Raw genomic sequence first — 144,179 nt, forward strand, 5'->3', positions numbered from 1 at the left:
AATATAAAAATCAGAGCACAGAACAATCATGTTGGGAAAGTGAATGGTAGTTTCTTTTTAAAAACACTCCTACAAGTCAGCAATTTTAACTATTTACCCATGAGTGAATGAACAACTATTTTCACACAGACATATGTAAGAACAATCACTGCAGCTTTGTTGGTGACTGACACTCCTGCCAACAGCCCCATTAGCCAATAAGAAACTGGAAAAACACGTGGTAATACACAATCAATGGGAACACAACTCAGCAATAAAACAAGGATGAATTAATAAAACCAACTCCATGGATAACTCTCCCAAATATTATGGTAATGAAGAAGCCTTGTCAAAGGGAGTACTTGACATGAGATGCTAATCAAGGTAAGTTCTAAAACAGAACAGTCTAACTTACAGTTGGAAAAAGAACAGCACTCGGGTCATGTGGGGTCAGGGATTGGGAAGAACGTTCTAGAACAGTAGGTTTTCCTCTATGTCGCACTCACGTATTTAAGAACACACGGGGTATGGGAATGTTCTCTCCAGGTAAATTTCACAGCAAAAGAAAGCTATGAGCAAGAGGTAAGCCGAAGTGTTCAGAAGGAAGTATACAGGGGTTTGCAATTTTACATACATCAAAAATAATCTGGGTGGATGGACAGACAAAGGGGCATGTGATAAGGCAATATGTACTAACGCCCAAGTGGTGAGGACGCTATCATTTTAAATTTTATAGACTTAAATTTTCATAATAAAACATTGCCATTTACTCCCTAAAAGGCCCTTGGAAAATCATTGCCACCAAATACTATTTTGTGCCAATTTAGAAAACTACGTTTCTCTTTAGAGTGTGAGGTGATCAATCAGTTCCCAATCTACTCTGGTGAAAAACTGCCCAAGCGGTATTTTGAGCTGAGAACTCCATCCACCCTGATGTCACGCTCAAGCGACTGAACTGGCTGTGAGGGCTAACACCGGGCCAAGATGAAGACATTCTTTGGAGAAAAGACAACAGTAAGACTGGTTTGTGCTCCATCTTATCAACTAAATCAGTCAGAAAACAAATCACACAGGGGTGAGGCTTCACCCTGCAGAGTGAGCAGCCACTGCCTTCAAAGGACAGGCACCTTCATCCTATCTGGTCAGTCTAAGGACTCTGCATTCGATTCAAGGTTCACTGGGAACCAGCCTCAGCGCGCACGGCCCGTGTTCCACGTCTTACTTCAAGCCCTGCCCACCTCTGCTCTAAATGCCCGACTGTCACTATTTTTAGCCATATGTTTAGAATTCCTGTATCATGACATATAGGACTCATATACTGCATCTCGCCTCATAAAGAGTTCTCACAAAAATAATCTCGATTCTTTGAAACATTTACTCCCCAGCTTTCATAATATTTAGTTTCAGCGCTGGCTTTCCTGAGCTCTTTGTGTCCGAGCACAGGTTCTGCTTTGTCCTGGTGCACAGATGGCATTTATTCTCAAGTGTGCTTTAAACTCCTGCTGGGGCATTGAGTCACACTGAGCATCACTTCCACAGACTGGCACCATCATGGGACACCCCATTTCTAAGTCTCCATTATAGGACTGGTCTTTTCCCATTGTCAGCACTGCCCGTCTGTCAAATCGCCTCTTCTCTAAGCGAGACCAGCACTAACGGTGGTCTCCCGCCATATTTACCCCAGTACTGGGAGATTCTGCAAATCTCCTCAGATTTACACTCTTGGCTTTATAGCTTGCTTCCTTCTTAATACACTCCAACCATGACTTTCTTTGGCTTGTGTTAATTAATGGAGTTAATGGAGTTGTTTCATGCCGTCAAGCACGGCACACAAGATACTTGTGCGGTATCTTCTGCCTTAACGTTCTGTCATCGTCTCCAGAAGAGACTCTGTCAGTTTTAAAGCTTCATTCTACTGAAGAGGGCACCAGCTCCACCCTCTGTACTTCTGCCACCGGTGAGATAGGGGAAGGGGTGAAGGGGCAGAGCTGTGGAGCAGAGAGGATAAACATACACCCTCTTTACTACTCCATGAATGCCACTTGAGACAGAGCAAGATTAAGGAATATTATTTTCTACTCTGTAGGATTACAGCAATGATACCTTCCACTACTCATGCCCCTTCAGTCCTCAATACTTCTGTAGATTACTATGTTTCATTATTGAAATTGATGACTTGTGCATTCCAAATTTTAGAGCTTTGGGGATATTTATTGACATATATTGATTTCAAGAAGTCAAAGAGTGTCAAATGCTATCCATGTTGTTTCACCAAGATATCTGTTGACTACATATCAGAAAACACTTTCTGCTCTCAACTGAGACTCTTTACTTCTAGCACTGCAAGGTAACACTGATAAGTCTGTTAATTCGGTTAACTGTTTTGGCTATCTTCACACATCTTTTTAAATCCTAGAGACCTTTTCCTTTGGGTGCTTAATCAAAGGGCACTGAACAAGCCTTGTTGCAGATCACAGCGTATTTATTGATGCTTTTCTATACAGCATCTGTGACTTCTATACAGACTCAAGATGTAGAGATTTGCACCAGCTATAGTAGCTTTAGTTGTTAGCAGCCATCATGGTTTTCTTATGACTAAGTTTGCTTAGGGTAGGATGTGAGATCCACACAATACCAAATCTCTTCTGGAAAGTTATATAGCATATAAAAGAAAGCTGGATGACCTCTTCCAGGTATACTGTGCATGGGGATATATTCAGCCCACCTGACAATCATTCCATTGCATGCAGAAGGTGAGATGAGAGAGTATGATTTGCTTAGCACTGTCAAAAACGCAACTTGACATGTTCTCAGTGAGGATGGCCATAACAATCCTCACACCACACCACACATCACCTGAAAGTAAAGAAGTGACAAGGATTAAGAGTAGGTAACATTCAAGCCGATTTAGATCCACTCAGCTCTACAGCACTGAACCCGAGCGAGCAGGCTGAGCAGTTACACCATTATTGCTAACGAATCACCCTTGTACAGTAAGGTCAAAGCAATGAGAACTGGGAACGGAGTCAAACTGATATAAAGGAAGCTATCATCTTTGCATCACAGCTCTGCTGAGTCAGAGAGCACTAAGAGAAGACACCACACTGTCTACTGAGTTTACACGGGAGTGAAAAGAGAAAAGGCAAACAGACACAACCTAATAGAAGTCGCCCAGCTAACATGTCAGTCAATCCCTAGGAGGAACTACAGTAATGTAAGGGGCTATGGCTCTGAACCAGTGAGAAAAAATTATTTCTTTTCAATTACACGTGGAAGCCAACGTCAGCATCAACATAGCTAAGGCCTGAGATTCCAAACAGATTGAAGTCACATCCTTCATGTGTCCTCTAGGTGAACTGTGACCATATATGAAGTCGGTTTGGGGCATTGCTGGGTTTTTATCCATAACTCTTGTGTATCTACAAAGACACAAAAAGAGAGATGGGCAGGACATCTGCCAATCAAGAGTGACTATCTGTGTATCTTGCTGTATGTGACTATTCAAATCACACATGGCATTTCCGTATTTTATCTTACTTTACTGTTTTGCAGGAAAGAGAGCTTAAGGTGCATTGAGCTTAACTCATTCGGAATTTTGCATTCGTGAGCTGATGATATAATTACATTCATAATGAAAACACTGGTGACTCTGAAATTCATTGCAAGAAACAGATACTGAATATAAGAAACAAGCATTTAAAGTTGCATGTCTAAGGAGCTAACATACACATTCCACAGAAGCAGATCTGCAAGTCAGCCATGACTCTAGGAAGTACCACTGTTTTCATACACCCCAGACCACAGCAGAAGAGGAATTATTACTAACGCTCATACTGAGACACACGTTGAGGACCAAGCATATTAAACACAAGGCAAGGTCTAGGCACATGACACGTGGGACAACAGTCAACTCCACGAAGGACCATAGGACAGGACAGGAAAGGCTCAGCACCGTCGTGAGACTGAGGAGTCACAGGAGGAAAATCCTGAAGGAGGGTTATCAAGTACAGAGAGAACTTCTGGATGGTGCCAGAGGCAGTGGCAGTGTAAGACGTGGGAGCAGTTGAATTTTTGCCCTGGACACTGTGGCACCATTAATCAAAACTACGCCAGGAAGAAAGAGACAAGGACGCATCCTTCATTTAGGTGAAAATGGCAGGGAGATGGCTGAAAGCCAGGCGTTTAGATCAGACAGGTAACGCGGGAGGGCACTGGGGATGAGATGTCTTACATGAGGAGTGTGCATGCCAAGAGACCTATTCCCAATGAGACCAGATCTACACTCACAGTGATGGCAGAGATACCATCCTCGAGAGATGGCTTTGGGAGATGCCAGGAATACAGAGTAAGGGAGGCAATGTGACAGACAGAAAGCATTCGATTCAGTAACTGGAAGACTACGGCTGATTTTCAAAAGAACAGGTTCTCTTAGAGTGAGGTGTAACAGCTAACAGAAAGGTTTGAAGAGAGAGTGATGAGAACGGCAGACAAGGAACATGGAATTCTTCAAGGCTGGCAGAGAAGAGGCTGGAGAAAACTGGCTTTAGCACAGGAGAGTATGTGAGCATCACTATAGACTGCAAAAACAAACCAGCATACAATTCTTTGCATAATTCTGTACTGATCATAAGCCCAGTTGGTTTTCACCTTTAAAAAAATCTTCTAAAATAAAAATTAACACAATGTTAAATTATATACATTTTATAACTTAATACAAACATAAAAAGCATTACCATTTTATGACAAATTTTATTTCTAAAGATCTGTACAGTTTTTGTGACTAGACTTCTTCAGGATGATTTTCTCTCTAGTATCATGAGATATTAAATATTATTAACAATTTCTGCTTTAGTTCCAGAGCAATTAACTGTGATATAAAAGATTACATTGAAATAGTTAAGCACACCTTCATCTTCAGCCCTCCTTCCCCAAAGACAAGCATCTTTAGAGTAGTTAACAATTTGGACAGTATTTTTCAAGAGAAAAATTAAAAATAGTCTTCTATTATTGTTCTTAAATGTCTAATCTTTTCCCAATAAACATGCTTATTTTTTATTATATACACATGCATACATATGAAATTTCTGCCTAAAATACATGCAGCCACCATTAAAACCAAATGACTAGCCCATCCTCACAACCCTAAGAATGGCCTTTTAGTAAGGCACTCACGTTTAGAATCGGGATGTACTATTAATAACTACCAAATTAAGTGAGAAGCTTGAAGAAGACTTTATGAGGCACAGACAACTTTTAATACATTATAACTGCAATAGGAAAATGTCTTCCAATGAATAGGATATGTCAAAGATCTGGAGAGTTTTCTTCATATAGACAATAAAAATAATCTATTTTGAAGAATTACAGAGTGAAATTTTGAGGACGCCACTATCCACTAACAGTCTAACTATGGTCTAAATATTCTACATCACCTGGGGAGGAAGGGCAACCATGTTCTTATAGAGAATTCCTAAGCTCCGATTAGCACCATTCAAAAGCTTATAATCAGTTGTTCATCTACAAACTGGCAAGTCAGGTAAAAGCGTGAAAGCAAGGACCCAGTGCAGTGTTTACAGTTCCTTCTGTTAAGGTACCTGGAGTCTAGAGCATCACAGCACATTACGTGATTATGCCTCGGTAGCCGAGAGGTGTTAGCATTTAGAGAGACGTGTTGTGGGAAGAAAGGAGGCTTATCCTGCTGGGAAATGCATCTTAACAAGCTGTGGCTAACACAGCCGTGCCACCCGTGACGTGTGGGCATAAGGCCTGCAGATCTGTGGGAGCTGGGGACATTAGCTTTCCGTGGTCACCAATTCGGGATGTCTCAGCTGCTGCCTTTTGAGACTGACCAGTTTCATTCTGTCTCTGATGTGCTCGGCAGTAGAAGCCATGTCACTTGGACTCCCAAAATACTGTTCAGTTCTAAAGTCAGGACACACAGAAAACACACAGGTTAATACACGTTCATTCCACTGTAGCAGGAGCACAAGAGCAAATGTTATCATGACGTGATCTGGCCTATGTAGAAACTAGTTCATCTGGGGCCTGGAACCCAGACTGCTGCAGGTAAGTCACATGACATTAAGCTACTTTTTATACTTCAAATCCAGACAGCCCTAGAGATTTTTCTCTGTATAGACAAGGAGTAATACTCTTCTCCACAGGAATAAACTGATAATTCTTTTCAATCTGAATTTCAAACATTCACTGAAAGTTCGTGACACAGCACTTAGTCCTGTGTGTCTCACAGCTAAGTTCTGTATAGATTTTTGGCTGGAGGAACCCCTCTCCCCCCCATACACATACATATACACATACACTGCTATGATCTGGAACAATTACTCCACCCTGTTATCAGGCGTGGGGACATGGAGAGCTGCAGTCACTGCTAAGAAGTAAAAAGGAGTCGAGGAGTCGAGGCATTGGGCTCCAGCCTCTATACTCTCCATCACAAGACCACAGAGGATACCTTACTTCTACCTGATGGCTTGGTGTCTCTATTATTGGACTCCTTTGACCGCTCAGTGACTCAGTGACAAGATCTACAGGGATGAAACTCTTGATTCTTTTCCTGGCTTGTTGGTTTTTACATGAGGTTATCTCACATTTGAAATAGTAAAGAAGGTATGGGTTAGGACCTGATAACCTTCCATATGGAAAATCTCAGAGGCCTTAGTGTGAAGAGAGCTCTGGAGCAGACCTGAGACTGTGTCCTAACTCCAACAGCTGCAACCATGAATCACTGCTCCTCTGAATCTGAGCCTCATTTCCTTCCGTTCTAAATCATGAACAGTCACGCTGGCCTCAATCTGACTAGTGCAAGCAATAAAGGTAAAGAGTTGAAGCTGCCTGACTGGTATCTTATGAGCTCATAGGTCTCAGGCCCTTCCCTGACACCCTCCACCATTCTTAATGGGGCCCCAAATCTCACAGCTCCCTGCCCTCACAGCTCAGGCTAGAGGTTCAAGTCTCAAACTAATCTGCACTCGCCCATCCAAATTGTCAAGAGGCAAACATCATGCCAGCAAACACCAACTGCCACTGCTGTCAACAGTGGGAGACTTCTCGGTTTCGACTGATCTACTGTAGGAGTTGGGATGTGGACCAAAATGAAGACACTGAGCCTTCTAAAGAACGGCTTTTCTTCTCTCAGTAATTTAACTTTGACACGCTAAGGGCAGGCAGCTTACCCGTCAGGGTAAACCACGGGGACAGTGAGTCTATCCAGCAGTGACTTCCCAACTGCTTCGACTTCCTCAAACTGCTCCTCGTCATTAATTGCTTCCGGCTCCTCTGGGCAGTCTTGCAAAATCTGTATCAAACAAAAGGGCAGCATCAATCAAAAACGATGAAAGGGAATTAATCCTGCACAGATTCTTTAAATTGAAGAGGGCAGCGCTCTGGTTCCGTGCTGAGGGTCTTCAGAAGCATCAACTGTAGGAGGCTGAGCTGCTGAGGAACCCTCATCGCAAACGAAGCACGGCTCTAGTAACAACATACACTCAGGGGTACAAACAAGGAGGGTGTTCCCAGGGAAGAAATAATGGAGTGCTATTTGGAAAATGAATAGAGTTGTGCTTAAGAAATAAATAGTCTCTAGCTTACTAGACAACCATTTACTAACCATTTAATGGGATGTTTATTTAGCAGAGTGGATTATGAACGTCAGACTGCTCGAGTCTACAGACGCCAAACCTCAATGAAACTGCAAACTATACCCAGCACAGTGTGTGCAAAGGTAACACATGTGAAGATCTGCATAGATCTGCCTGATCTTCTGATTTCACTGGTTATACGCCTAATATCAGGAGCTCTATTGTGTTCAAAGACATTTCATTCTTTTTTATTTAAAAATTCAAGATTTGGTTTCAAACTAGGACACTTTTCAGTTATTATGTTGTATAATTTGCTTACAGTTATAGCTGAGTGTAGGCAGTCAAGAAGAGAGATAGTGCATGACGACAGAAGGCTTGACGTGAGTTTGCTCAATAAAATAGGTCGTTATAAGCAAGATAAAGGTCAGGGACAAAAAGAAAGAAAGGAAGGCGGACAGGAAGGAAGACAGACAGACCAACTTCCTATTTAAAAATCTTGTAACTATATTTTTTTATACCTTTTAAAGAGTTCTCGAAATAAAAATATTCCCACATTTAAAATAGTATCCTAAAATGTCATGAGCGGTGTTAGGAACTTGAATAACTCTCTTTTGACAGAGGCTGGGTATTGTGACCCATGAAGGGTAGGACTTCAGGGCCCTGCACTGGCAAGCTCGCCCTGGAAACGCCCATTAAGAACATTTAAGATCCACACTTTTCCTGGATGAGTAGCGTATTTTCTAATAATGAAACACGTTCACTGAGATAATTAGCAGGCAAACAAGTCAAGCCATCTTCTATACCTGTTCCATCCTTACTAGGCCTTTGTGTGTCTGTTGTCTGAGACTTCAGGTATGAAGCAAAACATACTCGATGTCATTGGGCTCAGTCTAACAACACTGATCTGTGCAGTTCAGGGAGCAGGTGTGAGAATCAGCCGTGCCACTTTCAACAGTGTGATCCAACATGAAACCTCTCAGTCCCTAAGGTTCTGGTCACATCTGTTCGTTCTGAGGTAAGGCTATAACTTCGGCTTTCCACATATTACTGCATAATTTTAAGTCCCCTGCATATAAACTCCCACTATAAGAAAGCAACATGAAATTAACTACCTAATAAAATTTCCATCTTGAATGGGAATATATTCAGCATCACCACTGTGAAGAGAAATGGGCTTTAATGAAAATTTGCCCAAATAACACGACTATTTTTATTATTGGCTTCTCTAACGAATGGCATAAAACTATGGAGAAATAAATTCTAGAATGGATCTTTAAAAATAATCATGGAACAAAGGTTTTGATTTTAGTTTCATTAGTTTGCTTGGCCAGCCTTTACCCTGAATTATAAAGTCACAAAGTAACTTTTAAAACTTCCTGACAATTACCACAGGAACAGGAGTAGTTGCCAAGATCGTTCCCTTTCCTGACCCAGGGAAAGAGTCTGACAAGGGGACAGCAGAGGACAGAGAGAGCCTGGGCTGGATGGGAGGGGCAGGGAGAGGGGAAGAAGCCAGGCCTCCAGCAGCTCTGGAATCCCCTGGCCAGGCACTCCAGCCTGGGTCAACTTGGGAGACTTAGTGTAGATACTCTCAAGACAACACACATTCAAATGAGCCTCAGCAAAGGAACACATAGAGTAGCTGCATCATCACAGTATTCCAGGTAACATTTTTAATGCAATGAATATCAGTGAGGTAACCGTTTGTTTTTTCCCTCTTTAAGAGACTGCAGTGAGGCGCAGAGGTCTCAACGGTTAGGAACACTGGCTGCTTTTCCAAAGGACTTGGGCTCAACTCCTAGCACCCACAGGATGATGAAAACTGTCTGGAGCTCTAGTCCCAGGGAAATCTGACAACCTCTTCAGGCCTCTGCACTGCATGTGGAGAATGGACTTAAATTCAGGCAAACAAACACATAAAAGAAAAATAAATAAAATCTCAAAAGAATTTTAAGATCCTGCCTACCTTTTCAGCGTTTGAGTGGAAGGCAATCGACATCTCCAACCGATGCACCCTCTCTTCCGACGCTACCGTAAACTGCTTCCACACTCTGTTCAGTCGAGGAAGCGTGTCCCCTGAGGACCGGGACGTACAGCGCAAGGATTGGCAGAGAACAACCGTGGCCTGCAGCAACTGTCTGCCGTAGTCGTAAGTGCTCTAGGGAGAGAAAGGACCACCACGTTTGAACACAATCATGAGGAGGTGAGGCGGCTGTGTGGCAGCACTGGGCATCTGTACTGCACGGACCAGTGGCTGTCGGCAATCTGCAAACACACTAACAAACGCGGCAAGGTGTCTAGCTATCTACCAGGCTTGTTTCTCTTTAAGCTCTCGTCCTTATTCTGTGCTCACCATCTCAGCCGGCTAAATTCTACTGGCCAAAAAGAATGTCAGGTCTCTGATTACCAAAATGAACAGGTGTATTTTGTTACATATGAGAAAGTAAAATACGACAGTGTAAACTCTGCATCAGGGCAGATACACAAACACACTCGGTCCCAAAACAATCCTGTATCACTAAGCTAATTCTAGTTACACACTAGGAACGCTGTTTCTGACCAGTTGTTGCTAACAAGGACCTCACGCTAATTTTGTGACCTGTCCAACAGTCTACACAGTGGCACAGCAGAGGGAGCCCTCTTGCGGTCATGTGGCCCAGGGTCAGGGCACCAGCTGGCATTTTCCTAGCTCTGTGTAACAAAGCTGACCTTAGACTTGGAAGGCTGTGACACCATCATCTGCAGAACGCCATCACACACTGCCCTTGCAGTAAAGAAGACAAATTCTGTACCTGTGCAACATCGACAAATTTCCTATGCTTTTCCAGTAAAACCTTTGTTTCCTGAGCGTCATCACCCAGTCTGATGTGGGTCTTCAGCAGGGCATCCAGAAGTTCACTTAGCCATTCCACTGCCTGATGAACACACAGAATGAAACTGGACTCGTAATTCTTTCCTTGTAGTGAAACATCAGCTTTGCGCAAAAATTACTTCCATGTGATGAGTTAGCTCTTTAATTATAACCCTGGTTTTAGCGTTCATTCGGTACTATGCTCTATGAATTCCTGATCTCTCCTGATCCTCAAACTGCTGTCTCAAATGCCAAGGCAGGACCTACTGAAAAGATGTTCTCAATGTACCGCTAGCATCACACAAGGCCTTGGGTCCCTGTAATACAGTTCTGCTGGGATCTCACTACAGATGTACATTCTGACTTTAAATGATAAATTCTCTCTATACTTCAAGATTAAATGGTTTTCTGACACTAACTACATGATTACATCCAGTTGCTCATGCAGCACTGAGAATTCTCTTGTGGGATAGAAAGCAATGTGCTTCACCAGCCTTCAATCCAGGCTAGAACTAACAACTTGGTTGATAATAATGATTAATAAACATTCCCAGTCTCTAACTCAACAGAGGATTTCACTGAGGGGTGAGTGAAATGAGATCAGGAAAGTAGCTGAAATATCAGACTCTAATCTCTACATGAGAAACAAGGACTTGGTGCAATAAACTGGTTTCCTTAGCACTACGGGAGTCCCCTTTGTTCACAGTTAAGAGAACTAAAATTCTAAGTTAACCTACAATGAACTTAAGCTAAGCGAACCCCCTATGGTGGGTTAGGCCATACCTGGGAAGCATCCTCTTCACACTTAAACAACTGCACCATCTGAAGCATCTTTAGCCTCCGCACGTCCACCATGTCCTCACATCTGATGGACCAAAAGCAAACTCAGCTTAGTATTCTGGCCTCAGTGATCTACAGCATCAGCATCTGACACGAGTGTTCAACAGTACATTAAAATACTTAGTCCCATGCTATGGATACTGCAGCTATTTTGTGCTGACTTGTCAGAGTTTATGAATATCTACTCTATTATCTATGTTACATCAAGACCTCAAAATACCTGGGACGATACTGAATGACAAACCCTCTTGAGGATAGCATGGATTCTGCAAAATATTGAAGGAAAGCATAAACGCAATGGTCCACCAAACCCAAAGAAACCTCCATCACCAACTTCATCACACAAGCTTCAAAGATAAAAGTATAAAAGTTTAGAGGCTAATGTTCTGTGGAAATTTAATACATTTTGTCAAATTCTAAATACTGGATTCTGAACCAAAAACGTATACCTATACTCTTTAAGAAAAAAGTAAGCCACGTAAATTTAGAGTTAAGACAAACACAATGCAGAAGGTGGTTTAATCTCACTGTGGTCTGCATGGATTATAAACAGTAAACTCCAATAGTGTCTTGGTGTAAGCGATGATCTATTTCCTTTATTGCCATGCAATCCCATGCACGAGAGCAGGAAAGGGACTCCTGCAAAACCCCACATATCAGACACAGGTGACCCAAGAGGCCCCAGCTCTACGGTCAGGGTTCCTGAAGAAAGCCTAATGATAACACAGAACTGGCTACTTTTAAAATAAAGATCTCTCAGTTACAGCCTAATGTTACAGTGCAGCTTATCTAAGTTAGTCTACGACGACAGGAGGGAAATAAAGATAATCACTTCCAAGATCTAAAGCAAGACATGTAAGACACCGTAATGATAAAGATGACTGCCCAATAAGCTCAGTGTACATTGTGTGTCGCTGGGAAAACAAGACAGTTTAGCCTAAGTTTAAACTGTACAGTCTAAACACACAGGAGTCAGGTTAGAAAATGTTTACGGGAAATGAATTTTAGTTGGTAAAAAGCTGTTACATGTCCATGTAAAACATTTGTGGGGTGGAGAGGAACAAGTGACTCACGGCCTAACATAAGCATCCACTAGACAGAAAACAAGAAAAAGAGAAAGACATCATGGATGAATGAGAAACAGCACATATTTGAGAAATTAACAGCGACTGTGATTCTGTGGGAAGCTGCAGGATGCTAAGACTGCAGAGCTGAAGGTCTCACTATCCTAAAGACACAACTCCATTTCAAAGACAGGCCCAGAGCTCCACCCTTACACCTGTCCTAAGGATCAGCTTCCCTCACCAAGGTTCATGCCTCTTCCATTGAAGACATGATGACCTGAGACCACACTCTGGGCTGTGCACCAAAGGCTGACAAAGATCACTACTTCAAGATGGCTAATGGTGAGAACGAACGGGCACCAGTTATCAAGAAACAGAGTCAGAAGGAGGAGATGAGGAGGATGTCTGGGAAGGGATCTGCCCCTCAGAGTGGTAACAAGGTTCCATAAAAAGAAATGCCGGGCGGTGGTGGCGCACGCCTTTAATCCCAGCACTCGGGAGGCAGAGGCAGGCGGATTTCTGTGAGTTCGAGACCAGCCTGGTCTACAAGAGCTAGTTCCAGGACAGGCTCCAAAACCACAGAGAAACCCTGTCTCGAAAAAGCAAAAAAAAAACCAAAACAAAACAAAAGAAATGAAGCTGGATGAAGATGAGGAGAAGGAAATTGAAGAATCAGCTCCAGTGAAGGAGTCTGTATGAGCTCCTCCAGCCAAAACCACAAAGGAATCAATCCAGAATGAAAAAGACAAAACTATCAACACCACAACCAAAAGATAGGAATCCAAATAAAACCAACCAACCAAACAAAAACAACAGAAAAACAAAACAAAACACACTCAAAGGACCCAGTTCTGTAAAAGTCATTAAGTTAAGATTATAAGCAACAATAGAAAAGAAGGGCTCTCTTTCCAAAGTGGAACCCAAGGTCATCAGTTATGTGAAGAATCGCCCCTTGAGAGCTCTGGCAGTGGAGGAAGCCTCTTTAAGAAAAGAGTTGAAACACTTTGAAATAATCTGTCTTACTTCATGGCTGTAGCAGCTGCTACCTGGCTGTCTTTTTTTATAATGCGAAGTGAGGACGTCCCTCCATGGGGTTTGGTAAAGCTGACCAGATTTCATCACCAAAAATGTGTTATTTAGATGCCTGTTTCGTTTTTAAGGATGGAAATACACTCTTGACTTAGCTTTAAGCATGCATGGACTATCAGGGTAGGACAGAGTCAGTGCTCAGACATGGAAGTGGGGAGATGAAGGTGTGAAAAAACCCACAGTATAATAATAACAGATAACAGAGTTAGAGGCTTCATCCAATCTTTGTACTTGTGTAGATTACTCTTGTCTGCAATAGCTGTGAGAGCAGTAAGACCTAAGGCAGAAAAAAGAAAATCTTGGGCATCTGAGGTAAATTTAAATTTAGAGATAAATTCCAAATTTGGTAGCTGACAGCAACTCCAACAGGAAACTAAGAGCAAGAGAGCAAAGTCTGGGAGACAATGAATCTGATCTATACATAGTAAGTTGGAGTGGAGTGTGGCATATCCCAGCTAGAGATCCTGCAGAGGCAACCCGAGTCAGGGAGGTCCTGGTAACCAGCAAGCCATGGGCATACCGGGTAGACTCAGGGAGAACACTCAGAGAGGAGGATCAAGGCCTGGAAGACACATTTCAGCAATCGAAGGAGAAAGCAGGAGGGACGGAGAAAGCAGGAGGGACGGAGTAAAGAGGGCATTTGAGGAAGACACAGCTGTCACTGACTTTCAAAGAGAGCACCAACTGGAGTCAAGTGGGCCAGAGCCAAAACAGCCCGACAACGGCGACCCAACGGCAATTAGAAATTACTGACACCAGAACAAGCAGAGGGACAGCAACAGGGAGGGCTGGAAGGAGAATAAAGAGAGATAGAAAAAAAAACAGAGAAAACAAGGGGTACAGGTCAGACCTGCAACCTGAGCTGTGGGGGCAAGTGGTGACATCAGAGACAGTGGGCTGACGGGCAGGCCACTCTCCTTCCGCGACAACTCTACGTGTACAATCCTTTATTACACTTCCTACTGGAGAGATCTAACCATCCACAGAAAGGACCAGAACCAGGGTGGAGAACAAACCTTGCTCGAGAAAAGCCAGAGCCCATGGGAGCTAGCAGCTGACAGAGCTACCCCACCCCACAGTGAGGTCACCAAGGTCCAGGGCAGGGTGCAAAAGGGATTCCTGCCTTGTGACTCTCAGTGAGATAGAGTGGAAACGTCTGAGAAATTCCCTTCATGATTTAAATTTCTAAGTGTGCAAAATTCCACACAACCATGTCAGATTAGGTATCTGTGCCTATCTTTGCCCTGTAATTTTTTACTGTCTAACACTTTCAGGTTTCTATTATAGACTGGATGTCTAAAAAGCCTTAGGTTTCTGTTAGTCTCTCAAATAAAAAAAAAATCAATGCGAGCCCATTGTCTAATTCTACACAATTCTAATTCAACACAACAATGGATGTGACGTAGAAGATGAGATGAAGAGACAATTAGGTAAGGTTTAACCCAATTCTAACAGAAAACAGAAAAGCGGACTAGCCAAAGCAGTTTTCTTCCAGTGTGAGTATCTGAGAGTAACTAAAACCTCTACAGCCAGGTCAAAGGGGAAAGGCGCCTCTTCATCAAATGAACTGACAACAGCTGTCAGATAATGATCACATTCTCCCACACCTACTATACAGAGAGCATATAACAAGCAAGGGACTTGATTTTGTATGCAAAATATAGAGCTCTTAGCTTCTATCTTAGTATCATGCTATCTTGCTGAAATGAACATTAACATTCAAACTTTGCCTTTGTTTTCTAAGCTGCATATCTTCCATCACGCCTTGTATGTGGTCCACGTTTTCTTTATTTTCAATAGTTACATCCTTTCCGTAGGCCCAGGAAGCCTGATTGGAGATCTGATCCAGGAGACCTTGGCCTTTTTCTCGCAAGCCTTGCAATCCCACATCTAAAACAAATGACACTGGATTGAATCTCTTAACAGGGTATTTCCTCATCAGCAGCTAGACACAGGATCCAAATGTAGATGCTTTAGACACTGACATGAGGGCCTCTCACTATTTCCAGCCACAGAACCTTTAAACGGGGATCAAAGTGGACTGCTTTCTTCTGTTGCCAAATTCTCCATAAAGGGACTCTTCTAAACACAAATCTGCATAGATTACAACTTTTAAAAACTGAAGTATGGGGATCTCTATTTCAACAATATGATTTCCTATTTTTTCCCTTTTGTGTCCCAAATTTGAGGGAAATGATACATTTTTAAAAAGAGCATAAGATTTGCAAGATTTCAAAAACAATCACAACGTATAATCAAAATAAAAGAATGACCATCAAATAAATAATGCGAGCAGGGCCACTGTGAGCAGGGCCACTGCAGCTCACATGCATGGGAAGCTCCACCCCAGATGCCTGGATCCCACATTGGACATGTGAACAGGAGCTCTCTTTTGAGGAGAAGTATGGCCCAAGAAAGCCTGTGACACTTTAAATCATACTTGGCCTATGAAATATTGATAGGTATTATGCATACCATCCATTAACAAAGGCTACAAACAAGTAAAATGTCAACACAAAAATGCCTTTTAAACTAATTCCCTGAAGTTGTTTTCATAATGAAATAATCTGGTTCAGTCATGTGTCATCGCGTTCTAGTAACTCGCCTTAACGCTCTGCACCTTCCCCATTCACTCCTCTGTAACGCCCCCTTCTCAGTCTGACTTTGAACCAGGGCCGTGCCTGCATTTCCTACTGCACATGCATATGAAGGGTCTCAAAGTCAAATGTCAGAGCTGGGTTAATAAAACTGAACCACACTTCCCTTGAAGATAATTCTCAGTATGAAAATACAACACACAGAATCAAACCAATTATTCTTTCTTGCGGTTAGAGTATAGCAACAATAACAAAAATCACTGCATATAGTCTGGGGCATGCAGGGTTTACCACGAACACTTCACAACTAATTACGGTTTCTGCATGCATGACAAATATCTGCCCTGGAATATGCAAGACATGATAGCACTTTAGATTGAGTACCAGGAAGGTGAAAGGCCTGAGGAAGGAAGGACTGACCAGTTACAACAGAAAATAAATGTTTTAGCATAAATTGTAACCATTCGAGGGAATAAAACCTTTCAATATTATGTTTTCTTGTTCCCTGCAAATGATAATTAGTTCAGCATATAAATGAACTGTCTAACCATGGTAATATTTTTACAAAGAACCCGTAGGTTTCAGCATTTTTGAAATCTGCTTACCAACACTTTTCAGCTTCTCTTCAAGCAGTTTTAAAGTCTGCTGAATTGATGCTCCATCAGCCGGTGCCACATCTACGCACAACATGCCTAGTAAGCCATCCAACTGCTGAGACAACTAAAGCGGAGGGACAAAGAGACAACCCTGATGTAATCAGCGTCTCACGTCTTCAATGATTAATGAGGTTTATCTAATGAGGTCATCACAAATACACTTGCAAAGACCATGCAGTTAAAAGATAAGGATGAGCAATCAGAATACACATTATCTAGAAGACAGACACACAGATGCACCAGGAAGATCAGCAGAATGCAGGAAGTTAGTAAGGGTTCCATTTCTGCCTATGTTATAAAATATATTACTGAGAAACCATTTAACTAAAAATACTAGCATGGAATGCTTTAGGTAGACAGTAGGTTTAACTGCATGAGAACAACCAAATAATTTTTAACTGAGGAATTTTATCTTATTACCCCCACCAGTAAATTACTGTCCCAGAAAATAATCCTGGGGCATGTAAACTACACGAATTTTGTGCAGCTTGTACAAGTCATCGAAGACACAGAAGGTGACCGGAACAGGTACTCACATCTTGGGCCACACCATGAAATTCCAAAGCTGCCTGGAGGAGATTTTGCCTAAACTCTAGCTGACTGGCCTGTCGGTAGCAAACATCGCTGAGCTGCTGCTGCAGGGACTTCAATTCCACCAGGTCTTCCTCGTCCCCGGCATTCAAGAGCGCTGCAATCTGCTGGTTAAGCTCCACATAGACTGCAAACCACTCCTGTAGCAGGGACATTACAAAGCAAACATGGTCAGTAAGCTCCCGGAACACTATGTATGATTTTTTTTTCCCCAGGAAGAGAAACTTGAGTTCTTTTGGAAGGCAGAATTATTTAACTAGAGAATAAGTCCCCAACCATGAATCCTTCCACTATGATCCCTGCAAGTCACTGCTGGCCAAAACTAGTCTCTCCTGTAGCCCAACTAGTCTTTCCAAGTAGCCCCTGCTCCAGTGCAAGCCTGTTTACACTCAGGGAATACAGGGCCCTTCAGGTTCATCAAACCAACTCTAGTCCTTGGCCAACATTCCACGAGCCCTGGGTGAGTTCACAGGTAGGTCACTCCTCATTATCACCTCCAGACTGCTCCCTGTCTGCTCCTCCTTCTCAGCACAAGTTGCTGAATTTCCCCCTGCCACCCACTCCCACCTCCCCACATCTACAGTGGCCATGGCAAAGGCCTTGGCTTTCTCTCAGCAATGTTTCCACCGCGTAAACGTCTACCAACACCAACTCCTAAACTTGTGTCTTTGACTCCCAGATTTCCCTTCTCAACCATATTATTCTTGCTTCAGCTAATGGACCTGTCTTAGACAACATAAAAACAGATTGTGTAGTACTATCCCGCTCCCTAAACCTCAGTTCCATGACTCCCATTCTCTGACCTCCAAGTACTGACCCCAGTTGTCTTATTTGAGCAGACTCAGGCTTAACAATCCCACGTGTCCACCAGACTGTGACTAACAGGCTTACTGTCCAGCCTCTTGTTCTTTCTTCTATCCTAGGTCAAAGGCTGTTATTACCTGGCATATTTATTACAAGCCTTAAGCTGGTTTCTCTGCCTACTGTGACTATACCATGCTTACGCCGCTACAGCCATGATGTATGGTACTACACAAGATGCCAGTAGAACATAAAGTACAATGATGCCCCACAGCTTTGTAGCTTACTGATATCAATCGCTCACTCAGTGTTTGTCAGTGCTCGTCCTCCACTGTCGGGTGGCCACTAACCCTCAGACTCGGCGATGCTTCTGGGTCTCTCCAGTCAAGTCTTGTCCATTCTTATGAAGACCAGTCTTCTCTCACCTTACATCTCTAGTTCTCTTTTGAAAATCTCATTATTTGCAGCCAAGTATGTGGCCTTTTCTTAAACTTAAAACAACTTACAACTACTAGTGCATATTGCTTGTACGTATGAAAGGGTGTTGGAGCTGTAACATCCCCGTGTATGAATAAATAATACCCCACTATGTGCTTTGATCATATCAAAGATCTCAATTTTTCATTACTTAAAAAATTGGCATACACAGTATTAGGTTTTATTACACAATGTCATTAAAAAAAAAAGTCTTTCTCTTATCCTCCCTCTTTCCCACACACTCCTGTCCCTGTCCTGGTGTGACCCCCCTTCTGCTTTCACACTGTGTGACCCCGTGCCCCCTTTCCTAGCCTCTCCTCAGGTTTCACAGCCTGTGCACACACTCCACTCACTCACTAACTGTAAGCAGGAAGGAGAAAGAACACACAGTGCCTAAGATTTTATGTCTTACTCCACTGGGAAAGAAGTCTCTACTCTTCCTCTCTGGACAGCTCTGCCCTCCCCCAGAGCCCTGCACCCCACCTCATACTGCAGCCAGTGTTCTGCCCACGGGACACTCATGGCAGCTGCCCCCAGCTGCTGACACTCGCAGCCTAAGCTTCTGCAGCTGCCTACACTGCCCACCAATGCTTGTGAGCTGGATGACTTTCATCAGCATCTTAGTAAGATGAAACAGATTTAAAAGCACATTTTAGGATGTCCACATTTTAATCTTTTTAAATTAAGTCACACACATGCTTATGTGCACAAGCACAAATGCACAGCTGTGTGGGCACACAAAGCCTCCCTTTGGAGTTCTCAACACTCATTTTCTCTCACTTCCTTTTTTCACATGAACTTCTCCAGACCAGGTCTTTGCACTTTCTTTCTTTCTTCTGAAACCCATCAAGTCGCAGTCACTAGAAAATTCCCCAAGCTTTATTCCTCCACCAATAAGCACTGTCGGCTTCACCCTGAGAACCTAACACCTCTAATGTCTGCAGCCTCCATTTAGATAGTTCCTAGTCTTCCTTTTTTATTATGTCTAACTCTATGTTCCACACAAGTCTATGCTAAAAGCACTCCAAACCTTTCAATGACATTTAGCTCCTTCCCACGGTTGAAGGGATCATACATTCCTACTGCAGACTGACCCTCAGCACTGGAGCTGTCTGCTCCTGGCTCCCTATTCCCGGGCACACCAGCATTCTGCCTCCATCGGGCTTCTGCTGCAGCACGTGCTGCACGTGCGTTTGCCAGCTCACCTCCTTGGCTTGGATTATTCCTTCACCCAATGTCAGGTTTGGGTACTAAGTGTCAGGGAGACACTTGTACCTCAGGGAGAGCTTTCCTCAACACCACATCTCTATTGCTCTCTACTCCCCACCGCTCCTGACTTGATTGTAAATTCTGTATGGTAAGACTTATTGCTATAAGTCAGTAATTCATAACAATGTGCTCACGAACACACATTGGATAAATATGCAAAATGTAAGACAAATGTAAGATATTGCAGAATTGATATTAAATTAAGTAGGTAAGGGGATGATTTGGGCACTATTATTTGGAGATACGTTTGCCTAACATGACTAGGAGAACACAGCAGTAATACATATGAGAGCCTACGTACCAAGACCTACGTGTTTAAACTGTCAGAACTGTAGAGAGGTCAAGCCACTATTCCATTAGTGGTGATAAAAAAAAATGCCTTACTGTTTTATCCATTATTTTAGAAACAATTAGTTCTTAAACTATTTGTTTAACATACACATTTATTACAGTGACTGATAGAGTATAGCTATGAACATGGTATTCTCACCGTATGAGTGTCGAGTGGTGTGGGGCATGTGTGGGCACTAATGTGCAGCATGTGGGGCAGAGCACAACTCGCTGGGAGTAGGCTGTTTTCCTCCCATGTGGGTAGGAGGACAAAATTCAGGTGGCCAGGTTTGACAGCAGACACCCCTCACCAGCCCAAGAATGGCTGTCTTCATGTGAAAACACCATGGAGAAACATGCTGTCATGTTCTTAAATAGGAAGTGATTTCACTGTCTTATTTATAGCTCTTGGAAATTTAGTCAGTATTCTGAAAAAATGTGTTCCGTTACTGAAAAAGAAGTTGCAATGATTCTCAGCAAAGCAGTAAACTACGGGGTTAGCATTGCAGAGCACAGTCTACTAAGGGGCTAGCATTGAAGAACACAGTCTTCATGCTGGCTTGGTGCACGTCAAAGTCTGAACTCTTCGGTGGGCCCCAGGGTGGACATTTTTAAAAGTACCCTTTAAGCTATGCCCGCTAAGATGAAGAATCACCACTGTGTAGGTGATTTCTTTTTCATTTATGAATTCATAAAATACATACAGGTTCTTGCAACCTTGCCAGGGATTTAATATAACACAAGAACTGGTATGTCTGAAGAAATCAATACACTGATTAGAGATATGGATTTTACTGATTTACATAACTAAAGTTGTCCTAAAGGCAAATCAGCCTGTCTGAAATGAGGGTCAGGGAGGACCTGGCTTACCTATAAGATAGAGTTAAAATCAATCAAAGAAAAGGAAAGAGGAGAGGAGCACGGGGTGCAAGTGATCTCGGGTCAGCAGACAGCCTTCAATTCACTCCAGTCTATTCAGCTTCACATCTGCTGTATGGAAAATGGCTAAGAATAACAAAATGAAAAAGCATGAAATCTGGGGCCTGAATTAAGACTGTTAAGTAGCCAATGAAATTGAACGCCTTATGTATATTAGACAGTCAGGTTCCAGCAGCAGTGTGTGTGGCCGTGGTGCCCAGCTGGAGAGATAAGCATCTGTTCCAGCTTGACCAGGGAGCAGCACCCTAACGCAGATGAGAGAAACACTGTCAGGCCAGGCTACCCCCTGGTTCCCACACAGTGTATCTCACGATGAAATGTGTCTTGACTCCTTAAGCAAAGCCAGGTTGCTGATCCCTACTAGATGGCACACACCAGGAGCATGTGGCCTCTGTGGCCAGGATACTGGAAAGGCGGCAGAGACTGTATTCCAGGGTCTTACTATTTCCTGCCACACTCTACACTTAACTCTACTAAAGCATACAAGACTTTCATTGAACTAAAAATCTTTTTTTTGTTGTTTGTTTTTTTCATCTTTGAGACAAGGCCTGGCTTCTAACCTGTAACTCTCCTGTCTTAAAGCTCTGAGATTACAGGTATTCAACACCACACCCAGACACAACTAAAATATTTTAAAAATTGTTATCAATTCATTAACCACTCCCATGATTCTTACTGTTTTTCCCATTGTATTAAAAAGCTGAATGTATTTCTAGCCCATAATCCTTTGCAAAAAACTGCATACTGGTAGATGTCTCATTCTTCTTTACATTAATCTTAAACAGCCAAAAACATTTTAATTTTTAGTTTAACTCTCCGTTATGCCTTAATGTTTGACATAGCAACTTAATACAAATGGAATATTAATTTTTTCCAAATTTTCTCTTTGTTAGCTATCAATACTAGAAGTTTGTCATTATGTCACAAGACCTGAAAAACGCCAAAAAATTCTTCCAACACTTAGATCTTATTTGCAAATAACAAATAGAGTTTTAATTTTTTTGTTGTGTTTTTGGTTGGTTCTTTGGTTTTGAGACAGAGTATGTAGCCCTGGATGGTCTAGAACTGGCTGTGTTGACCAGACCAGCCTAAAATTTGTGGTAATTCTCTACCCTCTGCTTAGGATTACAGGTGTATGTTATATATCAGGCCCAGTTAAGAAAGTCTTCAATAAGGTATTAAATATTTGATGTGGGAGTGTCATATATCAATCTGTTGATTTCATTGGCTAAGTAATAAACAAACTGCTTGGGCTCATAGCTTAGAACATAGGTGGGTGGAGTAAACAGAACAGAATGCTGGGAGGAAGAGGAAGTGAGCTCAGAGACGCCATCCTCTCCTCTCCTGGGCATACACACATGATGAAGCTCCGACCCAGGATGGACGTAGGCTAGAATCTTCCCAGTAAGCGCACCTAGCTGTGCTACATAGAATATTAGAAATGGGCTAGTCCAGGTGTGAGAGTTAGCCTAGAAGAGGCTAGATAGAAATGGGCCAAGCAGTGTTTAAATGAATACAGTTTGTGTGTTGTTATTTTGGGCATAAGCTAGCAGGCGGCTGGGGTGTTGGGGACGCAGCCCCGCCACCGCTCTTATTACTACAAATATTAGGAGCTTAAATATCATAAGCTAGCTCATTTATTATCAGGCAACCTATTCACAAGTCAACAGTGCAGCGCCACCTATTGGCTAAAACAGAGCAATCCTCCTTCTAAACCTTTCAAGGGAAAATTTTCAATCTAATGAAAGTGCAACAGAATAATGAAACTCTCTGTTTACCAAGCTTTAGTAGTTATCAACGTGGCTGACTCCATCTCGTCCAGATTCCCATCCACCTCCCACACCTACCAGTTTCACAGTGAACCCCAAATACCACACATGACTCCAATGACTCTAATATGGCCTACGGGTGACCCTTTTCTTGAAGACCATGAATGGAGATGTCAATTGACCTACACAAGTCCCCGAGCACTAACAGTATAGGAATTAAGACGTAAAGAAGAACATGCTGTCTCTTAAGTTCATTCATTACTGTCCAGTGTTTGAAAATATTCTAAGGAGACGCAAATTAACAGAGACAATGTTAATTTCCCCAATTTTGTATTCAATTCATTTAAAATCAACAGAAGCAGCACTGCCTGAGGGGAGCCAGGCTCTTCCTCACAAGCCAGGCATGACTTCCTGATTGAGGCGAGGCAGAAGCTGAGGCACACTGGACTCCTCCACCTACCAAGTCTTACATTTTAAATTCTTCTGGATCATCAGTCTCTACAACCAGCTTAGGGACTAACTGACTGCCCAATGTATATCTGAGTTCCTGATTGTCACCTTCATAAAGACAAGAGTGAATCTCTGAATCAACAGAGACTAGACAGCTATCTGTATGCCACATCCTCAGCCCCACGGTTGTGTTTAACACAGTGGCTGTGGTATGGCTCTGGGGACTGTAGCACATTCCCAGTAGAGCAGGGAATGCCCCTCACTCCAAGGCCTACAGAACAGATGTTTCACTTGGAAAAGGAAAGGGAACAGGAAATGAGATGGGGGACAACTAAGCGTTGTAAAGGGAGGCGAGTATGATCAGAATATTTGAAATACACGTATAAAATGTCACATTCTTCTATATGATTAATACTTTCTGAAACAACTAAAACCAGAAGTTTCTGTCACATAAACTACTGACACAGGCTCTTTATTTTCAGGTCATATTTTCCCTGACACTGTAAGCATCATCCACAACTATGCTTCTAGAACAAACAGTGGAACTGCGTGGGAATCGAGACCAAACCATCAATGAGTCTATCTTAAGTCTCCAAGGGTACTTTAGACCCCTAAGTGCTCAACGTAAGCGCTCCGTGCTCTGTACCGATGTCTGGAGCAAGCCAGCACTTAGTCCCACCCAGGTACCAGTGGAGGGGAGCTGCTCACACTGTGCTGGCTCTCAATCTCCTCGTGCTTCTGCTGCAGGGCCTGGGAAGCCCTGATGGAGTCACCAATGCCCCACTGTGCTCTCAGCTGCTCAGATCCAGGCCCTTCCAGCCAGTTCACAACCTGCAAACACAAGGCGAGAGGAGTAAGAGAACCGAACGCGCTTCACATTTTCGTTCTGGTTAGTTTCCCTCCCCCAAATTCCTGAATTCCTCAAATGTTTATAACTTCAATTATTTAAATCCTATTGCACATCATTGGTGGTGAATGTCTCATCTGGAACTATGCATTTACACTGGGACAGCATTTCCAAAACCCCGAGTTTGGAAGAATGAGCACTGTAGTTGAGCACTGGGCTTTTGGCTGTTCGACCATCTGCCGGGCTGGGGGAAAACACACTGCAATGTTCTACTGCAGAAGTTAAACTTTCACTTAGAGTAAGAGAGCTGGAACTACAGCTGGGGAGGATACCAGGAATGGCATTAGTCCAAGGTTTTCGCTGGCACTTTAGAAAACTGAGTTGCAGAAGTAGCTTGTGCAAGGCAAGAATATATTACTGAAAAACTAGGACCAAAGGACACATGTCCTGACTCAGTGGGATGTTCTCACCAAAGCCCTAGAAACAGAGTTAATTGACAAAATTAAAGTACCACTTTCTCACTTGGGTAACAAGCTGCAGAACCACCTATTTGAATACTCTCTAGGTGTCTTTGTAGGATAATTGTTCAGACTCCTTGGGAGAAGTCCCACAATATGGGGGGGGGGGGGTCTATAGTTTTCCAGGATGACAGGACCCAGTGCTCATCTGTAGAGACCCCATGGCAGGTGGAAGGAGCTGAGAACCACGAGTTATTCTAGTATCAAAGGTCCATGTCCCACAGGGTCAGTTCCATCATCAATCACCAAACTCAGTGATCCTCAGAAGTTGTAGCTTCCACTGGATATTAACAGTTCAGCCCAGACCCTGGGTGTTTTATTAGAAGGACATTGCCAAGTAATGCTGGTTCCATCCCAGTCTTTGTCAGGTTCTGGGGAGTACAGCAAAGACCAGACTCTCACGTAGGAGGTTTTGCCAACTCTTCTGACACGCACACTGCTAAGGAATTCTAACAAAGCTAAGCCAGGCTCTACCTGTCACCGTTAGAATCCAAGACCAAGATGGACGGCGACACCTAAACCAAAACTTAGGACAGTTCCTGTGAAGTGAGAGCAGCTGCCTTGTCTCCCCCAGTGCAATTCTGCTAACACAAGTGACACACACTTGGCTTTAAATGTTTACACATTCTTTTTTATAATTACATAATTGTACAACACGAGGAAAGTCTTGTGCATGTCCTTCTGTTGATTTCCAAAACAGTTCTCCTGTATCATTCTGGATGGATTTCCTTCAGCCAATTCTTAAAGACCGAAGACTCAAATTATTTCTATCCTGTGGTTTTCACTCAGCACTGAACTGTAACATATAGTTATATATAAACTATAAGTAATTTTCCATGTGGCAACGATTATAATTTTCAATGCGTTTACAAACCTTTCTGAGCAAGCCACCTCTTTGCCTGCCTCTCTCCAACTACCCCATCAACCAACCTACCCAGCAGCCCACTAACCCTGAGATGTTCCCTTTCACAAGACTGTCTCATCTGTGTTCAAGAGCCTGCTGCTGCATGGGTGAGCAAGCGATCACACGCTGACATTTACCGTCGATGCCATGATGAAGAACACACAGCATTTTCTCTAATTCTCCTTTACATTCTTAGAAAAACATCTACTGGACCTTTCTTGTTCAGTGATGAAGATGCTAGCGGCTAATGGTATATGTCATAAAACATGTACAATACTTGCTTTTATCCAAAACACCTAATCATCAGTTGTTTTTTTTTTTTTGTTTGTTTTGTTTTTTTTCCCGAGACAGGGTTTCTCTGTGGTTTTGGAGCCTGTCCTGGAACTAGCTCTTATAGACCAGGTTGGTCTCGAACTCACAGAGATCCGCCTGCCTCTGCCTCCCAAGTGCTGGGATTAAAGGCGTGCGCCACCACCACCCGGCTCTAATCATCAGTTTTAACTGTGTTTTCCAGTAACACAGATATTTGCAAGGCATACAAACGATTGTTGTGGGAAAAACTGCCAACGAGGAAAGAAATCTCTCCATACACTTATTAGTGGAACTGGATACATTGCAAATGTCTGTTTACTACGGAAATGGAATCCTCTATGATTTCTGTCTTCTATCGCCTTACTATATTAACTCCTACTTTAAAGCTCAATACTGGCATGCAAAGCGCAGAAATAAGACACTATGACTGCTGAGTCGCTGGAATAACCACTGAGCATTCTTTCGGCTGAACTCTTGTCAAGTTCATGGTGAATTCTACTGACAGTGTTCTTCAGAATAATAGAAAGAAGTCTGTCCCTCAACACCCTGTTTCCTCAGTCCTTCCCCTGTGCGGTCTCTGCAGGAGCAGGAAGCTAGGACCTGCTTCACTTCACTGGCCACTCCCACTTTCACCAAGGAGACATGAGCAGGGGTCATGGAGAGATTTTGGTTCCCACCTTGAAGAACATGTGCAGGGCTGCTTTCGGGACATCAATCAGTGTACGTAAGACACTCTCTACTATTCCATATTTTAGAGTTAAGACAGGCACTTTCTTAAGGAACCTATAAACCTTATGGGAAAGTGCAGATGAGAAGAAACCATAAAGCCTGAGAGGACAGAAGAGGCCAGACTGCAGGGAAGGTAGGAAAGCCGAGAAGCAGACAGCGACAACCAGGACCCACCACAGCCAGTCTTACATAGTGACGGACATATCCCGATGGCAGTCCTGACTGCCTTATTTAGAATGAAGAACCAAGTTGTTCAGCAAGAGGGAGCAGAGGCAGAATTCACTGGCACCAAGTGCTGTGAGCTTCTCTGCTGATGAACTTGACCTCTTGTGTCCTGTACTGCGTCCCCTCTCGTGCAAACTCTTGCCCTTTGGCCTTCTTCACAGCATGAAGACCCCCATCAGACACACACCTCTTGACCCGGGGTCTCCTTGCCTGTGTAACTATAAAAAGCAAACCTCTGCTCCTCATCATTAGTCCATCTGCTGTATTAGTGTAGCACACAAAAGTGAGTTATGAGTACAGAACCATGGAGACACCATAAAGCTAAATATTAATTTCATATAAAGGAGAGGCAGATCACTGACACAGAAACCCAACTACATGACCAGCAATACACATAGATTTAACGCATACAGAAACAGATTTTCTTCACTACGTAACATCATAGTGTACATGCAGTAACTGTATGACTATTTCTAATAAAATTATTCAAATTGAGGTCAATGCCCAGTAAACAATTCCATTTAAATGCATCAATGGTGGCATCTTGCCGAACGATGTTATGAAATTTTCATTCACACTTTACTCAGTCAGATACGAATGTTAAGTTACTCCAAAAACAGTCCTGGATGCAATTGGTAGCAATATGACCCCTTAAACAGTGATTCATACATTTAAATGCGAAGTATAACCTTGGCAGTATGTCCTTAAAACCTATGAGGACAACCATTTGCATAGGCCAAAAATGGCTATGGCGATCCATTATTTTTTTCATAGCTGGGCTGCATGGGGGAGTATCAGGACACACACAAAGTCATCCCCAGCAGGAGGGCAGGCCAAGCACCTGAGTGCAGGAGGGCACAGCGACTAAGAACACAGCCTCCAGCTGCACACTTAGGCAACGGTCAGTGCATCCTCCTCTGCACCTATGGCCTCTCTCTAGAATGGAGGAAAAGTGTATGGCAGAAATACTGCGGCCGTAACGGGGCAGCGCTCTTGAGTGGAGTGGAGCTGTCGCTTGCCCAGGAGAAGGTGAAATCTAATTTTTAACCGCACAGAAGCAGCACGGAGAACATTTGCATTCCTCATGAAGCCTGATATGCTGATCTAAACTGTGACTGAAGATTACCAGACAGCTGAGCACACGGTTTATCAGAGTTCCCGAGAATTATCATATGACGATTCAGCTACAGTTTATCAGCACTGATTGCCCATGCGTCACGTTCTCAGCGGTGGGACAGTACGGGGATATGGACAGCTCCATTTTCACTGATTTAACATAAACAGACGGGCAGCTTTCTGATTAGCTTTACAGACACCGATTCCCCTAATCTCCAAGACACTATGGTTCAGCAGATCATCCACACGTTACTGTAGTTATAGTTAAACAGCCATTCTGGCCAGAGAACTAAAACTTCCTCTAAGCTGTGATCTGTGGAAATGCTGTGTGCTGAGCGTTAACTTCCTGGAGAAAACAGCCAGTGTGGCCACACCTGCCTGAAATCTCAGCATTCAGGAAGCTAAGGCATGAGGCAGGAGAATCATGATCTTGAGGCCTGCCTAGGCTACAAAGTAAGCCTAAAAGAAATTTTAAAAAACTGAGCCAAAATGAAATTTATCTGTTCTTAACAATGATCTGTTAACTATCATCACAGTCATTACAAATATCATCAACATCCTTATCACCACCATTATAACATCATCACCATCATTATAATATCATCACTATCACTGTAATCATCACCACCACCACCATCATCTCCCTTCTCTCATCTCTTAATTGGATATTTAAAAAATGCATTTGTCAATACATTAATTCTTTAATCGTATGGTTTTATCTTATCTATTTAACAAAGCATACAAGGGATGAGTCTTATCTCTATGCATAAACCCCAAAACCAGAGCTTGTTAAAAATCACCTCTTTAAAATCCTCAAGTCTTGGTGTAAACAGGTGTATTACTGCCCTTGCTGCTGTAGCTGTAGCTGTTGTTTGTGGAGGAAGAAACCAGGACAGAGAAAAGACTTCCAAGGCCACCAACTCAGAATAAGAAGAGGTCAGATCCAGACCGCCTGGGTTCAGAATCTGAGTCTTGTCCCAACCACTGTGCTATTTCACCTCAGTGGTTGTCAAAGATAATTCCAACATAAAGGCTAAAGCTTCCTTGGGCTTAAGGCAGACTGCCTTAACTTACTAATAAGCACACAGAAATAGTCACAATTAAACAAATGCTCCGACATCTTTGGTTTATATGTGATCAAAGTAAATAAAAGCCTCAATTTTCTGCCTGAAATTCAACCCCGTTCTTTCACATCTTCCTTCCTAGGACAGCTTACTCAGTCAGAGTCAGCAAGCTAGAGCCTGCTGGTCAGACCTGGCACCCACCTGCTTTGAAAATAAAAGTTTTTCTGGTAATAGGCCATGTACATTCACATACAGATACTATACTTATACATTCCTTATACTGCAAAGAAAAGCTAAGCAGCTGTAACTATAACACTATGGGATCCATAAAGCCTAAACATTTATTGAGCCTTTACAGAGCAAGTCAGCAGGGGCATCCAACATTTTGGCTTCTCTGGGCCACAGTGGATAAAGAATTACCTTGGGCCACACATTCCAGAAGTGTAAACCCATTACCTCTGGCTTATGAAACCATTCATGAGTTTGTTCTCTGTGACACTGCGGCCCTGGACCACAATGCAGGCTGGGCTCTCCTGTGTATAGTTTACTAAGTATACACTACCATTAGAGTACTGGGCTCGTTTCAGACACTAATCTTCCAAAAGTGGTACTATACATGGTTTAATTCATGAGAAGATGCTCTGTAGAACCCAGTGCAACCCAAGACCCCCAACCCCCTTCCTCATCATGCTATTCTCTAACCACAGGAAGGCCAAGTCTCCTGTGCACCTTTCTTCTGTGTGATGAAATCCCCTATATTCCGAGAGAATAAAGTCAACTGCTACTTCTTCCCAGCAGGTCTTTCCTGACTACAGCAGCCACAAAAAGATCCTTCTGCAAAGGCCTTGAGCATGCTGGCTCTTTCCTTATGGTGCTTCATGCTTCTTCTCCCTAAGTTTATCAACAAAACGAAATCTACTTTTATAGCCTGTATTTTAGCACCATAAGAAACATTTAAAGCAAAACAAAAACAAACAAAAAACAGCCTGCAATTCACAACCCCAGAGAACCTAGACAACAAAGAGGACCCTAAGAGAGACATACATGGATCTAATCTTCATGAGTAGAAAAAGTCAAGATCTCCTGAGTAAAATGGGAACATGGGGACTATGGGAGAGGGTAAAAGAGGAGGGGAGAGTAAGGGGAGGGAGCAGAGAAAAATATATAGCTCAATAAAAAAAAAAAGACTTAATATTTACCTAGAGAATCAACGGATCTAGGTTTGAAAACAGCGCTGCAGCTTCCCAGGCTGCTTGTACTTATATTTCTTCACTTATTTTTAGAGGTTTGTTTTTAATTACATGTACATGTGTGTCTGTGCATAGACAGGTATGTGCATGTATGCACGGGGACTGGTGGAGGACTGAAAAGCACACACATTTCCTGGCACTGAGCCCCTGAAGTGGGTATTGGGAACTAAACCCAAATCCTCTGCAAGAGAAGTCACTCTGACTACTGAGCCAGCTTTCCCAGCTGCTCTCGCTTTTTCTGTAAATAAAATTACTAAAGGATTTATTTTCTTAATTGTTCAGTAGATAAGAATCCACCATAATCTAAAGAACAGAAAGGTCTAGCATTTATTTCTGGTATTTTCAGCCACAATTCCTTAGGAAAATCAATTCCAAAAGCAACTAAAATTAATAATTAAGTACATTTAACATGTTCTTAACATCATAAAAAATTAATATTTGAATTATCCACATCACATGTATTACTCTGCTAGGATAGAATACATTACAGTGATAGTAAATAGTCCAGTAAGTTTTAGAAATTAAAAATGAATCAAACAACCATGTTCTATTATTATGTATTAAATGAATAAAGAGACTGTTTATATTACAAACTATTTATATTCATTTATAAAGAGACCATTTATATTTCAACTATCCATTCTGTTAGTGATCAGTCCCACCACTGCAGAAATGATATTCATTTAGATGAATGTAGATGCTCCCTCTGAGGACAGGAATCCAGTTTGACATTGGTAAAGTCCTCTACATAGGCAGTCACATAACAGACATGATCCAGGAAGACACTTAGAATTCACAAGAGGAGGCCCCCCAGCCTGACACGCACCTGCATCACCTTCTGCTGGATCTCCTCTAGCTGTGTGCGCTTACTGCGCTGCCTGCAGACTTCCTGGTAGCGTGTGTACTGCTCCCGGAGTGAATCTAACAACTTCATAACCTGTGGCTGTGCGAGCAGCTCATCATCCATAGGAGACCACGAGACCCCGCCATCAGAACCGTTAAATCGACGCTGCTGTAATTCAGATAACAACTCATGCCCTTTACAAACGAAAGATACTTGTAATTAATGCCCACAAAAAAATACAATCCCTACATGTCGATCTACATTCTAGTCCCTGCTCTCAAAGCCCAGTCCTCTGCCTTCTCATAGAGAATGAAAGGCAAGTTAAAGCTTTGGGCACGGCAATGAGTAGGAAACCGCGTTATGTGCGCAGATGAGAACACCGTTTATATACACTAGGAAAAATACTGAAACAAATGGCGAATTGTGTAAATATATACACCCTATACACCATAGTAAAAGTAGAATATGTGTAAATCTATATCAGATTCTTGGTGGAATAATTACTCGAGATATTGTGTCAGTAAACCGTCTTTCTCTGTGGGGGAAATTATACTCTGGAATTTCCATTACCAATACAAGAAATGTGTCAGAGGGTTTCAACTTCCCGTTCTCAAGCACAGCACTTAAACTAAAAGCTGACAGTGAAGCAAATGCGCTATCAACGTAACTGGAGGAAAGTTTTATGAGCAGTGCAAAATAATACTGAAATAATCTCTGCAGGACTGTCTACAACACCCGGACTGCGAGTGTATAATAATACTGAATAATCTCTGCAGGACTGTCTACAACACCCGGACTGCGAGTGTATAATAATACTGAAATAATCTCTGCAGGACTGTCTACAACACCCGGACTGCGAGTGTATAATAATACTGAATAATCTCTGCATGACTGTCTACAACACACGGACTGCGAGTGTATAATAATACTGAAATAATCTCTGCAGGACTGTCTACAACACACGGACTGCGAGTGTATAATAATACTGAAATAATCTCTGCAGGACTGTCTACAACACACGGACTGCGAGTGTATAATAATACTGAAATAATCTCTGCAGGACTGTCTACAACACCCGGACTGCGAGTGTATAATAATACTGAATAATCTCTGCAGGACTGTCTACAACACCCGGACTGTGAGTGTATAATAATACTGAAATAATCTCTGCAGGACTGTCTACAACACACGGACTGCGAGTGTATAATAATACTGAAATAATCTCTGCAGGACTGTCTACAACACACGGACTGCGAGTGTATAATAATACTGAATAATCTCTGCAGGACTGTCTACAACACCCGGACTGCGAGTGTATAATAATACTGAATAATCTCTGCAGGACTGTCTACAACACACGGACTGCGAGTGTATAATAATACTGAATAATCTCTGCAGGACTGTCTACAACACACGGACTGCGAGTGTATAATAATACTGAATAATCTCTGCAGGACTGTCTACAACACACAGACTGCGAGTGTATAATAATACTGAATAATCTCTGCAGGACTATCTACAACACACGGACTGCGAGTGGGCATGCCATAGTAGTGAAGAACTGTAGAGCAAGCTCACTCAGGGAGCCGCGCACGTGTGGGAAACTGCCCGGAAGAACACATTGACAAGCATAAGCACGTTTACAATTTTAAAAATAGAGATGGTCTGCCAGGATAAAACTATTCTGATTATTACAGAGGCATCAAAAATACCTATACATTATAAATTTTCTTGTTCTCATCTTTATTTTGGAAGCATTTAAACTAAATTTAAATAGTTTTTAAAGTATAGAAAGCATTTTTATTAGAGCTTTCTGAAAAAAATCTAGATTGTTCTAAATCTCCATTATATACTTCCAATGCCTATTTTAAATGTCCATAAAACAAAACTTAGTGCATACATATAAATATTTAAAATGTTCTTAAATCAGTGGTTTAAAATAAGCTCTCAGAAATGTCAAGTAATTCATGGAACTAAGTATTCATAAAAAATAGTACTTTTACTGACCACCTCCTGTAATTTCTAAACATGAAATACATGGATTGTAAGTATTTCTTTACTCCCTAAGGAACTAAAATCTATATCATACTGAAAATTGAAATACGGCTGGATAAATATATCAAATCTGTACAGATTTTCAAAAATTATTCCTGGCATTTTATAATTGGAAAAACATTTGTTTTAAAAACCTGTGTAAATACTTAAAAAATATCTGAATGTTTGCATGGGCTCCGTATATATCTTTAATAGCAGAATTCATCATTTTCTTTCTACCCTGACAACTGTTATCTTAGCATTTCTACCAGACAGCACTTAGGAAAATTATTTCAGAAGACAATCTGATGCCTCACTGCCTGGGCTCAGGCTCTGACTATAGAATTTATTGGATATGTATATGTGTGTGTAAATGTATCCATATCTCCACAAAGGAACGTATGGAGCCCTATACATGCTAGGAGAGTGTGCCGCTCCTGAGCTACATCTCCCTTTTTTTCGTCCTTGATTCTGAGATGAGGTCTCCACGAGTCTCTCAGGCTTCCATTTAACTCACTCTGGATCAGGTGGGCCTTGGCCTTGTTACCTGGCTGACCCTGCCTGCGAGGAGCTGTGCCCCCAGCCACAGCGTAATCGTTTACGCTTTGGTTTCGCACCTTATGAAAACAGTGCAGTAGTAACAAGACCCACCTCACAGACTGTAATGAGGATAAATGAGGTCACACATAGAGTGCTTAGATCTGTGCCTGGAATCCAGTAAGATTGGCAGTGTGAGCTATTAACTTTTGAGATTAGAAATAAAGTTGCAGTGTTTCATTGAGAGAATTCCAATTCATTCTCCTAGAATTGACAGATCTCTACTGCAGACACGGGGCTAGTGGACACACAGCGTGAAGCCTGGGTCCTAGAACTGAGGGATCTCTACTGCAGACACGGGGATAACGTACATACAGCGTGAAGCCTGAGTCCTAGAACTGAGGGACCTCTACTGCAGACACGGGGCTAGCGGACACACAGCGTGAAGCCTGAGTCCTAGAACTGAGGGACCTCTACTGCAGACACGGGGCTAGCGGACACACAGCGTGAAGCCTGGGGCACCAGGACACAAGGCCACTGCCAAGGGCTTAGGGTTCACACAGATGATTACAAGCTGCTGTAAAAGGTGCCTCTGGACCTGGACCTGCTTCGAGCTGTGGTGACAAATTTTCTTAACTGACTCTGAACAACTTACTTACTTAGTTTTTTTTTTTTAATCTCTAAGCCTTGATTTCTTAAAGTATAAAATAGAGATAAAAATCTAATTATCTCAAACACTGTAGAGAGAATACAGCACATAGCAGGTATACAATAATTTTCATATCAACCCAATGAGATAGAATTCAATGCACTTTGTAAAGTGCAGTTTATTAAAAGAGGAAATAAATCCAGTTTTTCTAGGAGGAGATAATTTGTCATTACTAATTTTTAAATATTATGCTAACACCATCAGATTAATCTCAAATCAGTTTGAAAAGCTCCACTCTAAATTCTCTCTACCCACATACATGCTAAATAGATTGTTTTTAAAGAGGCTAATACTTTGCTTACTAGATTATTATTATTACTAATAGATGTTTTGTTTTTCACTTTACCTGTCTGAAGAACTGTCTCAGGATCAACAGATGGAAGAAAGTTTAAATCCACAGACCTGGCAGACATTAAAAGAATCATTTTTAAATACTGTACTATTCTTATAAATCTACTTCACAAATTGTTTTACACATAATACATGCACTCCAGAAGGATCGATGCTACCATCTATGAGATCAATAAAAAGCAAACACCAATGTTCCTCAAGCTGCTCTATAATGTAGGAAGTAATTACTACCAAACTCATCTAAATGTTCCAAACCAGAGAGGAACACAGCAAAAGAGAACAATTTCCCTCAATGAAAATAAATGTACAAAATCTTTGATATACTATTTGCAAACCAAATTCAACAACACATTAAGAGGATTATATATTTAACTGCCAAGTTGGGCTGGCTTCAGAGCAAACGCAAGAATGGTTCAACATACATAATTAAGTAAGTGTAATATAGAACACACAGACTTAAGGACAAAAACCTCAACAGACCCGAGACAAGGGTTTTCACTCTCTCCCTTCTTATTCAACACAGTATCTGAGACCCTAGCTACAGCAACGTAGAAGAGAAATAAAGGATATAAAAGGGAGAGAACAAAGTCAAACTGTCCCTTAATGAAGATGACATGGTCCACAATCATGTAACTAAAACACCTTTAGCAGGAGAGGAGGCAAAAATCAACCTACAAACATGACTAGCATGCACACACATATGCACGCATGCGTGGTATCCTAACAGTTACACGCCACGCCTTCCCTATTGTTGTCTTGTTTCTTGGGAAGCTGGATTCTGCCTTCACTTTCTGTAACAAGTGAGAAAGAAAATTCAAGAAAGCTAGAGGAGCTAAATTACAGATAAAAACCATGTTGCTATATGCTGAACTAAATCCTGCAATTTGTTAACTGACCCATGCTCTTGCCTCTTGGGTAGCCAAGATGCCTCCTGAGGGATAGATAGCACAATGAAGGTTGATAAAATTCACAAGAGATGGATGGGACTCTGTTACCTGAGTATGAAAAAAACCAAAACAATAACATTTGAGTGTGGAAAAAGACTGGAAGACACAATATTTTATTTACTATTTCATGTAGACACGCAAGTCAGCATTTCCCAGCATTTCCTCAAAATAATAAAAACACCTTAGTAGAGAAAGAATGGAGCCCTGACCTATTGTCATCCAAGCATGCAGAGGTCTAAAGAAGCAATTAAACAGGCTTCTTTGATGCTGTGCTTCCTCAGAGCCCTTAAGCCAGGTTTGCAGCCATCAGCAGAGATAGAATACAGCATTAAACTCTGTCCATCAACTAATTTTCCATGGGTACCCTCTTTATATGTAAGTCTTTCCTGAGATATAAGTGTGTGTGATAGCTATATATGAATCACATATGTAGCCATATAGATGTATTTACATTTTTATTTTATATGGTGTTGTGGAACTGTTTTCCAGGCAGGATATGCCAACTGCTATCTTGAAATAGAGCAGCTTTGTTACCATAAAGAGACTCCCATAAGACTAGCCCACTACATTCTTCTGTGAGAAAGGAGGAGGGTGTATCAGACAGCACAAGAGGCTTACAAGAGGCTTCTCTCCACCTGCAGGATATACAAGGGGTTGGCACTTGGTAGACAGAAAATCTTTTCGTGATATAACTACCTATAAGCTTCCTATAGTCTTGGAAGGAACATCTCGCCCATGTGCCCATAAGTAACCTAAATAAAATTGGATCACCAAGCTAGACTGTGTGGAACCATGACTCTACTTGGGATGAAAAGACATTGTCCATGCCTCCAAGGAAGAAGTCACACAATATAGGCTATATAGAAAATTAACATCTGTGACTATTTACAGTATCCTCAATTAAACTGAAATTCAAACTACTTGTTTTTATATTCTGAACTCATTCTAATCAACGTTTGGTAACATCCTTTTACATCCATGTAACCATGTTATGTCAGCTGACTGACACATGATCATAGGGTCCAAAGCAGGTTCAAGCCAGATGCAAGACAAACTTGAAAAGAAGACTGTGGATTCCTGCAAACTTCCTAACAAGAAAGCACAGTTCTAGTGACACTGACATCAACAGTTCAGGGATGATTTGTATCTTAACGTGCTAAAGTTAGCCTTGGGTAGAAAGGAACCTGGTCCACCAACCGAAACATGAAGACTGGCTAGGCCATAAAGGCAATGGACACCCTGGTAAGGTAGTAAGTCTAGAAAGCTAGACTTATCGATGATACAACTCAACTACTATGTCAACTATGATGAAATGAGACACTCCTTCCAAGTATCATGTTTCAGGACAAGAATTCTATATGCTAGACATTTTGATACTAACGAATTTAAATAAAGTAGTAAGAATTTTATTTCAAGCAGCAGGTGTCTGAAGGAAAGGGCAAAACCAAGGAGAGTAGACAATGGCTTCATTTTCCAAGTATGGTCTAATGCTTCCCCCAGTGCAAGGAGAAAGGAACACAGCCAGGCTCATCAGAAAGTCCCCTTTTAAAGCCAACTTAAGTCCAATGAACGTTGTATGTGTAAGGCGAATGACCATTAGCTGTGTGTGTCACTGCGGTCCTCTTAACCCGAGCCTGCAGCATGGGCATCCTCCACCAGACAACTCCACCCACCTTTCCTTCTCCTGCTCGTTCCCCTTATCACTTCCATTGTTAATCAGAGCAAGTTCATCTAGCAATGACGTAGACTCCTTCGTAAACTTCTCAAAGACCTGCAACAGGAGAGTGCAGAGACATACCATGAATAATCTCAAAGTCAATACGTAATAAGGACTTCGGGTAACAGCAACAGCACTATCAGTGGTGTTTCTCTTCCTTCCCAGAAAGTCACATGGTACAGTTCAACCGCCAGAGAGCACAGCAGTGCACAGAGCCCAGAACAAAATCACACTGCAAGTAATGAAGAGTTTTAACACAACAGAATTTTCAAATGCATTAAATTACTCAAACTTTGTTTTTATAATTTATTGTATTATAATTTATAAATATAATACATAATAATATAATTTATTCAAACTTATTTCCATTCTTACCCTTCTGTGGGAAAACCTATATCAATAACGGATTTTATAACTACATGAATGTTACTGAGAGCAGCTACAGCCGCCTACCCTAACTACAGACCATGTCCTCACCATACTCTATCACCAGTCAATACTGGTCATACTTAGCAGTCCAGAGTTTTTCAGACAAGTCTGTAGTATATGGATAAATGACTTATAACTTTAACATGAGTATTTCTGAGAAGGGATTCGACCACATCTGAACACAGGCAATAAAACAGACACACAGTTTTCCGACAGAGGTGTCACTGTTTAGATACGGCTATTCATTCAGGGCTAACCAAAGTTCCCTGAGGTTAGCACACACTCTCAAGAAGCTTCTTCAGAGACCATTCTCTCCACAACTCAATAAAGCAATGCTGTGGGACACTGAGCAGCACGCCTCACAAGTCTGGACAAGCGGAAGCTGTGTGTCTGTCATACTGCACCACGGGCTGATATTACATGAGAAGTATCTTCTAAAGGGCTGTGTCATCGAGACCGCCTCTCAAGACACTGTGCTACCGTCACTCTACTTTAAGGGCGACCTTACCGGTCCTGATCCAACGGACACAGCTAACAGAGGGCTACTGTACCCTGCAGGGCTAATCTAAATGTTGCAGGTCCGTATTCATTTTGTCTTGCTCACAACTGCACAAAATAGCACTGTTACTATTACTGCCTTATAGATATGAAAACTAAGACATGGGAAATTAAACACATCAATGAAGGTCACATGCCCAGTTTCTAACACCAGGACGCTAGCCAAGTGACCCTGACTACAGAGTGTGGGCTCCGAACAATACAGTTCTCTGACATACACAATGTGCTTCTTTGTTTTTATAAGAACAACCAACATCTTAGTTTACTAAAATGAGAAAGTTATTCACACATATTCATGTGTAAAGGCATTTGATTATCTTGTTTTATAATACTATACCAACCAGCCTCTTATTCAGCCAGTCCATGTGATCGTAGGTAAGACTCCCACCAAAGTCTTCTGTCAACTGGCATGGCTCTATGTAACGAGTCAACTTATTGGCAGACACTAAAATAACCTACAGAGAAAAGAAAAAATACCAAGGAAACTATTAAAGTCTGGAGGAAATAAGGAACTAGAATTAGGGTTAAAAAAACGTGCAATACTGCTTCAAAATAATAGCAAACTATCATTTATTATTTAATGCAAGATGACAAATCAATTCAATTATGGTTATCTGCTAAAAAAAACTATCAAAAAATTCTGATGATATCAATATTGAAAAAAAATACGAGGAGCCTGAAAATATCTTCACTAACCAAAGATGTCAGTAAAAATAAACTGGACTGAAACACTGAATGGTTTAACTCTGGGAACTTAAAAGAAACGATACTCTTCAGGCTAAGCCAAAAAAGGAAGTCATTCTGCTGAAGACCAGCAACAGAGGGAGGTAAACACAGGCAGCATCTAGCATAAGAGGGACCAAGGGCAGGTATACAGCAAGAGAGGGTAAGTTTCTCACTATGCAAACACCCCAGTAAGGACACAGAGAAAGTACAGTAGAACTAAGGGATTGAGACACAAAGATGATGACCAGTGACTGAGTCTCATTACCAAGGAACACACTGCTAAGAGAGCAGTCTTAGGGGGGAAATCAAGTCTGGATGTGACTGTGGAAATCCAAATGTCAGTTTGTGGAAATAAAGGCTGCAGATGGCAAAAGTGTGTTCAGTATACGGCAGGATGTTCACTGCAATGTGCTCCCGATGGGAAATGTTGCATCTGTCCAAGATGCGAAAGATGGAAACTGGGCTGTCCGAGAATGACAACAATGTGTACAAAAAACCCGAAGATTAAAAAGCTTCACTTGATGGAAAAGCCCATAATCCCACAACCAACAACAGCAGGATTGCGTATTCATTTCCAGGAAGCAGACACTATTCACAACCTTCCTGTGCATGCACCAATACTCAAAGAATACGTTGGCGGATGAAAAGAAAACAAAATTCTAACTAAATAAAACGGATTTCCACAAAACACTGCTAACAACATTTCCAAAATAGTACAATTTAATTTATTCTGAGCTGTATGAACTATGAGTGACCACAGTGCTGAAGCACAGATTCAGGCTGCCCCAAATAATGTGGCCCCATGAAGAAGCAGCTGCTAGGACTTTTAGACACAGAAGGGAAGAAAGTGAGTAAGTTAAGGCCTTTGTCAATCCAAGTTTTCTGATGATACCCTTAGCTTGGTGGAAACTCAGGGTCTGCTGTTAATATATTCTAAAGGTTGTTACCTGTAGTTGAAAGGACAGAGGATCGGACACAAGGGTGAGCTACTCAGGGGGCTAACGATGGCCCAAAGTAATTTGGCTGTAGATCCGTACCATTTTAACTCTCCACAAAATTCTGATACACGTCTATAAAAACTAAAAAGACTAAATATCACCAAGGGTATTCTTGACAAAGGAACATGAAGAACACCTCTGGTCCTGGGTCTCACTACTGGAGACTTCAAGAAAAATAATACAAACAGAGAAGAACACAGATTTGAGTAAATATACTATTATTATGAACGTTTACACATAAAAGAGGGGCAGAGGCAGCACTCTGATTTCCAGTGTCTCTGAGGACAGGATTCATGCCAGTTCTGGTCTTGTCATTATCACACAGATACTGTCCTCTGGGCAGCAATATCTGACGTCAATGGGGAGGTGCTGCTGAGAGGCAAAAGGAACTTGACTTTACTACTAGAGAAAAGGAAGCTGAGCAAGTAGGTATGGATTTTACATGGGCCGGATATGCAGAGAAATACTGAGGCTAGCAAGGGAAGGAATCTTCGGTGGACAATAAAGGGCACTGCAAAAGTGCACAGGAAAGAGATCACTAAAAGGGAAAACTAAAGAAAACAAGAAATCCCGTGGGAACAATGAACAGGCCAGCTGATTGACAATGTGGAAAGCTGATAACAAAACTTTGTTATATTATACATAATTCTGTAGAGTAAAACACTTAGTCATACTAATAAGAACACCAGTATTTGTAACAAAATTATACTGTTAAAAATAAACAGAATATCTACACAAAGACATAGACTTCTTTTATAAAAGCCCAAATTACTCGAGGAAAAATAATTTTCGATTAAATAAGAATGAATGTTGAATTTAATTCTATCTCTAAGCTCTAAGTACCACTTAATAACTGGTAGTGAACTTCCCTTTAAAGTTAAATATGTTTAGTGGCCAAATAACCAGCATTTGAAATTACTCCCATCTCTTTAGGACATCAGGCTTTTAATAAGCACTTACTGACTGGGTAAATTTCAGAACTGAGTCTCTTCAGTGTCTAAGAGGAAAGGCACTGATATAAAAAGCTTCATTCATTAAACACTTCCGTTCCAAGTCAAACATCTATGACGTCAGACCAAAGATGCTGCTTCTTTTATCCTCTGAGATGCTAGTGACTGTTCATTCGCAGGGGCAGGCACCTATGCTAAGCAGGATGTGACAAAGGTCATAAAGCACCAGGTTTCCTTATCCTGCACACAGCCTAAGTCTGAGCAGCTGGCGCACCTGCTCACTTCATATTCGCGCAGAGTCATGTTTTCTGAAGGCCCCTAGCTATGAACTATGGAACTGTGCTCGATCTCCCTTGTGCCAACTGCAGCATCCAGGCTTTCTTGACCTCAGCTTCTTGGGATGTGACTTCCCACCGAAACTGTTGGAAAATAATCTCTGGACTAGCGAGAGCCATCTTCCTTTAATTGGTAGCACACAGGGCTCCACTAATGCCACATAACTGTCAAATCCACCAATGACAAAGCTGCAAGAACAAGTGGGGAGAAATACCTGTTTTCTACTTGGTGTATAGAACAAGCATTGCTGCAACCAAAGGAACTACAGAGAAACCTGAAGCCTGTGGTGCCCTGGGAAAAACAGTAAGACAAAGCCAAGAGCCAAATCAACCCGGGCTACTGTACTTGACACCTCCCCTCACTGCTAAAACACAAAGAAAAGGTAAGTGGGTTAACATGCACACACAAATGCTATTTACCCCAATTTTTACTATCTTAAAATGCCCAATATTCAATTCAGAATAAAACGAAAGAGCATACAAGAAATACCACAGTCCCTACTCAGAGCCAACAGTATAAAGAATAAGAGACACAAGTGATCACGTGTCAGGTAGCAGGAACCATGCAGACAGCTATAATGCAGAGACAGATAAGAGATCACCAAGAAGACAAAGAAGACTCATCACTTAGAGTCTAAGGGAGGCTGGATCCTTGGATATCACCCCAAGTGCCAAAATCTAAAGATATTCAAGTAGTCTACGTACAGTGTCACTTCATCTGCATAGACCCCACATAAATCTCTTGCATGCTTTCAATCAACCCTAGCTTACTCATACCTAATGACATGCAAATGGTAGAGAAATGTGGTTAAAGAGTATGGTTTAGGCACAAACGCTATGTTTAATACAGAAAAAAGTGTGTGTATGTGTTTGTCTAGGTTTTGTGTGTGTGCGTCTGTCTGTATATGTGTCTGTCTGTCTTTCTTCTTGCCTGCCTATCTGTCTGTCTGTACAATGCACACGCCAACATAAGTGGAGGCCAGAGGACACTTGGATAGATTCCTCAGAATCTCAGGTGCCAGAGGACACCCTGGATAGATTCCTCAGAATCTCGGGTTCCAGAGGACACCTGGATAGATTCCTCAGAATCTCGGGTGCCAGAGGACACCTGGATAGATTCCTCAGAATCTCGGGTGCCAGAGGACACCCCTGGATAGATTCCTCAGAATCTCGGGTGCCAGAGGACACCCCTGGATAGATTCCTCAGAATCTCGGGTGCCAGTCAACCTTTTGTATGTCTGTTTACTTAAACACAGGGTCTCCCATTGCAATCAAGGTCACAAGCAAGCCAGACTGGCCGACCAGCCAGCCTCTGGGATCCATCTACACCCATCTCCCCAGGACTGGGTTTTTAATTATGTGCCACCATGTCCAGTTTTTCACTTGGGTTCAGAACTGAAATATGGTCCTTGCTCAGAAAGCGCTTTTAGCACTGGAGCCATTTCCTGATCCCAGAAGGAACTTTTCCAAATATTTTCATATGTGACTTCAATCCATGAATGTGAATATGGATGGAAGGCTGGGTACACAAGAATCAAACAGAGATGCCACATAGCAAAACCATGGCAATAGATGAGGAAATTTTCCAGCGGTCTTCTCAACAAACTCAGCACAATCAAACACAGAGTCTGAAAATGGATCAAAACTGAAAAAAATTCCAAAAGAGAAAACACCCAAACCAGGCTAGGACAAGCTCCATAACAGAGCACCTGTCTACCACTCACAAAACCCTGGGTTCAGTCCCCAGAACTAAATAAATAAGAAGGGGACAATATGGGTTTAAAATCAAAGAGAAGACCAAGTAAGAAAAGTGAGAAAATTTCTAATCATCCAACATGAATATAGTTAAAATAGCAGAAATACAGAAATCAGGGTACAGAGATATTTCAAATCACAGTGTCAGAGAATTTTTAAACTGGAGGACACAGTCCAGGGACACAAGAACTATGGAGACTACCAAATAGGATAAACACCAAATGAAAGATCTACATATATGAAATCAAAGTGCTGAAAACCAAAATCAAAATGAAATCTTGAAGGTGGCCCAAGGGAAAGTGACCTAAACAAACAGGATCGAGACTAATAAAACTGACTCCACGTAAGAAAAACCTGAAAATAAACATGGCATATGGCCGACAATACACTCTATGGTCCACTCTGAGGTCTAGAGTGGCCTCCCACTTGCCACATTTCCTCCTCCTCATCATTGAAAACTTTAAGTACAAAGGGTTCAGTTATGCAGGAGTTAATAAAGAGTGTACAGATGGAGATGAAGCTTTTACAGTGTATGAGGAAGACACAATCATTTCACAAGTGTGTGAGCGTGGAGTATATATAGCTGTAGTACAGCAGTACAGCACAGAGCTGGCGCTTCTAAGTAACTAACAGAACACGCACAGCAATGTCAGTGAGATCTACTTCCCAAGGCGCAACTCTTTTTTATAAGGATTATATTTACCTCAAAGCCAAGTCTATCCTTTTCTTTCCAAAAACAAAAGTGGGTTACTTTCTTATCCCAGAATTCATCTGGCTTCACTACACATACAAGGGATACCTCAGCCGGAACAACATTCTGCAAAACATAGAAGAATAAGCACAAATTACACATGCGAATGACTTACTAGATGTACAAATCACTAGACACTTGTGGTTATGCTACGATACTTGAAAACAAAGTCAAATAAGAAAAGAAAGCCAAAGAAATTCTCCAAACTTCAAAACCTAAGTGGCAATAAAGAAAGACAAGCTATTTAGAAGTTTTCGAACAGTTCTACACAGACCGTATATATCAATCACATTTGTTATACACAGTATCCCTGCTGAAAGCATGTTTAGAGTAAACCACAAGACTTATATTTTAGGTAAGAAACTATTAAAATTAGTTTTTCTAAGGCACAGGACAAATGTTTTCCAATACCATCATCAAGAAGAATTTCTTCAGGAGATGAGAAATCCATTTTCTCACAAAGTTGGTTTCTTATCTGCCATTACATAAAAAGTCAGGGTTCTTTGTGATCAGTAACTGGGAGAAGACAAACCATCTTTCCACACAACACAGTTTCACATTTTCTAAAACGACCAAGAGTGGTAGTTAGCATTATTAACTTAAGTACATCTCCTTAATCAGGAAGCTGTGCAAACGTCTAACCTGAAGAAACCCCTGCAATCTACTCATTTCCACTCCGTTCTGTTAACATCCCAAACTAACTTCCTGAAATACTCTGCAAAGGCCTCACTGCTTTACATCGTCTGGGGTCAGAATGTCTGGTCACAGCTGCTAATGCAGTTCAAGCTGGATTCCTGCTGAGTCAGACCTGACTGTGCGCCTCTTCCTGGCATGCTCCTCCACCATAGCTGAGCTCAGAGATCCTAGAACGCAAGTCTGAACCCGCCTCACGTGTTTGCCCCTCCACTCCCTCTGCTCAGGGTGTTCTTCATTCTGTGTCCTGTACTGAGGGCTCCCTCCTTAAGGAGGCTTTCCCTGCATCTAGAGGGTGTAAGTATCTGTGACTGTCTGTGTGTATCTATGTGTAAGAATATATGTACCTGTGTCTGTGTGTGTTATCGGTAAGTGTGTGTGTAATTGTATTTATGTCTGTGTGTCTGCGTGTGTATCTATGTATAAGAATGTGTGTATACTTCTGTGTGTGTCTGTGTGTATGTGTATAAAAGTGTGTGTATCTGTGTTTGTGTATTTGTATATGTATCTGAGTGTGTTATCTCTGTGTGTGTGAGTGTATGTGTTATATATCTGTGTGTGTACATCTGTAAGAGTGTATCTGTGTTATCTGTATCTGTGTATCTGTATATTGTGTGAATCTGTGTGAGTGTATCTGTGAGTGTATCTGTGTTATATATCTGTGTGTGTACATCTGTAAGAGTGTATGTGTTATCTGTATCTGTGTATCTGTATACTGTGTGAATCTGTGTGAGTTTATCTCTGTGTGTGCATCTGTGTGTGTATATCGGCATGTGTGTGTATATCGGCGTGTGTGTGTATATCTGTGTGTGTATATCGGCGTGTGTGTGTATATCTGTGTGTGTATATCGGCGTGTGTATATCTGTGTGTGTATATCTGTGTGTGTGCATCTGTGTGTGTATATCTGTGTGTGTATATCGGCGTGTGTGTGTATATCGGCGTGTGTATATCGGCGTGTGAGCATCTGTGTGTGTATATCTGTGTGTGTATATCGGCGTGTGTGTGTATATCGGCGTGTGTGTGTATATCGGCGTGTGTGTGTATATCGGCGTGTGTGTGTATATCGGCGTGTGTGTGTACATCTGTGTGTGTATATCGGCGTGTGTGTATATCGGCATGTGTGTGTACATCTGTGTGTGTATATCGGCGTGTGTATGTACATCTGTGTGTGTATATCGGCGTGTGTGTGTATATCGGCGTGTGTGCATCTGTGTGTGTCTATCTGTGTGTGTATATCTGTGTGTGTCTATCTGTGTGTGTATATCTGTGTGTGTATATCTGTGTGTGTATATCGGCGTGTGTGTGTATATCTGTGTGTGTACATCTGTGTGTACATCTGCGTGTGTGTGTATATCTGTGTGTGTACATCTGTGTGTGTGTATATCTGTGTGTGTATATCGGCGTGTGTGTGTATATCTGTGTGTGCATCTGTGTGTGTACATCTGCGTGTGTGTGTATATCTGTGTGTGTATATCTGTGTGTATATATCGGCGTGTGTGTGTATATCTGTGTGTGTATATCGGCATGTGTGTGTATATCGGCGTGTGTGTACATCTGTGTGTGTATATCGGCGTGTGTGTGTACATCTGTGTGTGTATATCGGCGTGTGTGTGTATATCTGTGTGTGTATATCGGCGTGTGTGTGTGTCCACATTCACCACAGCTCTCACCACCAGTTAATGCTCCTCATTCATTTCCTTAACTGCCCATTGCCTGACGCCTCAACGGCACCTAGGCTTCCCAATGGCAGGTCCTTATCTATGGATGTCATTCTATACCTCAGTGCCTGACACACAGAACCCATTCCAACAATATCTGTTAAATAGTTTAGTCTTCGTTAGCAGTGGATCTCACTCAAGTAACTGTAGCTTAGAGCTGGAGGTGACGAAGGCAGATCAGAAGTCAGGTGCGTCTGACTCAGTCTTGCCACTTCCACAGGCTCTGGACCAGGTCACCACATTACTTCTGGAATGTCGGGATGAAGAATATATTAGACTTTGAGGGCCCGAGAACCTCTTTTCCAACTATTCAGTTCTGTGGTGGAGAGCTTGCAAATTTTGTGCACGGTCAGCTCCTGATATTTATTTAAACCCAAAGTCCAACCACTACTCTAAGCCATCGAGGCCGCACCAAGTTATAATTTTTTGGAAAGAGACGGAAATGATCTTTCCACAGCAGCATGTCAGTGTCCCTGTGATGACTGGGATGGCGCTCAGGTAAGCAGCATGAGCTCGGCTGTTTCAGAATCCTTATCACAGAGGCTGGCAAGTTTAGGGTGTAGTTTCTTCAGTTACTGACCTATGGAAAAATCAGTATGTCTAAGCCATTGCACAGGAAAACTATGAGAAGCAAGGGAAACAAGGCTCCTCTTTCAGAACATTAGTGATGGGCAGACTGCTCTCACGGAGCTGGGGAAACTACCAAACATCTGACCCCAGTCCAAGATCAAAGCACCGAAGTCACTTCCTGAATAGAGATAGTTAACGAGGAGAAAATGGCCAAGGGAATTCTGGAAAAGTCAGATATGAGTCAATCTAAATGTCTACAAAATTATCCATCAGGCAGAAAGCACAGCAGGGATTAAGTCTACCGACTGTTCCACAGAACTGCCACAGATCCAAGTGCAGATCATAGCAAGTCCCAAGGGCTCACCAGCAACAGGTGAGTGTCACGATGAAAGGAAGAACACATGACTATCTTCAACGGACTGCTCACCTAAGTGGAATCTAACGACTTTTTCAGAGAAGTCTCGGGTTAGGAGGCCACCACACGTTTGGCAGAGGGTTTGCTGTGGGGCACCAATTTTAGAAACCAATTCTCTGAGGACACCTCTTTATCTCAGGACAGAGCCCAGTGAGGACGCATTTAAGTCTTATCCTTAAGAAGGAAGCAACAGGGGCTAAAGAGAATGCTCAGCAGCGATGAGGTTGCTCTTCCAGATGACCCAGGTTCAATTCCCAGCACCCAAATGATAGCTCACAACTGTCTGTAACTCTAGTTCTAGGGGACCTAACACCTTCTTCTGGTCTCCTTGGTCACCAGGCACAGATGTGATGCACAGACACGAATGTAGGAACCACATCCATAAAGATTAGAAAAAAACAAATAATAGAGCAATAGGTAAATAATCTGGGATCACTTCAGACGTGTGGAAAAAGCCAGGGCCCAACACTTGGGCTTTGCCAACTTCTAACTTTGTGAGGCTGAACTTAAATAACGCAGACAGTATTGAGTCACGCTAAACTCTGACACCAAAGTTAAAACCTGTAATTATCTCTCCTTGTTGCCATCCCTCAAATCCTCTCAACCCAACTGTCCTAAGCAATGGATGAAGCATGACACAGGATTCTCCCAATTGAGGATTTAAAGCTCAGTCCCATTTCTCTGTGCGGCCCTAAAGGAGCAGCCCGCCACTGCTCACGCTCAGACTGTCTTTTATGCCACTGATACTTGATAAAACAAACACATGCTACCTGTTCCTGCTGAATGAATTGTATTTTCCCCAAATTAGTCTACCGATGCCTTTCACTGAATTTGGTTCATTTGGGGGTGTCACGCAATAGCTCCCTTTCTGGAAACTTCTAAGGAAGACCAGATACCTGAGAGCAGTCCACCCCATGGGATGTTTCCGTGTCACATGACAATGTAGCCTTACAGAAGACAAGGGTTTGCTGAGTCTCTGCTCCATGCTAGAGACTGACAGACCAGTGTGAGGGACATGAAGAAATACAGGACAAGACACCCCGCCCCCACTCTGCAGACTTAGTGGCTGTTTATTAAATGTGAATTTACAAGCTGTTAATAATGTTCTAAAGATACAGCTATGAAATAAATTCTGGGATATAAATTCTTAGTATGATCATCACAAATCCTAAATTTTTATTTTTATTTCTTTGTGGGTTTTGTTTTCTTAAAGCTGCCACTAGGCATATAAGGCTCACCTGCCAAACTTTCTCAAACTTGACTTGTCCATCCTCGATTCCCGTATAACCCAGAAAGCACAGCACGTGGAGCAGCCAGGTGAGTCCTGGGCTCTCAGTCTTCTCACGTGACAACCACAGGCTTTCTCGCTCAGACTACTGCAACACGCCAATCTATTTTCAGCCTTTAAAGCTTGTACAGGCTCAACTCTACTTCATAAATTTAAACATATAAAAATTGAATTTAAGCAATCCAATGGCACTGTGTGAAATCTCTTTTCAGAACTGAGTCACTGTTGAGAAGCCTGGGCATGAACTGATAAATAATATGTACTTGTAATTTTCATCATGGTACCGTGCTATAAAATGGAAAGCATCTCCTGAGTGACAGACACAGGACCAAGAATCACCTGCAGCATTAAGACGACTGTCTTCACCACATTCCACTGAGACTTCCTGCCGTCCACGATCACAGTGAATCCTCTGGCCTTACATTTCTCACTGAAACAAAACACAATTATGGGTGTTAAACGAGGTCCAGACTCTCCCCTGACCCTGAAGGAGGAAGGCAAAAGCTTTATTGCAGATGGGGTACAAATCACCTTGCTTGGTCCGACCTACAGTATCAACCGATAAAATTCTCCAGAGTATTCTTTCCATTTCTAACATTGTCTTTCTCATCTCTAGAAGCGTTAGTGACAAGCTGATCAGGAAGGAAAATAACTCTAAGCATTGTAAGCTAAGACCTTCAAAAGAAAACCAAGGACTATTCTAACATACCCTAAAGTTTTTCAATATCTCCTTCTAAAAATGGGGCCAAAGAGCCAGGTAAGGACCACCTTCCACATGCCTAGCGCACTTCTTACCAGATTGTAAGATTTAAGAGGAAACGGCTTCACACAGGTGAAAATAATGAGCTGTTACTAAACCACTGGAGACTGGCATCTTTGTGCCCAGAGAGCTACCATGCTGAAGTCATACTTGCTTCCAGATTGACTGGACACTTGAATGCTCCACCTCTGCCCATCACTGCCTTGATTTTCTCATTGTAAGTCATCTGGCCAACAAAACACTACCTTTAGTATGCAAAATGTGTTGTACTGTGTTTAACTGTGCAAATATTGACCAGATGTAACAGCTGCTACATGGAAAAGTTCCATCCTACATACTACATAGCTATATTTACTGTTATCATTATGTACCTATAAACTTAATGCAAGGACCTCACCTGCCTTCTCTCAGTACAGTGGGGGAAACTTCAGCCTTGCTTCCCAGAGCAAAGATCTGGAAATGAAGGCAGTCCAGCCCAGAGTCCTTTCAATTGCACCCATTAGTGGAAAAGTAGAACCAACCTTTCCCAGGGATTTCAATCTGGCTGTCTAGGAGATTTCTGAGGCCTTCCCTGCTCCCTCCCAGCACCCACAGTAGCCACAGGCGTTAACACATACTAACTCTCTAGCACGTATCTAACTAGACAGGCAAAGCATGTCTAGTTCTGCTGAGAAGCAGTGAGATCTCCACGAAGAGGAGGCAGAGCTCAGTATTTGAAAGAGGAACAGGATCCTTGGTAGGCAAAGGCAGAAACTGGGCTAAATCGACCGAGATGTATCCCAAAGATAGATAATGCCAACTGAAGCACGTGACCACACAGGAACGTGAACATAAAGATTATAACAGCATAAGTTCTGATAGTAGAAAAGTAGAAATCCATGTCTACCAACTGCTAAACAAAAATAACACAGTGCAGCCACATCCGAAGCACTGTTGAGCAGCTGGCACGGCCAGGACACAGGTAACCCTTCAGAATACGATGCTGAAAAGCCAGGGTTGAACACCCAGATGTTGTTTAATTCTCTGGTACAAAATGTACAACACAGGCAAGGCCACAGAGCGGATTAGCGGCCGACTGAAGCAGCTGGTGAGAGGAACGCGGGAGGGAACTTCTAACGTCTAGATTCTCTGGACAGACGGAAACTGTCTGGAGTCAGTGTGATCACAGGACGCTGAGACTACAGTACAAAGCACTCAACTGCAAATGTTATTAAAATCATATTTTATGACAAGTTAGTGAGATTTGTTTTAAACTTTATGTATTCAATGTTGAGATCTACACTGGGGGGAGGAGAGGATCCTCTGTGGAGGGGAAGAGTGTGATACACGCCTGTGCCCAGGCACTCGATAGCACTTAAATGCTTGCAGGGGTAGGGGAGAAACCAGACACCCAGTCAGCATTTGCAGATGCAAGTGAAGAAGAAATTCCTAGAGGTCCCAACAAGACACATTTGAAGGCCACTATGCCTTAGTGTGTCTGCAAGCCCAGGAAGGCCAGCAGAGTCAGGGCAGTCAGACGCTAAGTGGCCTCTGGAGACAGGCAAGAACTCAGGGTCCTCTGGTTCTTAGAACTTTGCAAGAAATGGAGCCAAGAAAAGCATTCCAGTGTGGGCCTGTCACCCAGAGACACACGGTGTTTTCTTGTTAGCATCTGTAACCCTGGGATGTAGGTCACACAATCATTTGTTAAATATGCTTTTAAAAAATAACACTTACATTTCAATGCATACTATAAATTAATCTGCCAGTTAATACTGTGAAAGTAATGAAGCTTGCAAATGCCACCTGTAACAATCTTAAAGGATAAGACACTAAATCTATTGCACTGAAAAAGACCCTTAATTTTCTTACATTTTTCACTAAGATAGAAAATGAAAATACACACAACCCAGAGATACTATTTCAAAACTGCCAACCAAGTGGCATTTCAGATGCATTTCAAAGGGCACGTCCATGGTCTAGGGTGCTATAAATAAGATTCCTATACCATGCAAAAAAGACAAAAAAATGTGAGATCCCCAACTCCTCACAGCCTTTCTGGGGTAACAAGGCTGGGTTCAAATAGCTCTGTAAAAGAAATGCGGATACAAAACAGCCTCACTTCTGACTCATGAAGGCCTTTCAAGGGATTCCGAGGGTTCGAGCCCTGACACTCATAACTATTTCTTGATTGTATCTAGGGGTTCTTCTGCTCAAAGTTCTGCTGATCCATATTAGCACTGGGTCGACTGTGCTTTTATTATAATGCCGTGTGTGGCATTCATCTTCATCAGAGAACATGCTTGCAAATGTCAGAATGTTCGTCTTCTAAGACTGCTAACTCTAGCCCAATGCTTTGAGATGAGAAGGCCTTTTAATGTACGTGATGACATGTCTAATGAGTCAGAATACATCGGTCTCCATGGACCCCAGCCTCTACTCTAACCACTATCTGAGTACTGTGTTCCTCTTCCAAAGCATACCGGCCATACTCACCTGGCATTTTCACATGTCCAAAGCGTACCAGCCATGCTCACCTGGCATTTTCACATGTCCAAAGCGTACCAGCCATGCTCACCTGGCATTTTCACATGTCCAAAGCATATCAGCCATGCTCACCCACGAAAACGCGAGAAGAGATGCAGCCATGGGGCACAGTGGTCACCGGCCTACTAGCTGGGGCCTACTAGCTGGGCTCTGACTCTGTCTCCAGCTCTAGCTTGCCACAGGGTTCTGGCCAAACTGCCTGTGCTAACCCTTTCTATGTTTCAGTTCCCTCATAAGATGGGGGAGAGGGAGCAGAGTTCCTCTCAGAGGAGCAGAAGAATTAAATACCTGAACACTACCTACTGTTTCCTTAGGCGGGGGCGTTCCTTCCATATCTACCACAGGTCAAATCTGTGGTCTACAATGATTCACGTTTTAAAACACAGCTCAAAGCAGCCACAAGCTGGCTGTAAACAACTACCGTGTTCACCACTTTTACATTTAGTTTTTCGACAAATATGAGTCCTTGAGAATAGTCGGTTAGCAGGTCCTTCAAGCCCACATAGGCATATGCAGAGCTCTGAAGAGAAAAAAAGCCATCGGGAAGACAGAGGCAGAAACAGGTGCTGACCGCTGACTAAGGACGACATATTACACAGCACAGAGCTGGGTGGGGCAATGAAATTAAACAGTCCCCCCTCCAGAGCTTCCGACGTCTTAGAATGTGGAGGATGGAAGCAAAGTTCTTCAGAGTCCACTTCATATGCACAGACACGAATCTATTCCTCATTAGTGAGGCAACAGAAACTCTGGAAAACTTAAAAGAACTAAACCAGCCTTGTAAGACCTGAAGAACTACTTTCAGGCACATCACCAGAGAGACGAGAGACTAAGCAGGTTAGCGCTTTGGCTCTTTCCCTTGCACCACCTGATCTGCTGTGCCTGCACAAGCCTCAGCTCCCAAGCGGTGTGCAGGAGCCTCCTGGGGGACTGAGTGTGACTGCACAGGTCTGCGGTTCATCACAGCAGCCTCATTATGGATGAGCTCTGCCTCAAAGACAGGTGCCAGGAGGCAGATTCATGGAAAAGGAGTACATAGGCCTCTAATCCTGCCTTGCCCATTTCGGTTAATTTTATTTACTTGTTTATTTATTTATTTATTTATTTATTGTATGGGGGTTAGCGTATGTGAAAGTCAGAGAACATCCGCAGGATGTGATTTCTCCCTCCGCCACGTGGGTCCCGAGTGTCAAACTCAGAAAGTGAGGCTTGCACCTTTATGCACGGGCCCATTGCACCAGCCCTTTTACCTATGAATACCTCCAAACTAGACTTCATAGCCCCTCATTTCTCTTCTTACTGAGGCTCCATGGTAAACAGATGCTTACCCTAGGTGTTCTCAGAAGATTCAAAGTACGAATTCAGAAATCTGTGTGCTGGGGGGTGCACCCAAGAGTCAAGTATTTTATGTGTGCTGCCATCAGGTCCTGGTTCTAGTCTTTAACTGCAATTTCACTACTAGAAAAGTATGTGATATTTCAACAGCGAGAACCAATAGGAAACAATACTGAAATGGAAGAAAAGGACACCTGTGGAGTCACCTTGGAATGCTGAGTAGGTAGTCCAAAGTGACGCTCAGCTCATCCATGTTTGTCTGCTCAAGGCATAGCGGGATCGTCAGGATGAGGCCACTGCGCCTGTCCTTCCCTCCTACGGAAGAGACACATTCAAGTTTACCAGGTATTAAAAAGGAATAAGAACATCTTAATCCAATGTTATTAAAACAATTACACAGTTTGGAAATATCTAATGGCTATCTGTAGTTTATAAATGCTTATGATAGTAAAACCAAAAACCACATAAAAATTCAGAAAAAAATGCATCCACGAAATCTTCATCAAAACCAAAATCATTTTAATTTTCTTCCACTTAGGCTGCTGCCTAATTGAATCAGCTCATCACACACTTCCTGGGTGCCGAGGACAATCAGCGCTTGCCAGGAAAACAAACCTGCATCTGGAAAGGAAAGCTCGAAGTCATAACAACAGTATGAATTACAGCCACTAATTTCCTACACTGTGTCTTCATATAAAATCCATTAAAATGCTATAAAAAGAAATGGAGACAACACAGAAAATGATTTAAAAAAAAAAAGCCGTGGTAAGTATAAGAAAAGTAGAAGCTGGAGGGAGAACTTGCAGAAGTGTGAACACCAGGTTGAAAGAACACGCCATGACGACAGACAGCCTGAGCTGCTCGGAGAGGAGCCATGGATCCACGTGTAAGATGGAAAGCACTGGGAGACTCGTCTACGTGATAGACTGATTAGCAGCAAATAACGTACTTATTTGATTATTTGATTCAGAGCAAAATAACACACTCAGTCACAGCCATGTGAGGCAGGACAGCCAGCTGTAGACTGTCAGATGGCAGTAGAGACACAGCAGGGAACGTGGCGGAAGCCAGGAAGTGGGGCAAGCTGAAATCTCAAGTCCTTGTCATGTTTGCCCTCAGTGTAAACTGTAACTTTTTAAGCCAGCCTGATAATGGGCACCTACAACCTAAGCACCCAAGAGGCAAAGGCCGGAAGACAGACGGCAAGTTCAACACCAGTCTGAACTACAAAGTGAGACCATCACACAGCCAAGGACTGTGGACAGAGTGACGAGTTCGATTCCCAGCACTGCAAAGGACACAAGCCGACTTAGAGCTTTTATTCATACTGTCCATCTTTCAAATTTCTGCTAGATTCACGCTGAAGCCTCCTGTCAGAACCAACAGACATTTACAATAGTTTTAGACGCCTAAACACCAGCAAATCCTGAAGAAAACAATTCTGTATGATCTCTAGCAATTCATCACTAAAAACTGAAAAGCCTGAGGTGAGAAAGACTTCCATTAGTGACAGAAATGCAATTCATGGCATGACAGCAATAAGGGGCTATTTTCTATGCAACCTTTGGTATCGAACCACTTTGTCTAACATCAATAAACCGCAATTTCAGAGGGTTCGACCAAATACGTAGCGACTCAATAGCATTTCTGTTGATTAGAATATAGGCTTTATTTCTTTTTAATGGATTGCATGAGCGACTTGGGTAATTGTGTTGGTTTGAAAACATTTTTCTGTATTGGTCAAGAGTTAAGATTTTAAGAGAAGTTACCCTCTTGTTCTGTTCAGACAAGGTCTCTCTATGCTGCACCAACTGTCCTGGGGCTCTCTATACAGACCTGGCCTAGAACTCACAGAGATCCACCTGCCTCTGCTTCCTGAGTGCTGGGATTAAGGTACACGCCACCATGCCTGGCTTGGGCAAGGGAACTTTCATTTGCTCTTCAAAACAGTTCAGTTTTATTCATGCATTTAAACTAGACACACAAGTGTTCACATGTAGGCTGTAGGTGATATCTAAACCACCTTGAAATTTTCCTTTTAGGGGTCAGGTTTAATCCTCAAGACTACACTACCCTGAACTCCACATCTTCAGTTTCTTTCGGGGTACAAAAATAGCTACTGGTGTGTAAGTGGAAGGGTCAGAAGCCACGAGAAACAGACTTTCACAACAGCTATGGTGGACGAGGTAAAGGATGCACATGGACAATGTTGTTGCTGGTGTAAAGAAGAAGCCAGCATCCACAGATGCCAGCAGTGGAGTCAGACATGCATTTCAATGTGCAGAAGCAATCCTCCTGGAGGACACCTGGCATGTCCAAAGCACTCCAAGGCAGTTGCTGTGTTTGTTTGGTTGTTTTGGGTTGTTACTGTCTGAGACAGAATCTCCTACAGCAGACCAGTCTCAAGCTTTTGCTCCTCCCACCTCAGCCTTCTGAGTGCTGGGATTACATAGGTGTGTGCCAATTCACCAATCCTTAGAGCCTGCTCAATACGTCCCATTGTAAGAATTTACATTATCAAACAATCATTATGAAATTCACAAGGCTACAGATATGAATGCTAATAATATCATCCACATCCAAACACAAGTTGTGATTGAAAACACAAGTTTAAAAATAAAACACATATTAAATTAGGAATAACACCACCAGTAGAAATCAGCTTCTTGTTTTGTCAACGTTACCATCTTCATCAGGACAATACGGCAACTTACAAAGACACATCCGACATTTGGGGTTAAAAAAGAAATCAGAATATCGAGACAATGACAAGAGCTCAGGGAAATAGGAAAGAAAAAACAAAGAGACTATAGTCTGAGTGACCCTAAACTGCAGGGCCACAGAGTGCAGTCTCTCCCGATATAGTCAGTGATTCAGACTCCAAAGTCCCTGGGCCAGAATGCAGCATGCCACAGCTCTCCGTCTTCACCTGCAATCGTCTTGGCGGACGTACACTTCTTGTTAGTAACTTTAAGCAAATTCAAGTGAGTACAGAGAACAGAAGTGGCATGTTGTAACTTTGGCAGCACAGTGGAAGCTATTACTCCCAGGAACAGCTGCTGAATGCTAGTCTGTCGACCATCACTGGGTACTCAACTTTACTTCAGGAGTGAGAAGTCGTGACTTCATTAGCATGGCGGTCAGTCAGTCAATCACAGAACAGAATAACAACCAAATAATGAGGAACCAGCAGCAAGGGATCATGGCAACCCATGCAAGAAATGGCTTAAAAACAAAACCTTATAAAAGAAACTCTACAGTCCCTCTGTTAAAGAAATCATAGAAAGCTCACCTACGGAAGAACTCTGGACACGTACCTGACAGGAAGGCCAGCTTTTTCTTCAGGATGGGCAGTATCACCGAGGCCTCCATCTCACTCCTGCCTGAGAAACAGAAATGTCAGCCACAGCACGGCAATGACTCTAACTCATGTGACCATTTATCCAGGTAAGTTGTGGTTTTTTTTTGTTTTGTTTTTGTTTTTTAAGGGAGCTGTAGATATTTTAGTGGCATCTCTGCCCTTTCCCCACAAGATACCAGTGGCACCCCCACTCCCTGCTGGGACACCGTCCTAAGTGCACACTTTGCCAAACATTCTTCAGCAGGCGAAGCTGCAGCTGGCTGAGAACCAAGGGCTTTAGTGCTTTTCAAAGCAGCACCCCTGAGCCAGCACGCTGACTGTAGACAGCAACAGCTCAAAAATTACTTCAGTTATTTTATTAATCCACGAAGTAGGCAGTCAGTCTTCCCTCGCTCTCCGTATTCCACAGCTTGTTCCAAACAGCTGATCCCTCTGCCATGGCACTAGCAGCCCCTGATTCCATGTTCTTCCTCCTCCCTAACAGCTCTAACAGACCGGAAGCCTTGTTTACTCCAAGGTGTTTCTCAGCAAAGTCTCAATTACCAGCTTCAGCGTTCCACATTTCACAGTTTCAGATTCTCCTGGGGAGGGGGTAATCTATTTATTAGCTGACTTCATTTCTTTTGCTTTTGTGACTATTGTTTTTGTTCGAGGCAGGGTCTCCCTCTGTAGCCCAAGCTGGCCTGGAACTCATAATGTACCCCAAGCTAGTCTCACCCTGTGCCATTCCTCCTGTCAGCCTCCCGAGTAAGGGGCTGAGTTTATCCTTCAGGGCGAGCCACAAGTGACTGTTTGGTTTTCCAGAGTCACCGCTGGGGTTTATGGCTCTCAACAAAAAGGGAATATTCACCAGTCAGTGCTGGGAGGATGTCAGGTTTCCTTAAATGGAGGCTCTGGCAGGGCAGGCACTCTGAGACCTGGCCAGCCCTCGATACTCCCAACCAGGACTTGAGAAAAGCAGGCTCTTTAAAACACGAAAACAAAAAAAGCTGAAGCTCAACTACACAGCCCTCGTACACCGAGCTGCAGGGCTGAGAGAGGATTCTCCAGCCTCAACTACACTGCCCTCATACACCGAGCTGCAGGGCTGAGAGAGCATTCTCCAGCCCTCTCCATCCTTCCCTCCTCCACAGCAGCTCACCCCAACCAGCACAGACAGGCCAGGCCTGGAGAGTACTGTGAGAACCCAGTGAGAGCCGCTCTCCTAAAAGAGAAGAAAATATGACTCTGGATTACGAGTCCAGCAAGGACCCTGCCATGAGTCTATCCCATTCCAGCCACTATGCTGTCTGCTGAAACAAACCATTCAGGTTATAGCCCTGTCCTGCAGAAAACACACTCTTCAAAAAAAAAAAAAAAAATCCCGAATTTGAAAAAGAAAAATATAGTCATCAGATAATGGCTAATTAAGGAAGGCTAATTAAGCCAGTGAACTACTTTATAGGCTTTGTGGGTAAGAGAAAAACAAACAAAACCACCACCATTCCCACCTGCTACAAAGAAAACAACCTGTCAAACCAATTGATGTATCTGTAAGTTCTGCTCCTCAAACATTAATTTTCTATTTGTTCTTCTCATTGTGATTCTATATTAGACCAGCTAACAGAAAGGAGTTCACACAAGCTCACGGTTTTACATCCTGACAGAAAACCTATAGCATTTCGTGTTTCTAAATCAATACTGTGGTTTGATCAGTTGTTATCAGCTGCACAAGAACCCTGAAACTCATGTTCACATCTTAGCGCTCACCCCGTGCTCACCTTGGGGTCCTGACCTGAGATAAGGTTTGACGGCAACGCTAATAATGATTATGTTAATTAACATTTACCTTACACTCAGTGTTTATTACAAGCTTTGCCCTATAATGACTTCACGTATTGACTTAACGTTCCCAATATTGTGAGGTAAAAGCTAGCTGCCCCAACATTACATGGCTCGTGAGTGTGGGAATCGGGACTCAGAAGCAGGCACTCCGGTTCCATCATAATATGCTACCCGCTCACCAACCAACAGCTTTGGAGATACGGTGGCATTTAGGCAATTAAACACCAACCTGTCTAGACTGGGTACATACAACAGATATGCAGCAAAACAGAACATGAATCTTTAGTCTCTGTCCTTGGAACTTTCTGAGTGACAGAAGGGAGTGTCTCTGGTGACTGCTAACTTGCCCCTTCCTATCACTCCCATGCTAACGGAGCAAATGATGGCGGAGCCATCATGAGTTCAAGGGAAAGCCTGAACCGCCATCACACTCCAAAATTCTGAGGAGCGGAGGGGAACAGAAACTGAATCAATCACTAGCATCCCATAATTTAATCCATCATGGCCACACAATAAGACATCTGCTGGTCAGGCAGTGAGCACACAGGGTGCAGAGGGTCAGCATGAACACAGCTGCGTTCTGAAACGGCTCCACACTTCACCACAAGTGTGTCCTCTCTTTGTCTAGGCCTGGGCTGTGGCATTCATCACACACGGAGGAAATGGCTTTCCTGGGACCCGAGACTCAGTGCATTAGCAGAACCTAGGGAGGCCACGTCCTGAGACGCCCTGATCCGGAGTATTCTGAGACCCAATACCTGCTACTTGGGGTCAGTCCAGTGAGATTCGCCTTTAAGCGCAGGAGTTTTACACTAACTCTGGAACATGGTGCCCAAGTGAAGTGAAGTGAACAGCGGGCAGTGCAACCCCTTGTACTTAGTGTCAGAAGTACATGGTACAGACAGCTGTATGTATGTGTGTGATACAGAACCATAAGAGGGGAAAACCACACCTACTACAAGAAATTTTATGTCTCTGAAAGCTAGATACTAGAACAGGACCAGCTCAGCCTCGAGATCCCTTAATCACACAGCACAACGGGCCTCCTAAGCAGGTTGTTCCTATCTGGTTGGCAGCACAAGTTCTGAGACGTCTTTAATTCCTTCTGGTTCTGAAGCCTGTTGTTCTACTCATCAGTTCCGTGCACTATACAACACTTTTCCAGTAAATTCTTTTTATCTGCTTAGGTCAGCAGGGAATTCTCTTCCGGACAAGGCTGACTTAAGGAACACTACAACTCAGCACTTCACAGTGTCTCTCATCACTTCCTACTTTATTTACAAAATCTGGTCTCAGGGCTGGAGAGACGGCTCAGTGGTCTTACAGAAGACCTGGGTCTGGTTCCCAGCAACCACATGGGGACTCACGACGCGTTGTGACTCCAGCCCAGGATCAGATTCCCCTCTTCTGAACTCCATGAGCGCCAGGCACACAGTGGTACACAGATAAACATGCAGACAAAACACTCATGCAAATAAAATACATTTATTTTTTTAAAAGTCAGTCAGTACATGGAGGCTTTGACCTTTGCAACAGCAGCTTGGAGCTGCAGTTACAGGGAGCTATGAGCTGACTGAAGTGGGTGCCAGAAACTGAACCTGGGCCTTGCAGGAGATGAGAGTATCTGTGATCCTGAGACCCCACTGGGCACAAGACACAATTGCTACAGGAGACCCTGGCGTACGGATTGTGTTGCTAGAGCTTTCAAAGCTGGGTTATGAATTTTACACCATTTACTACCCAAGCTTAGCTGTTTACCACCGAGGTCTCTAGGCTCACCCTCGCAGGCTGGTCCCGAGGCAGCCTTCTCTTTTCTCCCTATCTCCTCAGAGGCAGCTGAATCTCCTTAAAAGGATGGCAAAGTACTAGTGTTTTTTTACCCAAGAGTTTTTTTGTTAGTTTTGGGTCATGCTGAAAATGACAAAGAGCAATGGGAAATACACATTTGCCGGGCACGGATCACAATCAAATACAATGGAGTATTGATGTGGGAGTGTCATATATCAATCTGTTGATTTCATTGGTTAAGTAATAAACAAACTGCTTGGGCTCATAGCTTAGAACATAAGCGGGTGGAGTAAACAGAACAGAATGCTGGGAGGAAGAGGAAGTGAGGTAAGACGCCTCAGACAGAGACACCATGGCCCGCTACCAGGCAGACAGACGCGATTCAGTTCCAACTCAGGATGGACGTAGGCTAGAATCTTCCCGGTAAGCGCACCTTGGGGTGCAACACAGATGATTAGAAATGGGCTAAATTAATATGTGAGAGTTAGCCTAGAAGAGGCTACATAGAAATGGGCCAAGCAGTGTTTAAATGAATACAGTTTGTGTGTTGTTATTTCGGGGCATAAGCTAGCCAGGCAGCTGGGGTGCTGGGGACGCAGCCCCGCCGCTCCTATTACTACAGAGTATAAACTGCGAGGCCGCGGAGAAGGCCTCCTTCCTACCAATCTCTTCCACGGCCGCCACTAACAAACGAGCAATGGGAAGGGGACGACTGCACAGCAACTCTAGTTCTCCAGGTTCCGGCTTAGGGAACGGGACGACTGCACAGCAACTCTAGTTCTCCAGGTTCCGGCTTAGGGCCGGAGAGATGGTCCAGCCAACAAGCGTCTTGCTGCTCTTCCAGAAGACCCTGGCCCGGTGCCCAGCACTCTCATCAGGCAGCTGATAGCTCCCTGTAACTGTGGCTCCGAGGAGCATGACACCCTCTTCTGGCCTCCACAGCATTCACTGGTATAGACACATGACATATACGTCTCCTTTTTAAGTTGTTATGACTTGGCTTTTTTTTTTTTTTTTTTTTTTTTTTTTTGGTTTTTCGAGACAGGGTTTCTCTGTGGCTTTGGAGCCTGTCCTGGAACTAGCTCTGTAGACCAGGCTGGTCTCGAACTCACAGAGATCCGCCTGCCTCTGCCTCCCGAGTGCTGGGATTAAAGGCGTGCGCCACCATGACTTGGCTTTTTAAGTGTTTACAGAACCTTTTTTATAAATTTGCTTCTCTGGGTTATGTTAATGACTTGTGGAAGACTTAAATTATGCATAAAGTACAGAGACTAAAGGAAAGCTCTTATAAACATAAAAACTCTCCAGAGTGCAATGTTAGATAAGAAAGGAGCACCACCAGCTCATGCTCTCTCCCCAGGGGCAAACACAAGCATCATTTCTCACAAGAAAAGGATACTCACTGCAAACATATGAATGAGCCATACTCTCAATCAAACAGTAAAGCCGGCAAGAGACAGCACCTGGTATGACGATGGAAACTAGCTAGGAAGACACACTTCCCCAAATCGGCCAAGTACAGTAGGACGTGCTTAACAAAAAACCAGATGAGAACACATGACTGAGATGTTCATATTTCATGTGTGGTCACTTAAAGCAGGCCTCTAAACACAATTTATTAGGTAAAAATAAAATTAATAAAAGATTATTATATAAAGGGAACAAAGAAATCCACTCCTGGCTATCCATTAACTTCAACCAAGGAGGGGGTGGGCCTGAAAGTACTCTGCATCTGTACTATTTGGTTCCCAATATCTGAAGTGATGAAGGGTATCTTAATAAATTTCCTTACAGAAAATTTCAAATGCCACTGAGCTCCTGCTGAAGCAAGAAGTGAAGGATCCGAGAAGCAGAAATCCACAGAGACGACATTCTCCTAACAACTGCATGCGCTCTAGCTCCATGGGGTTTGCCAAGGTCTTGGCAGAAAGAGAACAACCCAGTAGTTTTGTCAACAACTTGTCTTCCCCAAGAGCAGAGAAAAGCATCTTTACCTCTGTGTCTTCTCGCCCACTCTCTGAACGAATCTATGTAAGAACTTACTGGACGGAGGCATGGCTAGGTACTAGATACTCTCGGCAGTCTTAAATACCAGAGCAGCAGTGAACGCAAGGATGTAAAATAATTCAGCAGAACACTCAACCCCGAGCCTGCAGCCTAGGTACTCAGTGCCCCATGTTCATGGCAGCCACCCCCACCCCCAACCAAGTTCTCTTCCCACAGACCCGGCAGCCCACAGCCGTCAGTGGAGGCTAATTCTGGAGGTGGCAGGAGAAGTCGATTACGGCCATCAGCGGGCAGCCGTTAGAGGGCAGCAGAGCATGCCCCCAGCAGCAGGACAGGACAATTACAGGCCTTTTAATCAAGACTCGGCAAATTACACTTCAAAAGAGATTATAATTGATGATATGTGTGGGGGTACTGGAACTCTTCTTTCAATAAGGATAAATCAACTGGTCTGCTTGGAAAATTCAGTTAAGATTCTTTGAAGAGTTTTTTAACAGCCAGAGAAAACCCATTAGGATTGCCTGAGGCTAACTAAATCACCTCTAATAAATCTACATCATGTAGACACATAATGGCGATGAACAAAACCAGAACACAGACTCCTGAGCCTTGTATGCCAGGCAAATACTGAAACATGGCTTTCCTTAAAAGCAGGTTAGGCATAGGTTCGACAGTCTTTGAAATGAGAACAGACACAACAAGCACGGGTCAGCGTTCACTGCTTCCCTGCCTGGCTCACCGTATCCACGCGCAACACAGCTCAAGCACCAGCTCTGCTGGACACTGGCATAACACCGGAACTTTCATGTGGCCGCTGTGTTATTGCAGGTGCTGGCAGGATTAGTAACCGAGTTTTAAAACAATAGAGACAGTTTCAAGGGAACGAACAACAATCCTCTGGAAAGACTTTCAGTGAACACGGTAAAAACAATGGCTGGCTTTCGACATATGTATCTATAAAGATCCTCCTCCGCCCTCTGATTTCCAGATCCCAGACCCTTCACCTGCTACGGGTAGTCTAGTCCTGGCCTGGCTGGGGCAGTGTTTCTCTGGGCTGTGATCATCTCTCTTCTCCCAAGACCTTGCTTCTAGAAAGAAATGTTTGGTTTGTTGTTTTGTTTTCCTAGCCTCAAAGATACACAGGAATTCCATTAGGCTAAACTCAGACTAAATCCCATTCCCCAGACACTGATGATCCCAATATATTTCAAGGGAGGCCCCGCCAGATGCGTTTCAAAGCCCCAGATCACAAACAATAAAAATCTAAATTAGTATCTGGGCAGTGGTGGCACACACCTTTAATTCCAGCACTCTGGAAGCAGAGGCAGATGGATCTCTGTGAGTTCTACAGAGCAGGTTCCAGGACAACCAGGGCTTTTACACTGTTATGCAGAAAAACTGTCTCAAAAAAGCAAAAAAAAAAATTTTTTTAAGTTAATTAGCATTAATCCTGTTACTTATATGTCAGATATCACAAAGGAAAGAGCACTTTTGTTCAAAAAGAGACTACCTATAGTATGCATTGACATTTTTGGAGTGTTTATTTACATAGTGTAAAAAGGGTTAACCTTACCTTAAAAGCTGCTCCCTCACCAAAACTATTTTTAATTTTTATTTTATGTATATGACTGTTTTGCCTACATGTATATATGAACAGTGAATTCATGCCAGAAGAGTGTACCCAATACTCTGGACCTAGGGCGACAGACAGGTTTTGGGTCACCATGTTTATGCAGCAGGACTTCTGCAAAAGCAGCCAGTACTCTTAACCCTAAGTCATCTCACCAACCCCAGAGAATCCTTTACTTTTATGGGCATAATCACTGAAACTAGCTCTAAGACTGAAGAGCGGGTGAGTTTATTTATGTACTTAGGATCTGGCATATAAGATAGTAATTGCTCAGTGAACACTGCTTACTACCAGAAGCTAATTTTCCTTACTCCACTCACTGCTAGCTACCACCACCAATTCCACTGAGCTCACAGTAAGAGCATGCCCACTAAAGTCTTCTTGGGTTAACAGATGAAAACAGTCCCAGCCATATTATATATAACACGTGTCCAGATACTCTGTAATGGCCCAAGAATCCTTCACCTGTGATTCTACCAATATCTCCACAGGATCTCGTTTTATCAGAGGAGAAAATGAGGGCCAGACGAATACTGTGTGTAGGTCACACAAATGAAGAGACGGCAGCTCACAGCGGTGGAGGCACTGAATCGTCTAGAACAACCTTTCTATCATTTCACTACGGAGTGCAGGGGAATTAAAATGGGTGGATTTCATGGGATATAAATTATACCTTGCTAGCGCTGTCAAGACATTTAATGCAACAACAGTAGTGTCCGTCTGTAAGTCAGGAATGTGCACTTAAGGAGTAAAGAACAAGAACTGAAAGTATGTGAGCAACCTGCTCCCAGAAGTCCACTCCGCTCACCGCGTTGCAAATGCTTAGTAATTCATGCCAGCGCAGCTCTGATCAGAGCAGGAGGCTCCAAGAGCATCAGCAGCAAAGACACTCAACACTTCACACACTGTGGGTGATGCTAAGGTCAAGTTTTCTAAAGATGCCTTTTCCCTGGAGGCTGAGAAACCAGAATGGAGGTTCCAGGCTTGGAGAAGGCATGCCCAGACAGCACTGTTTGTATCCTCCCAAGACAGGAGGGCAAAGGAGAAGCACTGTGTCTTCATAAGACAGGACAGAGCAGCAAAAGGAGTGTTTGCTCCCTTCGGCCTGACATCCGCTGGTAAGAGTGCTAGTTCCACTCACGAGGCCCGCAGCTGCTGCATCCATCCCGCGGGAAGCGTACTGCCTGCCACCTCCACGAAGGGGGCCAAGTCCTCCTGGGTGGACATTAAGTGGCCACAGCACTGCATCTGGAAAGGGACATACACTTGGACTAGGACTGACCGTCTGTCGATAACCGCTCAAAGAGGAAGATGGGCAAAACTGCTTTCTTTTTTCCCTGTGTTTCTTTATATTTAAAGATGCCCCAGATAAATGCCCAATCCTTTAAACACAGGAACACTGTGAAAGAGGAACCATAATCCTTTAAGCAGCACTTTCCAGTTTGCATTTTATTTTTAAATTTCAAAGTCAACAGAGAAAGCCAGATATGGCACATGGCTATAAGCCCAGCTTTCAGAGGGTGGAGGCAGGAGAACAGAGTTTGAGGACAGCCTGAGCTATACATTGAAACTGTCTCAAACAGAAACATCAGAATTCAGCCTGAGCTATACATTGAAACTGTCTCAAACGAACAGAAACATCAGAATTCAGCCTGAGCTATACATTGAAACTGTCTCAAACAAACAGAAACATTAGAATTCAGGAAACAGGTTACACATGCCCTGAAAGGGTTCTCACATTTGCCACGGTATCCTAAGGGTCTGTGTGAGTAACCACTAAGTACCTGGACCTCATCTAGGGTTGCTGAGGGGGAAGAGACCTCATCTGATAAACTCCATAGCAGAGAGTAAGCCATGGGCAGCAGGCAGCCATGAGGTACACGAAATTCCAACTCTGCCATGTTGTTGGCACTCAAAGTTATCGGGTCAAGTTCTTTAAGCCTTTCTCATTTTGTAGCTAGTCACCTTCTCAGCAGCCGCCCTCTCTATCACCACCACCTCACACAGTTCTTAGGTGATTAATTATGAGGAAAAGCAAAACACTATGTCCACAGCACCTATTCACTGTGACAGGCAGACAGGAAGTGTGGCTGGTCAGACAAGCAGATGAATTTGCTAGGTGAAGTATCAACGAATATAAATGCTACAGTTTGAGTCAGATAGTCTTCAAAGTTGTATGCATGGTTCATATTAATATTTAAAGATACGTTCTGAATGGAATCGCAATCTCTCCTCCCTGTGTGGTCAATAAAGTACAAAACAGGTACTCTTCCTGAGATCCAAGCAGGTGCGGTCTTCACTGTCTGAGCGTCCTACCCACTGACCGAGGAGACGCCCTGCACACAGCCACTGCACAGCGAATCCTGTTGACCCCGACACCCCCTCATGGCCACAGCTGCTTTCTCAGCTAGGTGCCATTTAGCAAAATAATTAGGAAGGAAAATAAACTTAGATAATTTTAAACTGGCCCAAGCACTATGAATAGAGTGTATATTTGCTTTGAACAGAATATTAAATTACATAGTTCAGAGACATTTGCTGAAACAGTTTGGGCCCTGGCCCATTCGGATCACGAACGAAGAGAGACACTTTATAAAGCCCTCTTTATGCTGAGCCAACTCTAACTTTAGGCTTTTGGAAATGGCTTACTTCACTTCACAGTGTACACACTGAGTTTTTATTATTTATATTTCAACAAATATATAAGTCATTAATTAACATGCATTTTCCTTTTCCTGAAATTATACCTTAGCTTTTATTACAACAATTTCCATCACCCCCATCTCACTTTTTTTTACTTTATTACCTATGAATATTTTTCAACTTGTAGTTTTTCCTGTTACCATTTAGATGGCTTCTCTGACTCTGTCACCCCATTGTCACTTGGCAAAATAACCTGGTCTGTTATCCACAAAAGAACTGCAGAGGGAAATCTAGGGTCCCTCTGGGTAGCTACAAAGAAAAACTTGTACTAGAAAGTGTCTCCCAACACTTGAAGCGACTGAGCCCCCGTCGGTTATCAAGCACCGTAATTCCTGCAACTCCACACTCGAGATGGCGATGACAGAAAACAGCAAATGCAACCATGGGGCCATGCAACATGCAGCGACAGAAAACAACAAATGCAACCATGGGGCCATGCAACATGCAGCGACAGAAAACAACAAATGCAACCATGGGGCCATGCAACATGCAGCGACAGAAAACAGCAAATGCAACCAGGGGGCCATGCAACATGCAGCGACAGAAAACAGCAAATGCAACCAGGGGGCCATGCAACATGCAATGTCTTTTTCTTAATGAAAAACTGTAGCGATTATTTGCTTTACAAAAAGTAATGTAAGGTTCTTGGACATTTGTGTGTGCGTTTGTGTACACGTGTGTGCATGCGTGTTAAATAAAAGATGAGGGATGTAGCTCAATTAGAATATACAAGGCCCTGGACTCAACCCACAATGCCAAAAAATAAAGCAAGACTTAAAGGACTAGCCGGGCGGTGGTGGCGCACGCCTTTAATCCCAGCACTCGGAGGCAGAGGCAGGCGGATCTCTGTGAGTTCAAGGCCAGCCTGGTCTACAAGAGCTAGTTCCAGGACAGGAACCAAAAAGCTACGGAGAAACCCTGTCTCAAAAAATCAAAAAAAAAAAAAAAAAAAAAAAAAAAAAAAAGGACTCTTTCCAAGTAGTCACCACTTCCAAAACAAAAGATACCAGTTCAGTAGGTGGTACCCAGACAGCACTTCCTGGTCCAGTGACTGCACTGCCAGTCATTCTGTCCCTGAACAGGAACAGGGTTATAAGGAGACTCTATCTGGAGCCAACAGATCCTGACTGTGCCTCCCACTCAGTGTTAGTACCACAGTGTGATAGAATTCTTCTATTAAATCTCCCTTTTAGCTCAAACTCACTCACACAGACTTCAAGTCTCAAATTACAAAGACAACCAAAGCTAAAACAATTACTCACCCTGACTCCCTCCCCTGTGATATTCTTTATGCCTGGAAATCTACCATGGCATCTGTCAATTACTAAGGCAACAGCCTATTCATGGTACCCAAACCCTCATGATGGTAAAGTGCATGCTATGTCTTGTTTTGCCAGGCATTTTCTGTTGTCATGAAAGGCATTGTGATTGTGACTGTGAGTGTGTGTGTATGTGTATGTCTGTCTGTCTATGCATGTATGAGAGATTGTGTGTGCATGTGTGTGTATGTGTATGGGTGTGCACGCGCAAGAGCGTGTGTGTGTGTATTGCTGATGTGAAAAGCCTTATCACTATTCTCGCCTAGACTAGACATCCTACTTCTTCCATGCTGCTGTGCTGAGGGGTTCTACTCCATTTTTAACTACGATACCCCTCTTGTGTGTTGGAAGGCAAAAAGTTCTATTTGGGGCTTATGAAAACAATGGCAGAAAGAAAGAAAAGGTTGTGATGGTTCTACCTCACTCAACAGAGTGAGCAGTAAAACTGGGCTTTGTTTTTTAAACGGGAAGGCTGAGATCCCCAAGGATTAGCTTTCAAAACAGAAAGCATAAGCAGTTCATCATGAGTGCTAGCTGGCACTAGACACCATGTTAAGGAATCCGATGCCCGCTCTGCTCTCAGGAAGAGGAAAAGTATCAAGTGACACAGCTTCACAATTCATAAACTAAGCAAGATATTGGTGACCATGCAAATCTACATCTCCCACAATGTCTTTCAGAGTCCAAACAGACTAACAGGAGCAAATGAAGCCACACTAAGTCCATAGCTTCAGGATAATCACTAACTTTAAGGTAGAAAACACAAACCATGTTTTTGTAGAGATGTTACTAAGGATGTTTCCTTAACTCCTGGAAAGTAGGAGTGGATCCAGGAGAGAAGGGAAGTTATGCAAAAGAAAGACAGTAACAGAAGACCAGACACTAGTCAAAATCATAAAGAATGGCCAGGCCAGCCTAAGAAGAGTTGTGACAGCCAGTATCATTATCAAGAGTGGCCAGCAGCAGACTTGGCAGGCAAAGCTTCAGTAGGTATCAACGTGGCGAGAGGATGTTGATGCCTGCTAAGAATGATTCTCAAGATATCAGCATCCACACTGAGGACCAGTCAAAACACATGGCCCTTTCCTTCATAAGAAAAGCCATGCAACAGACTGAAGGCCCAAACAGAGCCCAAAAGGAAGGAGAAGCTGGACTGTCTGCCTGATGGCCTGGTGAGAAGACCTCAGTCTTCTGCTGCTGACCTAGATCTCACAACATGACTGGAAGGCACAGCACATGGTTTCCTGAGTCTCCAGACTGCAGACGGCAGACCCTGGAGCAGTTCAGTCCATAACTGTGTGATTCCATTTCCCACGAGACAGCGAGAGAGAATGCGCAAGTGTATGACAGCTCTTCCCTCCTGTGCCTGTACTTCTGCCTCCATTACTATAAAAAAGAGAAGAAAGGAGGAGGGAGGGAGGGAGGGAGGGAGGGAGGGAGGACAGAGAAATAGAGGGAGAGGGAAACTGACTCCTCTCCAAAGGAAGAAAGAGATACAGCCATATTTACCTGCACTGGCAGTGAGAGCAACCTTAAGCCAGCCTACCAAAGAAACGGTCCCGTTTACAAACACAGCCGGATGCCATCTTCACCTATATGAAGACTCTTTATCTTTATTTACACCATACTAGTACAAAAATAAATTAAGAAGAAGAAGCTGCTAAAAATTTAACAAGAACAGAGTAAAAGGCCTTAAAAATCATGCTAAGTGGAATTACCTTTAGACAAACATATTGGGGACATGAAAAGACACACTTTAGATCAGAGATTTTAAGTCTAAAAGCAGTGAACAAAAAGCGAAAAGAAATGAGATGAACTGACCACAGCAAGAAAGAAAACAAAATGGAAAGACGGAGTTACTAAATACACCCAAACAAAAACTAAATAAAAGGCAACCTGGTGGTCACACAGATGGCCTGCTTAAATTAAGTGGGTCACAAAACGAACCAAAATCCTCTTCCGTGGAGGGACCTGGAGAGCCAACAGGGCTGGGAGGATAAGAGGAATGCAGTAAGAACACATTATACACACGTGAGAAAATGTCGATAACACAGTCGATACAAAGAAAAACACAAAAATAAACCAAAACTTTTTAATCTCTTCAATTCTCAACAACGATACTTCCAAAGCCAACAAAGTTATCTGCACAGCTGTTATTAAGGCACATTTGTCTTAATCAATACTTCTGGCGCACACTACTGTACTCTTACACGACTCCCCACCACCACGTTTAAAAGGTTTGTTTTTATTTCATGAGCATTTCTCCTCAACACTTGTATGTGCACATGTGACAGCCTGATGCTCTCAAAAGGTGTCAGATCCTCAGGGTTGCGATGTGGCAGGACACTGTGAGGATGCCTGAATGCTAAGAACTGAACCCCAGTCCTCTGCCTGAGCAGAGCTCTTAATCTCTAAGCCAACTCTTAAACACCTCATCTCTAAATCTGTACTGAAAACATTTGGGGGGGCTGCAAACATGGGGAGAGGTTAAGAGCATGTACTACTGCTCAGAGGGGGAGTTCTACTCCCAGCACCCATGACTGACAGCTCACAGCTATCTCTAACAAGCCCAAGGGACCAGACCCTGGTTCAAGCACAATATCAAAATAAGAAGCAGAAGGAATGGGCTTTCAACCACATTAGAGGACGTATTAAGATTCGGTTCTGGCACTATTCATGACTGGAAAGGCACTGGAAACAGCCTATGTTCGCATAGACAGAAGACTGGCTTAATTAAAAGTGGATAAAATTAAACAACGGAGCCAGGATCGATGGTCCTGCCTTTAATCTTAGAAGTGGAGGAAGAAGCAGGCAGGCAGAACTCAGTAAGTTCAAGGCCACCCTGGCTTACAAAATGAGTTTCAAGTTACTGAGAACCACAGTGAGAACCTGGCCCCCAAAAGATAAGTAAAAAAATAAATAAATAAAAACTTCACAACAGAGTGGCACACAGGTCTAAAACATGGAGCTCTCTCTTCATATTACTAGGAAAATATACACTAGGCAGTAAGCAGCACACAGCAGGGGAAAGCTACGTATGGTAAGTAAAAGGAAGAACGGGGTCTGATGCTTGGGCCTTCTCCCGGGTTGTTTTCCTTCTGTTTGCCTGTCCTGTCCAGCCCTGATGTGATGGTTTTCATTTTATCTTATATTTTAGTTTGTTACACTTTACTATTATCCCTTAGAAGCCTGTTCTTTTCTAATGAGAGTCAGAAAGGGAGTGGGTGTGGGCGGGAGGAGAAGTGGGAAGAAATTGAGAATAGGAGAGGTGGAGGGAACTGGAATCAGGATCTATTATGTGAGAAAACAATTTTTTTTTTCAAGACAAGCCTTCTCTGTAGCTTTGGTTCTGTCCTGGAACTAGCTCTTGTAGACCCCTCCTCAGACTGCGCCAAGACGAGCGTCTCTGACTCAAAAGGACGTAACGGACAGCAAAATTTGAACAAAACCTTTACACGATCCGTACTAATTCCCATTTTATATTAATCTATAAGAAAATGAACAAGTTCGTATCTCTGGAAAGGTATATACTAAAATATTTAAGAGCAAAGAAATACAAATGGCTTTCCAGTGGCTCAGAGAGAAGATAACTTCATTGCTCAATGAAGAGTAAACACGGTGCTGGGTACAATGGCACATCCCTGTGACAGACACCACTCAGGAGGGATAGGCAAGGGGGCGGAAGATGTGTCTCACAACACCAAGGTCTGGGGTCTGGGAGGTGGCTCAGTCAGTAAAGGCTTTCCCTGCCAGCACAAGGCCCTGAGTTCAGATCTTCATGGATGCCAGATTAAGAAACGGAAGTGACAACTGACATGTTACTCCAGGTTCCCAATCCTCGTTCTGAGTCCTACAATTTCCTCTCAAACATAATCTCCACGGCTGGAATGCCTTAGATGTCCAAATCTGTGAGGGAAAGTTTGACCCTACATCACCAGGCAATTTTTTAATCATCAAAAAAGTAAAAATAGACAAAAGCCCAGGCTCATGGCACACACCTGTAATCCCAACATCAAAGAGAGAGACAGAAGGAATGTCAGGACTTGCTGTCCAGCCAGATGAGCTCAATCAATGAGCTCCAGGATCAATGGGGGGACCTGTCTAAAAGTAAGGTGGGGAGTGAATGAGGAGGTCCCCAAATGTTGACCTCTGAGCTCCATAGACATGTGCGTGTGCAAGCACAGGAACGTACATGAGCGTGCATGCACACCCCTTCCAGTGAGCTAAACAATTCTCCAAACAAGAAATACTGAGGGCCGATAAATAGTTTTAAAGTGTTCAACATCCTTAGCAATTAGAGAAATGCAAACTCAAACTACTTTGAGATTCTTCTCACTCTTCTGAGATGGTTTCATAAAGAATACAAATGACAAGGAAGGGCTCTGAGGATGTGACAAGAGGACCCTAGCCACTGTTGGCAGGGGTGTACGCTGGGGTGGCCACCATGGAAATCAGCCTGGAGGTTTCTACAGAACTAAACAGAGAACTATTCAATGACCCCATGATACCACTCCTGGGCACATCCAAGGAGTCTGTACCCTACCACAGGACTACTCAAACACCCGTGTTCAATGCTGTCTGTGCACAATGGTAAAGGAACTGGATCAGCCTAGATGCCCATCAACAGAAGAATAAGAAGGGGACACAGGTGCACAGTGGAATCTCATCTGCTATAACGAAAGCTGAAATCCACGGGACAGTATGACAAGAGGAGAACCACACCGCCTATATAAGCCCTAGCTTCTAGTGAGTGTGCATGTGTGTGCATGTGTGTACATACATGTGTCTGTATGCATGTCTGTGTGTAAGTGGATGTTAGTGCGAGAAGGGGTCAGGAAACTTAGAAATGACCCCATGAAAGGTCAAAGGGGGCTTTCATTCAGGGAGAGTACCGGGAAGGCAACAACACGTGCAACACGAAAGAGAAAGAAGAATTCTGGGACTGAAAGGTAAAAGTGGAGAACGTAGATGTGAAGGGGGAATAACCAAAACTAAATACGTATGAAAATGTCATAAGGAAATCTGCTACTGTGTAAGCTAACTGAAAACTAAAATGGAAAAGAGAAGGACAAGACCAAGAGAAGCAGCTCGCTGGTAGAGGAGTCGCCTGGTCTGTGCACAGCCCTGGTCTGAGTCCCAGCACAGAAAAATTAAATGTAGAAATGGAGCTGATATTAGGAGACCATAAGGTAAAGACTATATATGGGAATTCTTCAGATTCTTTTTGGTTACTGTTCTATTAAACCTTAAATTATTTCAAGATGAAGGCAGCTGAAGCAAAGCCAACATTCAGAAGTTTTCCGTATCACTCCACAGCACACACGCACATCCCCACACATCTTAAGACCTAGCAGAGAAGCTGTGCCTTCCACACAATCAAGGCTGCACGGGCTGTGTCTCTTCCTTCTCCATGGCATGGCTCCTCCTGACTGGACGGCTCCTAGTGGACTTCCTGACTGCACACTCCTTTCAGTCAAGATTCACACACCTGCAAAACAATCTGTCCCCTTACTGCTGCATGCAGCGTGGGGTGGCCAAACCTCCACTGGACTGTCACAGGGCAGTCCTGCAGATCACGACCCTGCCTCTTCAGCTGTGTGCCTCTCCCCAGAAACACACAGATCGCACTTCCACAATTATGCCCTGGGCTCTGCCGCCATCTTGCTCCAAAGCTCTCTTATACCTGGCGTGGCTGCGCTGAGGAATCCCTTCCTGCCCTTAAAGGCTTGCTTAGCTTTGCCTAGGCAGTACAGTATTCCTTGACAAGTTAGAGTTCACTGAGGGAACTGATCACACCACAGACACAAGCTGAATTACTCAGAATATAAAAAGTCCTCAAAGAGTACTCAAGAATACAAATAATTGTAAGTACACATACACACACGCAGAGAGCACACAGAAAAGAATGAAGACATTAAGAAGGCCCAATAAAGTTTTGCTGAAAAATGAAGAAAGATGAGACTATTTTTTAGATTGGAAGTCAAATACACATGGTCCCAAGGGAAATGGATTGTATCCACTTACTAAGTATTATGAGACATAACAAATCCTATACTTAACTTTTTATTCGATACAAATTTTATGTTTTAATTTCTATACTTTCATGGTGAAGGATAGTGCCTTAGGGATTCCATTGCTGTGGAAGCTCTTGGGTCACACTCCATTGCTGAGGGAAATCAAGGCAGGAACTCAAGGCAGGAACCTGGAGCAGACGCTAGAAGTGCTGCTTACTTAGCATGCTCCATTATAAAACCCAGGACCACCTGTCTAGAGGTGGCACCACCCACAATTGGCTGGGCCCTCCCCATCCATCACTAATTAAGTAAATATACCATAGGCTTGCCCATGGGCCAGTCCGGTAGAGATACTTTTTCAGTTGAGGTTCCCTCCTTCCAAATGACTCTAGCTTGTGTCAAGTCGACACAAAACTAGTCAGCACTGTTGCTCACGGGCTTTTAAATCATGAACTGAGACAGCAATTAATACTATAAGCAAAATGATATAAAACCGAAGGCAGTTCTACTTTGTATTTAAGAACAACAACCATCTGTTTGTCAAAGTGCTTTAAAAGATGTAGCTCCTGACTTTAAATTCAATTCTATTAAAAATCCAGTCCTGAATCCTACTGACTTGGTTTTAAAGCCAAACCCATTATGTACAGTCTGGTATCAGAGCAGCAGTCAAAGGGAGCATTATCAAAGTTAGCTGCCACTCTTTCCACCGCATGTAATACAGGGGAAAATGGAATTATTTCAGTCTTAAAGCAGACATTCTTAAGTTATTAGTGACACGATGATCCAAGTTAAAACTTCTCTGGGGGAAAAAAAATCCTGTAACACACAGTGTGTACTCCTATGTACAGAAGTTAGCCCTGTCCAGAGAGGTCTCATCCTCCTGGCATTTCTCAGCTTGCTGATGACCCGTATGCACTGACTCTTCTGTAACTTACGAGATTCATCTTTACCTCGTCCTCCCCTTGTGCTCCTATCAGAGCCAACACGACACTGAGCGTACCCTAAATGTCTTTGCTGGAGCACGGAAGGGACCAAGCCAGTCTCATTTCTCATTACGTCTGCCTCTCCCCACGGAATCCTGAGTTTTTACAACACAGACGAAACATGGTGAGTATAAGGCAAATAGCTGGGTTCTTCTGGAGAGGCTTTATTACATTTGTTTATTTGGGGGAAGAAGAGGGCTCATGCCACGGGGCATGCCCAGAAGTCAAAGGACAGCCTGAATAGAACACAGGTCCCCAGGCTCATGTGCTGAGCCCCACACGGGGTCCTTAGAGAAGTTCTAAGTGGCTAGTTTACTTCTCCTTCTGTAGGAATCACAGAAGTGTTTACAGTCCAGGACAAGCCTGGATGATTAGACTGCATGTGTCTAACACAGCAACAGGCCTTCCTGCAGTACCGTGAAACCTCAGACCCCTGGGCCTTCCTGCAGTACCGTGAAACCTCAGACCCTCCCTCAGGATTTGGATGTACAGAGACTGTCCAGACTCCACACACCAAGACAAAGTCAAACCATACGCCTGCCACAAAGATGGAGATCCAATCACAGCACAGAGATGTTGAAATGATATTGTAGATAGTACATATAATACATAGGAAGGGCTTGGATTCCATAAGAATACACACTAAAGAAAGCACACAGCATCTCTACAGTTGGAAAAACAGAAGCTGGCGAGCAGGATGACAGCAATCCAGTTAATGTCGCGTCATCTACCAAGCACGGTAGCAGGCCCTCGGCCTTGGCTTCTGTAAGAAACTGGAGACCTAATGTTTGATGAATGACTAATTCGAGGCAAGTTAGTATCATTTTATAATCCTACCTGCATCTCACCTACAGAGGTCATACACAAAGACCTGAGCTAAATATGCATGCCCAAAATAGAGAACTGGAACACCAGACTTCTTCCTCCGAGGAGAGGCACGGTCACAGAAGTTAATTGAATTCTTATCTGTTTTCCTATTTTTATCTCCATGTTCTCTATTGCCTGGCGGCTTTTCTCTGTCTTCCTCTGGCTTGCCCTTCTTTCCTTAGGCCTGAACCACTTTTACTACTAGAAGCCAAAGCCACCTGCCTACAGTTCTAACACAAGATCCTGCCACTCACCAACCCTGACCACTGCCAATTGCCAATTCCTTGTGTGCAACTAGACTCTTCATCTTAGAAGGCATATATGCTATTGTTTAGGACAGAAAGAAATCATAAGCAGATTAAGATTGTCTTGGAGTTGGACATGGTGTCACACATTCATAATCCTAGCACTTGGGGGCAGGAACAGGAGAATCAAGAGCTTAAGGCCTCTGGGCTGCAGAGTACACTGGAGGCTAGTCTATGTGACATGAGAAATGGTCTTTAAAAAATAGAAGACTATGACTTTCGTATGACACATAGTGATATAACCTCTAATCCAAGCAGCCAGGAGGATGAGGCAGGAAGAACCCAAGTAGAGGCTAGCCTGGGCTATCTGTCAACTCCAAGACAGCATGGTCTATAGGGTGGGTGAGTCCTGTGTCAAAATACATATCAAACAAGCAAAAAGGTAGTAGATTTCATTAAATAATATATAGAACTTTATAGTATCTGCTCTGCTCCTATATGTACCTTTTGAAAAACTCAAAAGAATTGAAACAAATCTTTAAAAAATTAGTATAGTATTTTATCATTTTTGAGTTGTGTAAAAACATCACGATGGTTATAATACTGACTGGCCACTTGATGGAATTTAGAATCACTATGGAAGCAAATCTCTGGGCATGTCTATATGGAAAAGCTTAGATCAGGTTAAATGGAGAGGGAAATCTCACCCAAATGCAAACAGGTCCTGGACGGCATGCAGAGGGCAAGTGGGCTAGGCAGTAGCATTCTGCCCTTGCACCTGAACAAAAGCAGCCTGGCCTTCCCACCATGACAGCTGGACCCTGCAACTGTAAGCCACACTTGTAATCCAACCACACACTCCCACCCCATGCCCCACACCCTCCGTAAGTGGTCTATGAAAGGTATTTTGCCATGGGAGCAAGAGAAACTAATGGGTATCTGATTTCACAAACCGCTGTTCTCTTTGCAAAGCAAACCCTATTTCATATAATGCTTCTACAAGGTAAGTATGCCATTGGCAGGATGTGTGTCTTGGTTTCCTTGCCTCTTTCTGGCTAAAAATATTCTGATCCAAGAGCCCTAACAAAGACAGAGTTTATTTTAGCTCACAGCTCGAGGTATGACATCATGGCGGGGCAGTCAAGGGGGCAGAGCTGGAAGCAGCTGTTAGCTCTGATGTCCCAACTGCGAACAGCGTGGGGTCAATGCACACTGCTGCTCAGCTTCCTGTCACCACTCTGACAGTCAAGGATCTAGGTCAGGGAATGCTGTCACCCACAAGGGACAGTGCTTCCCACCTCCATTTACATCATCAAGACAACCCCTACAGGCTTGCTTAGAAGCCTGTCTCCCAGGCGAGTCTAGATTCCATCAACCTGACAATACTGACCACAACAAAGCACAATAGAATGTCCAAGGCAAAAATGTTTAAGGCAAAAACTTTAAAAGAAAATTAAAGGCTGTAAGTGGAAGCATTGCAAGACAGAAGTTTTGAGCCGCACAAGCCACAGGTGCTCACTTATATTTTAGCCAGTCTCTACATCAGAGCTACAGAGGGAGTTTCCAACAGCTGTCAAAGCCCAGCACCATCTACACCAAATGAACCAGAATCCCAGGGTTTGAGCCCAGGCACAGGAACTAATCCAAGGCTCTAGAGCTGACTACAATGTATTCAAAATTACTGGCCATTTGGCACTAATACTTTATTAAAACAAAAACTGTCATTCAATCAAATGCCAATCTTTATCTAGTATTCCAGTGTTTAAATCCAATACTCAACAAACTAGACCCTCAGTGTGATGTTGTCACAGAGACTCTGAAGTATACTGTCAAGACGAACATCAGGCCGAGAAACTCTGCAAAGACAGTGTCACTGCATGGGTGTTTAAAAGAAGTGGAATGGTGTTCCTCCCAAGACAGTATGGAAGTATTTTTTCCTATTCCTCTTTCTGGGTACAACTGAACTAAAACAAGCATAGAAGTCAGTGAAAGGGACAGACAACAGTCTGTCTGGGCCCCATGAGACAAAGAACAATCTGAGTTCTATAGAGTTCCTGCTCCCTTCACTGCATCTCAGACTCAAAGGTGAAAGGCTTTATCAACCTGAAAACACCAAGAAAAGGGTTACAAACACAGCTGAAGCCTGTGGTCACAGACAAGGAAAGGCAAGGTAGCAGGGTAACAATCTTCTAGACAATAATTATGCTATTCTCCAGCCAAATAGGACAGGAAACATTGCACTCGGCCTCACCCCAACTGCAGGGTGATATCACAGAAGGCCACAAAGATCCAAGAGTCTCATCTTCCCCACATCCCACTAGCTCCACCCTTATGTATAGGCAGAACCCACGTGAGGACCACATCAGAATCCCATCAGAGACTTTAATGCAGCCTGAGTGCTGGGCATGATGGGACACAACTGTGGTGTCAGTAACTACAAGTCTGAGGGAAAGAGGTCACCGGGATCTAGGCTACACAGGGAGACCTTGTGGGGGGTCTGAAAGAAAATAGCCTCCAAAGGGAGCGGCACTATTACAAAGTGTGGGTTTATGAGAGTAGGTGTGGCCTTGTTGAAGGAAGTACATCACTGTGGGATAGCCTTCGAGGTCTCTGGTCAGAAGCGTCACCTCAGCTCCCTGGCATCCCTTTATACAAAAAGTCTGGATTGTTTGGCTCGGGGCTTCACCCCAGCTCCTAGCATAAGATCCCTCCCCTGGGAATTGCCTCAGTGCAAACTCCACCTCCGAGAAACAGTGACCCCCTCCCCAGGGAGGGTCAAGAAAGCCAGCAAAACAGTAACCCCTTCCCCAGGGAAGGTCAAGACCACTCCCACAGGATATTTAAACTGCCCCCCCCAGAATGAACACGTGGCCTCTGGGTTTCCAGTGGTCTCCTTCTCTCTCTTCCCCTCTCCATGCTTTCTCGGGGCCACCTGGGAGCACTCCATTAAACATGAGCATCTTTTAATTCAGTCTAATTTAGTTTGGTTGGGATTATTTGCGTCGGCGGAGAGGTTAGTCTAAGAAAGAATTTATCAGTCTTTTATGCTCAAGCTACTCCCAGTAAAACAGACCATTTCCTGTTACCTACAAACCAAAATGTAGGACACTCAGCTACTTCTCCAGCGCCATGTCTGCCTGCATATCACCATGTCGCACCGTGATGATAATGGACTAAATCTTTGAAAATGTAAGCCAGCCCAGTTTAATGCTTTTCCTTTATAAGAGTTGCCATGGTCATGGTCTCTTCACAGCAATCGAAATCCTAACTAAAACATACCTGGTCTCAAAAAACAAACAAAACTCCAACAATCAATCTTTAACATGGCTTAAAACAAACGAAAAAAAACAAAGTTTCAACAAAGAAAATCTTAACAAAAAAAAAAAAACAGAGAATGGAGCTAGCTCTTGTAGACCAGGCTGGCCTCGAACTCACAGAGATCCGCCTGCCTCTGCCTCCCTCCCAAGTGCTGGGATTAAAGGCATGCGCCATCACCGCCCGGCTAACAAAGAGAATCTTAACAAAGAAGCAAAGGCTCTACAAAGAACCGGAAGGGGAGCGGGACACAGTGGCACACACAAGTGTGCCTGTAATCCAAGAATTCTGGAGGCTGAGGAGGATCAGGAGCTTGAGGACAACTGGGATACACAGCAAGTTAAACAGCCTAACTAGTAATACCTTGTTTAAAAACAAGAGGGCGCCGATGAGGGGAAGGAGAGAAGTAAATGACAGCACCGAAAGGAAGCAGCTGAGGACCAGGGCTGGCTCACGGTTCAACATGGTGACTCTGGGACAGGTGAGACAGCCTGGTGAGATACGAGCACGCTGCATACAGCTCTAACTGGGAGAAAACAAGAGAACCCATCTCCGAGGATTCAAGACGCCAAAACGAAAAATATCCCTCGTCAGCCTGGTCCCAGAAGTCGGGAAGAGGGAGGCGGCAATAAAAACACACTAGGAGAACTCAGGATGCTTTTGATGTGGCAAGAGATAGATACACATGCCTGGGTTCAAGAAGTTAAGGGAAACCTAAAGAAGACAGAACCCAAAACCTCTGCCTCACGCTACAGCATAACAAATCTTCTGAAAACCAAGAACAAGGAATACATTCAGAGAAAAATGGGATCTTACCCGGTGTTCTGAAAAACAATTCAAATGGCAGCAGGCCTCTCTTCAGACACCACAGTAGGCAGAATATTTTTCAAATGCTGAAGGAAAAAAAATAGGTTGTCAACCCAAAAGCCTACACTCAACAAAAATATGCTGAGCTCAAGGGAAAAAAATAGATTCAGAGATGAAGGGATGCTGAAAAGAACTGTCAACAACAGACATGGTTTAAAAGAGATTGTGTTAACAAAAGAGGGAACCGTACCTTATGAGGAAAACAAAACCAAACCATTGGTGAATACACTCTTCTTGTCCTTGTGTTTGACAATTAAAGCAGAAAGGTTTACATATGGAAAACACTGAAAGCATGACGTGCTACTGGTGGGGAGGGTTCTGCACCACTGTTAGGAGGCAGGATCTCTCTGGTGGAAGTAAACACTAATCCCACCTCCAGTTCCTGCCTCTGTCTTCTGGTCCCCAGATATGAAGGGATAGCCAGGCTGAGGAATGCCCTTGCTGTCTGGAACTCCTCCAAGCCCTGCTGGAAGGACTGGAAATATGAACCTATAGCATGAATGGATCTTTCTTCCCCTAAGTCGATCTGCCAAAAGAAAGCAAAGGCTGAGAGGGACTCAGGAGGCGAGGCTTCCCTATCTCACCACAGTGGTAAGATGGTGACAAGTAACGAACTCTGACGACATCCAGAATGACCTGAGAGACAAAGCTCTCAGAGTGTCCATGAGGGAAAGCTCTAGGTTGGGTTTACTGAGGTAGAAAGCACACCCTTAAATGTGGGCATCGCCCTCCCATGGGCTGGGTCCAGGCCTGAATGAAAAGACATGAACTGAGTTGCCAAGCCTTCAGCCCTCTGATTCCTGACTGCAGATGCAATCTGACCAGCTAGGAACAGAAAACAAAACAAACAAAAAATACAGACTTCAGCCCTAACAGCAAACACAGTAATTGCAAATAATCCAAGTATATTGAAAGACAACAGAATAGTGCAAGAAGCATGCATGACCCAACTACAAGCTGCCTATAATGTGTGTAACAAACTATTTGTCGTACTGGGGACTGAATTCAGGGCCTCATGCACACTAGGCAACCACGCTATCACTGACCTATAGGCAGGCCTCATTTCCTTCTTCTTATTAGTTTGAGATCTAACTAATAAGATCTAAGCTGGCCTGGAACTTACTCTGTAGCTCACACAACACCTCAAACTTAGGATTCTGCCTCAGCCTCCTGAATAAACCAGATTATAGCACACACCACCTACCCCAACTTAAGCTCACCACAGAAGCGAGCTGAAAGGAAAAGAATGTAAAATGATTAATCACGTAACTAGTAGCCAAAGGAACAGTGAATGACCTCTAATAATATATAAACTTTGAAGCAATGAAAATATCAGACAGAGAAGCACATTACATAATGAAGGCTAATCCATCAAGATACAGCACCTGGGTGTGTCCAAGAAACAGCAACGCCGGAAAACACAAAGCAGGTAACCCACAGGTACAGCAGGAGACTCAACACTCAGCCTCCCTCCCTTTATTTCTCCCCTCAGACACCTTACTTCTTCTCCCTCACTCCTCCTCCCTACCACCATCTGTCACCCTGCCCTTGGCCCCTCAAAAGTTCATAAAACATAAAATCAACAACACAGAATCCAGCAGCCTCAGATTAATCATCAATTCCTAGTCAACATTTATGGAACCGTGTATCAAATAGCAGACTGCACTTTTCTGTGGACACTTGTAAAGTGTCCATGGACCACACCCCAAGATGGCCCCAGGCAACAGAGCAGGCCTTCCTAAACATCAACTAAAACCAGCCTGGATGCACACACACAGTGGGACCAAGCTAGAAATCAGGAACATTTACAGCCACTTCAAAAACAAGGAGCAGCTTTTAAATAATTCTCAGGAAGGCGGTGGCCAAAGGAAAGGGGTAAAGGTGAACTCACTGGGAAACATGGTCGGCCTTGATCCAACTCTGAGCTTATATGATGTAAGAACTGGGCCCCATTAGCAGATTCCACTGGTACACGTTTGTTGCTGGTTAGGAGGCGATGTTTGTAACTGAACAGGATACGGTGAGGGCTTTAGGTCAGGTTGTGTTGTTAGGAGAGCCATTAAGAGGCAGAAGACATTCTCATGCACAAGGTCCGAGTTCAATCCTCAGCACTGCCATTTAGGGTCTTCTGTTACTTGAATCACTGATCACGTGATACAGTCATGAAGATGCCCAGGGGGTGTTTCCGATGCCCCCCCCCATCAGCCTGTTCTAAGCACGCAAATGTCACCAGAGCACCTGCAGTGCTATAAATAGAATGCTTTGTCCCTTCAAAGTCCTAACCCTCAGAGTGAGGCCTTGGGCAATGGCCCCTTGTAGGTGACTAGGTTGTGAGGACAGGACTAGTACCCTCCTGAGAGAGATGTCCAAACCATGTGACCTACGGCCAGCCACAGAGGAAGCAAAGACAGAAAGACCTCAAGCTTAATGCCTTCCTGGACAGCAAAGCCAGCTCAAGGCCAGCCTTGGGGACTTGCAGACACTATCTCCTGTTTTAAAATGCAAAGAGGGCCAAGGGTACAGTTCAGATTAGGGCGATTGGCCTTGTGTGTGTAAGGCCTGTGCCACAAAAACAACAGAGATCCCAAAAAGCCCCTTGCTGCCTTCCTCCAGGCAAAGCCATGACAAGAACATGGCCATCTACAAATGACATCAGACACCAAACCTGACACTCACTGCCTTTATCTCGGACTTCCTTACCTTTAGAAGTATCCAAAATAAACCTGTTTTGTCCATAGCACACCCAGAATATAGCCTGGACAAACAAACTAGGTATAAACAGTCTGGACAGACAAGAGCAGATGTAAATTATAAAGTTTCTCTCCTACCAGTGTTCTTTTTTCTAAAATATCTGATCTCAAGGAAGTCTGAGGGAAAAACCACGATTCTGCTTAGATGACTCATACTGAGATATGAGGAACCACGAGCATGAATAGTCGCAAGGCACAGAAACAGTCTCACTCAAAGGACAACTGTGTGCAGTAACAACTGTGTGCAGCCGGCTGCTTAGCTCAGAGCCCCAGGGCCCGTCGCACCTCCAGCCCCGTCTCTAGCCCAGCAGTTCTAGTATTTCCTAACTCACGAAGCATTGATAGTAGCTTCCTTCTTGCTATACACCCAGATCCTGAAGGGGCTTTGCCACCTTTCCCATGGGGAGAAGACATCCCGTGGGCTCATACAAAGACAACCCAAGCCCCACCAACATTTGTAAAAGCTGTGTTTGTCTCCTCCTGTCCCTAAGTGCTCCAGGGCATCCGCGTAGATGTTATCGCCAGTCCCCAGGAGGCTGGAGTCTGTCTTCTCAAATTAAGAGAAAAAGACTTACATGACACTGGACTGCATTTTAAGGCAACTAAGAAAAATTCTGACTTCGGATGCAGCAGAGCCTGAAGAAGGCAATGGGCATTTCGTTCAGCTGAGCCGCTGGGTTTCAGAACAGTCTGAGATTCCACTGAGGTGATTACTCGCCTCCTGGTCTACCATCCCTTTCCTCTCCTCAGCACGGCAGCCACGTCTGTACCTGTGCTATCGCCTCTGAGTGCCGAGAATGTGTTCCTGTGTGCCGGAGTGTCCATCCTGTGAGGAGTAAGGAGGAGCACACATAATGTGCTAGGCTTACCTCACAGACTCTCCAACACAAGAGGCAAAGGCAGAGACAGCAAAGGACTGGTGGTCATGCCAACTCCAGCCAGCTGAGAACTAACCAGCCCACCTGCCAGCTCATCAGGAGAAAGCCCGTTCTGTGTTAGCACTCCAGGCTGTGCCCGAGCACCACTACTTGTGAGCACAGTGGGTGGGGTGGTACACTGTGGCAGGCACGCAGAATAGAGCTGCTCTCCTCATCACCAGGCAGAAAAGAGGGTTCCAAGGCCCCTTTGGGATTTACCTCCAATGACACACACACACAAAAAAAAAACCACCAGACCTCTATGCTTCCTACCACCTCTCAGTATCACCAAGCTGGGGGCTCCAGCTTCTCTCACAACACATGGGCCTTTGGCGGATCTGTTAGAGCCAAGCTCTGTCCCCCAAGGTCTAGGGCTGAAGAGCTGAAGAAGGAAACACAAGGGGAGAGCAGGTTCTGTCTGCTCTTGTTTTTAAGCAATAGGAAGGAGGGGAGGAAGGCAACGGAACGTGGCGGGGCAGAGGGCAGATTAGTGAAGATGCTACTGAACAGTGGAAATATCAGATACTGCTGGCTGGCAGTGGTCAGGCACGCTGGAGAACATGACTGAGAAGGAAAACTTCTACAAGTTGCTGTTCCTGCTAATCACTGTTACATATGCAAACAGCTTTTGTTTCATGCCTGATTATTATGCAAAATAGATCTGCATGTTATAAATTATGTCAGGCTGATGTGTTTTGAGCTTTATGTAACCACCAACTGTGCTTCCAGCCATCTCTTGGCAGCTTCCTTCTTGGTCAATTACAAAGCTACAAGGCAGCAGAACCACTCCTAAAACTCGAAGCATTCCAAGTCACCAAGCCGGTCGGTTCAGGGGTTCAGGAGGTCAGCATTTAGAATTCCGATGCTCAGCTGGTCTGCCCTGCAACCACAGTATTTTAGTCTTTCCCCAGCTATTACTCACCTCAGCAGTGCTCCACACTTCCCAACTAACGGAGAACAAATGAGTTCTGAACAGGCAACATCCAAACCAAAGCTTTTGCTTGCTTGGTGGCTTGTTTGTCTGAGACAGGGTCTCACTACATAGCCCACTACTAGTAACTCACTAGGCTTCTCTGGCATCCCTTGAACTCCTGCCTCTGTCTCTCAAGTGCTAGGATTATAGGCATAAGCAAATACTAAACTCTTTTAAGTAGCTCACTTGGAAGAGATGTTAAAATTACCAATGGCTAGACAAAGATCAAATAATATGGTTTCGAAATTAACACTGGAAACAGCGCTCTTCTCAGTTATCCTTGGTCAATATGCAAACTTCTCCATGGAGGGAAAACTCAGCAACATCTCCAAAGATCAGAACTGCAAGTACCAAGAATCTCGCAATGGCTAACCTTGGTTGTCTACTTGACTATATCCAGAATCAACCATGACACAAGTCACCACGACAATGCTGTAAGGATTTTCCTTAACCAGATTATACGAAGCTAGAAGACCCAACCCAACTCTAGGCCGTGGCAGCCCACGTGGAAGGACATGAGGAACTCCTTTTTGCCTGTGCATTCGCACCCTCAACGGCAAGGTCATCTGTCCTGTTGCTGTGCACTCTTCCCACATGTCGGAATCAACTTCTTTGGGATTCCCACACAGGCTGCAGACCAGCAGCTCTCCACCCAGGAACCCTCTAGGCTCTGAGCACTAGAATGGGACTGTTAGTCACCCAGTGTCATGCACTGAGTAACGATGACACAGCCGTGGCTGCCCAGACTGCATCCTGTAAAGTACCCTAACAATCCCCTTTGGATGCCGATCTTCATTCTGGTCCTTTAAGGAACCTCCTAAGGTACTAGAGACCCAAGACCCAGTTCCTAGGACTGCTCGGACATGCACCTTCCCTCTCCATCACCTGTGAAAGAACAAAAAGTGAACGACTACAGTATATTCTAACAAGCGAACAGTAACGTTTTAATAATGATCAGCATGCATGTAGCATCAGAGTCACACCAGATGCTTCCCAAGGCATCTCACCCAGGTCCTCATTCAGTCCTCCTACAGATCTTAAAGGTGGGTGTCAGGGGAAAGAAACCCAAGATCACATTGTGGGGCAGCGCTAGGGTCTGGACAGAGCTGATCAAGCTCCAAAACCCAGTCTTAATCACTATAGCTTACTAAAGCACCCGAGTGTCTGTTATAAGGTAGGGTTATATAAAATTAGTGGCAGGCTTAACTACAGAAATACCAAGATTTGTTAAAGACATACAGCCATAGCACTGCTGTGAGCATGAGGAAGGTCTCTCTCTCTCTCTCTCTCTCTCTCTCTCACACACACACACACACACACACACACACACACACACACAAATTCAGGGCTGTTCTGGGGTATTCTAATAGAATATTTCACTGGCACTTCTCAAAACTCTTAGGGTCATCCAAGTACACAAGCTGAGCCGAGAGAAAAGCTGTAATGCAGTCTAGTATTCTACCCTGGAACAGATGAGGGACAGTTAGAAACCAGTGACGGCCAAATAAAGCCCGGCCTTTAGTCACCAGTTACCAAAACCACCAGCGTGGTTTTGGTTTTGACTATCTTCCATTCTAAAAAAAAGGCAGGGGAAACTGAAACCAGATAAGGGGCATGAGGGGAATCCCTTGGATAATACATCTAAAACCATTCCAGAACAAGGGGCTGGGAGAAGCTCAGGGTCGGAGCACTGACTCACAAGAGGCAAGGCGTACACTTATCTTGTAGGAGGGGCTGAGTTTGATCCCCAGCACCAAACATAATCAATATCTCTCTCTCTCTCTCTCTCTCTAATACACACACAGAAAAAGGAGGAGGAAGAGGAAGAAGAGGAGGCGGAGAGAGAAGAAACAACCAAAAGAGGACCCAGTGTAGCTCAAAGGCAGCCTGGGCAACATGGCAAGGCTTGTCTCAAAAACAAACAAACAAACAAACAAAAAAAAAAAACAAACCAGTAATCCACGTGCAGTGGCTCACACCCTCAATCCTCAGAGGCAAAGGCATGGGGGATTAGGAGTTTAATGTCATCTTCAGAGGGAGGTAAGAGGAGAGTTTGGGCGGGGGAGAACAAAGCTCTTCATGTACTGGCATGAGACAAACAGAAGTCAAGGTTCAGACAGTGTGGGCACAGGGACTGCGGTGTCTTCTACGTCACAGGGGTAAGAAAGCACACGTGTAGAAAACGGGTGCTTCCGGGAGGGCCCACGATCCTCAGCCTGGCCGCTTCCCAGAGGAAAGGGTTCAAGGAAGGAGACTAAACGTCGGCCTTCGCCACGTGTCTGCCTGCCTCTTATAAACGGCAATGAATGCATGCACTACCCATTTACATCACGACTAGCTTTTTATAATAAAATCACTTGGACTAAGATCAACTGTGAAAACAATGTAGCAAGTGGGAGAAATTCTAAATCAAAATTCAGAAATTAAGTTTCCTCCACTGTCTACTGAGACTTTCCCCACCAACACCACTTCTCCTTAAATGTACTTGGATCCTAGCTGGGTGGGGCTGCTTGCCAGTCCAGCACACTGTCAGCTTCTTCGTCAAACTGGCCTCTCTCCCTGAAAAATCTAAACTTAAAAGCCACCCACCTATTGTGTTTTTTAGCATGCTGTGTATCTTACCTACACCAGGGACAGCAAGTACCAACACTCATGCCGCCAGGACTCCCACCCATGACAACAAGCAGGGTGGGACCACAGCAGCTTGCCCCCGAGATCCAGCTGCTGCCTCCACCATGGCCCACGGAACAAAATCTGGTCCCCTCTGTATTCACCACATCTGGTCCCCGCTGCATGGGTCTGTCTGCCTTCCTGTCATCCTCCTGGACTTCCTGTGCATGTATTTATACCACATTCTGCTCTGCAATGGACTAAGGATATAAGAATGCAGGTCAGGCAATGGTGGCGCACGCCTTTAATCCAACGCTTCAGCCGCAGAGACAGGCAGATCTCTGTGAGTTCAAGGACAGACTAATCTACAGCATGAGTTCCAGGACAGGACAGGCTCCAAAGCTACAGGGAAACCCTGTTTGCTGAGACAAAGGCTAGAAGTTGTCCAGCATTAAGACCTACTGGGCCTCCCCATGGTGGGTTTCAAATCCAGGTTTGGCTTTCAGAGCCAGTCTAAGAGTTTGGGCACCCAGTCCACAGAGAACAATTCTTGAAAGAGACTTAGTATATAAAGCAAAGTAATCTCTGAGATAACCAAGACAGACACATAGTCACATCTTCAAAAGGTGGCATTGTTCCTGTCAGTGTTCCTCAGGAGACCGTGACTCTTTACCAAAGCCCAACTCAATACGTGGATTTTACAAAGAGCAAACAGACCTGTCTGTCCTTGAACTTAGCGTCTTCATTCCTTGTTTCCCAATTAAATGATAAGCTCTATGAAGACAAGATCTACCTCTTCTAACTCCTACCCTTAGTTCCAATGTGCTATTATTGTTGTTGTTGTAGAAGGAGGAGGAGGAGGAGGAGGAGGAGGAGGAGGAGGACAACAACACATGATCATTACCACAATGAAGAGGACGATGAGGAGGACCACAACACTTCACTCAATGTAAGTGGAAGTCTACATGATGCAATCTGAGCTCACCCTGACAAAAGTGCTCTCTAAACAATGCAAGTTCCACTCCCATTAAATAGCTGAGGCCTCCATAGAGTTTCCCAACCCTTTTGTGGGATTACTGGGCATCAATTTCATTTGTGATCTTCCAATACCATTTTTAGTTTTGCATATCCCTAACTCAAAGCTTGCCAAGATATCCAATCAATGAATCTGAAAGAGGAGCAAACACTCTAGCAATCCCTATTAAAGGAAAAACAATATCACCATCTTTCAAGAATATAATCAATAGCTCTTTACAAACCAGCGGACAAGGGCAGGCTCCGTTCTAAATGACCCTGCATGTTCAGAGAAGATGGAATTCTAATGCAGATCTTCTCAACTCCGTTCCAAGGAGCTGCAGCTTCTGCACATCCTCAACTGTCAGGAGCTGTCCTGTCCAGGTCTCACATATATACTTACCCCACTGTCCCCGTAGGACCCACCCCAGCCCCCTACCTGAGCAAACTGAAAATAAAATGAGTACTAAGTAATAAATTATGTAGGTGAAACCATCACGAGCAAAACAAAGTATTAGGGGGGAAAAAAGACCACTCCTAAGCACAGACATTAGGACACATTAACAATCCTCTATCTGTATTTTATTCATGGAAATCATTAATAAATAAGTAGTCTCCTTCAACCCTGGATGGGCTTTCTGTACATCAGTATTTCAGTCTCTCCTTCGACCCTGGATGGGCTTTCTGCACATCAGTATTTCAGTCTCTCCTTAGACCCTGGATGGGCTTTCTGTACATCAGTATTTCAGTTTCCAGGACATTCCACTTAACTCCCTGTATCCCTGCCCCAGAGGGGACTGCTGTCGTGAATGACAGGACCTGGCTAGGCACTGACGGGCGGGGAAGAGACCAGCTCTCTTCCTCAGAATTGGAGGATGTGGGTGACATGTCCAAAGAAAATGTGACAAAGACTACACCTCCGACGTGGACCTACAGTTCATCTTACTGACCCAAGCAACTCGAATGTCTTTCACTCATTACTGATTTAAAAAAAAAAAAAGATTGACATATTCAAATGCCAACACAATGCTCACTTGCCTGAAATCAAACATCACAGGTAACAGATAACAGATACTATAAGGCTAACCCAGGCTTGCACACTCTACTGTTTTCCCTACTAGCCTGCCTCCAAAGACTCAAGTGTTTGGAGAGAACTAGCTGCCAAAATTAAAGCCTAAAGAGCCTAAGAGTTTTATAAAACCCCAGCCAAATACCATCACTCCATCCCCTTCCGTGTTCTTACTAAACTCAACCATAACCTTAACAGCCACAGTAACAAGTTACATTGAAAGGCACGCGGAAGTTTATTACTAGAAAACGTTTGATTTTTTTCCTTTTTCACTTCAGTTTTGACTTGGGGGTGAGGGACAACATCTGCTCTGGTGATTTGTGGAGGTCACAGACAACTAGTAGGAACTGGTTCTCCCAGGTCTCAGGGATCAAACTTTCTACATCAGGCATGGCATCAAACAAATCTTACTACCCCCCACCCGTCTTTTCGCTTCCCATGAGGCAGGGTTTCATGTATGCCAGGCTAGCCTCAAGTTCTTCCTACTGCCAAGGACTGAACTTCTGATCTTTATGCCTCTACCTCCCAAGTACCAGTATTCCAGGATGTGCGACCACTCCTGGTTTATGTAGTGCTCAGTCCAGGGGCGTCAAGCATGTTAGGCGCAAACTCTCCCAACTAAACTGTACCTTCAGTCCTTTTCATTCCTATCGCAGGCAACTAACTACTTGGCTTTCTCATATATGACCACATATCTCAGTTAAGACTTCCAGACCCTGTGGGTAGAAAATATTGAACTCTGAGAAGACAGTGGGAGTCTGGAGGGGTAGGAAGCTCACCTACGATCCACAGCCAGTCAGCAGGCATGGAGGACTTTACGTTACCATTCTCTGTGAGAAAGGCCACTCTGACCCTACATATACTGACTTAGTTAATCATCTACCTCCATCAACTCATAAAGTGTAACAGGAAGCAAGTGCTGAAAACTGATAGCCCAAAAACAATGGGAACATCAGAAAGGTCATCTCAGAGCACCCTGCTCCCCATAGGTGTCAGGTGATAGCTAGCTAACTCACACTGACAGGACAGACAGGCACCTGCAGCTGTCCCAGCGCTCAGCAACAGGGAAAGTGTCTCGCTAATCTCTGAAGGCCCTGTTTAATCTGGACACCAAAACCAGGCAGGGCAAACTGAGAGGGGAACATAATTATCATGTTCATCGTTTGTGACTACAGATGCAGCAGTCTTGACGTGTTCAAATGAAAAGCAGAAGATACATGGATGATGATCCCATCTGTGCAAGAAAAGCTGCCTGTGAATGCATGGCTGTGCATGTGTATAGCGGGTCACGTGGATGTGTGTTTAAGCACACACACAAGTGCAAAGATACAGGTACAGAAATGTGAGTGACAGTGTTCACAGTTGATGCCCGAGGCAGGAGAGCCTGCAGGGGTAAAGGGGTAAAGAGACTGGACGGGGAAAGGAGACAGATGCTCAGCATCTACTCTGTATCCCCATCATTCTTTCAGTTTTTGTAACTGGCAAGTCCCATGTCTGATAAGTAAAAATATAAATTAAAAGCAGAGCCCAGAGATTCTTTTCCTAGAGCTGCTCTAGTTAGTAGAGCAAACTCTAATTATTTTATTCAGAGAGGCTCTTTGCTCATTCATCAGACACCCATGGTCCAGCTACTATATGTGTCTATTGAGTTAAGTTGGAAAACGAGCATGCTAGTCACCATGTTCTTAAACAGACCTGTGACTTCCATAAGACATGGTACTGAGAGAATTAACTTCAAATTTTTATCCATTCCAGATAACATATATACTATATGTTATGGTCCCTACCTAGCTTCTAAGCAGTTGAGAATTCTTCACACGTGAGAACTTTTAGGGGTGCATAAAGGCTGGAATAAGAACCAATACTTCAAAGTGAAACTGCACCCTCCAAAACAAAATTTAATTCCAGTTTAGCCCACAGAAACGAATTGTATTTTGCACAAAACTGCACAATCACTCTAGTCTTAGAGGGAATAAATTAACGGGAAAACAGAAGCCACTGAATGTAGAGGCTACCTGTCTGGGAGCCTGAACACAGGGCTCTGGGATCAGGTGGGCACGAAGAAGCAGATACTAGACATTCCATGACCCTGGTTCTCCACCTGAAATAAGGAAACCACGCCCTCCCTCCATTAGGATGAAAAAAATCTACCTATTTTTTAGAAGCATGGTAAAATCTGGTAGCAAAACAGAATGCTCATACACTTGCTTCCTTTCATCTGGTTTAATGTTTCCCCCCAGTTTTGCCATTTATTAACCAAGCAAAACATAATTCTGCACGCCTCACCAAGTAAAAGAATGCAGGAAGTAAAGTCAAAAAACACAAGTCCACATTAAGACCCTGTCTCCAACTGTAAGGCTTAAAAAACAAGCAGATCAGAGAATCTTTCTACACCTACCAGGAAACTACATAAAATCTACCTTCTAGCATGACTTAGAAATCAAATATGAAAATACCCGTGAAGACAAACTCTAAACATGTCTCCAAAGAAAATACACAAATACCAAGAGAAACAAAAAGGCGAGATGTAAATAAAACCCGCACCACTTGGCAACCATTAGGCTGGAGAGGACTCATCACGAAGACAAACATAACCAGTGGAAAAAGCAGGAGCCTCGGGTACGGAGGGGAAGCTCAGCTGGTAAGGTGCCTACACTTGCAAGGCTCTGAGCGTCATCACCGACAGCACATCAACATAAATACACAGTAGAACCTGCATGCACTGGTGATGAGACTGCCCATGCATAGAAGCTTTGCAACGGTTCTCCAAAACACAATTGTCACCATGTGACCAAATATTCCACACAGAGGTATAGTCCCAAGAGAAATGAAATATGTTCATAAGATATTTGAGAATGAGTATGCACTGAAGTATTAAACAAAATGGTAGAAGCGAATGCAACCCAAACGTGCATCCGTTGAAATGAACAACTGTGGTATATCCACACAACGGAATATTATTCTCCCATAAAAATAGCAATGCTATGGTATGAACACTGACGGCAAGCTACGTGAGAGGCACTGAGGACCACACAGTGCATAATTCCATTCATGGCATGTCCAGAAAAGGCAAATCCAGAGGCACGGACATGAAGTAGTGTCTGACTAACGACTGTGACAATTACACAATCTTGTTAATATGCACATACTACGGAACCTTACGATGTAAGGGTAAATTTTATGGCATGAAAAATATCTCAAACAAGGCTACACAGAAACTAAGTTTCTGCTCCTTTTTCTTAAAAGATAGCCTGCTTTTCTATTCTAAGTAGGTTTTAGTTACTGTGAGACAGGAACTAACCAAACCAACTTGGGAGGAGAGGATTTCCTTCACAAGTTAGAGTCCAGCACGGAGAAGCCAGGGCAGGAATTCAGGGCAGGACCTGAAGCAGAGGCCGTGGAGGAGTGCTGCTTCCTGGCTTGCTTCCCAGTTTGCTTTATTACATAAGCCAAGACCACCTGCCCACAGTCAACTGGGCCCTCTCTCATCAACCAGTAACCTAGGAAACACCCCAGACGTACCTCCAGTAGGCCAATCTGATAAGAAGCAATTCATTAATTGTGACTCCCTCTTCCCAGGTAAGTCCAGTTGACAAACACCAGCTCACTAAGTTAAAGGCCTACTTTTCCCAAGATATTACTCCTGTTTGCCTGCATGAGCTAAAACAGTTTTCTGAAGTTAGATATTACACGAGTGGTGTTTTTGATAACGTGAACTTATTCCAAAGAAACTGTACAAATCAGATTAATCGCCTATAATCTTACTCTCTAAAAAAAAATCAACTTTATAGACTGTGTTTGTTCTAAGGAAATCCTTATAGAATACGTACATACACGCATATCTGTGTATGTATATATATGATCAAAATTGCATTTTGATTTTATATATATATATATATATCAAAATGCAGGTTTTTTTTTAACTTTTCAGACACATCATTAGTAAGAGGGCCTGTATAAAATACCTCCTTTAGGTACCTGTCAATCAACTGAAACCCGGTAGACCCAACTTTTCTGCTGCATGTTCTGCATGTATTTTGAGACTCCTAGGTCTACCACTGCACCCTATTCTCTCCCGTGGACTATTTCAGTGCTCATTCACAGTGGCTGAAATGCGGGTAAACTCTTTAAACGTGCAGAGTAGGGCCAGTTGCTAAGGTTAAGTTTCATCTGGAATGTCTGAATACATATTTAGCAAACCGATTTCCTGGAATTCGAGATACAAAAACAATCAATAGAGAAGTGTAAATGCTTTGCAATTCCTTTGGAGTCTTTTGCTGTTTGTCACAGGGTAAAGGCAGCCACCAAGTTCTAGCCACAAAAAGTATTATGTGTAAAGGCTTCCTGGTTCTAGAACAAAGAAAGTATTTTATTGCCTAAAGCAAAAGGAAGATATTTTCCTTCTATTTAGTATTGTTACACTAAAATAGCATACTAATGAAACCAGCGAGGTGTGACAAGACCCAAGGCTTGTAAACAAAGATAAATTGTTCTTTATTGAGATTTCTTCCTGGATGGGGAGTAAATCCATCCCACTAAGAAAATAAAATTGATCCAACCAAAGAAAACCACATGGATTTTCCACCCTGGGGTACCCCGGGTGCCAATTTTAATGTGAGAGCTTGTCAAACTACTGGCAGGCATATGGAGGGCTATGCTGGACTCATACACAACCTGAAGACGGCTAGGACCTGTCAAACAGCAGCTGCCGAGTGATCCCCACAGCAGCGCTCCCAACTTCTCTGGCTCAGGGCCACGTGTGAGAGGATGTCAAAGCTGGGATAGCCACGGGGCTGTCAGTGTCTGCACGCCCCTGCCTCAGACAGGGTGAATCCCACCATCCCCTCCAGAGCTAGGCAGACCGCAGCTCTCTTTCCTTCCAGAGGACACTGTCCCCGCACCCTGGCCAAGTACCTCGGGCCTCCCTTTGTGGCCCTCTAGGGCTGGAGGCAGTGGCCCGCCCGCAGGCCCCGAGGAAGCCGAGTCCTACGGGCGACCCCTGAGCACGGGCCCTGCAGCCCGCGTCCCGCACTGGCTGCCACCGGCGCACACAAAGGAGCGGGCCGGGACGCAGAGACGCAGGGGCTTGCCCGGGATGCCCGCACGCAAGGCAGGAGTGGGGGGAGACGACCCTATGAATCCAGGCTGACACTCAAACCTGTTGCTGGATTCGGGGCCCGGGGACCCCGCCAGGACGCGGGCGCGACGGGTGCGGGCCGAGGCCGAGGCGGCGGGAGCGGGGAGGGCCCGCGGGGCTCGCACCTCGGGCGCTTTGTCTGCGGCGGGCGCGGACCGGCCGGCCGGCGGCGTGGAATGGAAGGAGGGGGAGGCCGCGCCCGGCCTTCCGCCCGCGCCACGAGCGTCCCTGTCCCGCGTGGCCTGCGCCTCCCTCGCCCCGCGCGGCCGCACTCACCTGGCTGGCGCGGGCCGGGCTGGCGGGCGCTGGGGACGACGCGGGGACGCCGGCGCGGCGGGCGGAGAGCTGGGCGAGGCGGGAGGGAGGCGGGCCGGGGGCGGAGCGGCCCGGGCGGCGGGCCCGCGGCAAATCGCTGCCCGGCCCTCCGTGCGTCAGGCTGGGGGGCGGCGGCGCGGGTGGCCCGGCCACCTCCCGGCACCCGCGGCCCGGCCCTGTCCGCGCGACCTCGCGTGCGCCCGTGGCGGCGGCGCGGAGACCCCGCCCGGCACGGAAGGGGGCGGGGCGCCTGGGATTGACGTCCTGTGGTCCCCACCGGGAGGAGCCCGGCCGCGTGGGTGGTGGAAGCAGCCCCGGCCGGGGGTCAGGAAGTGTGGCTGGAGCTGGAGTAGCCCTGACACCTTGTTTCCTCCTGTTTCATCCACCTCCCCCATCTCGTGGTCTCCGTGGTCCCCCTTGGTCTAATGTGATCCCTGTGTGCTGGGATGCCGGTGGTCCCTTATATACCCAAGGTGGGACGCTGGAAGGGAAAGGGTTGCTGGAAGGGCTGGGTGGGATTGCAGACTTTTGTTTGGCTCTGGAGATCTTTCCATTGGATGATCCAAAATTCACAAATGGGGCTTTCTCATGATTGCTTCAGAGTCTTCTTTCTCATTTTATTGCACAAGTCACTTTTAGGTCATTTCCTGAATTCAATTCAAAATAGTCATCCACTCAAAACCGCAGTGGCCACATGGTCCCAATTCCAGGCCTTCCCTAGCTCTCACACTACCACCCCAGTATCCCCATCTCAGCTGATAAACGCTTTCCATTCCAAATAACACCCAGCCTTTTCTGTTAAAGCTCTCTGGCTGAAAACCTGAGAGAGATTTCGTCCTCTTAATTCTAGGGGACCGATCTGTATCTACTGCTACTTGGCATAAGAAGACCTGCTTTTTTCCACGCTGAGGGCCACAGCCTTCTAGATTCACTTCTGCTTGAGTTCCAAGTAACTGCCGACAAACACTCCAGAAACGGAGCCCAGCCCTGTGTCTAAAATCCTCAAAGGTTGCATCGGGCAATACACAAGCCCATTTAGAACCTGATTCCTCTACCGCTTCAACTCAAGTGTCTCTCCTTCCAGGCCCACACACTGCACAGATTCCACAAGAGGCTGTGTTTCCAATAGTTCCTTGCACGTGAGATGTATCCCTCACTTAACCAGGTGAACTCCCATCCCCAAAGACAAGGCATGGCTTCCTCTTCCTCGGCTGGCTTACAGGCACCCTTTCACCAGCCCACATCTTTCCCCACAAACTAAATCAGACATTCTTTCCTCTCTGCTCTCACAGAGCCCCTAATTTCCTGTGGTTATCCTCAGCACTTTTTTTTTTTGTCGCATTTCTTTCTTTAGTGGTCTTTTCTTCCCGAGCTGTGTGAACCTTTAAAGGAAAGTGATTTGACCTCGTTCATTTTGCGTTCCCCCAGAACACAGCACAGTGCACAACACAAGGGAGCTTCTATCTAACTGGTCTGGTTAGAACCTTTTCTTCTTTTTTTCTTTTTCTTTCTTTCTTTCTTTTTTTTTTTGAGACAGAGTTTCTCTATAACTTTGGAGCCTGTCCTGGAACTAGCTCTTGTAGTCCAGGCTGGCCTCAAACTCACAGAGATCCGCCTGCCTCTGCCACTGCCTCTGGACTGCTGGGATCAAAGGCGTGCACCACCACCGCCTGGCGTTAAACCATTTTCTATTCAACAACAACAAAAAAATGTACTAAGCATCAGTCTATTTGAAGAGGAGGAACTACAACAAAATGGCCACCCAAGCGTGATTTTCCTTCCTCCCTGTCTTCTGCAGGACTCTCCACTTCTCCCTTTAAAGCCCGTTTTCCCCACTCACATTCTTTGCTTATCCTAATAACACAAGAGCATGCCTGAGAATCCACCCTGGTCACTTACACCACCCTGACTTTCGTATGCACTGTTTACCTACCTGCCATTCCATGCCAGGTCACCCAGTTACTTGATAAGGGGACGAGAGAAATGAACAGAAACAAAGGAAAAGTCTCAGGCTATGAATTCACAGAATGAAGGCGCTGCATCTCTCACCGACTGACAAAATGAGCTTCCTCAAGTCGTCCTCTCATCCGTTATCATCTCATCTCATCTCATCATCTTTGGTTCTGTGTTAGCATTTGTAGATTCTGTGTGTGTGTGTATGTGTGTGTGTGTGTGCGCGCGCACGTGAAGTAGGGAGGAATTAGCAGGTCCTTGGAAAGCAAGTATCTATCCTTTGGTTGAGCTCCCAGTGACCTTCCCTCCCTAACAGTGTCGTTTTTCTCTGAAAGCTCCTGCTGTCCCCTATGTGGAACTGAACTGTGTGTCTCTATAAACTTAGTGAGTAGACAATGGTGTTGGTAGAAACATCACCTGGCTTAAATTCTAAGTAGAGTCGGCAGGGTCTATAGTTTCCTAGCTCTGTGACCTTGGACAAGCACAAACACTACCAACGACTACCCCAAAAAGGGAGTAGTAATAACAATGATTGCACTATAAATCATTATGATAGAGTATGAAATGAAGTATATCAAAGTGTCCACAAGCCTAAATCTAAAACTAAAATTTGTTTCTGGGAACAGAACATCCAGGTTCTTCTGTGTGCAGCCTTGGGAACACTTGATAACAGCAATCACAGTGTCTTCTCCCTTTACGTGCCCTTCATTTACACACTACCCAACTGCCCCATCTAGCAAGTGCCTCTTACACTGTACCCAGAACAGAATCTCCAGTTCCACCTGCTAAGGATGGCATTTCCAAACCAGGCTTGACATTACATGAGTGCTTTGGTACCTCCCTATGCTATCCTTACATATCAAGGTATCATCAACTAAAAAGAAGCAAAATTATCCCCAAATCTTCTTAAGGCTTTACCATAGACACTGTAAAAACATATCTTCTCCAAACTGCCTTTTGCAGCTCTGAGGAGATCTTTACATTAGTGCCTCTTAAATATCATTCTAGATGTTCTGCACTGAGAGCCCCTGCCAACCACATAGCAGTGTGTAGGGAGAAGACCATTTGTTAGGGACAGAGATCCAAAGGATACTTTAAGTAAAATGTTTCTAAATGCCATGTTTTCCCGTACGATTTCCCTTGGGCTTCTTAAAACTGCATTTAAATATCATTTTAAAGGATGTGAATTCCTAAACTCATCTTGTTTTCTTTCTCCAACAAATGAATGCCAGAAATCACTTTTTATGAGAATGTTCCACGCGTGGTATGTTTGGGCCTCTGACGAATTCATCAAGGTAAAGCAGAGCAGTGTTGTTAATGCCTTTTGCCTAGAGCGTTGGAACATTTAGGCAACACTGAAGGTGGCTTCCTGCAGAAATTACAGTTCCCATAGCCTTACTGAAGGGGTGTCCCCAGGAAGTATTGTTGGGCTATGTGTGTGGCCCTTAACTAATACTGATTTCTACTGTGATGAGCAGACAGATCACACTTTTTCAAAAAATGACCCAGTGAAAAAAGTTCAGTCCAAAAAAATTGGTCCAATCAAGCAACCACCTGAGGAAGAAGAACCCAACATAGCACTAGTGGACAGAAGCTAAGGTCAGCCACTCTGTGAAGGCAAAGGATGTCTGTTCTCACTCGTCTATACATTTTTCAGGTACCCACTTTGCCTTAGATACTGGGGTTACAGTACAAACCCGACACAACAACTTTGCTTTGGGGATCATGTATTCCAGTGGAAGGAGCAGAGAGTAGGCACAATAAATAAGAAAAGCACGTGGTCTACCAGAAGCCTGCCTGCTGGAAGAAACAGTGTAGCAAAGAGAATGTCCAGGGAGTGGAGTACATTTGTTATAACTGGGCTAGGGAAGAACTCAGTGAGAAGGTTCCATGGAGGAGGAGGAGACACTGCCGAGTGAGCATAGACCTGGGGTCGAGATATGACAAACAAACACGGAGACTGGGTGGAAGCAGCGGGAGTCAGGCAGCTGGGGAGTCCTCGCAGGTAAGATGGGAGCAGATGTCAGGAAATATGGCATGAGCATCCAAAGCCGGACTCTGAGCCTTCTTCACAGCAAGTAAACAACAACCAAACCTATGAGGGGGGGTCCCGCTGTAGCTCTGGACTTGAGGCATCATTCCTACAGCTGGCCTTCAAGGACAATAAAAAAACAGAAAGTCGGGAACTTTTTTTAACGTGTCAAAAGTCAAAATTTGGAAATTGTCCAAGTAGGAAAGACCATGAGCCTCATCAGTAGAGTACTAGGCTGAATACCATTCCCTAAAGTTCCAGACTCAATTCCCCAGTTCTGAAGAAAAGGGGGAAAAAAAAAAGAAAATTGCCAAATGAGATGACTTTAATTATACATATAATTAATACACTTTGATACATCATTAAATTGTTTAAGAAAAATGTTTTGATAATCTTACAAAAACGGTGGCGTATCTAACGTTATCATTTTTAGATATGATATTTTAATTTCCAGGTCAGAATTTCTCCCTTTCAATGAGACAGGTATAAAAATTGGGTCGTCTTTTTAAAGTATTCTTTCATGGTTCGGAAATGCTATGGACATAACTGTTAAGTTAGGGTGTTGGCTCATTTTACCCTCTCACCAGCTGGTCAGGTAAGCCAATGACTTTGGAGTCCTTTACCCCAGGAAGTTTTCCTAAGGCTGGGATAAGCTTGCTTCCCTATGTGTCAACTGGCTTTATTTTCCCCAGTTGCTTTTTTTGTTGCTTTTGTTTGTTTGTCTTATAAACAAGCCAAGTGAAACAGTAAAAAGTACTATCTGGCTGCTGCTGTTGCTAACATCAAAGCATTTTAAAACAAAACCGACTTATTTTTCTAGTCATGAGGTCATAGGATTTTTTTTTTTTTTTGAAGCGGGGAAACCCTCTCCTCTATTCCAATGTCTTTTTTTTTTTTTTCATGGAGCATAGAGAGGTTAAGCAACAAACCTAACTCCAGCGTCAGTGCAAAATATCACAGCCTTGTATCAAGACCTCCTGTTTACTAGTTGATCTGAATAGAAAGTATATAGATATCTGTGTTATCAGCTATCTGTCTATAAGCACATGTTAATAACTTATGCATAATACAAAGTATTCCCCTTAAGCATCAACAGTGCCTTAAAGATATTGAGAGCTAAAATAAAATTTCGGACAGGAAAAACCTGTAATTTTGATGAATACTTCCCTTCACTCTTTATTAATCTTAGCTTTAGCTGTGCAGTAAAAAAAAGGATGCCAAATGATGATCCAAATGTTCAAGCAATGGTTACAAATACTTCTGACAACATCGATGCACTAATTCAATAGTAGGCTATAGCAAATGAGTTAGGTCCATATTGTACATCTCTCATGCTCAATAGAATTTCTTCCAATGAGTACTAGGTATGCAGTGTATGTTGAAACGGCTTTCTCTGAGTTCCAGCTCCACAAGTAAGTAACTAATTTGTGTTGAATTCAAGCAGAAAGATGAAGGCATTCCTAGAATAACCCTCGGGCAACTCAGAGCCCTGAGAGAAGAAATGTATCTCTGGGGATCTCAGAGACTTGAGAATCTCCCATCGCTGCTGTCATGTCTGTCCTGCTCAGATGCGTCTGCAGTCTGTCCACTACCAAAGCTGCCTGTTCCAGATGGCAACGGCTGAGCTCCGAGAACCAATCGCTGCTCGTCCTCTGGCTAATGAAATTGCTGATATATTGATTTCATGAATGGCCAAACACTGTAGATGAGAACAAAAATGGCTTCCTGGGGTGGAGAAAGCATCTCTCACCACGCAAGGAAGTTGACCCCTAAAAAGCTAGGAATAGTGCCATAAAGAAAGGACTACCAGACAAGAGCCCTGCCAAGGCCAGATGTGTGCTTCTCCAAGCAGACATCACTAGAAATGATTTGTGTGGAATATTTTATATATTCAATCAACTACTAGACTGATAATGTAAATCATTCCCGGTCTTGTTATTTTATATGAAGATCCTGTACTTAAGTACTCGTTTTCTGATTTGCTGATAGACTCTTAAAACCCTACTCCAGAAAAATCCTTATGTCAGCCTGTACCAGCTAGACAAAACTACAGGAGAGTCTGGGCCATCAGACTGCTTTTAGTTATTACTTGAAATCTGTCTAAAAACTTTAACTCCGAACACGTTTTATTCACCCCTGAAGGGGTAAAAGACTTGCTCATCAACCTGCGTAGTGCAACAGGCGACGTTGAAAAGGTGTTCTCTCAGTTACGCTTCTGCGACAGGCTTCTGTTTACGCGTTAGTCAACGGGAAAGAATGTGAAGGGGAGCCCAGTCCACCTTACGCAGTTGGCTCCTCTTGTTTTCCTAATGTGCCGCAGCCATCAGCCTGCATGGAAAGGTCAAGAATATTTACTGCAGAGCCCAAACCCTCGGGTTCTGCTCAGGACTGGGAAAGCCTGAGCCTGGAGTCTGGAGCCGGAAGTGGCCCCTTTTGAATTTAATTCTCTCATGGTCAGAAACGACTCTCTTGTTTATCTACATTTTTTTTTTTTTTTTTTTTTTTTTTTTTTTAGCCAAACAGGGACAAAACCACATTTGGAAATAATCTCCACCCATCAGCCGGCTTCTTTCCACGTGTGGCTCTTTCCATTGCCCTGGAGAGGTGCATAAAACCCGTGGCCAGCAGCTGAATGGCAGGCCATGGGAAGTTCCATGACAGGGCGTAAAGCCCCAGGAAGCAAAGAATTGATTTGGAGGGTTGGATAAAATGGAAAACAGAAAGAATTGCCTTTTGTGTTACTCTAACTTTCCCTCTCCGTCTGAATACAACATTATTATGTAACAAAGGGCCTTTAAGCAATTTCTTTCTTTTTTAAGTTGGCGATGGGACAAACACAGATTGTGTCACCCTGGGTTAGAGCCACTTCTTAGGGTGTGGGGTTACTTGACTCTGGCCCTGTGCATCAGTGCACTCAAAACACAAATTAGGTTCATGCCTTGTGGATGTTGTGTTCAATGTGGGGAAAAGCAAGAAGAAAGTGCTGTTCTCTGGGAGCAAAAGCTACTGCACACACACACACACAAACACACACACACACAAGCTCCTCAACCATTTTATTCTAAAATGTAACTTTTTCTGTGAAAAACTTTTCAAAAACACTAACAATGTATCCTATCATCATTCACAACGAGGAAGAAAAACATTTTCAAGACAAGATCTTATTACACAGCCTCGCCTTGCCTTGCCTCATCAAAATTTTTCCGCCCCAGCCTCCCTGGAACTGCAGACTTCCATGCCCAATCTAAAATCCTGTATTTTCTGTATCTAGTCTTCTCTATGTAAACCACAGCAGCAAATTGCAGGGCAAGAGCTGCTGTGCTTAGCTTAGCAACCGATTGAAGAAGGCTTGGGGGCTCCTCTGCAAATGTTGTCCTCTGCCTCCTTCCAATAAGGGTGTGCTCACCCCCACAGCCATCCCAAGATTGTATGTTCCGGTCAAACTGAATGCATTTAGGAAAATACACGTGAGCAACTTTTAAACGTTTTACTTGAAAAGAATGGGAATGATAAAGAAGCCTAAGGAAAGAGTAAATTCAAAGACGGCTTTGTTCCTGTGGCGGAAAATAGAGCGCTCTGATGCTTTGCAAACCTGGGAACGAAAAGGAGGATGGCTTGACGTTGCTCTCTGTCTGACTGAGACACAGCAGCCCAAATACACAGACTGCAACATGATACAGCGTAGACTTGTAACTGAACTCCACACAAAGTGTTCCCAGGACCCAGACATGAGTCACAGCCAGGTGTCTGGTGAAAGGTTTGCTTGCGGAGGCTCTGAACTTCGACTGAATGAAAAAGAAAGAGTCAGAGCTTTCTAGATTGAGACAAGGAGAGAGCGGATAGAGGGGCTGGGAAGCAGGGAAGAATGTGGTAGCTCAAGGAGAATTCTGAGTATTCCTGCTGTGGCTGAATGAGGAACACTTACAGGTACAATCAAAAAGAGAAGCGCTTTGTATTCAGGGTTAAACACAACCTGCAGAACCCAGGCATGGTATTCAAATGGCTGAAATCAAGGAAGATTTAGGGGCTAAAGGCACTTGCTGTGAGTGACAGGTGGATGGCTTACGGGAAGACATATAATCTCTAAATCCACTGCACAAATTATAACCCCCAAACAATCAGAGACTAGACTCTTTCTGGTGATATTCGCAGCCATCTTTTTTCGCTCCTTCAACGTGTATTTATGGAATGCTCATTGTTGGTGAGTTGTATTCAGGATTGAGAATACCACACACACTGAAATAAAAATCCTCCACGATGGAGAGACAGAAAGTACATTTTCAAAAAATCGAATGGCCAATAATGGGATAAACGCTGTATAGAAAACCAGAGGATGAACCAGATAGAAAATGGGAAAGAAGATGGTATGATCTGGGGGATCCCCCCCCCCAAAAAAAAGGAGGCCTTGAACAAAGACTAAAGAAGGTGAGGGCTGGGCAATGAGAACATTCATTGTGGGAAGAATACTTCCAGCAGAGAACCAACCATAACCGCAACCATAAACCATAAGAGTAGAGAGAACACCACCCTAGGGCGGCAGGTAGAGGAAATGGGAGGAGGGAAATGAGACAGGAAATGGTCTCTTGGGCAATTATAAACAAAGAATCTTCCCCTCTGGGCAAGTTAAAAACTTTGACTAGTTGAAGGCAGAGGGAGGGGTGATGGGTGGGGTTTGACCTTGTAGACCTTTCTGTGCAGTCAGAATGAATGTCATTGGAATAGAAGCTCGGGAACAGGGAAAAGATGAAAAGTGAGAGCTGCTACTCAAGAATGCCTACGCAGGAGCAACAAGGGTGGAGGAAGTGATTAGATTGTTTTTATGTCAAAGAAAATGTATCAGGATTTTCTGACATGCTGCATATGGAATGGGAAGGAAGGAAGGAAGGAAGGAAGGAAGGAAGGAAGGAAGGAAGGAAGGACCTAGAGATAAGGGCAATGTTTTGGGCCTAAGCATTTAGAATAGTAATATCTATGGAGAAGATGGTGAGGGTATCCACTCTAGGGAGAGACAGAATTCACTAACTTTGTCTCAAAGATGCTAGCTTTGACACGGTATAACAGAGACTATATATGCAGCTGTGCACGTGAATCTAAAGATGGGAGGCTAGAACTAGGAAAAATCACTGGGATTTGTTGGTATATCAGTGAGTAAGCCGTGTTAGCATCGTGAGATTCAGCAACAAGAGCTGAGAATGGTCCAAGCACTCAGCTCTGGGTCACGGTGAGTGGGACAAGGAAGAGAGAGTAAGGCTGAGAAACAGCAGCCAATGAGGTTGGAGAATACTCCTGAAAAACCACAAGAGAAAGCATCTTTCAGAAGAAGCCATGACCAGCACTGTAGAACACTGCTAACACAATGAGAGTTGGTCGGGACTTTCCAGAAAACACAGAGAAACAGAAAGGTTGATTGTTAAGTTTTGGTTTATGTAGTCATGGTGGCTGAGAAGACCAACACATGCAGGGGGGCCAGCAAACAGTTCCAGGAAGCCATGAGGTGTCTGTCCATAGTGAGTTAAAGCCTTCTGAATTCTTTCTTGCTTATAGAAAACAGACTCCTATGCCTTTCAAGTCTTCCATTGATTGGGTGAAGCCTACCCAGTCTGCTTTACTCAAAGTACACTCTTGTAGAAACCTCTAGAAAAAAAAGATTGACCATATACCTGGCAACCACAAACCAGGAAAGTTTGATGATTAAGAAGAACCCTCATGGCCAGGTTTGGTACACATGCTTTTAATCCCAGTACTTATGATGCAGAGACAGATGGAGCTCTGTGAGGTAGAAGCCAGCTGGGTCTACATAGGGAGCTACAGGGTAGCCAAGGCTATGTAGAGAGACTCTTTATAAATAAGATAAATAATAGAATTAACCATGACAGTAAGTACTTTGAGACTGAAAAGGAGCATTGCACGTAACAACAGAGAGCTTATTGGCAAGGTTATGAAGAATATTTACAATGAAATAGAAGAGGGTTGGAAGGGGACACAAGAAAACAGGAAGAAAGTCTGTTTTGCTCCAAAATGTGCTTCTAGGTTCATACAAACTGTAGGAAAAACCGGAGAAGGGCCTTAATCTGCAGGGCAGACTGACCTGATGCCAGCTGCACCCAGAAAAGGAGCCTGGTGGGGATTAATGGAAAGCAGGTATCCCATAGAGCCTGAGACTGTGCAATGGGTCCCAGAAGTCCCAGAGAACATCGCTCCACACAGAGGGAAGGATCTGGAAAAACACATCCTCAGTACAGTTCTTCAGGATTCGTAAAGACCAATATCGACTAAACATGGTTTATAATCAACCAGTAGTACATGAGGGTGTCCAACAAACATCAGATCCAGTCTAGCAGGAATTTAAATCACTGGAGTTATCAGGCAAAGAATGTGAAGCATCTCTTACAAAACACTGTAGGAAATAAAGGATGGAACCACGAAAAACAAGCAACGAATGAGGCGCCCCTCTAAGATGGGGTACATTTGAAAACAGTCTAGACAAGACTTTTAGAAACTAAAAATTAAGAAGTATATAGATTAAAAAATATAATTGACTAAAACAAATTCTGGGGACAACTAAACATAAATATTAACAAGTTGGAGGACAGAAGCAATTATACACAAAATAAGCAGGCAGAACATATGTAAAAATCAAGCAGTGTGGAAGCAGTCATGGAAGACAATCAGAATGGGGCAATGAAAGGGCCCTGGCTACACGTGGCTCATGCCAATCATGCCAGCCAAGGATAAACTGCCCGGGCCTTCTGCATGCTGACCCTGAGACTGACCTTAGATTATTCTGATAACTATGTTCTTTGAGGGACACACAGAGGGGCGGTTGGAAAAATGGCAGGACCAGGAAAAGCTTTTCATCTTAGTTAGTAACATAAATGTAATATGTAAGCCAAGAGACCATTGGAATGTTTGTGACTTGAAAAAGGGCTAAAATCTTCCAATAAACCAATCTTACCATGTGACATTAAAATTGTCCGACGAGTGCTTTGTTCCCCTCTGTGTTTACATATTTGGTTTTCTGTCTTTTTACTTTTATTCTTTCAAGCTAAGATGTTCTTTTCTCCTTCTACTCAGTGACAGATTCCTTGTATTGGGGTGGGGGAGCATCTCAACTGAAAATGATTAGTCTCCCATGATCCACTCCTACTACCTCAACTGCAATGGTTCCTTCAAAAGATAGCAACGACTACCTAATTATTACAGGCAGCGAACTTTCTCTCTCTCCTCTCTGTTTATTGTACCTGATATGGCTAGCTATTGTGCTGGTTGGCTTTCTCGTGTGTGAACTTGACAAAACCTGGGGTCATCTGAGAAGAGGAAACCTCAATTGAGAAAGTTCTCTACCTGATTGGCCTGTAGCAAGTCTGTAGGACATTCTCTTAATTAATACTTGATGCTGGAGGAACCCAGCTCACTGGAAGCAATGCAACATCTGGGCAGGCGGTCTACGGTAGTATGAGAAAGCAGGTTGAGCAAGCCAGTAAGCAGCATCCTCCATGGTCTCTGCTTCAGTTCCTGCCTCCAGGTTCCCGCATTAAGTTCCTGATTCAGACGCTGCTGCTGCTGGACTGTAATCTGTAAAAAAAAAAAAAAAGTTTCATCCCCGAGTTGTTTTTGGTCATGGTATTTTGGTATTTTATCACAGCAGCAGAGAGCTAATTAATTCATTCATATTGTTCCCCTACAATCAACCAACATTTATTAGATTTTTATTTTTTTCTAAAGTAAGTGGGGATCAAAAGTTAAGCTCCATTCACTGAACTCTAGAGGTTTGTAGCCTACTTAGCAATGAAGACATTTGTACCAAAAGGGAGCAGAACACTATGGGAAAATGAGGAGTCATGGCTTCTACAAAGCTCTTGCACTTACGTTTTCCTGGAAAGAGATTGCGTGTTAACCCACTAGATGAAGTGGACCATGACATTATTTGACATAGAGGAGGCTATGATCAGAGTGATAACACATCTGGTGTAGCGAGGACCCCAGGAACAGTTCCATAAGGCCAGAACAGCACCAAGATGATCCCTAACGCTACAATGAAAGACAATATGGAACCAGGGAAAGCTTACAGTGTCCTACTGTCTTCATGACCTGACAAGATACCCGATAAGAAGCAATTGTCTCACAGGGTGAGTAGATACATACCGTCAGGATGGCGGCAGAAGCAGGAGCCAGATGGTCACATTGTATCTGCAGTCAGGAAGCAGAGAGACAAGAGGGTTAGGGATGCCTGTGCCCAGTTTTATTTCTCGGGGTTTTATTCACTCTGTAGACCCAGTCCAAAAAACAGGTGTGGCCTGTAGTGGGTGGGTCTTTCCACCCCAACTAACCCAATCTAGGCCAGCTTTCACAGGCATGCCTGCAGGTTGTCTCCCAGATGATGCTAGATTCCATCAAGTTGACAACTGAGATTAGCCATCACAAGCCCAAAACAAGATGCTACTTCCTTCTACTTCTTTTCTGAGTATTAAGTTTAGAAATAACACCCCCCCACACACACACATATTTTGTGAGATGTATCCAAAGCAGGCCTGGAATTTACCGTGTAGATCAGGCTGGCTTCCAACTGGAAATCTCCCTGCCTCAGCCTTCTGAATGATAGAATTACAGACATGAATCACCATGCCTCGTTAGAAACAACATTCTAGTAAGAAGAAGGAGGCTGTTTGAGGTACCACTGAAGGACGACCATCAAGACAATTTTATGCTTTGAATTTAAGGGTGGAAAAAAAGCCAGGTAAACTATGCAGAGGGCAGCCAGGTATGAGAGATGGTGAAGGGAGTGATGTCTTACTAGCAGGCAAATGGTACGGCAGGCAGAGGAAAGGGCTACGTGGGTGCTTTCATATAAGCAAGGTGGCTGTCCCAGGAAGTGTCGACTCAGCTGATGAGCTTGCATTTCATTGGACGCTCTTGCTTTCGTTGCTTTTAAAATATTGATCCTCACTGTAAGATACTTAGCTTTTCACTGCAGATGATTCCAAAGACCTTCGAAATATAAAGACTAAAATCCACCAGGAATCTCATTTTGCAGATGTATTTTTTAAAAAATATGAGCTGTGAATACAGACCCATTTTTAGAAAAATTGTCTCATACCTAAGATACAATGTTGTATCTTGCTTTTAACATTTGATTATTACACTATTATGCAGACAAATAATCTCTGCATACAAATTTTAATGACTGTACAGTGTTTTAGAAATGAACTTCAATTTTTAAACATTGGTGAATACTACCAATGACTCATTTTTTTTCTATTAGAGATTATGCTGTAATGGACACATTTGTTTATAATACTATGTGGTCTTGGTTATTTCCTGAATAAATACTCTTAGAGGTGAGATTGCATGTCAAATCTAAGGAGTTACAAAGTCTGTTTATGTGCATAAGCTACAAACCTTCCATTCCCACTGATAGTCCCATTAGCACTTACAACTGTATTTAAGAGAAAATCTTTTCTATGCGAATAGGCAAAGATTTCTTCCTCCTATTTGTATTTTCTGAATTAGAAATTAATGCATTTATTGACTTTTTTATTTGTATTTTATTTTCCTAATGTCTTTCCAGTGCTTTCATGGTTTTTCTATTAGAATGTTGCTTTTCCCTCGATGGATACCACCGCCCTGCATACCAAGAATATTGATTTTCTTCTTTGTCGGCCATGCTTTTTTGCGGATATTGACATATGAAGCTTGATGCTGCTCTACAGCTGAATGTAACTGTTTCTGCTTCCGGAACCCTTTATTTGACTCTCAAAACTCATCTCTTTCAATGGTAGTGACATTGCTTTGTTCTGTTTTTAGTTCCCAGTCCATTTCTCTGTGGTGTCAAGCTAACATTTAGTCCTTCAAATAAAGAGATTTGTTACAGTCTTTGGCCCTTTGGGTCAGTGTGTTTACACTCTATGATTGGGTCTATGCAAAAAAAAAAACCTTAAGACTTTTTAAATATGGGTGCCCTTAATGTAAAATATTTGTGTAATGTATGTATATTTATTAGCAGTATGGTTATAGTCAAGTGTATATGTGTGTGGGCGGATGTGCATGCAGGTGTGATAATATGGAGGGACCTGTGTATGTATGAATACGGAGGCCACTGCAGGGGCCATTCCTTAGTCACTATCTTCTTTGTTTGTCAAGGCGGAGTCATTCCTTGGGAACTAGGGACACACTGACCAGGAACGGCTGGCTGGCCAGCAAGCTTAAACAGGAGTCTTCATTTCCTTGCATCATGTTCTCAGCTGTATAAGAAGGATGTTAATTTTAGATACCGCACAGGATTTTTGTGAGGGTTGTTACCGACAAAGGTTGTTCACATATGTGTATGCAAGTGTGTATGCCTGTGTGCAGGTAGAGCTGGTGCATGTGGTATATATCACGGCTCATTAATAGCCAAGCTTCACTAAGGAAACGCTAATATAACTTTTTTTTTTTATTTCCTAAAGAACACACAGTAAAATGGTAAAGTGTTGGTTGAAAAGTGTCCATAACAGGAAGATAAAATGGAACCTGTCTGGTGATAACCCAGACACAGGAGACAGTGAGCAGAGAGCCATCTGGCTTTGGTAGCTGAAAGGATATCTTAATTCCTGAAATAAAAAGAGAATGACAAATTTTATTATTAGCATTTTTTACTTATTTTGTTAGTGTTTTTAGACAGGGCCTCTCTACACAGCCTTGGCTATATTGGATCTATAGATGGATAGCCTCAAATTCATAGAGATCCAGCTGCCTCTGCCTCCTGAGTGCTGGGATTACAGATGTGAATCACCACACCCAGCTGTTTTATATTGACAACATTATGTAAAATGCTAATATTTAGTGATTATTTTGATTTTAATTCTAAGGGGGGAAAAGTATGGTTATTTAAATAATACCTGGTTTCGTTGGAACCTCTTGCTGAGCTGAAATTTCTCTTGTAACACTGTAACATGTGGAATTGAACTGTGATGCTGGAAACCCAGCCCTGCTCTTGCTCAGCAGTAGAGTGCACTGGGCTTTAATGTGGCTTTAACCTCTGATACATGGCAACAGAAGATACTGCTCTGTTGCTTTCAGGTTCACTCAGCTGTCCATTTAGCCTCACTCCTTCATCGGGGAAAACAGAGCCTCCCAAATGCACAGCTCTGCACAGCACAGGGCCTGTTAGCTGCTGCGTTTTCTGTTGAGTGTGGAACTGCATTTAAATTAAAAAGACCCAAAGCCTTTGTATTTGTAAAGTATTGCATCAGTATTCAAATCTTCGAATGTATGTAGTTTATTTAAAAATAAGCGAGGAACAGCCTCCTAATGTTTGTAGTTGTCCGGTTTGGCTCACGCCCACTAATGAATGTGAGCTGTGAACAGTTCTCTGAGCGACAGCTCAGCTCCCAGCCTCATCGAATTGACAACAACATGCCAGTGTTGTGAAGACTGAGTTACTTATCGAAATACATGGAACTGTTTAGTAAGTCCCAGAATTGGGTCCACACCACTGTCCATTTAGAAAAATTACGTGGGGCCGGGCGGTGGTGGCGCACGCCTTTAATCCCAGCACTCGGGAGGCAGAGGCAGGTGGATCTCTGTGAGTTCGAGACCAGCCTGGTCTACAAGAGCTAGTTCCAGGACAGGCTCCAAAGCCACAGAGAAACCCTGTCTCGAAAAACCAAAAAAAAAAAAAAAAAAAAAAATAGAAAAATTACATGGACGAAATGTTTCAAACTGGTTTCTCATTCAGAAACCCATTATGTTATAGGGTTGACGCCTTCCAGGGTCTAGAAATGTTTTCCACACGTGGACTGGCTTTGGAAGTCAATCCTGACCCATCTACTTTCACAGCAGTATTTTTCCATTGGCTTTATAAATAAATACATTAGAAAGTACAAGGTTCTTTTTTTACCTCTCGGTCTGCGCAGCTAATATTGTACACTCAGACAATAAGCACAACTAGCCTCTAATTTCTAGAATTTTTTATCATATAAAAATTCATATATATTTGGAAAAAAACCTGTGTGTCAGGGAGGCTTTTATGCCATGGGGTTTTATTATAAGAGCCAAGGGCTAAGGGATGCCTTCTGGACACACTAGAAGGGGGAGCAGCCACTCACTTAATGCTTCCTTATTCATTCTTCTCCCAGAGATCACGAATTTGGAGTCTCCTGTCCGCCTGAACAGTCCTCACTGAAGCCCCAGATATGAAAATGCTTGGCATATTCAATGCAGCTGATTATTTCCTGGATAGGTGGATATTTGAGCAGGCATAGGAGACCAGAAAGCACTACACACAGCTGTTTTCTCATTAGGCATTTCTTCAGTCCTCTTGCTAACCACTCCCTACAAAGGCTGGTCCTACAGGAAATGAAGTTCTGAGGTAGGCTGGGGCAAGCCGTTTGTGATTGGACATTTTCAGTAAGTTGACTTTTAGACGGATGGAGCAAAAATCCTTCTTGTTTGCTGTTGTTTCGTGGAACTACTTGATTGAAGACACCTGAAGTCCGAGTACCAGAAAAGAATTTGATGGATGATGCAATCAAACCCGGAATGTAAGAACTTGGCTGCATCTCCTGCAGACTTTGTCTACCTGCCCACATTTTCAGGCATAAGGGGAAATGCCAACAATTCAACAGACCTAAACTTTCCAACTGGGTTACTGCCCGGTTCTCTCTTCCTGTACAATAATTATAGCGAGGTTCAGACTCTCCTGAAACAGGTTATGATAAAACTTATGTTTTCCTACAAGAGGAAAAAAAAATCTATTTCAGGGGTCAGTGTTTTCAGGACTCATGAAAGGTCTGATACATCATCTCTCTCCAAATCCCCTTCCAGGCCATCTTTGCCGAGTTCCCTAGACACAGATATTAAGGTTGAAGGCTACATCAGGACCAGGGAGCACTCTTGGTAGATCCACCTACAAAAGTGTGCTGCTGAGTGAAAAACTGAACTGCAGCCAGTTACAAATGAGGCCTGAACCAATCGTGAGGGGAGCAAATTAAGGGTGGGGACTAGGCCTTTGCAGTCAGAATTAGCCAGTCATTGGTCATGGCTGCTCTTTGAAAGAGATGTACCCTGGGAGAGAAAGTTTCCCAGCCAAGGACAAGTACCAAGAAAGACACTTGTGGCCGTAGCTGGGAGTGTCTGCATCGATCTCAGGACAGGCTCTAGATGAACTTCCGCACATTTAAAAGGCCTGCACAATGTGACCCTTCTTCCAGCTTCTGACCTCACCCCCTTTAGATCTACTAGCATCCTTCCTAGTTCCTGACCCCAGGTCCTTTTGTTGTGGGGGCTTCTGTTTTAAGTTGTCCTAAAGTGTCTGGCCTGGCCTGCTTGGGTTAAACATCTGTCATTCTAGAAAACGCCCAAAGCCCTAAACAAGCTGAAACGATGGTCATCTGAGTCTCCTTAGAAATCCCTATCTTGCTGGGTGGTGGTGGCGTACGCTTTTAATCCAAGCACTCAGGAGGCAGAGGCAGGCAGATCTTTGTGAGTTCGAGACCATCCTGGTCTACAGAGTGAGTTCCAAGACAGGCTCTAAAGCTCAAAAAGCCAAAAGAAGAAAAAAGAAATTTATATCTCATTTCCTCACCTCCTTCAAGACCCATTTAGATGCTGTCTTCCTTGACCATCTTTTATAAAGCTGCACCTCTTGTCTACAAACATATTTTTTTAATTCCCTTCCTAGTTTTATTCTTTTCAATAGTATGTAACATCTTCTAGTCCATCATAGTATTGCTTCATTTCAGTTTGGATGTAATGTACATCCCACGATGACAATTCTTAGAAGGTACTAGACACCAGGTTAGTATGTGTTAAAGGGATGAAATAAATAAGCATATGTTTTTTTCCAAAATATTTATTTTCCTGGTATGAATGTTTTGCCTCCATGTGTGTATGTGTCTAGTACCCACAGAGGTCAGAAGAGGGCACTGGACACTGTGGAAGTGGAGTTTGGGTGCTGAGAGTTGATCCCAGGTCCTCTGCAAGAGTAGTAAGTGGTCTGAACCATTGATCCATCTTTCCACTCCTGAAATAAGCCTCTCTAATATATTACAGAATGTGTGCATGGTTGATGGTTAGTACAAAAGACATAAGGTGACTCGTAATAATTAAAGTCATTTGGATTATAATCATTTATCATTGTTAATTATTTGGTAATTCTGCTTGTAGAAGGTCAAATTGATCACACACACATTTGCTCACAGAAGACCCTCAGCTCTTCATTAAGCTGCTGCAAAAAGATTTAAAATGAAGACACTCTATGATGGAGGAAGGTCATTGGCTAATAAAGGAACTGCCTTGGCCCATTTTATTGGTTAGAAGATAGGTGGGAGGAGTAAACAGAACAGAACGCTGGGAGGAAGAGGAAGTGAGCTCAGACCCCACAGCTCTGCTCTCCGGAGCAGAGAGAGACACCATGCCCCACTCCCAGGCAGACACACGCCATGAAGCTCTGACCCAGGATGGACTAGGCTAGAATCTTCCCAGTAAGACCGGTTCTCACAGATTATTAGAGATGGGTTGATCGGGATATCAGAATTAGCCAGTAAGGGCTAGAGCTAAAGGGCCAAGCAGTGTTTAAATGAATACAGTTTGTGTGTTCTTATTTCGGGTAAAGCTAGCCGTGCGGGTGGCTGGGGTGCTGGGGATGCAGCCCCGCCGCTCATATTACTACAACTCTACTTGGGGGTTGATGGTAATAGCATAGCATAGCATCTTTAAATTATATGAAATAGCAAGCTATTTATTTAGAATGTACAGCTTGCAAAAAATGGGCTAATCTCATTGATTGACAGCACTGCCCACCATGAAATTAATAAAAAGATAGCATCATCATATCCTAAATAATGAGTAGCAGACGACAGCAGTGAAGCTGAAATCCCCGAGGTATGAAGTCAGAGCATGGGATTTCCATTATCCTCAGTAGTCCATATTCCCTTCGGTAAGGGCAGAGGAAGAGAAAGTTATCATTTTGAAAAGGTAAATATTTATTTGTACATGAAAGGAAGATTTTTAGAAATATCATAGATTTTTTTTTTACTCCTATTCCTAATAACTTAGCCCAAACTCAAGTTCCCTGGGCTCTACGGTGAGTCGGTGAGTGAAATTTGATAAGAAATGTAAAACAGTCTCTTCCAGTATCTTCAATGTACTTTACTGCTCTGCATGTTTGTTGATAATTACCTTCCCTCCGGCCCCTGTCACCACCTAATCTTTAATGAGAACAGACAGCTATTCTCAAAGGTGGAAAATTTTTTTTAAAATCAAAGATGTAGAAAAGGTTCCTTTCATTATATTTCTGGAATGTCTTATCAGAGAGAGAGAGAGAGAGAGAGAGAGAGAGAGAGAGAGCGAGAGAGCTCTAGTGCTGTGAGCAGCCCGGGAGTGGATATGTGCTTTGCATGCATGAACACATTGCATCACGATAGGAATTATGCAGAAGCTTCCTATGATTCATACCCAGATTCCTGGACAATACGCAGAGTTCAGATTCTAGCTGTATCTTTGTTCTGTTTACAGACCCACGGAGGGCGCATAAGTCACCCAAGGACTTTGCCTGATGAGCCCTGGTTGCAGCACAAGGCCCAAAGGCTCATTGTTCCAGTCATATTTTGTTTTCTAATTTAAAGGGCAGTGGCTCTAAAGTTTATTGTATCATTGCTGGAATTTGATTAATATTGCAGTATTTTATTTTCGCGCTCCATCAGTTTGGTTGCATTATATTTTAAGTTGTAAGTGGAACGCCAACATGGACAATAGGACTCGATGAAGTTTCTTGTTTTGTTTCCTTTCTTGTTTTTGTTTTTTTCCAGACAAGGTTTCTCTGTGTAGCTCTGGCTGTCCTGGAACTAGTTCTGTCGACCAGGCTGGCCTCAAACTCAGAGATCTGCCTGCTTCTGCCTCCCTTGTGCTGGGATTATTAAGGCCAGAGGGTTTGGCTTAGAGAGTAAAGGCATTTGTCATTGCCTTTGGAGCCTGACCATCTGAGGGTGACCCTCCAGACCCCACGTGCTGGAAGGACTTCCACAAGCTGTACTCTGAACTCCACACACACTATGGCCTACACACATACCTACAGATAGGCGCACAGAATAAACAAATATGCAAAAAAATTGGTGAGGAATTAGTAGCTATGCTCACATCATTTTGTGATCTTTCCCCATTTTAGTTAAACAGTGACAATTCCCCCAAACCAAAGTAACCTGACCCCCAGAGCTGAAGTAACTGGTTTTTCTAGATTCTTGCCCTCTGCCCCCACTGACCACCAGCAAGGGCTGATCACAGGGGATGTTTATTGATCACCTGACATTCTTCAGCTCACAAGTCACAGTTTCCCAAGCCAACCCTAGCAACAGCTAACTAACCACAGGCCCAAATGGGAAAGACCTCAGCTCCCTTCCCTCTTCCCCTTTTCTGCCCTCTAACTCCCAGCCAGGAAGCTTGCCGTGACTACAGGCCCCTCCACAGGCCCGAAGAAAGCCTGTGCTGTCCTTGAATTGCTCATCCCTCAGTCTGTCTTTCTCGTCACGGCAGCATGAGGAGAAAGCTCTTTACTCCTGGTCAAGGGAATAAAATCTCTGGTCCATGTTGAGACCCAGCTCTGGGGTAAGAAGGCCAACCAGCTGGCTACGGGAGCACACTTGAGGAAAGCACTCACTGCAATCCAGGTTATAGACTGGGAGGAATAATTACTTTTTTTTTTTTTTTTTTTTTTTTTTTTTATTTTCGAGACAGGGTTTCTCTGTGGCTTTGGAGCCTGTCCTGGAACTAGCTCTTTAGACCAGGCTGGTCTCGAACTCACAGAGTTCCGCCTGCCTCTGTTTCCCGAGTGCTGGTATTAAAGGCCTGCGCCACCACCGCCCGGCTTTACCTCTTTAATTCAATAATGTACTTTTCCTTCTCAGAATTCCCGAGCCAGGTGAAGGCCCTTACAGAATCGCAGCCATGTAGCTTTTTACTCAATTACTCAGAAAAGAGTAACTCTGTTTCTTCTCTCCTTCCTTCCCTCTCTCCCTCCCACCCTCCCTCCTTGCCTTCCTCCCTTCCTTCATTTCTTCCCTCCCAGTGTATGACAGGGTCTCCCAGTGTAGTCCTGGCTGACCCGGAACTTGGTCTGTAGAATAGGTCAGCCTTGAACTGGCGGAAATCCACCTGCCTCTGCCTCCCAGGGCTGGGATCAAGGTGCGCGTGCGCCACCACGCCCCGCCAGGATCTTTCTATTTAGTAAGCACGCTTTCCTAACCACTTGGTCTTCTCTCTTCCTCTAAAGCTTCCCTCCCGGCCATTTGGCATGGCTACTCGTCTGCTGTGGTTGACCTCCATGCCAGCCTAAATCAAAGGACCAGACAGACTTCTCTCCTGCCCTTCTCCATCTCCCTCCCCCAGCAGCTGCTGAGATTTAGAGCTTGCCTGTTTGGGGATTTTTCCTTTAAACTCTAATAAAAATTGTCTACAGAGTTCCTATTAGATTCGTTGTTGAGTTCTTACATTAACATTAACAAGATGAAGAAACCCAAGGAGGGACCTTGATTTCCTGGGTAACCGTGGAGATTCCCCAATAGGACTCCCTCAAATTTCAGGGGACATTCTCCTACCACATGGGCTGTCCAACCCTTACTCTTCTTGAAGTTCTCAAGATATGACGGTATTTAATGATAGGGGCTTTAAGAGGGGGATGCTTAAGTTAAATGGGGCAGTAGAGAAGCATTGTAAAACGGCGCGAGTGGGACCTTGGCGTGTCCCGTAGTGGGTGAGGACCGCGAGTGGGATCTTCAGACCATGGAGGGTCACAGAATATGCCATGCAGACAGAGCTTGAGTGTGGAGTTTACTTGAGATAAAGGGAATGGGAAAGGAGAGAGAGAGAGAGAGAGAGAGAGAGAGAGAGAGAACAAGCTGCATCCTCAGAGTGAAAGGAAGAAAGGAAAAAATGGGGTGGGCGGAGCTTGTCTCTTAAAGGAACCTTTGCTGACAGACTAGGACCCTGGGCTGGACAGGATACAGCCTAGGTACATCCTACCAGGTGACAGGGCAGGCCTGAAATAAGAAGACCCTAATCTAAGGCAGAGTAAACCAGGGACACTAAGGGCACACTGAGCAAGCAGATCTCTTATAATCCAAGAGAGGCACAGGAGAAACTTAACTCCTCTCACTTGTGGCCTCCAGGGCCATGGGAAAGGAAGATCTGGGGTTTGAGCCACCCCTCCTGCTGTATTTTGTTATGGCAGCCTGTGCAGATGTATGCTGTGCACATTTAAAATACCATTTCCCTCTTAGTCATGAGGTCTGTCTCTAAGCCCTCTCTGTCCCCTTCCTTCTCCACAAGTCCCTCTTCATATCTTCCCTTTGTTCTGTTTCAGCTCTGCCCTTCCCAGGGGTTTTGAAATGGTTCCCATGTCGAAACCAGAGGACCTAGGTATGTGAAGTGGGGCAGGGGAGGGGGGGATATTGCTTTCCTTGGAATGGAAAGAAATGATGCTGAGGAGTAAGTGGGACCCAGTGATATCAGATTTCCTGAAGAGAATGCCATCCTTCCTTGCCTGATCAATAGACTTATTCAGACAGACTTCTATTAATTCAGTTTCTCACCGTGCAACGATTCTACATTCACCACCTCTGTATATATCTTTCTTCTATTTTCCTCCTCTGTGAATAAATGTTCCACATCTCCCTCCCATTTCTATATCCATCCTGTGCAGATGGTATTCCCCTCTAAAGGACTCCTACCGTATGAGAGTTGAAAGTGCTTAGTGTGGCCTGAACACAAACTTTCCGACACACTCGAAACTTCCAATCGATGCCTTGCCTTGATGACTCTGTTTTGCAGAACAACTTGTGCTACACTTAGATGCAAATGCTTAGGGAAAAAAACGATGCTGTCTTGTTTGTGCAAATAAGCAACCACTACCGGTCCCCAACAAACCATCCTCCAGATGGGTAACTAACTTAAACATGCAGCCGAAGCACTACCATCTACAGTCTTACCGAATGAAGCTCGTAATGCATGAGGATTTGAGCATGTCAAAAACACACCAAAAAACCAAAACAAAACACAACAACAATCAAGCCCACACACCTGTCAACACACCAGAGCATTTCAGATAGTCTTGTGATCCCGCCCCTCCGCCCCATATCATACACACAAAGCAACCCTTTATATTGTGTTATGGTGTCACCCACTGGCCGTCCAACAGAGCAGCCGATCCATTTATCATGGAATGGATAGTCAACCGGTCCTCATCCTGTGCCCCTGGGCTTCAGCTTAGTATGATTCCCCCAGGTGACTCACCTTGTAATGCCTGACCCTGGTTTGTACAGGAAGTCCTTCACAATGTCTTTAGACTAGCAGCTTGAAGGTGCCCATTTCCTAGGATCCCTCTGCAGGTACAATCCCCTCCTCCTCTGTCTCTCCCCCGACTTTCTTTCTCTCCTCCTCCCTTCCTCTTAAGTTCATGTTTAATAAACTTTTCTCTAAAACCATATTTCAAATTCCCAAGGACTCTCAAGCCACTGTCTCAGGACTGCTTTGTGGGGACTATTGAGTTTTCCAGGATCTTAGTCCCACCAGACCCCCAAACCAAGCTCACTAAGAGTAGAGAAAGGCTCTGTCACTCCCAAAGACACTTCAGTGCCCTCTATCAGCATGAGCTGTCTGCTTGCTCTTGACCTTCCCTAAGTCTTCAGTCTTCAGCCTCCTGAATACTGCAATTTCAACTCTGTGACACACACACACACACACACACACACACACACACACACGTGCTGTGTAGCTCCACACTTAGGAGGGACCCTTCTGTTTGAACACTAGTCACTCCAAGTTTTGCAAATATAGGGGCGTGCCAATGGCGTTTGGGGCTTCAGAGCTAAGTGTGGTCAGTAGAGGGTCCTGGAACACCAACAAGGGAAGCCACTAAACGGAACACTGAATACTACCAGGCAACAAACTCAGCATCAACCTAAAAGTAAGAAAATCAAGTCTCCCACTCAAATGGTCTCTTCTGGAGGGAGGAGGGAGGGTCATTAGACTCCTGAAGTAAAGAAAGCAGGGGTACTGGAAATAAAACAAAATTTACAAGCCTTAGGATACTATGTAAAGTTACTAGATGCACATATCCCTACAGCCCCGCCACCCCCAAGGCTATATAAACAGAATATCATTGGTGTAAGCAGCTTTCTGTTGGTCAAGTTGGAGCCATGACGCATGCAAATAATGCAGGAAGCTCCAGGGATGCAGCCTTCATGAATCATCTCCCATGTTGGGGGACATTTTGTGACCCCAATAACCTCATTATTTCACAAAGTTAGACTTACCTGGTATGGTGGTTTGAATGAAAATGCCCCTCCACCCCCGACACACACCCCAGGCGTGTAATATTTGCATTTTTAGTTCCCAGTTCATGGGGACTATTTGGAAGGATTAGGAGGTGTGGCCTTGTTGGAGAAGGTGTGTTGCTTGGGGTGGGTTTTGAGGTTTCAAAAGCCCAGGCTATACCAGTGCCTTTCTGTCTGCCTGTGGATCAGGATGTAAAGCGCTCAGCCACAGCTTCAGCTCTGTACCTTTCTGCTTCTCACTGTGATGATAACAGCGAACCTGTAGGCTAGCTTCCAATTAGATGCTTTCTTTTGTAAGAGTCGCTTAGTCATGCTGTCTCTTCAAAGCAATAGAACAGTAACTAAGAAATATCGAATAGTTTCTTAAGTCTCTTTAGGATGAAGAGACACTTGTCCACACCTCCCTAGGAAAAGCCACACAACTCCTTGTGGGATGGCAGAAGATACAAAATAATCCCATACTAGTTCAGAATTAGTTATAATAGAGGGTTATTTATTTAGGGAAGACTTACAGATCACTGTCCTAAATCACAATCCTCTTTACGAACAGGGAACAGGAACAGAGTCTAGCACCTGGAAGAGAGAACCAGAAGCAAGAGAGCGAGCGCAGGCTTTACAGCTGCATTTATAGTATAAGAGACCATGCCCAAGTGGGCTGGTACCTTAAAGGCTATCGGCTGAAGGAGAGGAAGGAGCTCCCACAGCACTTGTGTGGTGGTGTGATAGTTAAAATTAGCACCTACAGTTGGAATGAAATCTATCTATGACTGCCAGTGGCTCTGTCCACAAAGTGAAACCAATACTGCTTGTGAACTAAAGCCAGAGAAATTGTCATATCTTGTAGATTTATCATTATCCAATAAATCTTGGCAGTGTGGAAAAACATAAAAATGTCCACTTACATTGATGACATAATGTGGTCATGACACTCACCATTTCCATCTACGAGAAATTATAATACATCTTGACAAAGAGTAGGCACTCCATACATGATTGATGAACATATGAGATCAGAAGATCTCTTGACAATTATTCTCATAACTGTGTTCCTGGTGAAACTTCTCTCTATTCTCATAACTGTGTCCCTGGTCTGAGCTTCATCATTCCCTTTCTGGGTCATGAGGGGGGTCCCTGATGGCTCACTCCACTCCCCATGTTCCTGATAGTCCATTCATAACACACCAACATTGGCTCTTAAAAAAAGAAAAATGAGACAAGACCATCACTGTATATTTCACTAATTACACTTGAAGGTTTTCAATTCAAAGGCCTGAATGGCTCTTAGTAATCTCCCTTTATCTCATCCCATCCATTCCACCCTGGTCCCTGCTGCACCTCAGGCACATCTAGTAAGTTCCCATCTTTAGATCTCTGCACAGGCCCCTCCCTTTGATGCACTTCTCTGTTATGAGCTTCCTTAGATTCAGCTTGACATGACTCCATTCATCTTGAGTTGTAAATGCTACAACTGCCATGACTGGACCAGAATAGGCTTTCCGACTTAGTTTCCCAGAAAACTACAAATAGATGAAACCATTAGTGTGAGCATGGTAGGTGAAGCTTACAGATGGACCCTGGGGTCAGGAATGTGCCTGACTGTGATATTATTTTAAGATAAACCAGGTACATTCTGGTTAGGATAAAGTCACAAACACACACACACAACCCTTCTGACACAAATTTCAGGCATTCACTTGCTCTTGTTGCCTTCAAGGCCACATTGCTGGTAGTAAACCCATCAGTAAATTGCACCATTGGATTATGAGGTGAAATAGCAACTGGAAGATGCCTATGTGTCACGCAGTGGATAAAAACCATTAAGATGACAAAGAATTGTCTCTGTTCCAAAGAGAGAGTATTGGAAGAGCATCAGAGACCACAGGACAACGGAAGAGTGCAGGGACACGGAAGGGCAACCCTGTGGAAAGGATAAGCAGGCACTGATTGAGCCATGGATGACTACCAGAGGGGAGACGGTGAGAGAATGGAACACAGAAGCCTCTCCAGAAGACAAGCCAGATGACGGGCAGTGTCACACACAAGTGTACAGTCCATGCAAGGTTCGGATCTAGGTGGGGCTTTGGGTGACCTAGTGACTCCTCTGCCACGATGTGTTAGAAGTGGAGAGGACATCTCTTTACATTTGTCATGACTCAGAGGGCTGTCATGAAGTGCTTTCACAACAGAGAGCATCTTATTTAAGACTGAGCTCACCAAGTCATTGAGCCTGGGGTCAAACTGCCGCAATCTCCGAGTAAGAGACAGATGTGGGAGGCGGACACTGAAAGGGAGTGAGTTGACGTGCTGAGAAGTTCAGCTGGGGCTCCAGCTGGTAATGTAGGTGACAGCCCTGTCCTTAGCTGTAGATGCATCCCCGAGGATATGCGCTGAGTCCCACAGTGCTGAGCCTGACGTCAACAAGTGGCCCAACCTCTGAAAACGCTTACGTGCAGCAGAGGTCGCCACTGCTGCCAGGACTGAGAACGGCCAAGCTCCATCTGAGCACCTGACTTCCATAGCTTCCTCCTCTATCCTGAGTCGGCTTGAAAGGTAAAGTCGTGTTCACCACCACGGGCAACACTGCTGTTGTTCCAGCCTCAACACATCCAGGAGGCACCCTTCTGTTTGCACACCCTTCACCTCAGGGTTTGCAAACTTGGGGGCGTGTCAATGGGGTTTGGGACTTTAGAGCTAAGTGTGGCCAGCAGAAGACCCTGGAGTGTAAAGAAGGGAAGCTGGTGAACTGGAGACTGAGCTCTGTCGGAGAACCTCGGAGACAGCGTTCGCTAAATATAAGAGAAGGAAGTCTCTAAACTCACTTCGTCTTCCAACCCTGACCCATCTGTCAGATTCCAGTTGTAGAGAACCCATAAAGAAACTGCGAAATTTGACTTTCCTTATTTGCTTTTCTTTTGTTTTTTTTCCCCTGCATGCCTCCCTTTTCTACTTCATATAATAGTATTTTTGAAATTACGATTTCATTTTACAATAATTTATTAAATCTTTGAGAATTTCGTACAATGTGCATTGATTATATCCAGCCAGACTCCTCCCCTAACTTCTCCCACATCTTGACCCCACCCCCAACTTTGTGTTTATTTCTCTCTCTCTTTTAAATAACCCACAGATTCTTATTTGCATTGCACATAAACTCCTGGGTGTGGGACTGTCCCCTGAAGTGAGAGCAACATAATAGGACCAAGTCTTAAAGAAAACCAACTTTATTCTTATAAAAATGATTTTGATTTTTTAATTCTGTGTCTTATATTTATTTAACTAATTATCTATTTAATAATTTAATGCATTTTTTCTTTACAGGAAAATCAGATATTTTTTCATGTCTTTCCTGCCTCATAACATTCTTTTTCATTTCTTCTTTTCTTTTCTTCCTTTTGTTTAACCTTGTTTCTCTTTTCCGTGTTCTCTTTATTTTATTCATTTATTATTTTTGAACTAAATTTTTCACTTTAAAGTACACATATATTAGTCATGCTTCTGGAATAGAATTTATAGGATGAAGATATATATATATATATATATATATACACACACACATAAATATATACATACACCCTATATATGGGATTTATTAGAGTGGCCTACAGGCTGTGATGCTACCCCCCAAACAATGACTGTCTAATAATAAAAGTCCAAGACTGCAGTAGCTATCCAGTCCATGGGACTACGTGTCTCTGCTGATCTCCAGTCCTCACCAGAATCCTGAAGAAGTAGACTCTAATGCCAGGAAAGGAAGGGACTTGCCTGCAAGAGTAAGAACAAGCAAAGACAGCAAGCTTCCTTCTTCCATGTGCTTTATGTAGCCTGCCAGCTGCAGGTGTGGCCTAGATTAAAGGATCTTCCCACCTCAAAAGAGCCAGATTAAAAGTAGGTCTTCCCACTTCAAATGATTTAATTAAGGAAAAAAAAAATCCCTCACAGGTGTGCCCAGCAGCTTGGATGTTCATTCATTTCGACTGTCGTCAGGTTGACGAAGGAGAATGGCCATCATTACACTCCAAATGGTTTTCTCTTGTTGCTCTGTAGTAATTAGGAGTATATTCATTGTCATTATTTTGTCTGTTTTTATATCTTGTTCTACTTGTCATTACTGTGGTTGTTTTTCTCTTTCTGGAGTGGCACTGGGGACAGAGCCCCCGAGAGTTTGCTGCTCATTAAGAAGATCTCCAATTAAACCCCGAACAGATAGCTACACCACAGGTGTGCTGCTCATGGCCCAGAACTACCAGAAACACACAACAGGATGCAGCCAAGAGCTCATGGCTCTCAAACACTGAATCCAAAGATCCTCGAATAGCAGAAATGACTAGAAATCGTAGAAACAACTGGTTCAAATGACAGAGTTCAAATGCCACCGCTAAAAGCACTCAACAGTCCACAAGTCAATGAACGAGGTACAGAAACTACTTCCGGAGGCACATAAGGAAGTCAGCAACACTGAAGAGCAAGTGGGTGACATGAATAACATCAGGACAAAGGACTGAGATCTTGAAAGAAACAAACGGAAACGTTGGAAGTGAAAACCCAAATGAATCAAGGCAAAAGCAGAGTGGAGAGTGTCATCGCTAGATCAACCAAGCAGAAGAAAACTTCCATGGAGGGAGGTTCTGAAGAAGAGTGCAATATTCAGACCTCATGAAAATGGAAAAAAGCAAGCCTCACTATTCAAGAACTCTGAGATCAACTGATTTACAAAAGCAAACATGCCGGACTACTCAACAGAAATCATGTCATCCAGGAGAGTGTGGATGGGATGATGTACCAGTTAAGATGTGCTTTTTAGGAGAAGTTCCCAACATCCTTCCCTTCTTGTCTAGTTTCCTGTGACTCCACCCACCTCTAGTCTTCCCCACTGTTGCTGTTAATACTACTTCTGTCGTCTGTATTTTATAATCCCCATTTTCTTTAATTCCTAATTTCTTTCTCATCTCCAACTTGCTAGACCTTTCAGCTTTCATTTTAAGTCTGTATCTTGGATCATCCTTGGCTCTTCTTGTTGACTGTCTTCCTTCCCTGCCCTCAGCAGCATGTATTTCAAGCCTTCCTCTCTCTCTCTCTCTCTCTCTCTCTCTCTCTCTCTCTCCCTCTCTCTTTCCTGTGTATCTTTTAAAAAGAGGAAAACATATATGTTCCATGCCTTAAATAGCCTAGCTGTGCTGTATGTTGAGGCTTTCCATAGGACCATTTTCCTCCCTGCCTCTCTGCTCTTGACATTTGTGTCTCCATTGGTCAACTTGCTACTCTCTTGAATGTCACACTTACCAAATCTGAGATGTTTTTCCTGCTACTCTTGTTTGTGCCTTCTGTGTCTCTATAGCTCAGAGCAGAATACCATAACATACTCTGAATCTAAAGTCATCATCGGTTCTTCACCTCGTCCATGCCCATACCCCCTATTCTTAGAGAAATTCCTATAAAATCATGCTCAAAATATGTCCCCAACCAGTCCAGTCTCCATCGCCTGTGCTGGGCTGGCCATCTGCCTTCTAGGAAGAGGCACCTTGTTTCTCTTCTTGTTCCTTGTGAGTGCTTGACCTTCTGGAGCCTTTTCATGCCCCGTATTGTATTTCAGGTCCTCCTCATATTCTCTTCGGACCATCTCCATAGCTACCTCTCTTCTTTCATTCTAACCTTGTCCCATATAACTCCTGGGATGATCTGTTTTTAAATATGCGGGACCCATTCCTTCATTAAGATATGCTAAAGCTGATGACTAACTATGCGGGACCCATTCCTTCATTAGGATATGCTAAAGCTGATGACTAACTATGCGGGACCCATTCCTTCATTAGGATATGCTAAAGCTGATGACTAACTATGCGGGACCCATTCCTTCATTAGGATATGCTAAAGCTGATGACTAACTATGTCTCCAAGCCCGCTTCCCTGCTTTGCTTCTGCCACTCATTGTTGCTTCGTGCTTTTGCTTGGTGCTCTCACAACCACATCCTGTTATTTGTCTGCTCCACTCCTTTAGCTGAAGATTTTATCTGTGGGTCCAGAGAGATGGCTCAGTGGATAAGAGCACTCGCTGCTCTTCCAGAGGATGTGAGCTTGATTCTCAGCACCCACAGGCACTAATAATCACCTGTAATTCTAGCTTTTGGGGATCTGACTCCCTCTTCCACTCTTAGGGGGCACACAAGTGGTATACACTCACAGTGACCCGTATGCATAAATAGAAATAAAATTCTTTTTAAAATTTTCCTCCATAAGGTTTTATACCTTCTAGGAAACACAATCCTTCACCCTTTCCCCACCCCCTCTGTTTCTCACAATTTAAGCTGCGGCCTTCCCGAGTTCCTTATGGAGTTATGGTGCCTGTCACAGACTCTACCTTTTCCTCACCACACTGAGCACTTTGAAAACAGACTCATAATGCCAGCACATAGTCAGTGCTGACTGAGAACTTAATAAATTGAGAGGGAAATAACAGAGCATTGAACAAATTTACATAGTACAGATTTATTCACAAAATAAAAGACAAATAGAACTGCCATCCCTGAGAGGAGTGTGAGGCGGAGGGGTAAATGGAGGAAGACCCTTCATGCTTTCCTTTTATGTGCTTTTCAAAACACCAGTGCCCTGTGTCGGGGGGTTATGAGGAGAACAGGATAGGACTGTTGTCACAGCTAGGTCTTGTCTTGCGTGAGATTTCTCACTAATTGGATGACCTTGGGCAGACCAATCAATTTCCTCATCTGTAAAGTCCTGAGCTGGCTAACGTGCGACTCTTCTAAGCTCCTTCTCAGGTTTAAAATGCTACGATTTTACAAACAGACTGAATTAACAGCTTTATGATGGAATTCTCAGCTCTTTCTCCTGTTTCCAGATGAATTTTTTCTCTTTGGATGTTAAAACGCTTTTGCAATTTCTCACAGGCAGTTAACATCTCCTGGAGGCGCCGCAGTCCAGACCTAAGCTTCTCGCCTGAAGTACACGAGAGCAGAAAGCATTTGCTCACCCTCCCGGTATGCCTTCTACCCCACCCTCGAAGTCAGAATAGCTACGCGTGTTTTCTGAGCTCTCTTCTGAACAGATATTCCAGGAGATGGAGACAGGCTCCCCCACGAGGAGCTAAATATGTTTGAGAAACTGCTGCGTTCTAGACCCTTTCTTGGAGACAAGCAATCTATCTGCTCTGCTGAAGGCTCGGAGGAGCCCCACGGTGTAGAAATGTACTGACCAGCATTTCCCTAACCAGGGAGCACAGGCAGCATGTTTCCCAGCCCATGTGTCTGTGTTTGTGGCCATGTGTTCTGACGGCACCAAACTGGGAATGTCATCTCCAGTGACCTTTCTGCTGTGTGGTTTAACTGTTTTCTCCGGGAAATTCCTTGTCCGAGCAGCTTGACTTGGGCTGTTCCAGGCTTCGCAAACGCCCTTGATGGCTTCTTTCCAATCTCATCTTCTCTCCTTAATTCCCCTTTCTGTCTTACATTGCCTTGATGCAAAAGTTACTTTGTATGGAATTTATAAAGGCTATCTATATACATAACCTTAGAAGACTTGCATCTCATGTCCTCTTGATAACACTGCACAGCACATTTGTATGTGACTTAGATACGGAAAACTTCCAGCTGGTCTAGTTGGCACCTAAGCTTCCCTAAAAATATACGTTATCTTCTAAACTGCTTGCATGTTTTGTCCCAATGACACTTGAATCATACTTGAATCTCATTGGTGGAAAATCCCTTGAAGGACAGAAGAGCTTCTCTTCCAAGGAGCCCGTTGAACCCTGAGGGTGATAGATCGCTATGCTGTCAGAAGGAAAAGCTAAACCCCTGTCAATTGTCTCTCTCATGATTTATGAGTCCTCCAAGCGCTTGTTGCCTCTCTCCCAAGCACATCCCATTGAGCTTGGATGACTACAAAGCTTCAATTACTTGTCCTACTTCACAGGGATTTGCTTTTAAAGAAGGCCCAGAGCCGCGCTCTGACGGATGGTGGTGCTGGACCATGCTCAGCGTGACTGGAGACAGCTGCAACCACAGTTAGCATGAGGCTAACAGCTCTGACCTGAATGCAGAACCCTGTCCACAATCGCAAGCCAGCACTGGGGCTGGAGCCAACGGAGTTGACAGCTGTCTCCTTGAGAGCACTGCAGAACGATTTCAGTGAAGCAAAGTCTAATTTCTTTCCCCTCTTAAACCCTCTGGTTTTCCATTTGGGGAGACTAAGAAGCTGAATGTGGCTATTCCGAATGATGTCATAATAGTACAATTCAGGACTCAAATGAAACAATGCGTTTGATGGGGCTTTGACATAAATACCATTTAGAGAGAAAGCAACGCATCATTGTTTTGGGTATTGCTTTTGAAAGACAGACCCAACTCTGCACTTGTAAAAATACATGGGTAAGCAGACTTGTCTGAGTTTAACAGTAGGAGTTATAAATATTTTAATGTATTTGTTCTCAGGTCATTTCATAGATATCATAAGAAAAATTGAGTACTGGCATAATAATAGGTAAGTTAATTGAATACAGTAGGTAACACATAAATCAACTCTATAAGAATTTTAAAGTCAGTACTAGAAAGGGCTACAAGGCTTATTGAATGGTGTCATCATAAATGAACAGACAAAAAATTAATTATCTTGATAAACTTTTTCAAACAGTGATAGGCATATTAAATATAAAATGCTTTTAGAGCTAAATAATGAATCAATATTAAGTAAAACATTAAATAATTAGAAACTGTTTATATACGTTGTAGCATACTTATAAGATGAAGCTGTAAACAGCCATTAAAAATTATGGCTACATCTAATCGTCATAAGAGAGGCTTCACCCAGCAACTGATGAAAACAAATGCCGAGACCCACAGGCAAACACTAGGCGGAGCTCAGAGGAATCTTGTGGATCAGGAACAGGAAGGATTGTAGAAGCCAGAGAAAACTCACAGAATCAACTAACCTGGGCTCTTAGGGACTCAAGAGACTGAACCAACAACCAGGGAGCCTGCATGGGACTAACCTAGGCCCTCTGAATATATGTTATAGTTGTGGCTTGGTCCTCTTGTAAGACTCCTAACAGTGGGAGCAGGGGTGGTCTCTGACTCTGCTGCCTGCTTCTGGGACCCTTTCCTCCTACTGAGTTGCCTCCTCCGGGCTTATGGGAGAGGAGGTGCCTGGTCTCACTGCATCCTGCTATGCCACGACTGGTTGGTATCTATGGGAGGCCTACCCTTCTCTGAAGAGAAACAGAGGAGGACTGGTTGGGGTAGAGGAGGGGTGAGGAAGAGGGAATGGGAGTAGAGGAGGGAGGGAAACTCTGGTCTGGTTGTAAAAACATAAATAAATAAATTATGGCTACAAGGATTATCTAGGGATGAAAGATGATACTGTCTTAATTGAAAAGGCTGAACTGTAGCAAAATTCACAAGCCTGTACACCTAAGATTAAGTTCAAATATGTGTGAACAAAACAACTTATAAATAACTCTTAAAATGGACAGACACTTATTTCTCCATTAAACGTTAGGTACATTTGGTAGATCAGGGTTGGGGCAGTAACGAAACAGACATTATCCTTCAGCGTTGAACTCTGGAGGGACTCAGCCTCAGAGATGACTCCAGAAACTATCTGGGGCTTCAGGCAGCAGAATGAACAGAGATGAAGGACAAAGGCAAAGGGTCCGTGTGTTATGTCTGACTCCCAGACCCTTCTGCTTGGATTCCTCTGAGCTGAAACCGGTCAAGCAGCCACTTCTAGCTGCAACAGGCACGGATTATGTCAGTCTCTGAGCCTCCAATTGTGTAATCATTTACGTAGATCAAAATCAGAACCTTATCACCACACAAGGGTGAAACTTTGAGGTTAGCCAGAAGTTATTGTTATAGCATCATCTTCCAACTACACCGAAAAGCCAAGAGAGGGCTGGGGAGGCCGCTCATTGGGTAAAACACTGGCCATGCAAACATGGGGACTAGCGGTCAGAGTTCCTAGAGGTATAGTAGCCTTCTTATAATACCTGTGCCCCCAGCAAGCTGTTTAGCTAGAACAGTACTATCAGTGGGATCTGGGTTCAATTGAAATCCCCTGATGCCAAGAACAAGAGGGACAACTACAATGCAGGAAGAGTCTCCCAATGCAAACTGTGGGTCTCTACATGAAAATGCACACATATGCACCTCCACACATGTGAGCACACGTAAACACAGGCACCCAGAACACACACCTGCTCATATGCACGCATGCATGCACACACACACACATGCAACTCACACGTGCACGAGAGGAAAAGTTGGAAGAAAATAAACCAGAGGAAGATAATATATTAAATTGAAGAAAAGACACCTAGATTCTACTATACTTCTGGCTTTCAAGTCCCTTCTTTTTGGGGGGTTATTCTTCCTAAAGTCCTCAAATCTATATACATTCTCTTGTTTCTATCACGGAGACCAGGCCATCTCTGCCTGTTTTGATGTTCAATGTGTGGACAGGTCCCATCAACAATAAAGGACCTACAGAATAAGGCAACCTACTCTATTTTACTTTTTATTATAATTGATTCTCTCCATTGTAGTAATTAGGGCGGCGGGGCTGCATCCCCAGCACCCCGGCAGCCTGGCTAGCTTATGCTCCGAAATAACAACACACAAACTGTATTCATTTAAACACTGCTTGGCCCTTTAGCTCTAGCCCTTACAGGCTAATTCTCATATCCCGATCAACCCATCTCTAATAATCTGTGAGCACCGGTCTTACCGGGAAAGGTTCAGCATGTCTAACCTGGCGGCTTGCTTCATCGCGTGCGTCTGCCCGGGAGAGCAGAGCATGGCATCTCTCTGAGGCATCTGCTCCCGAGAGGAGAGCTGTGGAGTCTGAGCTCACTTCCTCTTCCTCCCAGCGTTCTGTTCTGTTTACTCCTCCCACCTATCTTCTAACCAATGACGGCCAAGCAGTTTCTTTTTATTTAACCAATGACCTTCCTCCATCACTCCATGTCCCATGCTTCATCACAGCAGGTTTTATGCTCACGTACCATTGCTCATGTTTGCACCCCCACCAATGCTCTCTCCCGCTGCTCCCCACCAATGCTCTCTCCCGCTGCTCCCCACCAATGCTCTCTCCCGCTGCTCCCCACCAATGCTCTCTCCCGCTGCTCCCCACCAATGCTCTCTCCTGCTGCTCCCCACCTTCTCCTCTCAAGTACGTGTGCATGTGCATATGTGTCTTTCTTTTCTATTATACTTTCATTATTTAAAACAATATTTAAATTTCAATATATTTTGTTCATATTCTTCCCCTCCCCTAAGTCCTTCCTGATCCTCTCTCCCTCCCTACTCACTCAACTTCAAGTTGTTTCTCAAAAAAAAAAAAAAAAAAAAACACAACCTCCAAAACTCGGAAAAAATAAAAATACCCCCTGAAAGAAAACAAACAACAAGCAAAACCAGTGTTACCAATGCCAGAAATCCAGTTTCTTAGGTAAATTATGGCAATTTTGAATGTACCTAATTGCATGTTCCAATATCTTGCATCAGAAGGACTTGACTATAATGATTAGTTTTCATTTGAGTCAGTGGCTGGCTCAGTTAATTGTATAGAAATAACATTAGATTAATGGTGGAAGCAGCTCACCCTCAGAGGAAAACTGAAAGAAGTTGTAATGGTCGGTCCTGTCCCTTTAAGAGACAAGCCCTACCCACTCCCTCTCTGGGCCACCGACCAGGTGGGCAGATCTTCCTTCCTGACTGCATTTCAATCCCCTCCCTTTTTGTCTCTCTCCCAGTGAGGTAGTTGCTGCTGTGGCTCCTCTCCTGCCCCCCTTCTCTCTCTGTTTCTTTCCTTGTCTCCCTTCTCCCTCCCTCTCCCCTTCCCTTTCATAGCCCACTAAATAATATCCAATCTCACTCTGCATGGCGTGCCTATCCATCTCATCTCAGTCTCTCACCTGCCATGTGGCTTCCTGCCTAGGACCTCCTGGCCCTCATGGCCCATGGGCCACTCAAGGGCTCCCTGCCTGGGACTGGCTGCCTTCATGGCCCACTGTAGTCTCATGGCCTGCCGCCCACTGCTGCCACTCAGGGACCTGCAGCATTTTATTTAAACCATTATAGAAGTAATTATTAATTTTTTACCTTGCATGAAAAGTAAAATTGCTATACAAATAAGGACTGTAATGAGGTACATGGACCCAGCTTTAATCAAACCCACAGACATTCACAGGGACTCGGTTGAAGCCCATGGTAAGAAACAGCTCTTGCTTGTTCCCTTTATTCAACCAGTTCCATGAGGATGGTTCAAAATTCACAATTTGGGCTACACACAGTTTCCTCAAATTTATCGCTCATTTAAAGTGAAAGCTGTAAAATGATACAAAAATATCTGCGAAATGTCACCACCCACTCTCTACTGTGCATGTTGAAAAGGCGCAAATCAAAGTCCACAGGACTGTGTACCTGACTCATGCTTCAGAATGTTCAGCAGACCCTGGAAGACCTCTGTTGCTCACCATCCAGAACTTTCCTCTGCTCATCACAGGAGCCATTTGGAGTACACGAAACAGTTTATTTGTATATTGGCATTTCTTTTCATAGAAGATTCCAGAATGCTAAAAAAAAAAAAAATCTTTTCACTAGTTGCTAAGTCTGCCTTTCTTTTCTCATCTTCCTTTCCTTCTTTGCTTCTTTGCATCTTCCCTCCCTCTTCCCCTCCCTCCCTTCCTTTTCCTCCTCGTCCTTCATGACAAGGATCACATCCTCACGTACACTGTAACTGAGCTGCATCCCCCAAGCCCTAACTCAGCCTTCTTATCCAACCTTTCCAAAATTCCACAGCAGCCATAATTTTAAAAAAAATTTACCCAGAAAATCTTGCTTTACCTCTAGAAGCAAGATCCCCCCTCCCCTGCAGCCACCTGACACCCTGTGTTCCCACAGCAAGGTTCCCCCTGGGAAGCAAGCTCTTCCTCACTGGGGGGCAAACATCTGTGCTTGCTCTGCACAGCTTAACCAGAGCTGGGAGGTGCAAACTCCAGTCATCTGTGAGCAGGGGAGGCGCAGTCTGAGTGAGCTCTGTATTCCACTTGTTCCTACGTGGCAGAAGAGCCAGTAGGTGTGACTCGGTGGTTTTGGAGTCAAATTTCTGCCACATACCTCAAGTCTTTTATTATTCTTGTGGAAAAACCCGAAGCTTCACAAATCTCCAGTGTCCCAACTGGAAGCATTTCTAGTTGATAATTTTCTGTCTGCCCTATTGGTCTGACCCTCTATTTCTGAGTTAGCTATAACTGGGTTAGGACAACACAAAACTGACCCAGTCTCTAGCGAGATATTAATTTACCGTCTAAGGGAAAATTCGGTTTTAAAATTCCACAAAGCACTTTATCTGAGCCTAAGGCGTACCCTTATTAATGTCCTTCCTGGCAAACTATTTTACAGATGTGGAAAATACCGCAGGCGAATGAAGTGACTTTCCCAACACTTGTCGGGAAGTCTGCATTCTGCGACGTTGAAGATTTTATTTATCATCGCTGGGTTGCTCCCCGGCTTGGATTTTAAATGACCTCTTAAACCACTGACGTTAAACAGAATTTTCCTATGGCCACCTTGCAGCTGTCTAGACACTGTAGAACACTGCAAGAAGCACCGCTGGAAAGAACACGTTTTCCCCTCCAGAATTCTCGTATTAAATTTCCACTTTTTACCTTAATATGTAAAGTGCCCTCCTAAGTTTAGTGTCTGTAATTGGAATTCGACATTTTCCCTTCTTGTATTTAAAATGACATTTCAGAGGGATTCTGGACAAGCTCACATGACATCAACTATTCAACAGGAGCCAGCTTTCCAAACGAAGTCACTTCTACTGAGGAAAGTTCCAGGAACTTTTTGATAGTTCTCTTTATGGCTAAGATTTAGCCCTTTGAAGCATACGCTCTTTATAAAACACGTAGGATTTGATGCATGTGATAATGTTTCTCTGAATAAACATTTTCATGTATTTCTATAATACCCATTAGAAAGGCTAGACTCTCAGTTTTTAATTCATACATTAGTGCTAGTTTTAGCATCCTATGTATACTCTAAATTCGTAAATACATTTGGTATTGATTTATCTTAATATTTAATCTTTTCTATTAACATACAGTACTCGCACGTAAAAACGGTTTTCACTGTGACATGTATATATGTATTTGCATCATATCCACCTGTCACTCTCTTTTGTCTCCTTCCACACACACGAATTCCCTCCCTTCCTCTTCCCAGACAGCCCTCTTTTATTTTTATGTCTTTCTCCTTTTTTTAAGCCATGAGTTTCATCAGGGTTGTTTACAGGCGCATCAGTGAGTGTTTGTTTACAATTGGGTAGCCTCCAGTATCCATACTACTAAAGAATAGGCCTCTCCCAATACAGTGAGTTGGTATATTAAAAGTAGATTTATTAGGCTGGCTTAAAGATGCAGTCTTGGCTGTTCAACAATGGCTGTCTCATACTGGAAAGACTGAGAATCTGCAGGAGAGTGGCGTCTTCACCTTGACTAGGCAACACAGTAGAGCTGGCCCTAAAGGTGTAGGCATGGGAGAGGCAGCCAACCCTGAGAATCTGAAAGCAGAACTGGCTCCGCCCCTTGCTCATTGCTGGAAGGGGTGAACTAGCCAGGGCAACGCTGGAGAGCGCACCCTGGTGGTGAGGATGGGGAGAGCGGCAACTACCCAGGCCCAGACCAGGGTTATGAGTTAGCCCACCCCGTCTTTGATCTGCGGGAGCTCATGAAGGTCCCAGTCTTGCAGACCTTACGCTGCAGGATCTCCATGACACAGGACAACAGGATATCCAAGAGGAGTCCCAGAGAGGGCCTAGCATGGATAGTATAACAGAAACCAGAGGCCGTGAACTAGAACAATGACTCTTTGCAATGAACACTTGCAAGTAAAGATGTGTGGATAGAAGGATTTACTGCTCGACTCACTGTGTTATACTACAGCTTCGACCATGAGATTTTCTATTTTTGTTTTCTCTTAAACATTATTTTGCAGGGAGGGTGCAAGGGCAGAGGGCAGATCCAAAGGGAGAGGGAGACGAATGGAATGGAGGAGTGTGACGTGAAAGACACAAAGAATACATAAAAAGAAAGTTAAAGAAATCTGATCAAAAAAAGTTCTTCACAGAAATACCCAGCACCTTGTATCTTAGTTGATTCTGGATGCAGTCAAGTTGACAGGCGAGATTATCCTTTAGACTCCCTCATCAACCATTAACGGGCGCCCTTCTGTGACAGAGTGGAACTGCCACATCTCATCCAGAAGTCAGTGTTCCACACTCTTCCCGCTCTGTCTTTGGCTCTTACATTCTTTTTAACCCTTCATTGCAATGCTCTTTGAGTCTCGGAGAAGGTGATCTGTATGCCCAGCTCAGTGTGGACAGTACCACCCCTTGCCAGAGGACTCTGGGCTGTATAATAAAAGCAAAATGAGCAAGCCCCAAGGAATGAGCCAGTAAGCAGTGTTCCTCCACGGCCTCTGCTTTGTTTCTGCCTTGAGTTCTTGTTATGCTTTCTCTTTATGATGGACTGTGAGCTATGAATAAATAAACTTTCCTCACCCTCCTTCTCTCTCTCTCTCTCTCTCTCTCTCTCTCTCTCTCTCTCTTTTTGGTTTTGCTTTTGGAGACAGGGTTTCTCTGTGTAGCTCTGGCTGTCCTGGAACTTGCTTAAAGGATCAGGCTGGCCTTGAACCGCCTCTGCCTCCTAAGTGCTGGGATTAAAGGCATGTGCCATCACTGCCCTGCCCCTAGTTTCTTTCTGTCATGGTGTTTCTCACAGCAATTGAATCAAAATAGGTCAGATGTCAGTATGTCAGAGTCAAGATATTTAAAAAGAATGGCTGGAGAGGTGGCTCAGCAGTTAAGAGCACTGGCTGCTTTTCCAGAGGACCCAGGTTTGATTCTCAGCACCCATATCCCAGCTCTCAGCTGTCCATATCAAATCCAAGGTGATCTGACATTTTTTTCTGATTTCTATGAGTTCTGCCCACAGCTGGTGCACAGACATCTATGCAGGCAAAACAGACATACAAAAATTAGAGGTCCCTGGAAACAACCATCTGTTACCCGCTCAAAGAGAACTCATCTCTAATAAGGCTTTTCAACTTGCAAATGCATGGGCTAAATTCAAGATACTTGGGGGGAACAGATGAACCAGCTACAAACCTAGTTACATAGTTCTCAGCAGAGTCAGTGACATGGCACAGGTCTCTCATGTCAGCTGATGCCTTACAATATACTGAATACTTTCTTGATAGTTTTGAAAAGTTACAAGGTATGACTTGGCCCCCCAGAGTTTCTGATTAATTTTATGGAGACATTGTAACACGCATAAAGATGAGTTCATTCTAATCTTTTCATGTCCTATCTAGACAGGCATCTGCACAAACTTGTATCACGATACAACATGGTACCCTTATAATTTATATATCCTAGCCTCATTTGGTTTCCGAGTACCCTCTGTGGTGAGAAATTTTCCTGTGAGATGAGCAAACATCTGTTCGCTGCCGACAAGACACTGACCCGAGAAACACAATAACGACTCCACGCTAGTGTAGTTGTGAGCAAATGGGTTTACCTGGGGTGACTTAGACGGGCAACTTCTGGGCGGCTAACCACTGAAGAGACACACATAGGCTATCTCTTCACCCCTAGCAACCATTAATTGCATAAGTATGCGGGGGAGGCTCTCAAGCCCCTCCCCCAGCGACTGCAAACTGTATGCAAGTCCTCCAGGAGGCCAGGGTCTTTGAGCTCCCAACCCCTAACCACGATGGAAAGTTAAGAGTCCCAAACCTGTGCAGGTCTCCTCCACCACGGCGCTGACTGTTGGATGCCTGCGGCATACACAAGGGACAGTGCTCCACAACATCCTGGAAAACAATTTCTGCTTTTTCTTAGTTGTGCCACTTGCTCCAATAAGTTCTGTAAGTCCTCCATTTATTCATTAAATGAATTTTTCTTCAACTTCTAATGGAAACAGAAACGACCTAGTAGCAAGGCTTCAGATTCCCAGATGCTATCTCTAAACTTCCTTTTGAATACAAATCCTTAATTCCAGCACTAGGGAGGCAGAGGCTGGTGGGTCTCTGTGAGTTCAAGGTCAGCTTGGTTTACAGAGTGAGTTTCACAGAGAAATCCTGTTTCAAAAAAAACCCTAAAAAAGCAACACACACACACACACACACACACACACACACACAGAGAGAGAGAGAGAGAGAGAGAGAGAGAGAGAGAATGTCCCTTATGCCATTTTTTTTTTTTTTGTCACTTTTACCAAAGATCTCATTTGATTAGCTTAGGCAAAGTTAAAGGACCTCGTTGGGTTACCAGAGATAGGAAGTGCAGGACGCAACGTGGTCCCTTGACAGTGATCAATTCTTACTTCGTGTCTACTAATTAATTTCATGACAGTGCTTGAAAACCATGTCTCTAGGCAAATCTCAATCAGCTGCAGTAGCAAGCTAGTGCCTTGCCTATCCCATCACCAAGTGGTAATCTCTCTTAAAACCACATCAAGCTAATAGTGTAATCAAGCACGAATAAGATCCAGGAACTAGAGGTATGTCTAGATCACCTTGATCACCTCCTGGAAGTGCGGGTCATACCTGCGAATGTATGTCGGAATTCCTTAGCTGTCTGTAGTTCTTTATCTAGGGTTTGGGCCCAGTGAGAGAGGGATGACATCTTGAAGTTAGAATTGTCTTGTTCCTCACCCAGGAATCATTGTGCATAGAAACGATGTGCTCTGTGTTGCTGCCAGAAGTTTATAGTTTCTAACCCAAGGCAAATGACCACATTAAAGAAACAATATCAGAGGAATCATTCTGTGCTATTATAAGAACCCACAATTTATATTTTGCTTCTAGGAGCTGATCACTTATGACAGGCAGTCTCTATTTTAAGCAACACAGGGAAAGAAGCGCATATTCCGGATACCAAAGATAACAAATACCGCACTTCTGGTTTCACTGATTGAAAAAAAAAAAAAGCTCCAAGATGCGTGAAGCAGCTGGTGCATTCAAGAGTTAATAAGAATCGAAGTCGGCATGTTTTGCTTGTGATTTCTGATTTCACATTTTGATTTATAAGGTTCCTAGATTAAATTTTTGTTCACTTCTATCAGTTGAGGAATAAAATGAGCCCAAGACTAGAATTCCTAATGGGAGGGCTTTTTCCCTTCATGAAATAATCCTCCTAGCCACAGTGAATGAATATCATTTTATAATTCAAGAGAAAAATATGCTAACGGGAACATCTCATCATACAGAAAAGAAATCCCAGAAAAATTTGGTTAGTAATATAGCTAGCTTCATCTCCAGTATATATTGGCAAAAGGTTTCATGCTAACCGAGGCTGCACTGGCTGTGGATGTCTGGTATGTGGTACAGAGATGCAGTCCAAGTGTAAAGAAACGGACAGGAATGATTGATGGGGAGCTTGCGTTGGTGTCCAGTGGGAAATGACACTCATACAAAGTCTGAGTCAACCTGGGTCTAGCAGTCTTCCTGAGAGGCCACACAGAAGTCTGGAAAGTACGATTTAAACACATCCAGGAGACAGAAGGAGATCTGGTCACACAGGACTCATAAGAAGGTGTGAAGCACTGGGTGGAGCAGGACAGAGCCTGCTCCAGAAAGAGATGAGGTCCTGGCACAGATTCTTCACCTGCCACTACTGGGCACCTGTGAATCTGATAGTTGGAAAGGGATGAAGTAAGAGGCTACTCACCAAATAAATGACAGAAAATCAACAATAAAAACAGAAGCATGCCAGTCCTTTTCATCTAGAGATATACCAACCAAACCTCAATTTATTCCACCAAGTTCAAAGTTCAAAGCCTTGAACAAAAACCAATACAAATCTAGATTTTAAATGGAGAATATTCCTTGCCCTTTTCCAACTTTTGGTTTTGGAGTTGATTCCAAATGGACCTTTTCTTGTAAGTTCTCAGTCAAGGTTTCTCTCCAATTTTGTTCCCTTTATAAAGCAATTCTAAGGGGAGGTATAACAGGAAAGAAAAAGCAGAGGGAATTAAATGATTAACAACCCAGTTAAATGAGATGCTCATCTTCAATCCTCATCTTTTCTCTCATCTTTCATATAGTGTACAGCTAAGCATTTGTGAAGAAAAATTAAGCTAAACTTACTCTGTGTCATAACTCTTTGTGTCAAAATGTTTAGGCAGTGGACATCCCTTGACTTACTGTGGGATGAATTAATGCTTCTGGAGTGGCTATTTCTCAAGATCCTGCAAGTTCAGGCGATACCATTCATGTTGAAATACAGTTTCTAGTCATTGACAGCACAGTTTGTTTTATCAGTCCATCTTTGAGCCCAGTCAAACTAACTCCATGCCCCAAACCCCTGCCATCCATTCATGTCTCCTCTTTAAATGAATGGCAGGCACAAATCCAGTTTTTGAGGAGTTATACAGTCTTGCAAAAAGAGAAGGCTCTTGGGCTCCTGAAGAAAAGCATGAAGGGCAGGTGCAAATTCAACCACAAGATGGCTCTTTGTGGAGGAAGAGGTGAGATTATGTCTTCACGGTGAAGTCATTAGTTCCCATGAGGCTAGCACTTTAGCTGACCATTTGAAAACTATATAAGCACGTACTTAACACCCAGTTCAGGATTTACAAGGTACATAAAACTGCCAGAAAGAACAATGACAGAATTTGCCACTTAGGAAATCACAGGGTACTAGGGTAAGGGGCTTGGGCATTTCACAAATGTGTGCAATAGAAAGTATGATAAGATAAGGCAAATATAATCAGATAAATGAAGTTAGTAAGATAAATTAATTTTGCTCAGGACAATTTTTCTGGAAGGTGACAGAAACAGCCTCTGACTCTGGGTTCAAGAAAATATACACTATCTGTGTCCATACTGGATAGAGCCCTGTTAAAAGCCAATGGGAAGATGGAGGCTGAAATGTATGCGGGCAAACAACAGAATATAAAGACATGGGTTTAGCTCCATCACTTCTCTGGGGTCGCTAAAGACATGAGTCTAGCAGCCCAGCTACCTCAGTTGGTAGAGCATGAGACTCTTAATCTCAGAGTTGTGGGTTTGAGCCCCATGTTGGGCGCGATTGTAGACACAAGTTTCTGTCCCATCTGATCCCGTGGTTGTTCAGTCCCAAAAAACACAAAGAGGCTTATATTAATTATAAACTTTTTGACCTATTAGCTCAGGATTATTATTAACTAACTCTTACAACATAAACTAAACCATAATTCTTGTCTATATTTAGTCCCATAACTTGATACCTTTTCTCAATGTAGCCTTCTCACCTTTCTTCCTCTGCATCTGGTTGGTGACTCTCTGCCTTTCCTCTTCCCAGAATTCTTCTAGTCTGGAGGCCCCAGCTATACTTCCTAATTGGCTACTGGCCAGTCAGCGTTTTATTAAACCAATATGAGTGACAAATCTTTACAGTGTACAAGAGCATTATCCCATAGCACTCCATCACATCTCTGGAAGAGCAGTTAGAAGACAATCTCAATGGATAAGCTAAAGACTCAATTTGGGGCTTAAGGTTGACTGCCTTCCCTTATTTTGGTATTTCTGAACTTGATGTGGGAGTGATTTCTTATTAATAAAGAAACTGCCTAGACCCATTTGATAGGCCAACCCTTAGGTAGGCGGAGTAAACAGAAAAGAATGCTTGGAGAAAGAAGCTGAGTCAGGGAGTCGCCATGATTCTCCCACTCCAGACAGATGCAGGTTAAGATCATTCCTGGTAAGCCAGCTCGTGGGCTACATAGATTAATAGAAATGGGTTAGATCGATATGTAAGAGCTAGCCAATAAGAGGCTGGAACTAATGGGTCAAGCGGTGTTTAAAAGAATAGAGTTTCCGTGTAATTATTTCGGGGCATAAGCTAGAGCTAGCCATGTGGGCGGCCGGGCACAGCCCCGCTGCTCCTGAGCGGGGCTCACTCCCACATCATTTCCCCTTTTTCTGTTTAAACAAAAAAGAAAGGCTTTAACTTTAACATAGTAAAATTACATATAGCAAAACAGTTATCAAGCAAGAATTACAGTTACAATATTTATATCTATTTTATCTTTTATCATAACTAAGGAAAACTATAACTATCTATTCATTTTTCAACTCCATCAAAGACTCCAGAAGGATATAATACTACCTAAGTAAACAAGAAATAAGAAAACTCTAGAAATGACAGAGACATCTTGCTGCCTGGACAGTCACCCAAAGTTCTTTTGTATGGTTGGGGCATCCATCTTCAGCCTTCAGGCCCATAGTATCCAGCAGACATTTCCATGAAGCAGGAAATTTCAAAGACAGTACAATCACTATCTGCTGTGTCCTGCAGAATGTCTCGCAGACTCTTTCATGAGTCATGAACCCCAAAAGACCGTCTCACCTTTAGGCAAGTTCAGCAGTCCTCTCTCTGCGGGTTCTCTGTGTCCATTTTATGCAACAGTCCAGGCAAGAGCAGTTTCTTGCCCAAATGGCTATCCAACTCCATAAGGATCCTCTTCGATGCCCATCTTCCTCTCGAAGTAGATTGGTGCCACCAGGAGCAGATATGTCTCATTGTCATGAAAAGTCCTAAGTTATTAAAACATTAAATGCCATATCCTGCAGTCTTTGAAAGATATGAAGAATGTCTCTCTAACTGAAATGTATCTCTATATATTTAGAAAATCTAACTAACATGACTACAAGCTTGACTATTATTGATGATTAACCATTAACCTATATTTCTTAATTATACATTACATTTTTAAATGAACTACACAATCACAATACCTTAATCAAGATCAGAAATACATATACATATAACAAAATTGACTGTAAAATCCACACCAATGCAAATTACTCATACCTATATCATTTCCCCCTTTAAATGTAAAAGAACATTTCCAAACAATATTTTGGGAACATGGGCGCAGTTTTTTCTCTCCAAACTGCTTCCTGCTGAATGGGGGTGCTGTTAATCAGGTCATTTAGGGTGTAACCTGTGTGCCAGGTTTATCTCAGTTGGCAGTTGAGTGAAGTAATTTTTTGAGGGTGGTCACAGGAAGTTTTCGGGAGGTCGTGGTCTATCATACCATATCGGGATAGATGCAATCCATAGGGTCTGGTCCTCTGTGAAAACAAAAGAAGACCCTTTCCAAAGCATCATATCCTTAGGCCCAAATTCTGAAGTCATACCCTCATGATATCCGTTTTGGTTCCACTTGGCAGCCCATAGAATGAAATGTCTCTCTGTACTTAGCTCCTTTACAGTCAAAAATTTTAAAGAAAACACAATGTACATAATCCAGACTCTCTGTGAATTTTCCATTTTTACGTGGCTTATTTTTCTTTATTTCTTTTAATCTCTTAACTATCTGTACTCTGTCTCTTTAAAGACTTTACCTTTTTTTTTAAACCATTAACTTTATTTTCTATATTCTTTTTCTTCTCTCTCTCAAGTCCATGTGCATTCATCCAACAGTGTGGTCTTTTATGTCTGAATCTGTTTTATTGTGAATCTGTAACATTTTTTTACTATCCAGGAACATTTCTTAAAATGTTAAGCAGTTCTTAAAAACTTAAGTTGCGCCATGTACAGGTAATATGGTACCGTAGCCTGTGTCCTGCCCAGTTGAAACATTAACTGCTCTGTTTTTATGGTAATTACGGTAGTTTTTGCCTGAGACCAGCACAGTTCAGCATGGCAGAGCTGAGCCAAGCCGCTCCTGCCTCAGAGCCATTTGGTGCCTCTGAGCCACACACAGTTTCAGGCACACAGCAGTCCACATTGCCATCAAGCAAGCCGTAGAGCTTTACTCCAAATGCTCCATTCAAAAGCTCTGTCTCCCACAGGAGCCAGACAGAGATCGCAATGGCGGCACAGCCCAGAAAGCCGGCATTTTAAAACAGCCAGTTTTTTCCTGCTGCTGAGTCAGGACAATTTCTTTGCGGCACGCAACCCACAAACAGCAAAAAGCTGTCTTAAATTTTCTTTCTCTCCTTTTTAAGCCCTCTCAGGTTTTACGTGGAGTTCATTAGCATGTTGGGTGCCACTCTGTTGAAATAGGAGCAGCGGGGCTGTGCCCGGCCGCCCACATGGCTAGCTCTAGCTTATGCCCCGAAATAATTACACGGAAACTCTATTCTTTTAAACACCGCTTGACCCATTAGTTCCAGCCTCTTATTGGCTAGCTCTTACATATCGATCTAACCCATTTCTATTAATCTATGTAGCCCACGAGCTGGCTTACCAGGAATGATCTTAACCTGCATCTGTCTGGAGTGGGAGAATCATGGCGACTCCCTGACTCAGCTTCTTTCTCCAAGCATTCTTTTCTGTTTACTCCGCCTACCTAAGGGTTGGCCTATCAAATGGGTCTAGGCAGTTTCTTTATTAATAAGAAATTACTCCCACATCATGAACTCAATCTTTATCTTACATATATTGTGTCGTTGCTGTTAAGGTGTTGCCACTTCTCATACTCAATAATATCTCAAATGAAGAAATTTGGGTTCTGCCATCCACTTACCACCTTTTCCAAGTCTTGGCTCTGAGAGCCCTCTCAGCTTCCTTATTCGCCTCATAGAATTCAGGAAGAATAAACAAGATAACATATGTAAATTGCTAATCAATGCCCAGCACACAATGGGTGCCCAGTTAAACGTGGTTTTGGTTGTTTTGTGTTGCTTTGTTGTGGGTGTTGTTTCGTTTTCACAGACCGAGTGGATTTCATCACTTTACTGTCAAATTTTATCATCACACACAAAACGTAACTATAATACAGACCAAGCCTATATCTTCAAGGAAAGGGATTCATAACAGGAGTCAGAGGGATGAGGGTTGTTGGAGGAGGGAGGGGTACTGCAGACTTCCTTTGGAGATGTGACCTCTGAGGGGAAAATGGATTCTCTGACAGCATGCAGATGCCTCATAAGGACACATCAATTTTCTATTCTGCTGAAGGATGAGCAAATTGTAGCTTCTCATCCCCGAATTCAATAGTGACAATAACACTGACAGCTATCGGATGACAATGGCAGCCACGAATGGAGGGACAGCATTCAGAAGGAAAACAATTAGAATTAGACCGCAAGAAGGAAGCCAGAAGAATACCAAACGTAGAGGGCACAGACAATCCTGCCGAGTTTCCTAGCAACCGGGTAACATTCCTTTTTGTTAGGAAATGGCGAATGGGGAGAGCGAGAAGAGGGGTCAGCCCTAAGCTCAGGAACACCGAGATGCATGATAATTACCAGAGGTTATAATTACATTCGCAGCATCATCCATACATCGTGGTGTTTGGTGTCACGTCCTTCAGGGATTAGTTACATAGATGAGCCAGTGAGCTATAATTTTATCGAGTCAATCGGACTGAGAATTAACCCCAATATAAGGAATTCAGATGGGGTGGATAAAGAAATCTTAGGTACCGCCTCCAACCGGAAAGTGTAGGACAAAGAATTAAACTCAAGGAGACATTCTATGTAAACCAGATGTGAGTGGGTTAAACACACGACTTTCCTGAATATATTTACATTTCGGGAGGGGGCTCCTGGACATGAATTTTAAGTAGGAAGAAACAGGGGTAGGGGTTTCAACACCTGCAAGGTATTTCGTTTTTCTTTTCTTTTTTAAAGTAGAGAATCGTTGTAACAGCAGAGGCGGGTTTACAGCGGAATCTATTCTCCTGCCCAAGGTCAACATTCCCAGATGAAAAGCTGCCCTCCTTTAGAAAAGCCAGCCTGCTACAGCAGCTACCAAATGCTGTCAGTCTGCACCAGCGTGCTGGAAATTATTCAAATCAATCAATTAAAAACAAACCCACATAAATAATGTATTTTCCACCCGAGTTTTCTCCTGTTTTCCAGGCTCCGTCCATAATCAAGGCGGTTAACACACTTTAAAATGCAAATACCCATGTTTTTAGTCTTTAAAGGCCTTGCTAATTTGACAATAAAGAAAGTTCTACCAGG

The 144,179-nt window shown here is 43.6% G+C and overlaps 1 protein-coding gene across 8 annotated transcripts; it reads right to left on the reverse strand.

Annotated features, from left to right (window-relative positions):
- Window positions 1–209: 209 nt before the first annotated feature.
- Window positions 210–95,164, reverse strand: Sestd1 (SEC14 and spectrin domain containing 1). 8 transcript variants are annotated; one of them, XM_041639682.1, is made up of 19 exons: window positions 94,879–95,164; window positions 80,082–80,158; window positions 56,527–56,592; window positions 53,416–53,524; window positions 48,928–49,018; window positions 43,856–43,969; window positions 38,730–38,843; window positions 37,358–37,455; window positions 34,733–34,788; window positions 31,089–31,300; window positions 24,006–24,128; window positions 17,208–17,402; window positions 16,621–16,735; window positions 15,149–15,308; window positions 11,209–11,290; window positions 10,367–10,489; window positions 9,541–9,732; window positions 7,170–7,291; window positions 210–5,901 (listed from the first exon to the last, which is right to left on the reverse strand). In XM_041639682.1, exons 3-19 carry the CDS (start codon window positions 56,579–56,581, stop codon window positions 5,772–5,774), a joined length of 2,091 nt encoding a protein of 696 aa, XP_041495616.1. In that variant the 5' UTR covers window positions 56,582–56,592; window positions 80,082–80,158; window positions 94,879–95,164; the 3' UTR covers window positions 210–5,771. The 8 variants fall into 8 exon arrangements, with proteins under 8 accessions (XP_041495616.1, XP_041495618.1, XP_041495615.1 ...); XM_041639684.1 differs by lacking the exon at window positions 80,082–80,158 and having other exon boundaries at window positions 56,527–56,588; XM_041639681.1 differs by lacking the exon at window positions 80,082–80,158.
- Window positions 95,165–144,179: the final 49,015 nt, after the last annotated feature.

Source organism: Microtus oregoni, unplaced genomic scaffold (genome assembly GCF_018167655.1).
Source record: "Microtus oregoni isolate MIOR12 unplaced genomic scaffold, Mior012 000060F_ref0000265, whole genome shotgun sequence".
NCBI classification, from domain to species: domain Eukaryota; kingdom Metazoa; phylum Chordata; class Mammalia; order Rodentia; family Cricetidae; genus Microtus; species Microtus oregoni.

Coding starts and splice junctions, on each gene's coding strand:
- Sestd1 (XM_041639684.1), bottom strand. CDS start 56,581: ATGGAGGCCTCGGTGATACTGCCCATCCTGAAGAAAAAGCTGGCCTTC. Junction 38,844..43,855: donor AGGATAGACTTGGCTTTGAG/GTAAATATAATC, acceptor TTTTCTCTGTAG/GTTATTTTAGTGTCTGCCAA. Junction 11,291..15,148: donor ATGCAGCTTAGAAAACAAAG/GCAAAGTTTGAA, acceptor TTGGTCCATCAG/ATGTGAGGACATGGTGGACG.